At 37.4% G+C, this 137,170-nt stretch overlaps 3 protein-coding genes, 1 long non-coding RNA gene and 2 pseudogenes across 5 annotated transcripts; 5 read left to right on the top strand and 1 right to left on the bottom strand.

Moving 5' to 3' along the window:
• The first annotated feature begins 29,526 nt into the window (after positions 1 to 29,526).
• LOC124959515 (interferon-induced very large GTPase 1-like) lies at positions 29,527 to 59,730 on the top strand (annotated as a pseudogene).
• Positions 46,003 to 68,654, top strand: LOC124958972 (olfactory receptor 2D3-like). Its single transcript, XM_047517594.1, is given in 3 exon segments — positions 46,003 to 46,088; positions 67,718 to 67,900; positions 67,902 to 68,654. Coding segments are annotated over 2 exon segments (924 nt in total). The 5' UTR covers positions 46,003 to 46,088; positions 67,718 to 67,729.
• Positions 68,655 to 79,378: 10,724 nt separating this feature from the next.
• On the top strand, positions 79,379 to 80,302 carry LOC124960052 (olfactory receptor 2D3-like). The gene has a single exon (XM_047518576.1). The coding sequence runs from the start codon at positions 79,379 to 79,381 to the stop codon at positions 80,300 to 80,302; it is 924 nt and encodes a 307-aa protein (XP_047374532.1).
• Positions 80,303 to 104,491: 24,189 nt separating this feature from the next.
• On the top strand, positions 104,492 to 105,447 carry LOC124959516 (olfactory receptor 2AG2-like; annotated as a pseudogene).
• Positions 105,448 to 112,663: 7,216 nt separating this feature from the next.
• On the bottom strand, positions 112,664 to 113,605 carry LOC124960280 (olfactory receptor 2D3-like). Its single transcript, XM_047518991.1, has one exon. It carries the CDS (start codon positions 113,585 to 113,587, stop codon positions 112,664 to 112,666), a length of 924 nt encoding a protein of 307 aa, XP_047374947.1. The 5' UTR covers positions 113,588 to 113,605.
• A 17,793-nt stretch (positions 113,606 to 131,398) lies between these two features.
• Positions 131,399 to 133,674, top strand: LOC124958200 (uncharacterized). Of its 2 annotated transcripts, none has more exons than XR_007103841.1 (3): positions 131,399 to 131,541; positions 131,673 to 131,956; positions 133,589 to 133,674. It is a non-coding gene; the product is annotated as an uncharacterized LOC124958200 (long non-coding RNA). The 2 variants fall into 2 exon arrangements; XR_007103840.1 differs by lacking the exon at positions 133,589 to 133,674 and adding an exon at positions 132,094 to 132,252.
• Positions 133,675 to 137,170: the final 3,496 nt, after the last annotated feature.

The following is a 137,170-nucleotide window of genomic DNA, read 5'->3' on the forward strand; positions in this document are numbered from 1 at the left end:
GATGCTTCCATGGGGCCAGAGGGAAGAACACAAGGATGAATATTAATTTTAGTCTTAAATTTGAAGTTGGAAATACTTGAAGGTTAGAGGGACCACTCAGATGTCTTAGACAGCATGTGGATTTACAAAGTGACGTCACCAAAGGCAAGAGGAGCCTCAATGAGTGCTTTGTTTTTCTTTCCTGCTGCCCTAGTCTCCTCTCTGTGCTGTGGTTTGTAAGTTGCAACAACCCTTTTGGACCTTTCTTACATATTTCTCCAACCCATTGTCTAGCAGAGTGCCTGGCAATTAGAAATGGATCAATATGTGTTAAATATAAAATTATGAATATCTGGTATCTGATTGTGAGAAAAGCTAAAATTGATTCTCTTTAGGGCCTGAGACAGTGACTGGGAAGATTGGAATTTCTTAGGTTATTTTTGCTCACTGTTTATCTCTTCACATAGATGATAAAATATATTCTTTTATTTTGGGCTTCTTCCACATATCTTAATATTGTGAGGTTAGCCTATGTTGTTGTATGTAGCTGTGATGTTTATTTCATTTCTGTATAGTATTTACTGTATGACTATATCACAAATGCTCTCCTCATTTGGATGTGGATGGGCATTTCAGTTGTTTCCAGCATGTGACATAAATGAACAGCACTGACATGAACATTCTTGTGGATGTGTCTTGCAGTCCGCATATACATATGGAAATGTACCTCAAAAATGGAATTCCTGGCTTATTTCAGCTGTTTTATTTTGTGTATCCATGATATACTGTTTCATTTGGATTTATTCTTCTTTCCTATCTTCTTGGTACTTATTTCATTATTTCATCCCATTAGTTAGGCTCTAATCACCCTGTATTATCATGACTCTCCTCCATTATTATCTCATACTTTTTTTTACTCAATTTTGGCAGAAATTGGGACAATGCAAAGTGTAGTTCCTTAGATAGCATCAGTTCTGAGCCATGAGTGCCAGGGGCTCTTGGCCATTAGAGCTGGCAGCTTTCCTAGTTGCTCTCAGCAGCTATAATCAACAACTCCCCAAATGCTCCACAGTCAGGGCCAACCATTCCCAGCAGCTATTCTAAAACCAGAGCTAACAGCTCCCAACAGCACTTGACCATTCCCTGAAGCTGTTTAGTCTCTCTGGCTGCACAGTATTCTCAGCATTAGCAATCCTTGGTATTAACAGCTTTTAGTGAAGCCAGCTCAGCCTCTTGTTCTAATGATAGAAAGTCATGAAAAGACAAAATGAAATCATCCAAACAAGGTTTCATTGGAGATTATGCTGAATTACAGGGAGTGAGTAGTGCAGTGATCAAGCTTCTGACTGACCCAGTGAGACTAAGGGCAATGCTGCTTATATAGACAAAAGGGGCAGACTCAAGTATGTGCACTCAAGTATGTGTCTCTTGCCTGTTAACCACAGGATCTCTGTACTGTAGTACCAGTCTATGCAGGCATCCTGGGCTCACGTGTCCTATCTGTCACATGTGGTAGAGATGCTCTTTATACACCAGAGTGGTAACATCTGAAACAGTGGTAAAGTGGGCAGAGATACCCAGAGTGATTGTAGGGCAGAGTCATCTGGATAGGCTGCAGGGTCTAAAGCTGCTGCAACTGAAGGAAAGTAACCTGCAGACATCTTGGGGTGCCTAGATAAGCTACAGTTTGTCAGGATGACACCTGGACTGGACTGCTAAAGAAGCAGTCACTTGACTGCCAACTCCAATGGTTTTTTGTTGGTGGTGGGAATGAAGTCAAGCTGCTGCTGCCTCCAACTAGACTTCAGAAGCAATGGTGTTGATCAGAGACCTGTTAGTTGAGGAATCTGATGGGATAACAAAAGCATCCCCATAATTCTAGTGTTCATTTGTTGGCAAGGCACTGGAGCTGTCAGCAGTAAATGGTCACAGCAGCCACCAACACTTGCAGGTTTCTTTCCTCATCTCTGCACCACCTGAGATTGTTTCCTAGAATTGCTGATGACATGGCCCCAGCTCTGATCCTTGCCCTACCTCCTCCACATCCTACAGGCCCAACACAGCCCATGGGCTTTATCTCAGAATGACAGCAGCTGCAGCAGTGTTGTACCAGGGAAAGACTAAGCAGCGGACAGCTGAATAGCTGGACTAGAGATGTCTGCTGCCACAGACAGATTTGGCTATTGAATATTAAGGAATAGATAAATATCTTCGGAATATTTTAAATGCAATGATAAGAGGTGAGAAATTTGTATGATCTGGTTACAGAAATGATCTGGTTACAAACGACTTCAATTGTTATCTATTACCCACAGGGAATAAAACCCTTGATTCTCTACAATTAAACAAAAATCAATAAGACTAACATTCTCTGCCAGTAGTTTCAATACAGCACTTACTCTCTGACCAATGTTTTCGCAAGGGAAAAGGGAAAAATTACCTGGAGAGGATCAGGTCTTCCATTCTATTTCAGTGCCTGGTCTCAGAAATAAACTGATTTATGTGTGTTGTTTTAACGAAACAAGTTTGTGCTAATTTGCTTCACAGAGATATTAACATAACACATGTTTTAGGTCTGGAGAAGCTCAGAGCTGCTGTAGCAAATACTGAAAAGCATGGGAGCATATTTGCTTTAAGCTTAGTGACTAGAGGATAGAAGAATATTGAGGTGCATGACAGAAAGTTGAAAGGACCTTAAATAACCCATCATTGGAAACCTAAATGTAGGATACTGCAGTGCATGCTCAAGAGAAAGTAAGGAGTCTGTTATCAGAACAGGTAGAAAAATATCTTTGTTATGTTGGGGCAGAAACCTCACAAAATTATATCCTCGAATTATGTACATAGCAGAACCTGTAAGAGATAAAATTGCTTATAAGGTAGGAATGTCCAGAATGTTGAAGTGACTCCTGATTTTTTTCTTGCTAACTCTAATAAAAAGTGAGCAGAGAGAGTTAAATTGAGGAAAGAATTGTTAATCAAATTGAAACAAGGAATATATCACATTGAATTTCTCATACCAGTCAAAGGCCAACATATTAGAATTAAGTTTTGGGCATGATTGTAGCATATGATGGTAGAATCTTTTTCTAAAAACTCAGCAATATCAAAAAGTCAGAATAAGCAGGTACATAAATTACTCTTACAAGAAAATAAGATTTTTCCTCACAGATACCAATCAAACCAGAAGTCCTCAAGGAAGCTTTAGGACATTTCCCTTACCAACCTCAGCAGGAGGCCAGGGTTTAGGACAGTGTGTCTGAAAATTACCTGTGAATATGACTAGTGTCTCTTGGAATAAGCTCCCAGAGAAATGTACAAGAGTCTCCCAAGGTCTTGAGTGTCGTGTCCCTCGCCCGCAAGAAAGCACGACACAGGAATCTTCCTTCAGCAGTTAAATCAGGACCTTATTATTATAAAACCATGGTTTTTCTTCTTCTGATTCTTGAGCTGAATTCATACACTTTTATACTCTTGCAATAGCCAATCTACTCCTGCCACTTGGCCTATGTTCATAGGTGCTCCTATTTGCAACAGTTGGCTCAACCAAATATGGGCTTGTTTACCTAGAAAGCACTTCAGGAAACCAGCGCAATCTTATCATTGTGGCGAGGCGGCTCGCCACAGCTCCCCCTTCTTTATTTTATGAACACAGGTGAAGGTAGAGGACCTATCCTACTGTGCAAAAGTGGCAGATAGTGAACGTCAGTCCCAGAGTGGCACCTTCTCCAGGCTTTGGGGCACAGGGTTTTTATAGGGTGAAGGAGCAGGTTTCGCGCGCGCGGTAAACAACAGGTTTCTTATTGGCTATTTTGAATCCAGCACATAGGTCACCTAAAGGGTAAGGTTATTTTTCAAATTTTTGCTTGACATCTTCATGGTTCCTGCTTATCAGTGTAACGGCTTAGAATCCTATATCCATTTGTCCATCCTGCCTCGGTTATGAAGAGTATTCATCAGTTTGCTTAATCATTTGGTACTGTTGAGTAAGGACCATAGTCTGGATTGTTTAAAGGGAATAATACAGACTTCTCCCGGCAGGGAGAAGGGGGCCATGGCTGATATTCTAAAAGTCCCAAGAAGTGAGCGCACCCTACATCTTTTATAGGTTAAAGTCTCTTTTGTTCTTCAGTTCTCTCCCCCCTTACCTCTCTCTCCTTCCTGCCTACGTGACTAGGCCTGGTTTTGCATTAAGTGAGAAACCATGGGCAGGGGGAGGGCTAAGGTGATTCAGGCAGGTAAGGGCCCAGGGGCATTAATTAGCATCTCCTTGCTTGCAGTCCTTGATAAAGGCAGGTAAATTTGGTAATCAGTGGGCTCCGGAGATCCTTGACATTCCATTCTTCCAGGGGCAGTCTCCAACTTCCAAAGGCAGATGGCTTCATGGCTTCATTTCCTCGAATTGACCCGATTCCCTATTTCTACACTAACTACCTGTCCTTAATTCTGGCTTCATTCCCCCCTTTAGCTATAGGAACTCCCAACTGCTTTAAGGAAAAGGGGGCGCCGATCATTCTGGCTGCTTCGAAGCTGAAAGGGGGCAGCGAGGGGCAAGCAGTTTGGAGTTCCTTTTTTTTTAAAAATTGTGTCAATCGAGGGGTCCAAAGTAGAAGCCTGGTTGGGGAAGAGCAGGTTGTAAAGTCATCTGGGGGTGGGTGCTTCTATGATAGAAGAACAAAAAGACATGAGTACTGAAATGAGATTAGTACAAAGTAAATGTTGCAGCATCTGGAACATTCCACTGAGTATCATGAAAATGACAGAAGTCAATCTCTCACCAGGAGGTGGAAGAACTGAGAAATTGTTCCCATAACTAGGCCTAGCAAAAGGCTGGAGAGGACAAGGCCTTTATTTGGGAACTTTAACATTGTCCAGGTTATCAGGAATGTAAACACAACATTTAACTCTTAATGTCATAGATGTCCCCAGAAAATATAGTTAAGCTACTTAAATCATCTGATTTTGTAAAATATCCCTTTATTGGTATAACCTGTGTTTAGTAGAGAGCTCTATACTTCTGTTACTTAGGGCTAGGTAATCATACGAACAAACATAGATTAAGTCCACCTTTGTAGCTTAGGAAGGTCTGCAGGCCTTAAACTGACTAAAAACTTCTGACTCTGGCAGTTTCTCTTGATAGTTATCAGGCACATTTGCTGAAGAATCTTTCATTTGTAGCTTCCAGTCTTTATTCTAGTGGGTTAATACAAGTGTACATCTTAAGTTACATTTAACTATTATTTCTTTTAAATGCCCAAGAATGGTCATATTTTGGTTTTAACTGTTTTGCTGGGTGTCTAAGATCAAGTTGGTCAAATTGACCTGGTTCCTGTCTTGTTAAAGAGTCAGCTGAGTTCCTGCAGGGGCCACTTGTAGAGAACTTAAGGGCAGCTTCGTAGCTCCACCAGTGCCATTGGTTAGGCAGGGTCTCCTTGATGAGGTGACTTCCTTTGGAAGCATTAAGGGATGTCTCCCTTTTTCCATGACCCTCCTCTGCAGCAGATGCACTGAGCGATTTTTGCATCCTCTAGTCTCAATAATCTCCTTGATCAGGAGGTTGTGTGACCCAGAGTTGCAGCGCTCCTTAGAGAAGTCCTCTTATTCCCTGGGTTCAGGCTGACTGAGGGCAAAAGATCCAAATACTGGTCTATCTTGCCTTCTGTATGTAATTCCAATCTCTAAGTTTGATCTTAATCATCCAGCAAGCCAGTCTCACCAGTCATAAAGTAAGAGTACTGGGCTTTAACTTTAATGTCCATAACTTTACAGTTATTTACCCTTTTATCTAACTGGAGTCTTCATTAGTTCTGGAAGTTACCACTATCTGTTCTGGTATCTGTTACCACTATCTGTTAGGTGATGGCTTATTATCACAAGTTACCTAGGTTGCGTGTTCTTGAAGCAGCTACTTCTGCAAAACATTAATAGGTAACAGTTTTACAAAATGAAATTAGTAAGAGTAAAAATATATTCTGCTTGTATAATAGCTATCTTGAATTTTGACTGAGAACCACATTATATTCCCTATTTGAGATCATAGTAATTTTACAACAAAAACCAATCTTTTGATTATAACTTTAAATAAGCTGAAGTCTGACTTATTTTGGAGTCACTCTAACATGCAGTAAGGTGGGCAGGAACTAGAGAAGGGGACTGATGAAACACTGGTTATCTAGCAAAACAATTTCTTTCTGCCCAAGAGCTGTGTGCCTGATATCAATGTAAGAGCTGATAGGACTCCTGTACAGAGCCTCCCCAGGGAGGTTACTGCCACAGCAGTTAGGCATCTTGTGCTCTTACACAGGAACACTTCCAGGCACCAGGCATGCTACAGTCATGAAGTCAGGGACCCCAATCTCAGTCATTGTTGTCCCATTTTTGCTATAATGCATTATACTCTTTCTTAAATGTCATTTTAAGAAGTTTATATATATTGATTTCTGAGTCCATATGAACATTAGTTAATACAGTCTAACATTATATCCAAAACAGGAATCAATCAAAGAAAGGCTGAGAGAGCTTTTAACTTTTCTTTTGTGTAGCAAAATGCTTTTACCTTCTACAATATGAACCTTTAAACAAATCAGGCTGTCACTAACTCTTAGATATATATTTACATTTAAATTTTTATCTCAGTGAAATAAGTAACCAATTTTACATATACCTTACTGATAATATGTCCCATAATAGAACATTAAATGATAGAATTAAATCCCCAATTAAAATTTACTCTTTATAAGTTGAAGATTACCATTACAGACAAGTTTAATCTGGAGAATAGCAGCTTGATAAATTCCCTGCTTTAAAAACTTGTATACCTGGAAAATATGAACACATTTAATATACAACTAGAAACCATTTCACAATTACCTTGACACTTGTTTCTTACCAAATTTATTTTTTTTAAGAAAAATGTAGACTCTGTAACACAGTACAATACTCTAACAGTTGTTTAACCATAATTGTATAAACCCCAATTTTTAAGACTAATTGTTCTAAAGAATAAAACTTAATAGACACAAAGTTAAGAGTAAATTAGTGTTTCTAAGAAATCCTTGCCATTTTACCATGTCATTTTACCATGTAGATTAAACTTTGGTTTATATCAGAACATTAGCATTTCACCTTAGGAAAAACCTTAAATAGCTTTGGCTGTTTCACATACATACAACCAACTTAGTTTCACACAAACTTGTTGAAACTTGCCCTTTACTTACACAGACTTTCTTAGCACCTACTCAGACCCTTATGCATTTCATCACACAAGCACTTTTTTACCCAGAAACATTTCCTTTTCCCTTTTACTAAATATATTTCCATACCCAGACCCTTTTATTTTCTCTTTCCTATCTGTTGACCCCTTTTTGTTCACATTCTGAAACAACTCTAACTGAAACACAGTGAAAGGGGAGATGGTAACTCTAAATCCAAATCTAAGAGCTCCTTGGAGCTTTGCAGAACTGGAGGGGGAGCAGGAGGAAGTGGTAAGGGAGCAGATGGAACGCTCACCCTCCGAGTTGAGGTTTTATCTGTTAGAATATAACTCTTAATAACCTTGTTTTTAGTTTAGTGATGACACAAAGCAAGTTTAAACCCTTTTTATTTACCAACCTATGAAAACACCAATAATGTTTAAGTATGATACTCCATGGAATTTAAGGAGTTAAGAGTACTTGATGTTATTTAACAATTAGCATTTTAACTTTGCAAATTAATCAGATGTCTCTACAAACACATTTGAGTAATCCCATATATGTTAACTCTAATTCACTTATTCTGTAAAAACCAAGAAAGCAAGCAGGTGTCCTGAACAGTATTTGCTGTCTCTTTCCTGTTGAAGAAAAGTCCTAGAAACAATTGATATTAGACATTGTTTAACATCAACATTCCATTAGTTTGACCACCTAGAGACTTGCAAGTTATTTTTAAAGACATTTCACTCTTATTAGTTTACTCAATTTAAATTGAACCTTTTTAAATCACGTGAATAAAAGTATTTGGATCCATTTTTAAATTTTAATTTTAGGAGCGCTCAGTTTTGATACAGACAAAACATGACATTAGACAGCACAACATACACATAACACAAAATCAAAGGCCTTGTAACTTTATAGGTGAATCTCCATTGCAATGTAACAGATGTTCAAAAACTTTAGTTGAATAAAAAATAGAACTGATCAAAAAGAAAAAAATCATTAACCTAGGTATGCTGGATCAAAATTATGAGCTCAAAAATACAGCATTAGAGAAAAACAAAACAAAACAAGAATCCTAGAGAATGAGTTAGTTCTGTGTAGCAGCCCAGAAGTTTAAAACGGACACCTTTTTTTTTTCTTTTCTTCTTATCTTCAGGTTACCTCCCTTTCCCGCTGAGACTGCTGCAGCCTACATTCCAATGCAGGCTTCAGCAAGGCCAGGCAAGGGGGAGGGAGGATCACCCAGGACTTTTTAACCCTTTTTCTTCCTGGTTGAGAAATCAGGTTAGGTTTGAATGCAGAAAATCACAAAACATTATTTCTTACTACTTTTGAGGAATGGAGCTGCTGAGATCTCTGCCTAGGGACTGCTTCAAGGACACGGGTGTTCCCTCCCTAGGTGGCCATGGAGCTGCGTGGAAGGGATCAGGAGGGGGGCCTTTTTCTGTCTCTTGTGATAGTTTCTCTTGATCCAACAATCCCTCATCTAAAAACCAAGGGGCTTTGTCTTCTACAGTTTTTAAAAACTTCCTAGCTGAGGAAACCTTTAAAGGTGATCCATTAGCCTTTAATAAAGCCTTTAATAGTCCTTCCATGCGAAGGAAGGCAGCGGCTAAGCCTGCATTTGTTAACGGGCCGCCTATTTCTCTACAAGCTTTCATCCATGCCTCTATGCCTTTGCTTTTAAATGGATTAATAGCATTTCTGCATTCTCTTGTACATTGTTCATATACTAATTGTTTAATTAAAGGCATAGCTACATCAGCATCCCCGAAGATCTTCCCTGCTGCATCTACCATTCTAGCCACGAAATCTGAAAAAGCTTCTGTGGGGCCTTGGACAATTTTTGTTAAGTTACCTCACACTTCTCCTTTATTAGGAAGTGCTTTCCAGGCAGCAATGCAGATCTTATTAATTTGTTCATAAACCTCTAATGGAAAGCCTGTTTGCTGATTGGCAAATCTACCCTGCCCCAGAAGCATATCCACATCCCAGGCAGGTTTGCCCATAGCTTGGTTGCGTGCAGCCTGTTCATTGGCCCCCTCTAACACGAAGGCTCTCCAGTCTAAATATTTACCCAGGGAAACACAAGCTTTCACTAAACTGGCCCAGTCCGAGGGGGTCATGCAGAATCTATTGAGCCCCTCTATTTGGGCAATAGTAAAAGCAGCATCCACACCATAAGTGCGGACAGATTCTGCTATATTCCTTATCGTTTTAAATTCTATGGGTTCCTGATGTCTTCCCCCATCATTGTCCTGGAATACAGGACAGGCAAACCCCAACTCTACATGGGCAGCCCTCCAAGCTGCAGAGTTAAAAGTTCTACCCGTGCCTGGAACCCCTCCCACATATGGGGGAGGATCATAGGCTAGAGCTGGTTCCTGTTCTTCCTCATAGTCCTTCTGTCTAAAATCTTTTTGCCTCTTAGTTCCCCCTTCTTTTATCTTCACCTTCTGTAAGTGCTGCATTAGCTCTTTTACTTCCTCATCACCGTCTGATTCTGACTCCCCTGTTTCTTCTGGTGTTCTAAGGGCTTTTAAATCTGGGTATAGTCTCCTCTTTGGAATAGCTCCATAAACCTGCTCTCCTGCACTATGTTTACTGGAAGTACTCATAGAATCCTCGGACTTCTCCTCATGTAGTTGTTTAAGAACTTTCTGTCCTTTATGAATAGCTTCCTGACATCTACCATCAAGAATACATCCTTTTGTTAATTTCCATAGCGGTATCACCCCTTTCTCCAATTGTCCCTGCTTCTGAAGGAAATCCAAATCTCTTCCCAACTTATCCCAACTGGCAGGAGTCAAGCTTCTGGAGACAGCAAACCATGGGGCCGCTTTATCAATTCTTACAATGAATGTTTGTAAAGTACTGCGTTTGACCTTGAGCTCTTTGGAGCGCAACAAAAAATCTAAAGGCTGTACTAATGAAGTAGATGGAGAATTGCCCATAATGAAAGCAGAATTCAGAGCAAGCAGAATGAAAGCGAAAACAAAATATTTTTCTTTGTTGATCGACTATGCAAGGTCGATTAAATATTTTTCTTTGTTGATCGACTATGCAAGGTCGATTAAATATTTTTCTTTGTTGATCGACTATGCAAGGTCGATTAAATATTTTTCTTTGTTGATCGACTATGCAAGGTCGATTAAATATTTTTCTTTGTTGATCGACTATGCAAGGTCGATTCCTGCTCTCTCTTTATCTACAGAGGAGCGCCCCACTATGTGTGGACCCCACTTACCTGTGGTACTTACCGGTGCACCCCCTGACCACTGAAAGTTCTGATTCCCGGGTTTCGGCACCACTTGTCGTGTCCCTCGCCCGCAAGAAAGCACGACACAGGAATCTTCCTTCAGCCGTTTAATCAGGACCTTATTATTATAAAACCATGGTTTTTCTTCTTCTGATTCTTGAGCCGAATTCATACACTTTTATACTCTTGCAATAGCCAATCTACTCCTGCCACTTGGCCTATGTTCATAGGTGCTCCTATTTGCAACAGTTGGCTCAACCAAATATGGGCTTGTTTACCTAGAAAGCACTTCAGGAAACCAGCGCCATCTTATCATTGTGGCGAGGCGGCTCGCCACACTTGAGTACATTAGTAAACACTGGCATAGAAACACTGGCAGATGACTTGAAAGACACAAAATGAGTATAAAATAAAAGGAGGCAGCAAGCCCCTGATGGGCAAAGGAATCTGGAAATCAGCTCACTTGTTTGTCTTCCACCTGAAGATAGCAGCCCTTCATATTTTTTCTACATATCATGGTTTCTGAATAAATAATTTAAATGATGATCATGCAAAGGAGCAGAAAAAACTCATAGATTTACCTGAAAAAGAGGAGACACTCACTTTCAGCAATGCTTTTCACCCAAATCCCCATTTACACCTGCCCTGCCAGTGAGCAAGGAGCCCACTGGGCCAGCACAGTACTTCTGTGTGGGAGCAACTTTGCAATATCTGGGCCCATTACTTCATTTTTGTTCCTTCGTTAAATTAAATATTTAAAATTCTGTTTTCTTTTTTTATTATTGTTTTTTATTTTTACAGACTGCATTTTGATTCATTGTACACAAATGGGGTACAAATTTTTGTTTCTATGGTTGTGCATGATATAGATTCATACCATTCGTGTAATTATACATGTACGTAGGGTAATGATATCTGTCTCATTCCACCATCTTTCATACCCCTGTCCCCTCCAGCCACTCATTTCCCTCTACATAATCTAAATTTCCTCCATTCTTCCCTCATCCCCTACCCCCGACCCCTATTATATATCATCATCCACTAATCAGGGAAAACATTCAGCCTTTGGTTTTGAATTATCTATTAAACCCCAAAGTTCTCAGTATCCATTATTTAGCATTTGCATATTAGGAAAAACTTCATTATCACTTTTGAACACAACCTGGGAACTTTATTATACTGCACACAAAAAGCAGACCTTATCAATGCTTATAGTTTTTTTCCTTGGATGAAAGTGGAAAAAAATCCAAAAACTTTAACAGCATTTTTACTTAATGATAATTGAACAAATAATGAATGGAAAGCAATATTTTCTATATTTTTATGCAATTCAAAAGAAGATCTGTTTTTTCTTGGTTTGTTTTATTTTCATATTGTTATAGAAAAAACCCAGGAACCTTGCTCATGCTAGACTAATGCTCTACCATTACCTTTATCAGGCAAATCCCGAATTTCAGCCCAAAACAAAATCTGTTATTTAGCACAGGTCCATTGGGCCCTAGATAGAAATATTCCTCTTCAACTGATGATTAACTTTAGGGGAAAATCAAAGAAAGTTCCCAGCAGGAAGAGATCAACAATCACAGCTGCTGTTGTCATCCCCTCTCTGTTTTCCACAACTCTGACTGCCTTTTAGTTCCAGTAGGAGGTGGCTTCCCATGTCATTGGGCTCTTATTGTTCTCACAGGGGGAAATGAATGTGTAGAAAGCATTCCTTAGTTGACTCTGAATAAAACTGGAATTTTCCCAAAGTATTTTCAACTGGGAAGAAATACAGAAAAAAAAAAACATATAAACCTAGAGACAGAAAAGCTTATAGAACACATTTTTGATCAATTCTTGCAAATGCATGGTCTTTGCCTTTCAGAACTGAAAGCTGAGCAAGACCTAGTTTCTGCTCCCTGGGATCACAGTCAGTGGTCTAAGAGAAGCAGACAAGACCATGAAAGATTGCAATCAATGGTGTGTGGTAAATGTTTAACAATCAGTTCTAGGGAAGAAAAATAAAAAAACAAAACTCCTGGTTTATAGTATTTGCCTATTCACATTATGTGAATATACTTCTGTGAGCAATTTTAAGTTACCAACTCCAACTGAACTTTGGGAATGGAAGCATAGCACCACAACATTATACATAGAGAAGGGACAAAATTCAATTCAAGAGTATAAAAAAACTGGGTTTGTTGGTACACACCTGTACTCCCAGAGAACCTGGAGGCTGAGGCAGGAGAATTCCAAATTTGAGGTTAGTCTCAGCAACTTTAGTCATACTCTGTCAAAACTCAATTATTTTCTATAAATGGTCTGGGGTGTAGCTTAGTGATAAGCACTCTTGAGTTCCATCCCCAATACAAAATAATAATAATAATAATAATAATAATAATAATAATAATAAATAATAAACATAAATAATAGTAAAATATGAGTAAATAATGTAGTGGTGGGGTTTTGATTTTTTGTATACTTTAATTGGAAATCTAAATTTTAATTTTCTGAGACGAGATTAAGTCAATATAAATCAAACATTTGAATTTGGACAGTTCAGTGGCATTGAGTACATTCACAATTTTGTGGAACTACCACCTCTAGCTAGTTGCAAAATATTTTCATCCTTCTGAAAGATAACTCTTTACTCATTAAGCAATCATCCCCATTCCCAACTCACTTGGACCTTGACAACCACCAAAATGCCCTAAGGCTCTATGGGTTCACCTACTCTGAATATTTTTATATAAAGAAAATGATACAATATTTGACTTTTTCTGCCTAGCTTCTTTCACTTAGCATAATGTTTTCAAGTTTCAGCCACATTGTGGCTACATCAGAACTACTTTCTATGGATTGATTTTGTTTCATTCTATGGAAGTACCTCAATTTGCTTATCCATCACCAATTGATGGACATTGGAATTATCTCCATCCTTTTGGCTATTGTTGAAAATACTGTCATAAATATTTTGTACAAGTACTTTCTTGAACACTTGTTTCAAATTTTTAGAATGCATATCTAGAAAGAGAATTCCTAGGCCATAGTGTAATTCAATATTAAATTTTTTAAGTAACTGATAAGACTGTTTTCTATTACAACTGCCTCATTTCATATTACTGCCAAGAATATAGGACAGTTTCATTTTCTGCATACCCTTTTCAACACTCATCATTAAAGTTCTTTGATTCTTCTATATCCTTAACTCTGCTGTTAAAATCTTTGGTGAATCCTTCATTCAGATTGCAATTTTTAGCTCCAGAATTTCAGTTTAGTCCTGTTTATAATTTGATGCATCTTTATTTATATTCACTATTTTAGGAGATATCATTATTCTACTGTCCCTTGAGTGTTTTTGCATAATTTCCTTTACCATTAGGGTGTATTTAAGACAGCTTGTTAAAACCTTTGATTACTAAGTTAAATATTTTTAATCCCCAAATAATCTGTTAGTTTTACTATGAATAGTTCACATTTCCTCTTTCTTAACAGGTTTTAAAATTTTTGTAGAAAATTGGACATTTTGAAATAATCATGTAATTACTCCAAAAATCAGATTCTTCCTCATGCTCATAGTTTATTTATTTTTTAACTTTTATGTTTATTTCTTCATATACTTAACTTTTAGTGTGGTGATAGCATTCAAGATCTGCTCTCTTAACAATCTCAAGTTCACTTTATTAACTCCAGTCACCATTCTGTGCAATAGATCAAGAAATTATACATTAAGTCTGATTAAACGTGGTACCTTTTGGAAATACATGTCCATTTTTCACCCTCTACCAAGCCCTTAATGACCACCATTCTGAGCTCTTTGAGTTTGACTTTTTACAATTTCACATAAAAGTGAGATCACACAGTATGATTTGTTCCATGACTCTCTTATTTTATTCAGCATAATGCCCTCCAGTTTCATCCATGTTGGTGCAAATAGCAGGATAACCTTCTTTTTTTAAAATTATTTTTATTTAGCTTTTAATTTTTTACAGACTGCATTTTGATTCATTGTCCACAAATGGGGTACATAATTTTGTTTCCATGGTTGTACACAATGCAGATTCATACAATTTGTGTAATCATACACGTACATAGGGCAATGATGTCTGTCTCATTCCACCATTTTTCATACCCCACTCCCTCTCATTTTCTTCTACATATTCTAAAGTTCCCCCATTATTCTCTCATTCCCCACCCCCACCCCCATTATATATCATCCTTCACTTCTCAGGGAAAACATTCGGACTTTGGTTTTTTGAGCTTGGCTTATTTCACTTAGCATGATATTCTCCAATTCCATCCATTTATTTGCAAATGACATACTATGATTCTTCTATATGGCTGAATAGTATTCCATTGTGTATATATACCAGAGTTTCTTTATCCATTCATCTGTTGAAGGGCATCTTGGTTGGTTCCACAATCTAGCTATTGTGAACTGAGCTGCTATAAACATTGATGTGGCTGTGTTACTGTAGTTTGCTGATTTTAGGTCCTTTGGGTATAAGCCAAGGAATGGGATAACTGGGTCAAAGGTGGGTCCATTCCAAGTTTTCTTAGGATTCTCCATACTGCTTTCCAGAGTGGCTGCACCAATTTGCAACTCCACCAGCAATGTAAAAGTGTGCCTTTTAACCTTCTTTTTGATGGCTTGTGTGGGTTGTAATTATTTAAGGAACCATGTGTGATGTTCTTTGGAGAGACCATTCTTGTCATGTGGGGTCTCTGAAATCTCAGGTCCTCTTGCCTATATTCAGTTGAGCTTAGAGATTTATCATAGAGCTTATTATTTGCACAGACATTTATTTTAATTCTTATATAAAAGGAAAAAATCTCATTGCATTGGCCCAGTGTTGGGATATTCCCTCAATGCCTAGCCTTGCCCTTTATCATTCTGTCTGACTCTTCACTTTCTGCTTTTCCTGAGTCTAAACATTACTTAGTAGTGTAACTTTGGGTCTTCTCGGGTCTTTATTTGGTATATATTCTGCTGGGTGAATGCTTGTGGTTTCATGAAACACTATATCAGGAAGCTTTCAATGTCCATCCTCCCCTCATAGTCTCTCTTCAGAGCTTTTCCTTCCACATTTCCAGTCCATCTATGGTTTTTCTCCTATTCTTTTCTCACAGGAATGAAGGGTTATTTATTTGCCTTGCAGTGTTTTTAGGGAACATCCTTTGAAAAATCATTTTTATGACCTGAGAATGTTCAAAGTTAAAGGAAAAACAAAAGGAAGACAGGATCTTTGAACAACTCTTCCAGTAACATGAAGTAGGTCTTAAAGAAGAAATACTTGAAGAATAAGATCTTTTCTGCTCTCTTAGATCTAGGGACCAGGATTCTACACTGGGATTAAAGGCTGCTCTTTTTAAGACCTCTGCTGAGCAGAGAAGGATAGTGGATCAAGGGTAAGTTAAAATGCTCTGGCATTTCCCTACCAGGTTTAAGGTCTTTGATTGATTCAGCATTCACCATGTGTTTCTAAACCTTTGATGATTTCTAGGATTCCAACAAAGATGATTCTAAGAGTTTTCCCTTGATTGTCCATTGTTTCAGTAAAAAGGTAGAGTCCCGGAGCCAGTTACTTATCTCATCATATAAAATGTGACTCCTATAAATTTTTTATAATACACATCATCTGATATCAAACTATATGTTTAAATTAAAAGGAAATTTGAAGAAATGAAGTCTGATTGTAAGGTATTAAAGAGTGACATAAACAAAGGCAAGTCTTTGAAGCCTAAGTAAGAGAAATATTGAAATAGAGTGAATTCAATGGGCAAACAAAAGGAGCAGAGGTTTGGTAAAGAGGTGATGAATACTATTTGGGATATTGTGTTTTGATTCACCTTTATAGGGAGTTCTGGCTGGTGAAGACCACATCTCTTTGTTAGGTTGATCATGAGATTGGCTCTCAAAATGCATATCTTCATTCTTTCATTCCAGACACTGAAATTTCTTCTCCTCTTTCCCGTACTGTCCACAAAAAACAACCAAAAAATTGACCGTTCTATGTTCATAAGTCCAGTTCTATTCTGTGTAGGGCAAAGATGTATCAATCATTAGAGACACAATGGCAAGAGTGTGTGTAATGTCCATTATGCAGACAGTAGCGATGGGTTTTATCCATATTGTTTTTAATAATTAATGATTTGTTATTTATTGTATCAGTTACTTAAAGACTTGTACCAAATCTTTCCTGAAGTGATCATTGGTTTTCAATTTCCTTGTGCAATGCTGTAAATTTTTGTGTTATTTTATAAAACTATTTTTAGAACCGTTTCATATTCAAAAGAGAGGAAGGTACAGAGGTTTCTCACCTACCACTTTCTCCTGCACTGCTTAGCCCCCAATATACCCCACCAGAATGGTACTTTTTAAAAAATTAATGAACCTACACTGGCACATCAATATCACTCCAAATCCATAGCTCACATTTGTGTTCACTTATGGTGTTGCATATTCTTTGAGTTTTGACAAATGCTTAATGACATGAATCTACCCTTAGAGAATCATACAGAGTGCTTTCCCAAAATATCTTCTGTGCCTCACCAGTTCATCCTTCCTTCCCAATGAAACTCTGGAAACCAATTTTTACTGTTTTCATAATCTGTTTATTTCCAGAATATTGTATGGTTAAAACTATGCAGCAAATGGATTTTCACTTAGTTCTATGCATTTCAGGGTCTTCTCTACCTTCTCATGTTTTCATACCACATTTCACTTTAGTGCTGAATTATATCTCGTCATCTGGATTTGCCACAGTTTATTTATCCATCTAACTTCTAGGTAAATTCTTTGTTACTTCCAATTTTTGGCAATTGTGAGTAAAGTTTCTATAAACATTTGTGTGCAGTTTTTTCTGTGGATAGGTTTTCAACCTCTCTGAGTAAATATCAAGGAGTATATGACTAAGTTCAATGGTAAAACAAAAACTTTGTCTTTTCTTTCACACCAATGGTGAATGATACTTCCTGCAGAACTTTCTCATTGACATTGTGGGTTGTCAGGAAATGCTTACCCCAAGCCATCCTCAGATTTAGGATGTAGATGCCGTCATTTTTGTAGATATACTCATCTATCTGGAAATCAAGGTCAGTGTCCCAGAAGTGGGTTCCTACTACTAGAAAGTTGAGGACATCATTTGCAAAGTTGTCCCTCATTTGCAGGACATCAAGGGCTATGGGCATCTTGACAGTTTCCCTTTAAGTTGCAACAGGAAACTTAACAACACAGTCTGGATCCCTTCCTGGGTAATATGGAAAGCTGATTCAATTTACTTAATACATATAGGCCCATCTGTTTCTTCCTTTTTATTTACTTATTTTTTAATGCTATGGATTGAGCCTAGGACCTCATGCATGCTAGCCAGTTGCTCTAACACTGCTCGATACTCCCAGTCCTGTTTAGTTTTTCCTTTGTAATCTTGCAAATATTGGGTCTTTCAAGGACTTGCTCCATTTCAGGTAGGTTATTGAATTTGTGGGCAAAGATTTTTTTCAAAATATTCCTTTACTGTTCTTTAAACTTTAATGTCTGTGGTATCTATAATGATGGTCCCTCTGTTATTTTTATATTTCTAATTTATGTCCTTATTTTTTAATTAATTTCTATTATCCATTTTTTTCTTTAATCTTTTCGAAGGTTTTAGTTTCATTGCTTTTCTCTATTTGATTTCATCTTCTTCATGTCATTGGTTTCTGTTTTATTTTTCTTATCTCTTTTCTGCTGCTTCTTTAGATTTAAGTTTCTCTTCATTTCCTAAAGTAGATGTTTTGATTACTGATTTCCAATCTGTCTTGTTTTTCCCTAGTATGCGCATTTCATTCTGTAAGTTACTTGCTGAGGACTGCTCACTGTGTCCCACAAAGATTGACAAGTTTCTTCTATTGTCTGAATGTCTCCCAATGTTCACTGTTGAAAATTAACCTCATTATTGTGATAAGGATAGGTTGAGCCTTTTGGGAAGTTATTAAGTGATGGGTTTGACTCCTTGAATACACCAGTACCCTGTGATTGGGCTAAATTGACCAAGTTAGGTACTTTCTTACCCTTTTGGCCTTATGCACTCTACCATGTGAGAATACAGCCAGGATCCATCATAGAAACTGAGACCAGGACATCACAAAATTCTAAATCTGCTAGTAACTTGATCTTGGATTCTCTAGGCTGCAGAATCTTGAGAAATAAATTTTTATTATTTACACATTAGTAAGACTCAGTCAATTTCATAGAGCAACACAAACAGACTTTGATAATTGCATAATCAAATTTTTATAATTATTTCTTTATCATTTCAGTTTGCCTGAATTAGTTAGCCATTATACTTATTTCGACTATTATGCTTAGTATTTACATTGGGATTTGCAGCATTCATCCAAGAACCTTGGGACACATTAAATTCATTTGTCAACCCTCTCCAATGTGTATACAGTTGTTATCATATATCTGAAATAGCATCGTTTAATGCCTACATTTATATTTATCTACCATAGACTGCATTTCTGGGTTTCCACATCAAGAGTCAATCAACTATGGATCAAAAATACTTTTAAAAAAATTATGTGTATACTGAACATGTAAAGACCTTGTTCCTTAAAATCACTCCCTAAACAACACAGTACAACAGCTATTTAAATAGCAAATACATTCTACTAGGTATTTTTAATAATCTAAAGAGGATTTAAAGTAAGTAGGGTAATCTGGAGAAAGCATGAAATGCATACTCAGAAATCCTATATTTCTTTTTCTTAATTATTTATTCATTTTTAAATTTTTTACAGACTATATTTTGATTTGTTGTACATAAATGGGGTACATCATTTCATTTCTATGTTTATGAATTATGTAGAATCATACCATTTGTGTAATCATGCATATCCATAGGGTAAAGATGTCTGTCTCATTCCATCATTTTTCATACCCCCTTCCCTCTCATTTCCTTCTACATAATCTAAAGTTCCTCCATTCTTCTCTCACTCCCCATCCTCCCAGCCCCATTACATATCATCATCCACTTATCAGGGAAACCATTCAGCCTTTGGTTTTTCTACAGATTGCCCCATTTTTATAAACATTTTTATAAACATTACCTTGCCTGCTTTTTCCATACCCATCACGTGCTGTAATGATTTGTGGCAATCCTGGATATCAGTCAGTAAGGGAGTGATTTAGGGAATTGATGCATAAATCAACAAATAAGTGTTAACTTCAGGAGCTTGGAGAAAGAGAAATTAAAAATTTGAAAATGATAGAATATGAGAACAATTTTAAAGTTAAATGATATTCTGATGGTAATTATACAGTCTTTCAGGTGATCAAGTGGTCCATTTCAAAAGCCTTATACTTAATGAACATATCTGTCTATAATTTTTCTTCTAGACATTTTTTCTAAGATGAGATGTGTGATTTTATCTAATATACAAGTAACTTACAAAATGAATTAATTTTTTCAATAGTACAGATTAAAACAGATACATTACCCAAAACTAAAATGTGTAAATGTAAAATAAATAAATAAATAAAATGAATGGGATATATAAACAAGCTAAACACAAATATTATGCCATTTTATATATGGAACATGAGCATGTGAAGATTTTGATATCTGCAATGAATCCTGGAATATATCATTCATGGACACCAAGAAACAAGTCTATATATTTATCTATTTTGTAGCCCATCACTTCTGCCTGCATTTTGAAAATTCTTTGGGTGACATTTTCCTTCCACTAAGGAACACAATTTTTTCATTATCTTTACTATGCCTTTTCTAGTTATAAATAGTCTCATTTTTTTGTTTTCCTCTTTCTGCCATAAATATTTAAGAGCATAGCAATATGTATAGAATTTGTCCATTATTTTTCTTTAAGAGCATTAAAGACTCCATTCCTCTCTATTGGTTTCTACTAGTGTTGCACAGAAGTATTTCTTTTCTTTCTTTCTTTATTTTTTTAACTCTCTTTTACTATCTTTTGTCCTCTCATTTCTTATTTTAGGTCATTTTTTAGTTTCACTCTGATATGTCTGAGAGTGAATTTCTTTTATTTTTCTTGTGTTTGGCAAGGTCTTAAATTTTATCTTTAATATGTAATGGAAAAATTTCAGTCATTATTTCTTCAAATCATTTACCTTCTTTTTCAGATAGATATTTCCCTCTGCCAAGTAAGCCCTTTGATACTTTAAAGATTTTGACTTAACTTTTTATTTTATTTATATTTTAATGATGCTATAGAATTTGGAAAGCACAAATGCAAATGAATATGATATGTTGTGTTAGTTCATTTTGCCTTGCTACAAGAGAATATCTGAGATGGCAAAATTTATAATGAATGGAAAGTTATTGGCTCAGAGTTCTGGAGGCAGGAAATTTCAGGATCAACTTACTAGACTCTGACAAGTATCTTCTCACTGGATAATCATGTAGCTGAAAGCAGAAGGAAAGGATGCAACAGAGTGCAATATGTACTCTTTAGTAATGTCATTAATGCCACCCATGAGATCACCACCTTCTTGGCCTTAACATTTCCCAAAGCTTCCACCTCATGATACTGTTAAAAAAAAAATTGAATTACAACATGATCTCTGGAGGAGACAGATATTCAACACATAGAATTTTACCCCCAGCCTCCCAAAATTCATGTTCTTCTCACATATAAAATACATTCATTTCCTCCCAAGAGTTACAAAATTCGTAACTTATTCCAGCATCAACTTAAATGTGTAGTCCAGAATCTTACCTTGTATATAAATAGAAAAAAACTTAAAAGTTAAAATTTTCACTCAAAATGTGAGTCCTTGAAATCAAACAGGTCATCTTCTCTTGAGAAAATGCAATGATAGGACAGAGGATGGACATTTGCATTCCAAAGTGGAACAAAAACCAGGATTATAATACCCCCAGTGACTCAGGAGACTTTGGCAGGAATATTGCAAATTTAAGACCAACTTTAGCAATTTAATGAGGTTCTCAGAAACTTCTGAGACCTTGTCTTAAAATTTAAAAAAAAAAAAGTTGGAAAAGACTGTAGATTTATCTTAGTGGTAAAGCACCCTTGACTTTAATATGCAACCCCACCCCCATAAAAATGGAACAACAGGAAAGAAGAAATGAATAACAGGCCACAAGTAAGTCCTATTGGACAGTATTTTTCAACAGACTGAATAACACTAAATCATGACTTTGGAATAGCCTCATTTGATTCCATATCCCAACTTCTGGGTGACTGGGGTGGAGTTTGGGCACCCAAGACCTTGGATAATCCTACCACTATTATTACTTTTTTGAGCACCAAGTCTGGGTTTTTTCTACATCTTGGATTGTAGAACAATGACAAGACCAAGTACTCATTGAGTAGTGAAGACGAATGATTTTCTTGCCAGGAATAAAAGTGGGGGATAAATACAGAAACCAAGTTCTCAGCCCTTGTGGGGTCAGGAGGTTATAAATATAGAGCAAAAGAAGTGATGGGGAGGGATAGGCTAATACAGGGGAGGAAATTTTATGTATTTCATCATAATGAAGTTAGAAATTGTCTTGTGGTCATTCTGTTATCTTAGATACAACTGGTTTTAACCAGCTCACATGAAAAGGAACATTTAGACTTCAGGAATACTATCCTCAAAGATAAGCAAGATTAAGGTTGGATAAGAAATCAGCTATGCCATCAAGGTAGTATAAGAGCAGAGTGAGGTAATAAATTCCTCTTTCCTTATTTTAATTCTCATTCTCAAGGAGTGCTTAAAGTTAAAGATCTGTCTTCTATAATCTTTTCAAATTGAATTTGAATGTCATGAAGGAGCCCATTGTGGTGGTGATAAATTTTCCTCACTAATCTTAAATAGGTTTGGTTATCGCTGGTCATAGATCTAGTTATTCATATACCTGAGTAACAATCATTTATATTTTGTGGGTTTTAGTTTTTACTTTAAGAATCTAGGGAGTTGAAGATATATAGATCAAAGAGCAAGAGGAGAAGATATCTTTCAGTGCCCCTAATGGGCCAAAAAATAGATAATATTTGGTAGGACCTTTTAAGCCACTTTTTAATATTTGGTACAACTTAGGTAATAGGGTCCAGGTCCTGGGATTGGGTCACTACTTTGTAGACCCAAATCTTTTACAATGACTAACTTTAGATCTTTCCAACATACATGGCTTGAGGTAGTTAACAAAAAGTAATTTTTTACCACAAAAAGAACAATATTACTTGGCTAGAATATTTATGTTGGCATTTTTTTCCTTATAGGCTTCCTTCTGCAAGAAGACTTCATTGGAGAAATACTTGAATGCGTATCAGATAACATGTTGACTATATGCTAGGGCATACTCAAAGACGTACTCCCAGAAAAGCTAGTGGTACTGGAAATTTGGATTTCTTGTTGAAAACAAAACTTTTTCTTTTTCCTGCTACTTTTCATCTGTTTATTTTTGGTGGGGTTTGACAAATGTCTCCATATGGTTCCACTCCCTCTTTCTGAATGATTTCTTCTGAAGATATTGCTCATAATTTGCTCTACATCTTTGAACCATGCTGTGGGAGATTTGGCCTTACTCATGCCGAATGCCAGCATAAGAAAATGTTTAGTGGATATGCCCTTTATCTGTAATGGTAACCCAGGTGGTTGTGCACAAATTAGCATAGAAATGGCCACAGGCTGCTGATATTGGGGTCTCTCATTTAAACTCTTCAATGCCTCAGGTAGATAAACTGTCCATTCTTGCATAGAGTTATTTTCATAATTTAAGGTTTCCTTGAGCAGACCATTCTTCCAATGAATCCAGCTGGTGGTGGGTTGTATGACTGGTGGAAAACCTATAATGTGTCATGGTCTTGAACCTGTGCACATGTACCATGGTCTATGAAATGAGTTCCTTGGTCTGTTTCAATTTCCTGTTGTGCACCAATGGCACTTGATCAAATGAGCCCCTCAATAGATGACTTTTGTTTGGCTCTTTGGAGGGGGAAGTCTTGCATTAAGTCCATTACTGTCCATACAACTCAAAACATGTCTTTCCACATCTGAAAATGGGAGAGGGTCAATGTAGATCATCCGCCATTGCTGAAAAGTGAAATCAACTCATTTGATCTGCCCTCAGAGGAATTCAATCATCATGGGTAGTGTTGACAGCAGGCAACACATTTTTGGCATTCAGCAACATATTAGACATTTTTATGGCCATTTCACAGAGTGTCCCAGCTGCTTATAAAGTCCTTCGACCTGCATGCTTTAATCTACAATGTAGCCAATCGTAGCCAAGCAAATCCTCTTTCTGGAGCTTCCTTCAGCCATCTTATCTTTGCAGATGAATGACCTTGACTGGTGCTTCTTCGATGATGGGCTCTATGTCAACAAGGCAACATAAATAGCTTGCAAGTGTTTCTCCATCAGGCTAAGATGTTTCTCTGACTCCATTCATAACTATAATCAAAATGTAACATGGGTCTTTTGTCCCAAATTTGCCTTCATAAACCCCATCAAAGCCATCTGGAGTGACAAGAATAGAAATCTCAGCAGGTTTCCATTTGTCTACTTTTTCAGGGCTTGTTCCTGTCTTGTTGCTTGCTTGGCCTCATTAAGTGCCTCAAAATGTGGAACAGTACATTTACATACTATAGCCCACCTACAAAAATGATATAGTGTCAGAGTTGACCAAGATAAGTGTTGAAAGCCCTCCAACAACCCAGTTGCCCCACAAGTACTTGAGCTTGCTTTCCTGTGTTGGGAATTGGACATGCCAGAACTCTATTGCAGTGTGCTCTTTAATCATTGTCTTACCCAACCAGAAAGCACAGAATCTTTTAATCAATAAACCTGTGTCTGGTGTTGTATTTGTGATCATGGCCCACCCTTTCCCTTCCAAAAGAGTTAAAAGCATGGGAACAGCTTCAGTGCATAGTGAAAAAGATTCAGACTAGCACTGTGTAATCATTGTTACCAGTGAAGATCAAGACCAGTTTCATTACCTTATCATGACAAACTGGGGTTATGGAGGTATTTCCATGGTAACAAATAAATGTCCATTGTCAATCTTTACTATGAAGAAAAATGGGTGTTGAAAGTCAGGAGCTATATCTCAGCTAAAAAGGGTGTTAGAAATATCTAGGATGAAATGATATGTTCCCAATGGAGTGCTGAGCTCTTCTAGAATGATAACTATTTTGGAAATAGCTATATAAAGTGGAGAAATCATCTTATTTAATACCCTGTAACCTACTTTCATATACTGACTTTGATTTATTTTTCTTTCCAGACGTGGAGAAATTAAAAGGACTGTCAGTTGGGTAAATTATGTTGACATTAGCCAACTCACATATGGTCTCCATTATCTCTTGATGGTCAATAGTGAGCCAGTATTATTTTATGGCAACTACCCAGCCAATGAGAGAATGTGTTGCATGCCACTTTAATTATGGTTTTCTAGCTGACACACTCTTAATCTCCCATCAGTGCAAGCAGAACTCATCTATGATAGTTTGTAGGCATTTATCAGCACTTATACTGTATTCAGGAATAGGAGCCATGATCCCCAGGAAGAGGGCAGGCAACAGACTTCCAGGCCACAGCATCGGTGCTATGGCTCAAACTCTCACTGTGTTCATTACTAGCTGAAAACCTACCTGAGAATTTTTCAGGATTACCATAGATCCAAATACATTCACTTCCCATGTTCACAATGGCTGTTATACTCTAAATACATTTTGAAGTTCAGTGTATTGCCAATTTTGTATATGGATTCTAGAAGAGAAACATGGCTGAGACCCCTGAATATTGGCCACTCACCCCTAATTCTCCTACAAATAAGTGTTGAAAATCTCCTTATGGGGACCCATGGGCTTTGCATTTATTAAACCTCCTAAATTGAGTGACATATTCTGAGTGGTGAGGGTGAACCAAGTTAATAATGACCCCACAGTCATTAGCCACTCTGCAGTAAAGGTGCTGGTGTAAGCTGGGTATGGAGTTAATCATGTCCTTGTATATATTCTATACCATTCAACATGATCCCATCTCTCCAGTGTCCATGCTGGTACACTTTCTCATAATCTGCCTGAAGTTGGACCCCCATCTCGACCAGCTGCACTGGGGTATATGACCTCATGCTAGTATGTAAATATGTTTTTGTAGCAGGAGCAGATTTCATCCCCCTTAGGCTGTCTTCCCTGGATTTTTAACATTTGGATCATTACTGGTTTATCCAGATTAGGGTTCCCCCATAATTGGCTCTTCCTTGTTTCCAAATAGGCATTGGCCTTGCTGTTACACATGCAGTCGAAGCAGGACCCTAGTACTTTTTGGCTTACACTACTGTCCCTGCCTTGTACCCTAGAGCTATTAAGTCTGATGGAAAAGACTACAGTTTTTATATTTTATACATCAGTTTTTGAGCAACATCTGGGTGTCTGTTTTCCTTATGGTAAATGTTTATCCTGGTCATCCCTTGTATATTTATGGACTGCTGCCATAGCAAGATTTTTTTGGGCCCCCATGATGGGTGTTTCTCTGGCCAAATGGGGTACCATGTCAGTTATTAAAAGGGGAAACCATTCCCATTCTCAGTTCATAATCTCTTAGTCCAAGCAACATGGGACCTACTGTGTTCCTCAGCTAGCAGGCAGTGGCGAGTCTTCCAGAGGTAGAAGTAGGATGGAAGGTGGGACCGAGTCTTAGTCTTTGGGAGTCTCTCCTCCTCACTCACCAAATGTTTCTCCCCAGTCCATTCAGCTTCCCAAACTGCTTCCTCCAGCCTGAGGCCAGCATCTCCAAACCTTGGCTTGCATCAGGGATAACCTGAAACTTCCTGAATCTAGGTTCAGTGTTTGCAGCAGGTCAAGAGGTAGTGCTAGGAAGCTGGCACTGGTTAGAAAGGATTTAAATCTTTCTCAATTTTTCCTTTTGGTGTTTCTGCTATCTTTTTGCAGTTAGGACTTTGGTTTATCATTTTGATTTTTATCTTTATCTTTATTTTTTATCCTTTTAACTTAATTCCTAATCATTCAGATTATTTATCATGTAGTTACATAAATATATAAATGCCTGCATATACAAAATATCCTTTATTTTCCTGACCTCTGACAGAGTAACTACACTGCAAGATAATGTAATATTTCAGAATACCTTTCAGCAGCAACCTTTTCTCGCCTTCCAAAACATGCATCCCTCAGACTGTGTGACAGTAACACACCATCTTTTCCTTAGCCAGAGACTTAAAGCTTTAGGTTTCTCATTTAGCCAAACTCTTTTCCTAGAGATTACTGCAGGAACTGACATGGTTTTGCCCATATCTTCATGGGCCAGTAAGAGATATAAAAAAAAAAATCACACATATAGACATGGAGGGTGTTTTAGTTAGCTTTATTATTGCTGTGACCAAAAAACCAAGAATAATTTAGAAGAGGAAATTTTATTTGGGGGCTCACAATTTTAATCTTTTAGTCTGTATACCTCCTGCTCTCTTCCTCAGGTCCTGCATTAAGACAGAACATCAGGGTAGAAATGTGTGGTAGAGAAAAGCAGTTGGAAACAGAGAAAGAGGAAGGACAGCGAGAGAGAGAGAGAGGGAGAGAGAGAGAGAGAGAGAGGAGAGAGAGAGAGAGAGAGAGAGAAAGAGAGAGAGGGGGGAGAGAGAGAGAGAGAGAGAGAGAGAGAGACACTCCACTCTCCAGGGACAAAATATATACCCTAAAATATATTCTCAGTGACCCACCCACTCCCATCCACAACCTACTTGTCTTCAGTACCACTCAGTTAATCTCTATCAAGGGGTTAATTCATTGATTGTGCTAAGATTCTTATACCCAATCATTTCACCTCTAAATTTTCTTGCATTGCCTCACACACAAATTTTGGAGGATACCTTATATCCAAACTGTAGCAGCAGGGATCCCCAAAATTGAAAATCTTTAAAACAGGCAGTCTAGATGAGGACAAATATGATAGGTTCTTACTCCCACGCAATCATGATTCCTACACCGGAGAACCCACAGAAGTCCCAACTAAGGGGAACCAGATGTTCCCATGAAGGAGAAGCAGATGTATAGAATCCAGGGTCTTGGCCTATGCACCACAGGAAGTAACAGAGGGCCAAGTCATGGCAAGTTTATCCCACTGAAGTTCTTTTTTCTCATTTAGACTGGATGTTAGAGTTCACCATATAGTTCAGGGAGAGAAAGTAGGAGTTCCATGAAGACAAAGGAGACTTGGGAGATGCAGGAATGGTCCCACAATTGCTCCCTTTTACTTACAGAAATAGGAACCCTGTCTGACCTGAGGTGAATGTATCTGTCTCCCAATTCTCTAGTGGTCTGCTCTCAACCAGCTCATAGTTGGAATGCTAGACCTGCCCAAGATGCTGAGACTGTTCTCAGGTCCCACCTGGGGTGCCAAGTCTGATACCAAAACTCAGTCCTTGTCCTTGATTCCAATCCAATAACAAAGACTAAGTTTTGAGAAAAAGGAAAGGTTTGATTGCTTTGTTAGCAAAGGATAAACATGAAAGACTCACATCACACAGGCAACCATTCTAACTGCCAGGGGAATAGAGGGCTTTTAAATAAAGGCGTACATGGGCTGTTTTCCAATTATTATTATCAGTAGATCTAATAAATTATATCCTTAAAAGATCTGTTGTTCCAGGTTCCAGTCCAGAGTTTCTTTCATCTTATTGGTAATGAGGGAAAAGGCTTAGGACAGCAAGCATGTTAATCATAGTTTGGGAGGAGAAGAAAGAGAACATGTCAGTTTTAAAATGAGCCACCAGTGGTCAAGCAACAGGATTTATATGTGAAGCATAAATTGGATCCTAATGACTTGAATGCAATCCTATTATATAGTAGCTCACAGTTCTAGTGACTGGAACACTTACACATCATTGGTGGGACTACAAATGGGTACACCTACTTTACAAAGCAGTATGAAGATTCTTCAAAAGACTAGAAATGACAACTCTTTGACTCTGCTATACCACACCTTTCTATTTATCCAAAATAATTAAAATCAGCATACTGAATTGACACATTCTTGCCAATATTTATAGCTGTGAAACCCTGTTACTGAATCATCCTGGGTGTCTGTCAACAGGAAAAAGGATAATAATAGAATGGAGATCAATAGAGCAGAGCCAGTGGATCAGTGGAGGGAAGAGTGGGAAAGGAAAGTACTGCAGAATAAGATAGATTAAATTATGTTGTGTTGTTTGAATATGTATAGTCAAACTGACTATTTATATAATTATAATGTACAAATAAAATTTTAAAAATGAAAAAATCTTAATTGAAAGGAGAGATTTAAAAGGATAATCTGAAAAGACATGGCATAATAATTTTATATTAATAGGAAGACACAAGTATAGGATACTTGTTGAGTGAATATTCTAGTGCCATTGACTGGGGTAGGAATTATAGGAGGAAGTGAAACCTAAGTAATGTATAAAATGGAAACAAATGAAACTCCATCATATCTGCCATCTAAGGATATGCACTGAAGATGGAGTGGGTGCAAAACAGTAAAGAAATCCTGGATTGAGGGGAGCATGAGGATCTATATACACAGATTTGAATAACATCCATATATAAACAACTATTCATGCAATGGAAAGTAATAGTAATCAGGTGAAGATGAAATTTAAGAAGTGATTTAGAAACATAAATCACTTTAAAGTACAAGAGAGCAAGGAAGCATTAAATCCCCTAAGAATAATTGGCAGAGTGGTAGAAATGAAGCAATTCAAAGGAAAAAAAATGGAAGAAAGATAACCAAATGGTGGCATTGCTCTAGTTTAAAAAATAAGCATCAAGTTGACAACTCACAGATATTTTCTAACTCCATGCCTCAGCCTCATACTTTCCATGCAATTGAGTTTGTGTAGGAAGTGCCCAAAGCAGGTTATTAAGTTGCAATTCAAAATAGCAAATGTAAAAAAACACTCCACGTTGACAACATGCTCAATGATGTCTAGAACATACACAGAAAGGTTTTGATGAAAAATATATTTTAGAATAAGTAAAGCAGGGATGGAAGGCCTTACTAATACAGTCATGCTTTTGATCATGTGACTCACAATTCTTAAATTCAGCACACAGTCAAGACTAACTGTTTTTCACACAGCCATGGACAGAACAGAGCAGACCCCTGATGAGCCTCTTGTCAGAGGCAAAAGGAGGCAAACTCTGCAAGAGATGTTGAGAGCAGTGGGACTGGATGTTGGGTACTGGTTACCCAAGCTGCAGGAAAACCTTGTTATGACCTGTCCTCAAGCCTTACAATACTTAACAGAAAAAGACCTCCAGAAGCTGAAATCCCAGGTGCGACATCCATGGGAGAAAAGGGCCCTGGAGAAGCTGGTTGACCTGTCGCACTCAAATAGTCCTCCAGAGTTACAGGAGTCACCAGTGGAGATGATAAAGAGAAAGCAGAAGCAGGCAGAACAATTGCTGCAGGAGCTGAGAAACTTCCTATTAGAAGGGAGGAAGAGGCAGGAAGAGGCAGTGGAGAGAAAAGAGGCAGAACTGAGGCAAGCCATGGAGATCCCTGAGGAGTATTGGCCAGTACCTGAAAAGCCTTAAGGGAAGTCATGGAAATCATGCAGAGACTACTCAGTCCCATGGAGCAGACACTGTCCCTCAGGCAAAACCTCCCAGATGGAGATCTAATAAGATGGGCATCTGGAGGGCTGGCTCTGCAAGGGATTTACAAAACATGCCACCAAATGGACCTGATGCAGCAGAGAGAGGAGCTACTCAGTGTCCCCGAGGAGTTCTCACTCTTTGGCTCTCAGCAGGCGACACAAATGGAAACAAAACAATTTATATCATTTGAAGAAGAATCCATGTTCATCCAGACAATAGAAAAGATGGGCTTCAGCATAACTGCCTCTGCCAATGGTGGAGGTTGGGGAATTCAACTACAGATTGGAATGAATAAAAGCAAGCATTCAGAATCCAAGGAAACACAACAAACAAGTTCTGAGGGTACATATTTCTGCTCAACCAAGTTCTACTATGCCCCTCTGGCCTCTTGCTACTTTCGCATCAATGAGCTTCAGTTATCCAAGCCTGCTCTTCAGGAACTGAAATACATTGAAGACCTCTTGGGTCAGATGGCAGACACAGATATCTTCCCCTTGTTGAGGCACAGGACTGAAAATTTCTTCCACAGGTTTGGCTCTCATGTAAACCAAGGCCCTCTGCACCTGGGAGGAATCTATTGGTGGAAGGCTGTTTCAGAGGGATTCCAAAGTGACCAGCTGACTGATGTGAAGCAGCAGGCAGCAGAGGCCTGGATACTTACATAAGGGGGAGCTACAGTGGCTTTCCAGTAAAAGTTGCTGGGGCTATGGATGTGTCACACTCACCTTCTGAAACAGCCTCTCAAAGCCAAATTTTTACAAAATCTTCAAACCAATCTGTGGTCCAGACAGGTGGCCCACCAGAAGCAGATGGCCTTGTCCAGTGGAAAGCTGGCCTTGTTTCTAGCAATCAAACCTGGTGTGTCATTGACTGGAGACTTCAACTGGTACCCATTTGGGACATCATCCTCTCTAGTCACAGAAGTGATTTTCAAGATCCCCTTAAGATAGCTAACTGCCTGAAAGACAACTACACTGCTCTGACTGGTCTCAGTGCCCAGATCCAGGAGGGAGCAGAATCGTTGAGTGCTGGGCAGGAGGCTAGAGTTTTCCTAGATGAGGTAAAATCCTGGGAGGTATGCAATCCTGAAGAGCAACTTCAGAAACTGATAGATGTCATGAACAAACTGAGTCACAAAATAAATGGTTATGACACCTGGATTAACATATGCCTCACAGACTGGGATCTGCAGAATTTTCTAGTATATACTGTCAGTTTTAGCAAAAATTCCTCCAGACATAAAATTAAATTTGTTAAATCACAGTTGTGCAGCCTTCTGGATCCCCACATCTCCAAAGTGACAAACTTTCCTCAGGGTCACTCCATCATGCAGTGGATCTACCAGAGTCAGAGCTAGAGCAACTCAACATCTCCCAATTTTCTCAGTTATTGAAATCTTAAAGGAAACCAAGAATAAACTCTTTGAGGTGAATGTAAGATGTGAAATCCAAGAAACAGGGGAAGAAGCTCAAAGAAAGTCCACCTATGAGGTCTGCTTAGCTCTCAGCAACTTCTTGAATCACCTCCAAGCAACAGAGCAGTCAGACACACAGCTCTTGCTACTTTCCATTGCAGCTGGTGCAGGATATCAGGTGGGAAGCAATATTTTTCGACATCTCCTGGGGCATGATGAGTTAGACTTTCTACTGGATGAAATGCAAACCTCCTACAATAAATACCAGGAGCTCAAAACTATTTCCAGCTATAGGGCCCATGCATTCCTGGTGCTCACAGGTCTGACAGTCACAGCTGGAGTAACAGCTCTTTCTGCAGAAGAGAAGACACAGCACATGGATTTTATCAGAAAACATATGGGACAATTGTTTTCTAAAGAAGTTGTACATGTCCTCACTTAACTTGGAGCAGATCATGATTGGGAAAACCTAGAAAGAGACCTGAGATTGCTCATTGATGGAGATTATGAAGCTACCATCTCCTCTTTGAAAATGGATGAGGTCGGTCAAAAGTGAACTAGAGTCTTCTCCATGAAAGGAAACAGCCCTCTGAACTAGATATTAATGCAAATAAAGTGAAGTAATAGAAAATGGAGCCTTTCTAGCCTTACTCCAGTGACTTGGCCTAGAACATTACTACCCAAAAAGGATGAGTAGAGCTAACTTCCATGTGATCTACAAGAGTTCTGTGTCCAACACCCAGCCCAAATCTGAACAAGAACTTTCCTTCTATGTCCTTCAGAAGCTATTGATGCTGGATTATGGATTGAGATACCTGGTCTTCAAAGATGATAGAAACAAAGAGTAACAGGTCCCTCCAAGTGCCTCCAATCAGGAAAATAAGGCTTTTGATCCATATGAAGAGTTTTTCAAAGATGATGATAATCTCACTAATCCTTTGACCACTGAGTCCAGGTCCCACATTCACCCCATGGATATCCAGATGGCCATTTTTCACTTTGCAGATAATTTTGCCAGACAATATATTTTGACCAAACTATCCATCTTTCAGTTTGCCCTGTCCCTCCTGGTGCCAAATCCCTGCACTTCTCAAATTGAATTCTCCCTCTGATCTCTTAGACAAATCAGGAGAAGTTGGCAGCAAGCAAGCAAATCACCACCAGGGAAGAACAGTCACAAGAGTCAGCAGATGTGTCGTGTCTCCACCCCCATTGTGTCCTTCCTTAGAGTTGGTAACGGACTGTCTGTTTCCAAATCTCAGGTCATGAACTGTCTTCTCAGTGAACGCAAACATGATGTGTTCTTCCACCGCCACTGCAGAGAAAGCAGCAAGAACTGCCTCTTGATGGGGGGTGTGGTGGAAATCTGCTGGTTCTGCCCTGGGGGGGAAGAGGAGGACAGGTTTGACAGCTGTGTGACCTTCACCAATCTTCATGGAGATGCAAAGGAGCATAAAAGGCAGCTCGCCTTCCTGAAGGAGGTCTCTTCTCTCATCGTGGTCCTCATGTCAGCTTCTGATGACAATAAAGAAAACCAAAAAGTAGTCCGTGACCTGTGGCAGTCATCAAGATCATTGATCTGTTTGCTTGATGACAAAGAAAAATTCAAAATCAATAACTCTGGTAGGAGAGTGAAAATTGGTCTAAGGAGTAGAATGCTCTTTTTGGGCTGCAGTTTTCTGTCAGTGCAGGCAGGTGTACCAAGGGAGCCTACATGCAGCTCCTGAAGGTAGATGAGGCATCAGCAGAGGAACTTGGCTTTGACTTTGTGCTGGTTGTAGACACAGAAGGACTTCGGGCCCCAGAACTCAGCAACAAATCCCAGAATAGGGACAATGAGTTAGCTACCTTTGTCACTGGACTTGCAAATTTGACTCTGATAAATATATTTGCGGAGAATCATTAGAAATGCAAGATATCCTACAGATAACTGTCCAAGTCTTTCTGAAGATGAAACAAGTGAAAATCTTCCCAACTTGCATATTTGTGCATCAGAATGTGGGAGAAGTTACAGCTAAAGACAAAACTGTGGAAGACAAAGACGATTAGAGCAGAGGCTGGATGAAATGGCAGCAATAGCTGCTAAACAAGAAGAGTGCTCACAGGTAACATGCTTCAGTGACGTCATCAAATTTGATGCCAATACTCACGTGTACTACTTTGCTCATCTCTGGGATGGCAATCCCCCCATGGCCCCTCCCAATCCTTGCTACAGTCACAATGTCCAGGAACTGAAAAGTAGAATCCTTTGCCAAACAGGAATTCAGGGGAAGCATCCTAAGATATCAGATGTAAAATTTAGAGTTCAAGATTTGTGGAGAGCCCTGGTAAGTGAGAACTTTATTTTCAGTTTCAGGAACACCCGAGAGGTCATGGCCATGAGCAAACTGGAAATCATGTATAATCACTGGACCTGGGAGCTCAGGAGTCATATGCTAGACTTGCAGAACCAGCTTCACAATCAGATTCAGAATAGAAAAATTCTGACAATTATAGCAGGCATAATTGTGGTTCCAGTTACAGGGAAATATGAAACTATCATTCAAGAATTTGAAAAATATTTTAATGAAGACCCAGATTGTGAAATATGGTTCAATTGAAAGCAAATTTTGATAATAAGTTGCTACTCTTTAAAGAGTCCCTTATTTTAGACACCAGAAGAAAAGTCAATGAACTTATTAGTCTCAGAAAAAGGTAAGAAAGGCTGGATAATAAAAAAGCAGGTCATGAAAATCAAATATTAGAGAGGAGCCAAATCTTGGCTTTAAAAAACCAAATAACTAAATTAATAAATGGGCTAAGGAACTGAGCAGAGACTTCACAGAAGAAGATATACAATCAATCAACAAACATGAAAAAGTGTTCATCATCTTTAGCAATTAGAGAAATGCAAATTAAAACTAATCCAAGATTTCATCTCACTCCAGTCAGAATGGAAATTTTCAGGAATCCAAGCAACAGTAAGTGTTGGCAATGATGAGTGAAAGAAGGTACACTCATACATTGCTAGTGGGATTGCAAATTGTGCAACTCCTCTGGAAAGCAGTATGGAGATTCCTCAGAAAATGTGGAAAGGAACCACCATTTGACTCAACTATCCCACTCCTTGCCATATTCCCAGAGGAATTAAACACAGCATACTACAGTGATGAAGCACATCAATGTTTATATCAGCTCAATTCACAATAGATAAGGTTTGAAACTAATCTAATTGTCCTTCAACAGATGAATGAGTAAAGAAACTGTGGTACATATACACACCAGTATATTACTCAGCCTTAAAGAAGAATGAAACTATGGCATTTGCAGGTAAATGGATGGAGCTGGAGAATATCACGCTAAGTGAAATAAGCCACTCCTAAAAAACCAAAGACCAAGTATTTTTTCTGATCAGTGGATGCTGATCCATAATGTGGGGGAGTGTTAGGGAAGAACGAAGGAACTTTGGATTGTGCAGAGGGGAGTGAGGGAGAAGTGGGGAGGTGAGGATGTGTAGGATGGTACAATGAGACAGACATTATTATCATGTGTATGTATATGATTGCATGACCAGTTTGACTCTGCACCATGTACAGTCAGAGGAATGAGAAGTTATGCTCCATTTGTGTACAACATGTCAAAATGCATTCCAATGTCATATATAACTAATTATAACAAATTTTTAAAAATTGAAAAAGTAAATAAAATCCTGTGTTCTACTTTGAAATATTATTCTGAATATCTTTTAAAAATCTATGATGTCTCAGGGAAACTCATATTTACACAAGAAATTGAAAGTCATTATGTGTCTCTACAAATTTCTATAGAGTAACTGCATAGCAGTTGAACCTATGTACAGGTCTTGAAACTACTAATGGACTTTAAATCATTGTGTGAACATTTTTTACTCTTTCAGTTCATGAATAAAATTTACTAACTTTTGAATGCAAATGCATCCATGGATAGGTCATGATTTCCATATATAATGCTATTGATGCATATTTTGTTTTATCAAAAACAAACCAGAGACGTGAGCAGGAGAGAGCCTCCATCAGATCAGGAAACATTATCACGCAAACATGGGAAATAGAATGTAAAAATTGTTTTCCTCATTTAGCCACCAACTCTCTTCTTTCTGGAATCTTGACACGTCCCTGTTCAAGCTATAAAAAGTTGAGGTATTCATAATGTTTAGGTCTTCAAAGCCTGGTGTCATGTACCTAACAAGGATTAACTCCTGAAACCAAATTTATGATAGTCATATAAATCAGTTTGAATCATGTCTGTGGACAAGATCAAATTTGATTAAGCCATTAGTGATCACGTACACTCCCCCTTAAGGAAAAAATATCAAAAAATTATAGCTTTTAAAAATATCATAATAATTAAACTTACTGGGTTCTCATATTTCAATAATAAATTTATTTTTCATGTATACAAATGTAAAGGAGTGCTTATCTCTAAGACATATTTGTGGCTCTTAATACTACAGAGCTAGAGTAACAAAACCCGTGTGGTACTGGCACCAAAACAGAATACCAATGGAACAGAATAGAAGACACAGAGACAGACCCACATAAATAGTTATCTGATACCAGCCAAAAGTGTCAATGTTATTTGTTGGCGAAAGGATAACCATTTTGACAAATAGTGTTAGAAAAACTGAATATCCGTATGTAGAAGTATAGATCCCTGTATCTTAGTCTGCATCAATGTCAACTCAAAATGGATCAAAGGAACTCTGCAACTGTTAGAACACTGCCACATATTGGAACAGGAATTGACTTCCTTAAGATCCCTGTAGCTCAAGAAGTAAAACAAAAAATCAAAAAGCTTCTGTACAACCAAGGAAACAAGAGCAAGAAGAGAAAGCATATGGGATGTGGCGGGCCTGTGGACCATCTGTTTCTCAGATAGGGCATTCATATCCAGAATAAAGAGTACAATGAATCAAAATGCAGTCTGTGAAAAATAAAAATAAATAAATAAATAATTTCAAAAAAGAATTAAAAAACCTTAACACTAACACAAAACAAACCCAATTAAGAAATAGGCAAATGAAATAAATAGATACTCCTTAAAAGAAGAAATACAGATGGTCAACACACATATGAAAAAAAATATTCAACATCTCTAGCAATCATGGAAATGGAAATCAAAACTATACTGAGCCCAGGCATGATGGCGCATGCCTGTAATCCCAGGAGCTCAGGAGGCTGAGGCAGGAGGAACCAGAGTTTAAAGCCAGCCTCACCAACAGCAAGGTGCTAAACAACTCAGTGAAATCCTGTCTCTAAATAAAAATACAAAAAAGGATTGGAGATGTGGCTTAGTGGTTGAGTGCCCCTGAGTTCCAACCCTAGCACCAAACAAACAAACCAACAAACCCACCGATATTAATTAATTATCAATAATATTAATAATAATAAATGCTTGTGAGAATGTGGGGAAAATGTATATTCATGCGGTGCTGGTGGGACTGCAAATTGGTGCGGTCACTCTGGAAACCAATATGAAAATTTCTTAAAAAATTAGGAATGGAACCACCACATAATGCAACCATCCCACTCCTCAGCATATATTCAAAAGAACTAAAGTCAGCATGTTGTAGGGATGCAGTCACATCAACATTTACAGCAGCACAGCAAACAATAACTAAGCTATGAAGTCAAGTTAGGTGTTCTTCAACAGATGAATAGATAAAGAAAATGTGGTGTATATGTATGCAATGGAGTTTTACTCAGCCATCAAAGAAGTGAAATTATGTCAATTGCCGGTAAATGAATGGAAATGGAGCCTATCATGCTAAGTGAAGGTCAAAGGTCAAATGTTTTCTCTGATATGTGAAAGCTATTCCAAAATAAGAAAAAGAGAGAGAGAGAGAGAGAGAGAGAGAGAGAGAGAGAGATCGATCAGTGGAGTAGAGAAAGATGTTGGGAGAGGGAGGAGGGACAGGAAAAGAACAGAACAATAAAATGAATTTGACCTAAATTTCCTATGTACATGTACTGGGGACTGAATTAGAGTAAATTGTATTTTATGCTTTTATAATTATGACAAAATGAATTCTAATGTTGTGTATAACTATAAAGAAACAATTAAAAAAATTTAAAAATACCATAGACAAAAGTAGAAACAATTTTTGAAACATGAAATGTACAAAAGCATATCTAAGAAGGGTAGTTGATACTGATCAAAGCCTATATGAAGAAAAATAATCTTGAATAAACAAGTCAATGTTACATCTCACGGTACTAGAAAATAAAGAGCAAACTAAACCTGAAGCTAGCAAAAGGAGGGAAATAATGAATATCAGAACAGAAATAAATAGAGACTAGAAAAAAAAATAAAAGGGGGAAGAAAAGATAATAGAATGAGACAAACATCATGACCCTATGTACATGCATGATTACACAAATGATGTGATTCTACTTCTTGTACAACCAGTTAAATGAAAGCTGTCCCCCATTGTGTACAATGAATCAAAATAATAATAATAATAAAGAAAAAAACAATAAAAATACCCAAAAAATCTCAGAGGGAAATTTTAAAGACAATAACAAAATTAAAAACCTGCAGCTAAAATCAGAAAAAGAGAGAGGACACAAACGAAATAATAAATGAAAGATTAGACATTACAATTGCTAACACAAATACTAAGGTTTAAAAGATACTACCCTTAACAATTATATACCAGAAAATTGAATATTCTAGACGAAACTAACAAATTCCTAGACATAAAAGTATCAATCATTAATAAATAGAATATCTGAATAAATCAATAACAATGTATGAGGTTATTTTTATAATAAAATTGTCTACATACAAAAAAAAAGCCTAGGAACTCGTGGCTTTACTGTTGACTTCTACCAAACTTCAAGAAGAATGAATATCAAGTTCTCTCAAAGTGTCCCAAAAATATTGTGAAGGAAGAACTTTGGTGAACTCATTCTACAATGATGACCCTGGTACTAATTCCAAAGAAATGAAAACTATGAGCCTATATCCCTGACGGACATACATGGAAGTATTCTCAACAAAATACTAGCAAGCAAATCCATCAAAGAATTATACACCACAATTAAGTGAGATTTATCCCATGGATGTAATGATATTTCAACATATGCAAATCAATAAAAATAATACAGGGCTAGGAATGTAACTCAGGGGTAGACACTTGTCTACCATACACAAGATTCAGGCTTCCATCCCTAACACTATAAAAAAGAAAGATACATATAAATAAGATACAGCATATCAACATAATAAGGGTAAAAAAATTATCATGTATATGGAAAAATTATTCTATAAAATACAACATAATTTCATGAGATGAAAATGCTAACTATCCTGATTTTACCATTATACCTCATGTACATGTATTGAACTATAATACAATGCCCCATAAGAAAGTACAAATATTACAATTAAAATTTTAAAAATAAAGAAAAATGAAAGAAAGAGAAAAAATGAACACTAACAATGGAAATGAGTTTCATTGTGTCAATCCTCCATTTACAGGTAACTTAAATGTGATCTTTCAACTCTCAATTCTGCAGTCTTTCCCTAGACAATCATTTCCTTCAGTTACAGATGCAACACTTAGACATACCCAATAAAGCTTTAAAATGATGAATTAATATCTAAATCTAAAGTGTATTCTATGAAGGAGAATGTTTTGCAGAACAATGTTTTTCCATTCACGTTTAGTCCCAATAATGTGCAGGTAACTAAAATTACACAGAAGATAACTGTTGAATTTGGTGTATTTTTCACAAATAAACTACATTCAATTTGCCAAAAAAATGACTCTTCTATATTGTAGCATATGACAGAGTTTCCTTCTATGGTGAATAAAATTCCATTGTATTTGTCCATTCATCCATTAAGGTGCCTATACCTGGATAGTATAAATTGTGTTGCTATTTAATAATATTTAATAATATTTTATAATTGTGTTGTAAGAAATATTAATTTGGGGGTGGGTACCAGGGATTGAACTCAGGGGCCTCAACCACTGAGTCACTTCCCCAGCCCTTTTCTGTATTTCATTTGGAAACAGGGTCTCACTGAGTTGCTTAGCATCCTGCTGTTGCTAAGGCTGGCTTTGAACTTGAGATCCTTCTGCCTCAGCCTCCTGAGACGCTGTGATTACAGGTGTGTGCCCCATGCCTGGCCAGGAAATATTAATTTGCTTTGGTAACAGAATTAAAGAAACAAAAACAAAGCCAATAAAAACAGAAAAAAAAAAAAGGTTTTCAGTTAGCATCTCTGTTAGCCTATAGGAATATGAAAGTTCACTTGATATCACTCCTGTTCTGCTCTACCACTAATTATTATTTCAACATTATCAGGTTTTGAAAAAGAGGCAATATGTGCAGTGATTAACAGAATAAGACTTGGATTTGTGGAACTGGTTTCCAATCCCAGCTATTGAACACTGAAAATTTTATTTTGTCACAAATAGCTCAGTTTCATTACCACAGAGAATGGACTACAGTTCAAGCCTCCCAATTATTTGTACCACTGGTATGTGTTTTTCTAAATGCTTTTCTGTACTCTGAATATTGGAGCGTCTTTCTTTGTGTTATCTCATGTTACATTACTCTTATGTTCTCTATGATTCAAGAATGATCAGATGTGACTGAATATGCATTCACTTGTAAAACTGAATTCACAACACTTTAAAATAATTGTTCAAATTTAGGCTATGTTCCTTTTTATTGGCTTGCATCTCTTGGGCAAAAACTCTCTCCCTGAGAGAGTTCTTAAAATTAGTCAAATGATAATTGTTCTTAGTAAATAAAGAAGCCAGATTTGAGTTCTAGTTCATTAAAGTCATTTCCCCAACATATAACCAATTGTTTTACTGGCAATTTAGAATTTTAGGCCATAAAGTATATATGAATCAGAAATAATCACTGAGCATCTGGGACAGTTCACATTTTACTCTTCTATCCAATTCCCCAAATTTTGTGTTTTTCTTTCCTGTTGTCTCTATTGGTCTGTGTGAAAAGTGGTTCTCTTTTTGGTTTAATATTATTTCTGATCTCAATCCAACTCAAATTATATACCTCCATTTTAATTGCAGTTCCTTTCTCATGGTCTGGGTAGACCAGGACCCTTCTGAATTATTGCAACTCCTGAGACCCCATTCCCACAAGGCACATTTATACCAGTTATAAAATACCATTTATATTGAAGTAATGTTCATTGTAAAAAAAAAGATTCAGACTCAAGGAATAGATAGAATTATCAACTAAAACTTATTGCAGTATAAAATTTTTGCCAGTCTTTGAAGAGAATATAGATGAATTGTACAAATTAGTTTGGGTATAAAATATGAGCATATGAATATATTTTACATATGAATATATAGAGAGATGCAGTAGTTCCCTCTTACTTGTGGTTTTGATTTCTTTAGTTTTAGTTACCTTTAGTAAAATTTAATCCAGCACAGCCTGAAAATATTAAATGGAAAATTTCATGAATAAACAAATCAGAAGTTCTAAATTATGCACTATTCCAGATGATGTGATATCTTTGCCCATCATCTTGCTCCCTCCTACCCAAAACATGAATCATTCTTTTAAAATTCTTCCACACTACATATGCTACCAACTCATTGGTCACTTAGTAGATGTCACAGTTATCAGATCAATTGTCACAGTATAACATTTCTTGTGTTCAAGTAACACTTTTTTTACATAGTAAAAACTCTCATTCCAAAAAGGAGGAACAGAAAAATAGCAAGGATGAATTTGACCAAAGCAAGATAAAAATCTAGTAGGTCATATATGAAATCTTTTAGCTCCTGTTTCATGTCCAGGGCATACAGTGGTGCAAAGAAATTCAAAGGTTTTAAGCTTCCCTGACCTACAACCTTGCTGGCTACAGCCTTCCTGGCCTCTCTCTTGTCCTTACTATTCTTGTTGTTTGCAGTTTTCTTTGATGTTTGTTCCAAATTCATTCATCACTAACTTTCTGGGATCCCAATTGTAGCTTCAAACTCACTCTCACAGCTTCAGTATGCGTCCTTCTATCAGAGGATACTTTCAGGAACTCCAAACCTGCTCTACAGACTTCAAACCTAGCCTCAGACTTTCCTTTGAAATCTCAGTGTAAAATCCATAATTCTTTTATTTGGCATTCCTGCAAAAACAGCACCACATGGACAATATCAAGGTCTGCCACTAGTGGGAGCAGTAACTGGATCACTTTAGACCATGGCTGCAGCAACCTCTGAGTGCCCACAGAGTTGAACATGGGAAATGAATCCCAGGAAAACAATTTTTTTAGGTGATCCTGTGCAAGCACGGTGCCTTGAACTTTCTTCCCAAAGTAGTCTTTCAAATGAGGTCACATTTTTTAAATCCATGAGCCTGTGATGGGTGGGATTTTATTAATTCTTCAAGTATGCAGGATGTATGCTTCCTGTTGTCTAGGTTCAAAGTACTTGGCTTATTTTTAATGGTACTAATCTCTTTAGGAACTACAACCTCTTGGGTTCCCAATATTCATGCTTCTTTTCTGGACAAATTGCAAGTGTTTCCAATCTTCCTGCTCTGCTTTTGGCTCTTAATTGTTGCTGTAAGTTTGGCTAAAAGACTGACCAGTCATACCCATTCCTTAACTTGAATGCTGTGCTGCATTGAAATTTCCTTCTTCAGAGATTAATTATCCTTAAACTTGGCTCCACTCCAAGTATCAGGGCATGGGCAACATGTAGATTTGTCTGTTAAAATTCACTTTAGATCATCATTGTATTTCTTTTTCCTGCATCTCTAAACCTTTCCAAACCCCTCCCACAAAGTAATTCCAGAGGCTTTTAAATGATATCTTCAAGTATCGCTATAGAAATGACCCTGCACTTTCAACCAAATTTATGTGTTAGTCAGGTTTCTGAAATAATCAACTTAAAGAAAGAAGGTAAATTTTGACTCATAGCTTCAGAGGTTTCAGTCAATGATCATTTGGCTACATGGTTTCTGGATCTCGGGTGAGGCAGAACATCTTGGTGGGGAGCATAGTGGTACAGCAAATTTTCTCATCTCATTGCAGGACAGGAACACACACACACGAGAGAGAGAGAGGGAGACAGAAAGAGAGATAGAGAGAGAGAAAGAGAGAGAAATAGGTTCAGATCCTAATATTACTTTCAAGGGCACACCCATAATTACTTTACAAGGAATAGTTAACCACTGTTGCCCAGTGTCTTTAAAAGACATCCAACATAGCTGAAGAGAAGCCCAGTCAATGACTCTCCCAATTAGGAGTTTTTTTGTTTGTTTTTTGTTTTTTGGTTTTTTTCCCCAGTTGATGTGTTGCTTTTATTTCTTCAGACTGAACTTTGTTAGTTCTCTGTTCTGCTTTGTAGACCATCCTTGGCACTTATTCCAATCCCCATGGTTTCCCACCTTAACAAGGAAACTATTTATTCTAGTACTATACCTAAGGACTTTGGTTGGTTCTCTCTGAAGCCTAAATTTGACTTCATGATTCTTCATCCTTGTGTTTTCTCTCTTGGCCACTGTCCTTTCTTATGCCTTCATTGTCTCTACCATCCTGCACATATCCTCAGCCACCAGGCAGCGGAAGGCCTTCCCCACCTGCGCATCTCACCTTACAGTGGTGGTCATCTTGTGCACATCAGTGATCTTGATGTATGTCTAACCTTGAGTCATTGCTTCAGTTAATTATAACAAATTGATTTTAACCATATTTGCAGTCTTCTTTCCCATGAGTGCTTGATGAACAAGGAGGTCAAGGATGACATTAGGAAAACCATTGCTAGTGGCTGAGCTCTTACCTTGAGAGATTCTCTTTGCTGAAGAGACTCAGACCTTCCACCTTTCATCATTTACTCTAACCACAAAATCACCTTCATTAGAGGAGAATCTATGATTATAAACACATTGACTTAGAACCATAATTTAGGGTTATGAAATCAGAGATAAAAGAAAATTCTTCTTTCTGTCAGATCTTTATTAAATGCTTCCTTTTATAAAGCAGTAGATCAAGTAGTCAAAACTCAGATACGTATTAGTAAAGTAGTTATAATTTTAGGGTTTATGCAGAACATATTAAGAAATAATCAGTTACTATTCACTTTTATATTTCTGTAGTGAGGTTATTTCATTTTAACTCTTTATTTTAAAAGTCCTCTATCTTAGGAGGGGTTCACAAAGAGAAGTTTTGCTGCATATAACATCATGGATCTGGCCTGTTGATTGCTTCGAAGGGGCTTGGAGATTGGATCCTTTTATAATCAACTGAGTTTATTGATATCTCATTTTGATTATTTTTAAAATGTAGGAACTTGAGTGGGAGAACATCTTTTCCACATGCACTTTAGATACAGCACTAATCTTCTAAATTTATAAAGAACTTACAAAACTTTATACCAAAAATACAAAGAACCCAATCAATAAATGAGCCAAGGAACTGGACAGACATTTTACAGAAGAAGATATATAGGCTATTAATAAATATATGAAAAAGTGTTCAACATCTCTAGTAATTAGAGAAATGCAAATTAAAATAAGTCTAAGAGTTCATCTTACTCCAATTAGAATGGCTATTATCAAGAACACAAATGATAATAGATGTTGGTGTGGATGTGGGGAAAAAGGTACACTTTTACATTGCTAGTGCAGTTGCAAATTGGTGCAGTCACTCTAGAAAGCAGTGACAAGAATCCTCAAAAAACTTGGAATGGACTCACCTTTTGACCCAGATATCCCACTCCTCGGATTATACCCAAAGGACTTAAAATTAGCATACTATACTAAGGCAGCCACATCAATGTTTATAGCAGCTCAATTCACAATAGCTAGATTGTGGAACCAACCCAGATGCCCTTCAACAGATGAATGGATAAAGAAACCGTGGTATATATACACAATGGAATATTATTCAACCATAAAGAAGAATAATATGGTATTTGCACAGAAATGGATGAAATTGGAGAATATCATGCTAAGTGAAATAAGCCAATCCCAAAAAACTAAAAGTCGAATGTTTTCCCTCATAAGTGGATGATGAAATATAAAAGGGGTGGGGGAGTAAGAGAAGAATGGAGGAACTTTAGATTGTGTAGAGGGAAATGAGAGGAAGGAGGGGGCATGAAAAATGGTGGAATGAGACAGACATCATTACCCTATATACATGTATGATTACACAAACGGTGTGAATCTACATTGTGTACAACCATAGAAACAAAATGATGTACCCCATTTGTGTACAATAAATCAAAATGCAGTCTGTAAAAATTTTAAAAAATAATTTAAAAAATTTAGGAACATGAGAGATAAATTTCCTTCAGACTCTAAGAGAAACACTATAAAACACTATAAATAAAAGTGTGTGTGCGTGTGTGTGTGTGAGAGAGAGAAATAGAGATGGAGAGAGAGAGAGATAATTCGTGTTTTAATTTCCTTCTTTGTTGGAACTTTTGCATATAGTATTTTGGATAAAATAGAAGACAGACTGCAGGGAAAATAGTGGGTGTTCATTAAAACGCATTCCTCTTCAGGTAAAGGAAGCATCAGCCTTGTCCAGATCAAATGATTTGCTCAGATGCCACTTGGGCCTGGATAGGAACAGTTTTCCCAGGTTCCCCAGAATATCCACCTTCTAATTTTTTTTCTTTTGATTTTGAAAAGGTGAATGCAAGATCCTGTTAAGTAGTTAAAACTTCAATTTGGCTGTTACAAAATAGTAAAAGAGAGATTCTGTCTGACTCAACAGAAATATTGGATGAGTGAATTAGTAAAATATAGTCTGCTAAGAGTTGAAGAATGATAGTTTCAACACTTTGGAAAATATACTTTATGTTTTAATTAGGCCATTGATTTATGCACTATTAATTTATTTTATCCTTACATTTCCTTCCCACTTAGCATTTGGTTTTATGTAATGCCAGATGGGATTGCTTTGTTTTACTTTTATATAGAGTAAGATGCATTACAAACTATGATAATATCCAATTATTATAAATCTGTTAGTTTCTCCTGGTTTTCCTTATTTTCAGCTCAAACCTAGTGTTTTCCTAATGATAAAGTACCATTTTTCTTTAGTCAAAATATAGTCTTATTGAGCCATGATCCACACAGGGCCCCAATAAGTAATCTAAGATGGTTTGTCTTAAATTGTTTAATTTTTACCCTAACCTTAGAATATTCCAATTTTTTGGTCAAAAAAGAGAAAATTTTTGTCACATGTATTTTTGCCTGAAAATCTTATTAATCACTAATGAACAATTACTGCTATTTTGAAAAAAAATTTTGTATCATAGTCTCACAACAAAAAATGATAAGTAGTTGAGGTAATAAGTTACTTAGACTCTTTCAGTCATTCTGCAATGTATACATATATCAAAACTTCACATTGTATCCCATAAATATATACAATTGTTATTTATTAATGAGAAATCCTTTTTTACCTTAGTTCAACAGCCCTGGAGGCATTTGTAAGAACGACTATGTTCTATACTTGGAAATTAACATTCTTTTTCTGGTCTAGGTCATTTGACTTTTTTTACTTTTAGGTACCTGGGACTGAATCCAGGATGTTGTTCAATTGGCATCAAGTCATAGTTATACTGATGATTCAGTTCTGAAGATCTGCTGTGCCTATATTTAACAATAAGGTATTGTGCACTTAAAAATGTGTTGAGGGTGGATCTTATGCAAAGTGTTCTTAACACACACACACACACACACACACACACACACACGGTACACAAGACAACTTTTGGAGGTAATGAATGTGTTTATTACCTTGACTATGGCGTTGGTAACACAAGTACATAAATATGCCACATTCATAAAATTTTTATGCATTACGTATTATTTTTGCATACCAATTATTTCAATAAAATTGGAAAAAAGGAAGAAAAGAAAGGTTCATATATTATTTTTATATTTTTGTTATATATGTTCTCTGTGTCCTTATGTATTTTATATTTACTTGATAAACTGAATGTCCAAGTGTCATGGTTTGATTGTGAGGTGTCCTCCCAAAAGCTTCTGGGTAAATGCAGGAAATGTTCAGAGGTAAAGTGATAGACTTGGGAGAGCTGTGACCTAATCATCCCACCCTGGTTGAAGGGATTGGGTGGTAACTGAGGCAGGTGGGGTGTGGCTAGAGGAGGTGGGACCCTGGAGTGTGGCCTGGCAGGGCATCTTCCCTCTTGCCTCTTTCTCTCTTACCTCTCTCCTTCCTGACCCTGCTATGAGCTGAGCAGCTTTCCTCCACTGGCCATTTCCCCCAGGATGTGCTGCCTCACCTTGGACCTAGAGTGATGACCTTGACCATCTATGAACTGGGATACCTGAAACTGTGAGCATCAAATAAATTTTCCCTCCTTTAAATAGGTTCTTTCAGGTATTTTGGTCAGTGACTAAAAGCTACTTAAAATACTAAGGGAATCATCTTACTGCCTCTGTAACAGTGCACATTTTGGTCTCCTTTTACTGTTATGGGTTTACCTTGGATACTTCTTTTACTTTAATGTTTTAGATATTTTATTTTAAAGTGTTTGATGTACATAAAATAGAGAACATAGTAGCACTGACAATGTTCATGGTCCAGATTTTTCCCATTCAAGATTAAAAACTGTAAACAATTACATTTTGTAATTTTTTGCATATTTAATATTGTACTCCAGTTATAAGTAAGCTACTTTATTTAAATGAGAAGAGTGCATTCAAGAAGGAAAGATGAAATTACCTATAATTAATTTAAGAAAAGAAAATGGTAGCTAAAGGCAATGGTTATCCTGCACATACTTCAGGCAGTGAACCAGCAAATCAAGAAGCAAATAGATAAAATAAAAATGATAGACAAAGTATAAAAAAGGGTAGCAAGAAGTTTCACAGGTGACTAAATTGGTTAAAAATTGTCTTTAGGTAAATTTTCCTTTTCACTGCAGAAAACTTTTAGATATATAAGGACAAAATCTTAAAATCATCTTCCATTAAAACTATTAAAATATTGACTTTGGGTAAATACATTCATAGTCAGGCTTTTGATCCTATTGTGAATTGAACTGTGCCTGCCACTCCCCCTAAAAAAGATATAGTGAAACCCTTTAGTATTTCATAATGCAACATATGGAAATAGGTTCTTTAATAAAAGTAGTAGTTAAAATGAAGTAAATTGTGTTGGTCCTAACCCAATATGACTGGTGTCCTTATTTAAAAAAGGGAATTTGCAAACAGAGATGGACATGCATTGCTGATTTTTCCTAGAATGAGTTCAGCTTTCTTTAATTAAATAACAATAACATGAAAAAACACCCAGTTACAGTGGCACATGCCTGTAATTCCAGGTACCAGAGAGGCGAAGGCAAATGAATCACACGTTTGAGGCCAAAGTCTAGTGAAGCCCTGTCTCAAAAAAAAAAAAAAAAAAAAAAAAAAGGGCTGCAGGTGTAGCTCAGTGGTAGAGCACTTTTCTGGCATGTGTGGGGAACTGGGTGTGACCCTCAGTACCACATTTAAAAAAGTTATTACATCCACCTACAACTTAAAAAAAAAGAAAAAACCTGGAGATGTGGCTCAGTAGTAAAGTGCACCCAGGTTCAATCCCAAGTAATGGAACAAAAAAAGAAAAATAAATAATTCTTTTCCAGTAAACCTATTTTTATTCACATTTTTAATGTTCTGGATTTGGTTAATCTAATCTGTCATTATTCTTGAGTCAAGATAAAGAAATCCTTTCATGACCTATTGGCCTGATCATAACAAGGTTAACTTCCCCTATAGAAACTTACCCAGGACCAGGGTCATACGTTGGGAAGTGGTACAGGATGCGGTAAGAGCGACTGCCTTAGGAGTAGACCAAGATAGTGCAGGTGATTTCAGTTCTGTTTGACCTTAGCCTTGTAAGCACGAGGGCGCATAAATGACCAAGGCAGGGAGCAGGTCTCGGTCAGCAAGCTTCCCTTTATTCAGTTTTGGAGTCAATCGGACAAACAGCTGATGTGGCTCATTTTCAGGGGTAAAATGGCTGTGGACCATGAGGTTTTGGGCTTTTTATACAACCTTAGAGCCAGGCCTGGGGGGAGTTAGTTACTTTTGGTGGGCCTTTTTGGTGGGCAGGGACAGGGGACAGGGCCAGGTCTTTGGAGGAGTTTTGGTGGCAGGATCATTTAGGGTAGAGCAAAAAGACAGGTAGATAATCATACCTTTCAAGACTAGTCACTAGGATCTTTAAATTTTTTTCTTTCATACTCATTCAATTTAACAGACAAGTTATTAAATCCTATACATGCTGTATAAATATCTAATAATGACCAAAGAGTTAAGTACTTAGAATTAAAATACTCTTGATGAGAAAATGTATCAATTATGAGTTATAAATAATTATTTCACTGATTGTCTTAATAAAGGTAGTTGGGCAAAGTTTAGTAATATATATGATAAGGGATTATAAAAAGTTTTGTATAAATAGAAATAAATGTTGATGAAAAGAGCACAACATTGAGCAATTTCAATATAGCATATCCAGCCAGGCATGGTTCTGCTTGCCTGTAATTCCAGCAGCTTGGGAGGTTGAGGCAGGAAGATGGTGAGTTCAAAGCCAGCCTCAGCAACCTAGAGAGGCCCTAAGAAACAAGGTGAGATTCTATCTATCTCACAAAAAAAAAAAAAAAAAAAAAAAAAAAAAAAAGGGCTGGAGATGTGGTCCAGTGGTTCAATTTTTGGTAACAACCAAGCAATAAAAAACATACAAAAAAATCAATTAGTATACCCTAGAAAAATATGGATCTATTCCTACATCTAGAAATTGACTCAAGTATTTAAACTTTACAGAAATTTTCTTAGACGTGTTTTAAAATACTAGCTGAAGTTACTTAATCATGGCCATGAAATCCTCAAATAAACAATAATTTAAGCCTATTTTACTAGAAAAGTACTGGGGAAGGGTGCAAATTTTCATTTCTCTGACAGTTTAAGTTTAAGGATGCCAGGATGCCCCCCTCATATACTTTATACTCTCAATTCTGCTGCCAATCAGAGAGAGGGTGTAGGTGATTTCTTCTGTCCCTCTGATGCTCAGAGCATACAAAACTTTTCCACTGTTTAGGGAGGAGTTAGAAATAAAAGGAGATTTGCAGAATTCAATTTAGGATCACAAATAAACAAAACAAAATGTCCCAAGGTATCTCATTGTGTGAAGAGGTAATAAAGTGAGTATTCCCAAGAGAACCCCAAGGACTCTCTTGTTTATATCACCTCTCAGGACCTCAGTCTTTAAACAGTTTCTCTTAGAAAAATATTCAGCTCACTGTTGGTGCTTGAAAAATAACTGTTTTCTTCTGGAAAGAACACAGCAAGAGTTTGGAATAGAAACCACTGCAAAATCCATTTTGTGCCCAGAGGTCAGGAGAGAAGGTTGGATGTCCCTAAGACTGTTAACTGTGCATCTACAGCTTAGATCTCTGGATGGCTACTGTATTTCATGTGAGATCCCCTCTTCCCTAGTTCCTCTGCTCTAGAACAAACTCACCCCAGGCTCCAGGGAAGGAGGAAGATGTTGAAGTGACCAGGAGGAAGATTTTGAAAGAAGATTCTTGAAAACCAGAAATCTTGGGTATATCTTGAGAGAAGGCTAAATCCTCATTTTTACAGCCCATAGTCTATTTGGGAGAGGAAATTTTTTTTTTTATACAAATTTCTCTAGAATCCTCAACCCTAGACATCTTGCTACTGGGCTCTTCATGAGGGGGTCAGTTTAAGTACTAAGTCCTAAGAAAACAAAAGTGTCATTTCCTCAAACTAGCTATGCCTCTCCACAATTTCCCTATTCTCTGACCTTTCAGTCCTTTCAACATTAGTGTTCTCTTCCTTTTTCACCTTTCTTGTTCTCTCTCCTTGATGTGACTAAACTCGTAGGGCTCTGCCTCAGATGTAAGAGAGTTTCCTGACACTGGTCGCCTTTGTCTGGGAAGTGGGAGGGAGCCAGAGTTTGGTGAGCACCCCTGGGAGCATGAGGGGACTTAAGCACCGGCACCAGAGTCCTCCCAGCATCAGTACACTCCCTCTGGGGTTAGAATGAGAAGTAGAAAAGACTTGCAAACTTGGGGTCTCTTCCTATTTTCACTTAGGACTGCCAATGTTGCCATCTCATCTATGTAAGCATCCCAGGTGATGTTACCTTGTGATTTTCCTTATCACAGGATCTCTTTGTTCCAAGGATCACCTAGCTGGACCAGCATCTGCTCTTCTAATTTCCTGCAGTGCTTTAGATGGAATGAACAGTGCTTAGGAATAAGAGTAAATATGTGTGTGGCATTGCCTGCATGTGGAGGAGGAGTCCATTCATGCCCTCAAAGCCAAGGACCTCTGGTAAGTTAGGCTAGACTGAATTCAGATTCAATGGAGATGAAAATTCTTTAATAGAAGTTTGCCACAATGTGGCCTTGAAATCAAGTCACCCTTGGCAGCTCATGAGGCAGTGGTCCATCAAAATGATTCTGTTCATACTTACCCTGTACTTCCAGCTAGACATAGGGTCTTATGTGTGAGTGGGGGAAACTTATATGTTTAAAGTCTTGGACTTTTCTCTTTGTTAAGATGATTCTGCCTTAAGAAAGTACTGACTTTCTGCTATAATCATCTTCATCCTGAAAGGCAATTCTAGAACGATACTTCAATCTTTCCCAGAGATCTCACTACACCTCTGAGACCCAGTCATCTGTTACTTTCTCTAATTCTTTCCATGATTTGCTTACCCAGTAGCTAGGATCCAGTCATATATTCTCTGTTCCACATGTATAGCAAAATACAGACTTTGAATAGTCTGACTGACTTCAGAGCAACAGACCAGTGCCTGATTTCCTACCAATGCACCCAACCAGCTGATTGGACATTCTGAATGACGCTACAGCATCAATGATGTCACACAGTGTTACGTCACATAAGACATTACAAGTATGCAGACAGTTGTTGTGGTTGCATTTGTTCTCCATGAAGGACTCCACAGTGTGTGGTGCTGCCTATGGTTAGCCACCTCTTTATGGTTTTGACTGCACAACAGAGGACCCTTCCTGCCTCACCCTTGAGAACCACCAGCACAGTCAAGGATCATGTCTCTGATCAGATGAAGAATTTAGGAAAGGACAAGGACTGTGGATTATAGCACAACAAAAACTTATCTTAATTGCCTTTGTTTGTTTTTGTTGTTTTGCTTGAAAAGTTGATAGATAATCCAGTGGAAAGAAAATGTAAAAGCTGATTATTGAAATCTGCTATGTGATGAAATTAAATATAAATTCTGTGCTATAATCAGTAAACTAGAAAGTAAACTATAACTGGGACTTTCTATTAGAGGGTCAATTCCTTTTATTTTATTTTTTTCAAATATATATGATACATACTTTTTCTTTGGCTCAGATGAATAGCATGTAATTTTCCAAGAAGATATTTCTTAGTATTATCCACACAATTGTTGAATTGTGGCTGTGATTCCTAGTACTCTCCCAGCAAGGATCACTAAGAAGGCATAATGCTGGTGTAACTGTATCTACCAACCAAAGGGCTCCAGGTGAAATATAGGAATAAGAAATTAGAAATCCAGTGTCTTATATATTTACAGGAATTTAAAAAATCAAGTGCATTTATTCTTTCAATGAGATCCTCACTTACTGGATTTGATACTCCACCATGATCAATGTTTGATTATTCTATAGATGCTAATCTGTAGACAGGCATACCTATCAATGGGCAGAGGAAAAAAAAAACTTATCTGACTGAATTCATCCTGCTGGGCCTTTCTCCAGATCATCAGACCCAGATCCTGATGTTTGTGGTTTTTCTCCTCATCTACCTGCTAACCATGCTTGGGAACCTGCTCATTATACTCCTAATTCACATTGACTCTCGGTTTCATACACCAATGTACTTCCTCCTCAAAAAATCTGTCATTTACTGATCTCTGTTTCCCTACAACAATTGTTCTGAAGATGCTATCCCATTTCCTGGTTACAGGAAAGGCCATTTCATTTACTGGATGCTCAACTCGGATGTTTTTCTTCCTATTAATGGGGTGCAGTACAAGTTCACTTCCAGCAGTGATGTCCTATGACCGCTATGTGGCAGTCTGCAAGACGCTGCACTACTCCACCATCAAGACTCAGAGGCCTTGTGTTTTGCTAGACATAGGGTCCTGGGTTAGTGGGGTATTTGTGTTTTTATTTGATACCAGTTTCACTCTATGTCTCCCATACCAAGGGCCAAATATGATTACTCATTATTTTTGTGAGCCTCCTGCGTTTTTGAAGCTGGCTTCAGAAGAAACCTACAAAGCTGAGATGGTTATCTTTGCAATGGGTGTGGTAATCCTCCTAGGTCCTGCCTCTCTCATTCTTTTCTTACTGCAATATTATCTCCACTGTGATCCAAATACAGTCAGGGGAAGGGAGGCTTAAGGTCTTCTCTACCTGTGGTTCCCATTTTATTATTGTTATCTTCTTCTATGGGTCAACCATATTTACTTACATGCAGCCAAATTCAAAGAAAATGAATGAGGGGGATAAGGTGATCTCAGTGTTCTACTCAGTCATTACTTCCATGATGAACCCATTCATTTATAGCCTAAGGAACAAGGATGTGAAGGAGGCATTAAAGAAGGTACTTAGAAGATAGAACCTATTTGAGGCAGTATCCTTCTTTTGGTATATAATCAGGGGTATGAAGACATTAGAAAGTTCAACAGTTTCAACAGCTGTTATTCTGAATGATCTCTAATCTGAGACAGTACCCAAGGCATACAGGTCCTCTTACACATCTATGAATGTTTCCAGGTTTATCTACTGAAGTCTTGCTAAACCTTTATTTTCTTTGACCAGAGTTCATTTGCATGGTGACAGTTTATTGACTACTATATTGGAAGTATTTAAAACTAACAAACAAGGTTTGCAGTTATGTGGCCTTATTGGTGCACCAATCCATTTTCATACAGGGATATTTCCTTTGACTATAAGCTGTACAGCTACTTGCTAAACTCATCTCATGCCAGTATTACCCATAGCCAAGCATGGATCTTGAAATTCCAGAAGATTTGTAAAGACTAGATATTCCAATTTTTTGTGAGAAAAATGTCAATGGTTTTTGTTCCAAGAAATTCTTATAGTAGGATCATTAAAAAAATCTGTAGAGGTCCAAACTAGTGTTATATGCAATTCAACCACAATTGGAGAGAACTGGTGATGTAGATAACAAGGTCCAGCAACAGACTTTAAACTCACACAATGTCTCTTTTAGGGATAATTGCTGACTTGAAGAACCAGAATTGAGAAACAAACTTCCTATACCAGAACTTTCATGTGAAAAAACCCTAAGACACCAGTACTTCACAGCTTCTCTTCCCCCAGACATGGTCTCCTCTCCTCTTTTCGTTGGATTTTGCCACTATCCATTAAGATATCTGTGGGAAGTGGAACCGAATGGTTGACATCTCAGGGGAAATATTGGAGTTCGTTTTGTGGGATGAGTTGTCCCTTTAGCTTTTTCTAAACATTGCTATAATCCTATGTCAGGGCAGAAGCACTACTGATAACACCTGCAGCTACTCACTGTCCCTGCTTTAGAAGAAAATCCAGTTGTCTCATTTACCAGACTCAACTGAGTGCCTAACTATAGGCATGAAGTGGAATGGACCCAATATTTCTTTGGTATGCAGGAATCCTACCAATTCCCATCCTGGTTGCAGGGCCTGTGAGTCATGTAAACATAGCAGTGGACACACCTGTGCTAGCCATTTCCCCATGGTTCTCCATTTCTCCTGGTGAAAGTCTCATGGCACAAGCATCCCCTTAGTTGTCCTTCCTTTCCAAGGTTCACACATATGACACTGACTTCTCCTGCCTTTCTGTCATGGAGAAGGACTCCCTTTGTGGGGAAGATTCCCTTTGTGGGTAATCTTGGTAAGTGGAGAGGAGTGCTGCTCATCTTGGCAAATCCTCCTTTCACAAGTGGAAAGGTAAAGAAGCACTTCATTCTTTTCCCGGAGGTAGTGTACACTTGGAGTTCACCTCTCACTTTGTGAAGTTTTCTTAACAAATGTACAAACAGCAGTTAAAGGGTGGCATGGGGCAGAGAAAACGAGAAAGTCCTGATGAAATTGAAGTTTGCCACACTGACTTCTGGCTGCTCTGCCTCGCTGTCCCTGGCTTGCCCTTAATATCCCATGCTGTTCATTCTCTGTGTTGAATGTATTGTGTGTGGAATGGGAGATCAAATGTGCAATGATGGATTCACCATGCATGCCCCCCATTTTGTGTAGTATTTTTAGATAACATGAACTAACATGATCCTGTACAAAGAAATACGCACTTGGTGAATTCAGCATCCTGCTGTCATCAGGCACTGAACCATTTCTAAATATTGGGTAAACAAGAAAGTTCAACCAAAGAACTTATAAAACATAGATCTATCAGTCCAAAGTCTATTAATATAATTAAATTATAAATTAATATATATTATTGATATTTCTTTATTTTTTATTAGAGTATTATAGTTCAACATAGTAGTTGGGTTTATCCTGACAAAATCACACAAGCATGGAATTCAATTTCAGTTCATATCCCCAGCCTTCTCCCTTTTGTAATAAAGCAGCATTTTAGATCAATAGATAGATTATAACAATATATAGTTGACAAATCAAATATGGCATGAGAAAATTAATCAGAATTGAGTACTTGTGTCATTACAGTATAAGAAAGGGCACACAGAAAAAAAAACTGTTGAAATAATTCAATTTCATTGTTTATCTGAAATCATTCTTAAGCATTCAAACCCACCTATCTGTTAACTTTCCTATTGCTAGAAACAATTTGGTACACTTCAGCCCTCAGTATTCTGCCCTCTCTTTTATTAAAAGGAACCAGGAGTGTCTAAAGACTGGTAAACATAAATATCACACCAAGGAAAACTCAAGATGTTTGTCTGTTTTTAAGAAATAATAACTCAGTTCCAGATTCTGGGATCACTGCTCTGTGGGCAGGTGGGAAATGACAAACAGAGGCAGCCAAGTTTATTCCACAGGATCTAGAGGGAAAGTCTTTCTTCTTCCAAGGCTCATGGCTTCTAGTGGGTTGTAGGGGTCTTTGGCTGTGGTAGCATTGACTCCAATCTCTGCCATTGCCTTCACATGACCTTCCTTCCATGTCTCTCTTCCTCTAATTTTATAAAGATACTTTTCATTGGATTGGGGACCCACCCCTATCTAGGATGATGCTATCTCAGATCACCTTATTACAACTGGAAAGACCTTATTCCAAGGAGGTCACATTCAGAGTTTCCATGTGGACATATATTTCTGGTTGACACAGTTCAACCCTTAAGAATAGTGATAGAATTCCTGACAAGGTGACTAATTTGCTTTGTGTTCCATAGAAAGTCACCCTTGATGTGTTTTGAAAAATCACTTTGAGGGTTGTGTGAAGAATACATGGTAAAAGGACAATCTTGGAAGTAAGAAAATCCATCAGGGAGCTAGACCTGTAGCCCAGGTAAGAGATGAGGGTCAGAGTTAGGGTTGTGGCAATAGTGAGGTAGAGGAGATGACAAGACAGGTGAATAGAGAGGATGTCCAAGGTGAAAAAATAGAAGATTGAAATATCCTTGCAAGTCTGGCCAATGAAATCTGCAGTTGATGGGGAAGAAGTAAAGGTGAGGAGTTGGATGAGTAACTCAAGAATTATCTTTGGATTTGTTTATATGGGCTTGTGTTGTGTGCTGACTCTGCTCTCACATTATCCTTCTGTATTTCAATAGCCACAGAAAAGCCCTCATTGAAACAGTAAGGACATCTGGGACTGTACCATGTACCTCTAGTGTGTTTTTCCCCTAGAAGTAGAATGCAATTAGAACATTTTGAGTTCAAATACAGACAAAGGTTTTGAATCCTCTCATACCTCTTAGTTTGGAGGATATCATCCACATGATGAAGAATATATAATTGGTCCTTTTTATCCAGACTTTCTGTAACCAATTATTCAATCATCCACTAAACATGGGAATAGTGTCTTGGGCATTTTGAGTAATCTGGAGATGATTTTAAATACATAGAGGGATGCTTATAGCTTATATGTAAATGCTACTCTACTTTATATAGGGGACCTGAATATCCAAGGATTTTGGTATCTGCAGGAGTCCTGAAATGAATCCCCTAGACATACTGAGGGAAGACTGAACGCATATTTGGCTGACTTTTCAGCATCATCATTATTGAAAACAGTACTTTAAAATTCAAAGACCTGAAACCCCAGAGGGCCTTAGGGTGGTTAAAGGAATATCAATGCAGTACTTGACATCAGATGAAAATCAGGTATTTCAGTTTCAGATTATTATTTTTACATGCCCTGGGGATCTCTTATTGTGGAAAGGGTAAGAAAGTTAATGGCAGTGATCACTCCAGGGAATTCCCTGAGTATAACTGCTCTCAGGACCTCAGGTTTGAAGACTTCCTTCAAGAAGATCCTCCAGGCTGGTTCCTTAGTGATTTGGGATTGTGTCCTATAATAAAATAGTATTCCTTGCATTGGAACAAGGTAAGATGATTTCCCAACCTCAGCATATTTGGGAAACTGCAATGGAGGTTGCCTATTAGCACAAGAATCAGCAAGCTGCAGAATCTGCATCTTTCTTTGTTTGCTACTTCTCTTTGCCACTGTACTCACTTCCTGGGCTTACCCCTGCCTAGTGCTCCAGGAGAGAGTAGATAAGATGCTCAGGGAGTGGGTTTCATCCTTTATAAGTAGTCTGAACCTTGATTATCTTCATGGAGAAGAGGGCTTTCTTCACTCTTCTTTCTCCCTTCCAAACTGGCTTCTACAGATAGTAGATGCTCCTCATGAATCCTGTTCTGCAACTCCCCTGCGGATGGTTAAGTTTTTGACAGAGGACACCAGAGTGACTGCAAGGGCTGTGAACATACACTGCCTCTCCTTTAGCACAAAAGGCTAATCTAGAGATTCTCCTCTGCCTCTTGCTGTCTCAGTGCACCCCCTTCAGGGTTTCCTCCCTCATTCTCTTTAGCCACTTGTGTTTGGGCAGTGGGAACTGATAGAACCAGGCTAGCATCTGAGCCTCCTGTCTTGCAGACACAGGCAGGGACTTGTTGAGTTCAGACTTCCCTGGGTGGACACAGCAGGCTGCCCATGCATGTAAGCAGCCACCTTCCCTGTGCTTAAGAGAATTGAACTCACCCTCCTCCATGGAGACAAGGCTGGTAGTGAGTCCCTGAGGTTGTTAACCTGGTGATGAATTCTGTTGGCTGCTAAGTCAAGACCTTGCCATCCTGAAGTCAATGCTCAATATATGAGGGTCCACACAGCTCCCTCTTCTCTCATTTCTCTTGAAGGACTGAATGTGTTATGTTAGGATGTTGGCATGAGTCTCTTCATTCATTAAACTAACTATATTAAACCCCTACTATGTGAGAGGTGATATTGAAATACAGAAGATAGAAATAAATATCATGTTGCACATGAAGCAGAAACCCAGATCAGACACATGTAAACTAATAACTAGAGGATAATGTAACAACTGCACAAAAGCAGGTATGCACAAATTTTTTTCTGGACATTATGAAAATAAAGGTCAAATCTGGCTTGTAGAAGGACTAAAAGTGTTAGAAAGTGGTTCTATTGAAGTTGACTATAGACATTTGATGATGGTTAAAGCCAAAGGGACCAAAACATTCCTGTGAATGACTGTGAAGTTCAGAACTAACAGTATTTTGACTGAGGTTGACATAGAAGGCAAGGAAAGAGGTTTAAGTATTTATGTTGTGGATATTGGTGGAAGACAGAACATTTAAAGATTGGAAAATAATTAAAATAATGTTGTGAAGCTGAGGGAAAGGAGAAATATGTCAATTTTACCTCCATCAAGCTGTTTAAAATAAGCAGCTGAGTTAAGGACTCATCATTTTCTAATAGTATCATTTGCTTTCTTTTGTGATTTGTCTACATGGGATATAGATAATAATAAAAAAATAAAAGTATCATCTTGGAGATAGGTTTTAGGGAACATGATTATGATATAGCAGAATATAAGAACAAAAGCCGTAAGAGGTTCAAAGATATATTTATAGTTAAATTACACCACATACCAAAGAAATTGAAGAGGATGTGAAATGATAAAATATCTTTGTTTGGTGAAATTGTTACAATACACTCATAGAAATAAAAATGAGGATGAAATGATTTGAGGAGTTAGTGGTATGATGTAAAACAGAAGCAGTAACTGCTGAATAGATGCTAGATAAATTCAGCAATAAAGCAAACAAAAATTAGATAATGGATACAAGGAATAATAGGATAAATGGAAGTTGTACAGATTTACTATTTTTAGACAAAAATAATTATTTTTAAAAAATGTGAAAACAGTCATATTTATCATCTTTACCATTTTAAGTATATGGTCCAGTAGTATTTTACCTGTATTTACATTGTCTGACAGATCTCTATTACTTTTTCATCTTGTAAAACAAATTCTATGCCCATTGAACAAAACCCTATATTTTCCTTGCTCTATAGCTGCTGGACACCACCACAGAATTTTCTGTTTCTATGAGTTGCATATCATAAGAATCATATAGTATTTGTCTCCTTGTGACTGGTTTGTTTCACTTAGCATAACAGTCTCAAGATTCATCCATGATGCAGCATACCACAGGATTTCCTTCTTTTTAGGGCTAAATAATATTCCATTGTATGAGCATACCAAGTTTGTTTACCCTTTCATCCAGAAGTGTACATTGGGGTTGCTTCCAACTCTTGCCTGTGGTAAGTTGTGCTGTTTTTTCTCTTTAAAGTAAGAAATACTGAGAATGTTTGATAATGTAATTAGGTAAAAGTAAACGCAAGAAAACAACAAAAATAAACATCAAGAAAGGCAGCTAGTGTCTATACTAGTGTACAACAACATGAAAGTCTACTTGATTTCACTCTTGCTTTGCTTTTCCACCAATTATTACTTCAATATTATCAGGCTTTGAAAAAAGAGGCAATATGGGGTAGTGGTCAAGAGAATGTGACCTGGATCTGGGTACCTGGGTTCCAATGCCTGCTTTGAACCTGTAAATCTTCCTTTATCACCCTATGACTCAGTTTTATTAATTAGATAGAATGGACAGAGAGTAGCATCTTCTGAAGGTTAGATGAGATTATGCTTACAAAGGCAAACGCGAGGCTTATCGGTGAGTAGCAGCTTTAGGAAAGGATGTTTGTAAAGTTGGTGGGAAGAGTTCACAGTAAAGAAGTAAGGTCCAGATGATAAAGGATCTGGTGAAAAATTATTTATTTTCAGATTGCAAACACTATGTTTTTGTCTTAAAGCACTTGGAAACTATAAAGTTAAATAAAGATGAAAAGAGAAAGTCACTTATTTCAACACTCAGAAAAATATACATACACAACTTAGAAAGACAAATGTTAAAATGAGAATAACAGTGTAAAATATTTTTATAAACCACATTTTTATCTTAAATAACCTGCAAACATTTTTAATGTTTTAGAAGATTTGACATTTTTAGTGACTACCTTATTCCATCTTTTGGACTTTCTGTATTTAATGATATTTGTTTTTTTAATATTTCTTTTTTAGTATGTTCTTTTTAGATACAAATGACAGTAGAGTGTATTTTGATATATTATACATACCTGGAGTACAACTATTCTGCTTAGGATCCCATTCTTGTGTTGTATGTGATGTGGAGTTTCACTGGTAGTTTATGCACATATGAACATAGGAAAGATATGCCAGATTCATTCTACTGTCTTCCTATTCCCTCCCCCTTCCTTCCCCTCATTCTGCTTTGTGTTTTTTTTTAAATCTATGCTGAATAATTACAGTTAACATTACAATAAACATGCATATTGAATAATTTTGCCTATATTGTTTTTGACAAACTATTGTTTCCTATTAGAAAATATTAAGATTGAATTTACCTTATCAAAGTATACTCCTCATTTTAATGCATTTTCTATAGATTGACAACCATAACCCTCATGCAGATTTTATTTTCAGTGGTACAAGAACTTGTTGCCCCATTATAAATTTTAATACATCATATTACTCTGATGAGCAAAAAAGCATTCTAAATTCAATTGGCTTTGCTAAATTGTACTGAGATTGAAAGTTATTATGAATTATCAGTTTGTGTTTATATTTATTTTATTGTAATATTTATCTTATATTTCCTTATGAATTTATCATCATATTTTCCATGCTAAAGATATTAATTCTTAATTCATTATGTATGTTATGGTTATTTCTCCATTTTGTTGTTCAAATTTTATATTGTTAATGTGTATATACTTAAAATATTTTGAGCCAAAGTAACAGATGTTTCCTTTTGCCATGTGTACCTTTGTTGTCAGGTTCAGAAATCTACCTTATGAAGTCAGTCAATAATCACCTTATTTTTTAAATGTTTAAGGCTATATACATATGTGTGTCAATTGTAATGCATGCATACACATCCTGAATCTCTCTGGAATGTTTTCTTTATAATGCTGTGTAGACAAATTTTATTTGGCACTCTTTGCTGTATTGTCCAAGTGGGATTATTGAATAATGTGAATTTATTGGAACTATCTTTGGCATATAATTAATTTTTAGGCAGTCTCTACTGATTCTGATTTATATTCTGATCCTGATTTGTCTGTTTTTGCCCTATTTTAAAATCATCTCACTGTTAATGTTTATATTGTCTATATTAAAATCTCTTCATATATTTATTTAAAGTAAGTTTTAGTTTCTTTTTTACTTAGAAATGCAGATTAAATTGTAAAATAAAGTAAGTAAAACACATAAGTATAAAAAGAAAGTCCTCAGCAATTAGCCTATTCCCACTAGAATTCCACTTCTGGGTAATGACTTAAAAAGAATATTTTCAATGAATTGATTAGTCATGTATACAGACTATTCTGCTATGGCAAGAAAATAGTTTTCCCAGGGCTTCTTACATATTTTTATTTTTTATTTTTAACTTTGAGGGAAGATTAGGTTCTAATTTCATTTACATGACAGTGTTAACTTGCTTGTTTCCATTAAAAAGGTGTTTTATATAACTTAAAGTAGATTTATTAATTTCAATCACACTGTAATAAATTAAAAGATCAATTGATCAAAATTGATTATTACATTGCAATCTCATTGATAGATACTTGAAATTTTGTTGTATTAGCCTCCATATTTTATATATTTGAGCCATAATTTTAAAAAAATCAATTTAAAAAATGGAGAGAATAGCCTGATTAAATCTAACCTAAGCTTGCCTTTGCCCTTCATTACATATACTTGGAAGACTTTTATTCTTCCTTATCACGTTTGAGCTTGGCTTTCAGTTGTACTAGCCACACAGTTCCAGCCCCAACAGAAGACCAAAGCATAAAAGAATGCAAATGGTAGAAATAATTAATGAGAATAATATAATAATCTTCCCCATACACAGGATCCATGTGTTACTAGCTTTGTCCTTTCTAATCTTGTGATAATATTAGAATCGAGATCATGATTCCATCATTAAATTGAGATTTTACATAATATTGTGAGCTAGCCTTATGTGTTTCCTACATTCTTCAAATGCCTTATATTTTGTTGAATACTTACACAGAAGCATTAGATATGTGTAATTCGTATTACCATTTTACAGTTGAATAAAAGCAAGGCACAGAAAAGCTAAGTAATTGGTCACACATCAACTGAACAAGCCAGGACTCAAACCGAGCAGCACAGCCTTAGAGGCCCTGCTATTCAGCGAGCTGTGCTGCTCTGTACAACTGACAGCCGTTCATGGTCAGTGGACTCACACTGCAGGAGAAGTGCTATAAAACAGATACATATTGAAAATACACATAAATATGCAAGCATGCACATGCATTCATACTTCATGTAAAAGATTCAAACTATACATCATGTATGAAATTTGATGGTTTCATTTTCATTTAACAATCCATTACATTCATCTTGCTACCATCAAACTTGGAACTTGTATCATTTTCAATTTTACCAAAAAGACAAATATGGTATCTTATTTGTTGTTTTAATAAGTATGTTTTTGTTTTATGTTTTTTTTTTGCTCTGTTTTACCTATGTTTGTGACCTAGCATCTAAGTTTTTGCATAATTTTCTAATGGATCATGTTTGCATAGCTGATTTTAAGAGACTTTCATATTTTAGGAATAATAAGAATCTCTGTTAGAATTTTTGCAAACATTTTTTCCAGACATACTATATTTATATTTTTATTTTGTTTGTGGCACCAACTATATACAAATCTGATTTGGTATCTTTAAATTTTCAAGTTTGTTAGCATTTTCCTTAATGAAACTTTTGTTTTATGTTATCTTTTATCACTCAAGAATTGGATGGAAAATGAGGGAGAGGGAGGGAGAAAGAGAAAGAGAGAAAGAATGAATGAATGATGGAAAGTCAGGCTACCTAAATTCATAGAAATTTTAACTTTTTAAAATAACTGTTGTATATATTTAAGATGTACAACATGATGTTATCAGATACATAAGAACAGTAAAAATGTGAGTTGAACTGACTACTATAATCATTGAAGTGGCTATGTTACTGTAGTGTACTAATTTTAAGTCCTTTGAGTATAAACCAAGCTGGGTCAAATGGTGGTTCCATTCCAAGTTTTCTGAGGAATCTCCATATTGCTTTCATATGGTTGCGCCAATTTGCATTCTCATCAGTAATATATGAGTGTATCTTTTTCCCCCACATCCTCAGTTTAAAGAATGAAATTATGGCATTTGCTGGTAAATGGATGGAATTGGAGAATATCATACAAAGCGAAATAAGCCAACCCCAATAACCAAAAGCCGAATGTTTTCTCTGATATGCAGAGGCTAATTCACAATAGGGGTGGAGGCACTAAGGAAGACTAGAGTTACTTTAGATTAGGTAGTGGGAAGTGAAGAGAGGGGAAGGGGTAGAGGGGTAGAAAGGATAATAGAGTGAAATAGATATTATTACCTCATGTACATATATGTATGACTAATGTGACCCTATAATATGTACAATCAGAAATATGAGAAATTATACTCAATTTATGTATGATTTATTAAAATGCATAAATGCATCCTACTGTCATGTATAACTAGAACAAATAAAAAGTTTAGGAAAAAAGAATAGTAAAAATGTGAAGCAAATTAACATATGCATCATCTCACATAGTTACCCTTTTGTTTTGTAATGTTTTTGTGCCGAGTTACTAAATTCTATTAACCTAGCATGAGTCCCAAAGGACTTAAAATCAGCATACTACAGTGATGCAGCCACATCAATGTTCATAGCTGCTCAATTCACAATAGCCAGATTGTGGAACCAAATATAGTACAATTTTATCACCTGTGGTCTTTGTGTTGCCCATTAGATCTCTAGACTTGCTTATCCTACACATCTGCCCCTTTTTATCCTCTAAACTACTTCTACCCATTTCCAAACCACTGCTCACTCCGAACATTGGTATCCACTGCATTATTTTCTATGTGTGTGCGTATTTGGATTTTTCTTTCTAGATTCCACATATAAGTGAGATTGCGCCAATATTTTTGTTTCTTTATCTTTCCTACCTCACTTAGCCTGTCTGTGAGACTGGTCTCATCCACAATATGATAAATGGCAAGATCACACTCTCTTTTGTGCTCACTAGTATTCCACTTTATACACACACACACACACACACATACACAAACACAATTTCTTTATCCATTCACCATGGACAGACATTTAGGTTGCTTTCATATTTTGGCTATTGTGAATAATGCTGCAATCAACATGGAAATGCAAATATCTTTACAAGGTGATAATTTCATTTCCTTTGGGTATTTACCCTGAAAAGGGAATTCCAGGCCATAGGGTAGTTCTATTTTTAATTTTAGAAACTTTCATAATTTTGTCCCCAATAGCTATACCAATCTAAATTTCCACCAAAAGACAAATGAAAATAGATCATTAATATATGTGAGGTAAATTTTTATATTTATATTATATGTGTACATAAATATGCACATATATAATTTTAAAATATGAATATATATAATTTTAAAATGAATAAGTAACTATCCTATGCATTTTGTTAGTAATGCAGTTATTTAAGATGCCACCTTTGTCCTACAATTTTTATATACACTAGAATGTATTATATACTATAATACGTCAGTCAAACACTTCATGCCTGATCATTACACATTACATTATTTAGGGGAAGTTGACAATATATTTTATGTCAGGCAGGATATGCTTTCACTCCCTTCTTTATTTTTATACAAAATCACAAAATACTCATCCAGGTACAATTTTGAAGAAGTGTGCTAAATTTCCTCACAAAAATCCTCTGTAAACTTGCTTGGAATTGCAGTGAATTTCTTTAAAAGACCTTATGATTCTTTCCATAAAATCAATATACTATTCATTTATTCAGATATTGTATTCCATAGATTTTTTCAAATAACTCTTGAAAAATTTTGAAGTGTATATCTTGCTAAGGTTAGCAATTGTTCTTTTTTTGAAGAAATCTTATCATAATTTTAATTTGGTAATTTTGGGTATATAATAGCACAGGAATATAATAGCACAGGTATATAATAGCACAGGAATATAATAGCACAGGAATATAATAGCACAGGTATATAATAGCACAGGAATATAATGGTCCAGCTTGTATCAGAAAGCATTTCTGACCAGTTTCCATGGGCTAGAATTGGCTCTGATGTTTTTTTTAAAGAGATACAATTAATTTACCTGCAAATAATGTTTGTCACTTTTCTACATATTTGTTCCCTTAATACTTTCTATTGCTTGTTGGGCAAGACCCATCAAAATGTTGAAAATCACTGTTGAGGTATGCTTGACTGTTAGTTCTATATCTACTGGTAACTCTGCCCTGAAGATTAGTCCTAACCCTGGAAGTGGAAAGGGAATGGCTGCGTGTCTTCAAGCAGTGGGTATGAGGCAGAACCGTGCAAAACTTCAACCTGTGCAGCAGCTTTAAGGAAGAAACGAACTGCAGGTACAGGAGTGAGAAGTGCTCACAGACACTGGCTGGAAACGCTTCTGCATCTCGTCTTCTGTACAAAGGGAGCAATACCCACTTCTTATATGGATTCCAAAGACACCATTGATAATGATTGGCAGCAGGAAATGCCCTCTAGATAATAATGAGTGTTATTATTGCCAAAGGACATTGTACAAAGGGAGATGAAAATGTGTAGATTAGGGATAATTAAAGGTGCTACTGAATGCGATGATCAAAAAGCTATTTTTACTCATATTCCAAAGAACCCTCTTTTTTCCCCCCAATTCCATACAACTTATTTGCAACTATCAGTGCTTTATCAGTCAGAAGTAAGAAGTAATAAGATATAAAGCACAGTTTGGATTTCTCCTGGAAACCAAACTGTAATTTTTACATCAAATAAAGAGAAAGTTGTTATCTCTGTTAATAAACATCTTATTAGTTTTATAGCATTTCGAAAGGACACTGAAAATGTCAAGAGCATTGTTTTATTTTACCTTTGAAGGGAGACCACTAAATTTTAAAAGAAAATTGTTTTAAAATTTAACATATATTCAACTTTAAAAAACGCTCTTTTAACTTAAGTTAGATCAGTAATAGATCCATTTAATCTCGTTTTAGAAAACTACTGTGAACTACTCTTCAGATATGTTTGGGGGTGTCTAAATTTATCCATGCCTGAAAAATGATATTTTCTTCTTTTGAAGTTGGCAAAACCAAATGAGGGAGTAAGCAGACCTTTGGAAAATTAAAACAAAAATCAATTAATGAGTTTAGGCCATTGTTTGGGTTTTTTGTAAAACATCAATTTTTTGGTCATTTATCTTTGACTTACTGACTTGGATAGATCTTCAGTTTCAGTTACTTGATTTACCAATGAAAAACTTTTAAAAAGTATAGATCTTTTTTTAATAACCCTAGATACTTGGTACAGAGAAGATGATGTTAGAGTATAGAAGAATTTATAAAACTATAACTTTTCTCTCTTTTTTGGCTTAGAGAAACAAAAAGGCAGATAGTTTTTAATCTAAATTTTTATTAGAAAAAAATATTTAAGTCCCAATAAGTATTAAACATTTTAGCTATTAAAGATGATTAAATAGGGGTTCCTAACACTTCTGCACCACAGAGGCACACTGATAGTAGATCTCAGATGGTCATGTTCTCATGTCAGTTTCTTTTTGGCATAAAAGGATCTAAAGTCACATCTAAATAAATCAGATAATAGATAAACCAGTAGTAACTTACTATTGATTGATTCTCAAATCTTTAACAAACTATCATTATCTGATTGACAAATCCTTAGGGTGAATGCTTTTATGGATTTTTCCCATTATACCAAATAACATGCTGAATTAATTTTCTTTAAGTTAGTAGTACTGGTAAAGTTATTTAAAACTGAATTCAAAATTGTTTCTGTTTCTATTGGCATGATAAAAAGTTGACATGTTGTAAGTAAACTGATTGTTTTGTATCAGAAGTTAGAAAATGAAACAGCACATGTAGAACAGGTTTTGATGAGCATAAACAATCATTTATAATGGGGTTATTCAGTACATGATGTTTGTAAGTACCCTTTCATGGGTAAAGTTTCCCTTTGTACTGCTAAGAGTTTCCCTTTCCAATGTGTATAAAACACTGAGAAATACTTATTGTATTTTTAAAGATAATCTATAGAAAGATTATAGCAAAGAACGCTCTTTATATTGAAAACAAATGAACATGGGCAAAGAACAGGATCACGAATACTATATCATCCTTTGACTTCTTTTTTTTTTAATTGATCAGGATGATTCTTTATGACCATTTTATAATATGATGAAAAATATCAGCCTTCACATATGATAACAGGTAGTTCACAGCATAAAAACTAAATCGTTTAAAGTCATATCATGTGTTGTCTGCCTAAACCTACTTAGAAGAAAGTTTGCACTTTCAGCATTACTATTGTCTTCTAACAGGTGGTCCATTTGTGGGTTGGTGTGCAGCAAAGAGAATGATTCTTTGAACTGGTGCTACTAAAAGATTCAAGGGGAGGAAAAATAGAAATGACTTTCAATGGTTAAAGTGAAGGAAAAAGAAAACCAGACTTCTGGCATAAGGAAACTATGCATAAAGTCATAAATCAAGAATCAAATTTTGGATGCTAATAAAATATCTAAGTTATTCAGATTTTCTGAAATAACTAATGCACTTCTTTTCTTGATGCCGTTCTACAAACAGGGACAAACATTCATGGGAGAGGAGAACCAAACCTCTGTGACAGAGTTTGTCTTCCTGGGCCTCTCACAGGACCCACACACCCAAGTCCTGCTCTTCCTCCTCTTTCTCCTCATCTACCTGCTGACAGTGCTGGGAAACCTGCTGATGGTGGTGCTCATTCACATTGACTCCAGACTCCACACTCCCTATGTACTTCTTCCTTAGAAACCTGTCCTTTGCTGATCTCTGTTTCTCTACTACCACTGTGCCCCAGGTGCTCGTCCACTTCCTGGTGAGGAGGAAAACCATTTCCTTTGCTGGGTGCTCAATACAGATCATCGTTCTGCTTCTGACTGGGTGTACAGAGTGCGCTCTTCTGGCGGTGATGTCCTATGATCGCTACGTGGCCGTGTGCAAGCCCCTGCACTATTCCACCATCATGACGCACTGGACATGCGTCAGGCTGGCTGTGGTGTCATGGGCCAGTGGAGCATTTGTGTCCCTGGTAGACAGCACATTCACATTGCGACTTCCCTACCGAGGAAACAATATCATTAACCACTTTTTCTGTGAACCTCCTGCTCTCCTGAAACTGGCCTCAGCAGACTCTCATAGCACGGAAATGGCCATCTTTGCAATGGGCGTGGTGATCCTCCTAGCCCCTGTCTCCCTCATCCTAGTCTCCTACGGGAACATTATCTGCACTGTGGTCCAGATGCATTCTGGAGAGGGGAGGCTCAAGGTCTTCTCTACCTGTGGTTCCCATCTCATGGTTGTTGTCCTCTTCTATGGGTCTGGAATATCTACCTACATGCGGCCAAATTCCAAGGCCACTAAGGAGCGAGATAAGATGATCTCAGTGTTCTACTCCGTAGTGACACCAATGCTGAACCCTATAATTTATAGCCTGAGGAACAAGGATGTCAAAGGGGCTCTCCGGAAAGTAACTGGAAAATAATCTTTTTGGAGGTGGAGATCTTGGATCATGATGACCATTTTAGGGATGTGGAAAGAAAAGATTTTCTTGAAAATTTTCCCACTTTCATCCCATTATTTCTTTTTTCCCCCTTCTGTTTTCCTATATATCTTCTCAAAGTTGATATATTTCCTACTCAACGTAAACTACCTTGGTAGACAGGAAAGAAATTACATTTAAAAAATTTACATTTTATAAAATTAGTGAAAGGGGAGGGATAAAAAATAAAATAGGGGAGGTAATTAAAGATAAAGGAAGAAAAGAAGAAAGGAAAGGAAGGAAGAGAGAAGTGAATAGTCATAAAATAGGCCATAAAAGTAAATAAGGAAAGGGAAATTAAAACAAGTAGGCATATGGTTATATGTCAAAGCATAAGCAAAGAATTGATAAACAAAAGTAACAAGCTATCACAAATATGAGAGAGGTTTCTGGCAATGGAGTAATTTCCCTCATTCTTATTTGCTTTTGACCCTGTCTTACATATCCCAGACACACTTATGCAACTTGGTATATAGACATAAAAGGTGATGTTATACTTTGGTGTATTTCTCAATTTTAAGTTTAATAATTTCTGAAATTGAAAAGAGTGCATTTAATGAATAATGAGTGGTAGAATTTTTTAAAGAGTTTGTATAGAGTAAACATACAGGAGGTTGAAAATTAAAAGAACTAGCCTGAAAAGTACCTTGGATTTGATACTAAAGAAAGAGAAGCTGCCAAGCAGCTAATCATGAAAAAAAAAAAAAGATAAAAAAGATAAAAAAAAGACTGAAAGTTTGAAGATTTATGAGAATAGTGCTAGAAAATGAGAATAAGCTAAGAAGAGGAGGTTGTGTGTATTATACATTGGTAATACAATTGAACTTAAAAATGTAGACCAGAGTTTGCATGGCATGATTAAGTTGATTCCTGGGTTGCTTGTTAAAAATAGTATACCTCAGTAGAGAATGAGGAGGGGAAGTTGACCTGAGGAATTTCTATTTAAAACAATACTCAGCTAATTCATAGTACAATAAAAACACTACCTTTTAAAGCAATAGGTTGCCTCTGAACATATATGAGATGTGTAATTATGTGCTTAAGTCTGAATCCTCTATGAGAGTATGAACTCCGTGGCAGTAAGGCCTCTGACTGTTTTATTGATGTCTCTGTTACCACTGCAGTAAAATGCCCAGCTACTGTTGTTGTTCCATAAATAAACTTTCCTATTACTGATAAAGTTGGCATTTAAGAATAAGTGATGAGTAGGAGAAATGAATTTAGATGTGAACTGAAATAAATGCAAGGAGCATTTAATAAATATCAAAATGTGTGCCAAAAATTGAAAATAGAAAACCAAATGTCTGTGTGGTTTTATTAAAATGAAGGTGACTGACCCTATAGCATACCATAGGAGTAGTGAAATATATAGAGAGAGACATAGATAAGAGATGATCATATGATTCTTGTTTTAAGTCTTTTGATATGATGAAAATACATTTATTGTTTTTCATATGTTGAACCAACCTTGCATTACAGGGATGAACCCCCTTTGATTGTGGTGCACTATCTTTTCAATATGTCTTTATATGCAATTTTCCAGAATTTTATTGAGAATTTTTGCATCTATGTTCATCAGGGATATTGGTCTGAATTTTTCTTTCCTTGATGTGTCTTTGTTTGGTTTTGGTATCAGGGTAATATTAGCCTCATAGAATGAGTTTGGAAGTGTTCTTTTCTTTTCTATTTCATGGAATAATTTGAGGAGTATTGCTGTTAATTCTTCTTTGAAGGTCTTGTGAACTTGGGTAAGAATCTGTCTAGTCCTGGGTTTTTCTTAACTGGTAGGCTTTTAATGGTATTTTCTATTTCATTACTTGAAATTCTTCTGTTTAAATCATGTATGACCTCCTAATTCAGTTTAGGTAGGTCATATGTCTCTAGAAATTTGTCAATGTCTTCAATATTTTCTATTTTATTGTAGTATAAATTTTCAAAAAAATGAGTTCATCAAAATAGCAGGATGTAAAATCAATACCCATGAATCAAATGCATTCCTATACATCATTAATGAATCCACTAAAAGAGAAATAAAGAACACTAACCCATTCACAATTGCCTCAAAAAAAAAAACAAACTTGGGAATCAATCTAACAGGAGTTTAGATTGTAGAGGTGAAAGACCTCTACAATGAAAAGTACAGAACACTAAAAAAGAAATTGAAGAACACTTTAGAAGATGGAAAGACCTCCCATGCTCTTGGATAGGCAGAATCAATATTGTCAAAATGGCCATACTACAAAAGTGTTATACAAATTTAAGGCAATTCCTATTAAAATACCATAGAACTTCATAAGAAATAGAAAAAGCAATCATGAAATTCATTTGGAAAAATAAAAGACCCAGAATAGACAAAGCAATCCTTAGCAAGAAAAGTGAAACAGGAGGCATCGCAATACCAGACTTCAAACTATACTACAGAGCTCTAGTAATAAAAACAGCATGGTGTTGGCACCAAAAAAGACATGTAGACCAATGATACAGAATAGAGGACATAGAGACAAACCCACATAAATGCAGGTATCTCGTACTAGACAAAGATGCCAAAAACATTCACTGAAGAAAATAAACTATTCAACAAATAGTGCTGGGAATAATGGAAAGCCACATGTAACAAAATGAAATTAAACCCCTAACTCTCACCCTACGCAAAACTCAACTCAAAGTGTATTAAAGACTTAGGCATGAGAAAAGACACCCTGTCACTACTAGAAGAAAAAATAGGCCCAAATCTTCACTATGTTGGTCTAGGATCTAACTTCCATAACAAGACCCCTAAAGTGCAAGAAGTTAAATCAAGGATCAATAAATGGGATGGACTCGAACTATAAAGTTTCATTTTAGAAAAAAAAAATCATAACATGAAGAGGTAGCCCTCAGATTGGGAGAAAATCTTTACCTCATGCACCTCAGATTAAGCAATAATCTCTAGAATATATAAAGAACTCCAAAAACTTAACGCCAAAAAAAAAATAAATAAATAACCCAATCAATAAATAGGTGAAGAACTGAACACACACTTCACAGAAGATGATATACAATCAATTAATATCCTGATATTGTGTTTTGAAAAGTCACTTTGAGGATTACATGGAGAATGAATGGTAAAAACACCAGCATGGAAGCAAGGAAGTCCATCAGTGAGTAAGATTTCTAGCCCAGGTAAGAGATGAGGGTATAGGCTAGTGTTCTACCAGTGGTGAGGCCAAGGAGATGGTAGGACAGGTGGATAGGTAGACACACAGTTGACAAAAGAAAGGCCTGGAGTCTTTGCGGATCTTTAGGGACTCTGTGAATGGTGGGGCAACTCAAAAGTAGGAAGTTGGGAGGGGAATTCAAGAATTTTCTGTTTCAACTTGTCCAAATGGGCCTGTGTTGTGTACTGACTTCACGCACACTACTGCTCTTTTGTACTTCAATAGATATAGGAAAGCCTTAATTTATACAGTATAGACATCATGGTCTGTGCTTATACCTCTAGTTTTTCAGGAGTATGTGTGTGTGTGTGTGTGTGTGTGTGTGTGTGTGTGTGTGTGTGTGGTGTTTTGTTTTTCTTTAGCAGAAGACAATTACAACATTTTGAGTAGAAATGCAAAGGTTCTGAAATAATCTGGCAATTCTGAGTTTGGGAGGTATCACCCAGAGAATGGATTATCAACGTGCTTATGGCAGCTACCCTATCCTTTATTATTAAGAATTCTATTATATTTGGGCATGGTGGCATATGCTGTAAGCCCAGCATCTTGGGAGGCTGAGGTAGGAGGATAGCAAGTTCAAAGGCAGACTCTGCAGTTTAGCAAGGCCCTAAGCAATCCAGTGAGACCCTGCCTCTAACTTAAATACAATAATGGACTAGAAAATGGTTAAGTCCCCCTGGGATCAATCCCTAGTACCCGTTCCCCCCCCCCAAAAAAAAAGACCTCTTTTAAAATTTTAACAAGGAACAAGACAATCTCAGAAATCCACAGAGTGGTTTTAAAAACCTGATTGTAGTACCTGACATCAGATGAGACTTGGGCTTGTGATTATAATTTTAAAATGCTCCAGGGATCTCTTATTGTAAAAAGATTAAGAAAGTTCATTGCACTGGTAGCTCCAGGGAATTCCCTGAGTATAACAGAACAGCTTTTAGGACCTCAGGGTTGAAGATTTCCTTCAGGAAGATCCTCCAGGCTACTTCTTTAGTGATTTGGGATTGTGTCCTATAATAAAATAGTATTCCCTGCATTGGGACAGGGTAAGATGATGTTCCAACCTCAGCATATTTGGGAAACTGCAATGGAGGATACCTTTTAGGACAAGAATTAGTAGGCTGTGAATCTGCCCATTTCTTCATTTGTTGCTTTTCTTTGTCACTGCACTCACTTCCTGGGCTTACCCCTGCCAGTCCTCCAGGTGGGAGTGGGAAAGATGCTGGGGTGGGGTCCTTTTAAGCAGTCCAAACCTTGATTCTCTTCATGGAGAAGAGGGCTTTCTTAACTCTTCTTTCCCCCTTCCCAGCTGGTTCCATAGACAGTAGATGCGCCTCATGAACCCTGTTCTGCAACTCCTTTTGGAATCATTAAGCTCTTGTAGTACCAGAGTAACTGTAAGAGCTGTGGACAGTCACTGCTTCTCCTTTGGCACAAAAAGCTAATCTAGAGATTGCCCTCTGCCTCTTGCTGTCTCAGTGCACCCCCTTCAGGGCTTCCTCCTACATTCTCCTCAGTCACTTGTATTTGGGCAGTGGGAACTGATAGGACCAGGCCCGAGTCTGAGCTTCCAGTCTGGGAGACACAGGTAGAGACTTGTTGAGCTCAGACTTCCCTGGATGGACACAGCAGGCTGCATGTGCAGGTAAACAGTCCCCTTCCCTGTGCTTAAGAGAACTGAACTCACCCTCCATGGAGACATGGCTGGTAGTGAGTTCCTGAGGTTGTTAACCTGGTGATGAATCCTGTTGGCTGCTAAGTCAAGACCTTGCCATACTGAAGTCAGTGCTCAATGTCTGAATGGTCCACACAGCCCCTCTTCTCTCTCACACTTCTCTTGTAGGAGTGAATGTGTTATGTGAGGGTGTTGGCATGAGCCTCTCCATTCATTCATTCAACCTGATATGTATGTAGTAATATTGAAATACTGATCATAGAAATAAATAATACATGTATATTCTTGAAGCAGCAACTCAGTCTGGTAACATGTTAATGAGAGATTTGTGGCCCCCGACATGCATAGTATTTCATTATTTGGGCATTCCGTGTTCAGTTTGTATACACTAGTACCCTCTTATCCTCAGGGAATATGTTCGGAGAACTCTAGTAGACATCTAAATCTACAGATAATACCGTAACTTCTACTTTTAGGTGTGACAGAAAAACTAGCACAAATTTTTAACCTTCACAATTTCAAACAGACATATTATCACTATAGATCTTTGCAACCTTAGCATATGGGTTTTTTTGCTTATCTTATGGAGAACTTTTGCCTTTTCAGAAACATTTTCCATCTTCTCTTTGACATATACAAATCGCCAATGTCACTATTCTTGTATTTAGGGACATTATTAAGTAAAATAAGGGATCACAGGACTGTGATAACTCCACAATTCATATGACATTCTAAATAGTTGTTAAGCAACTTATGGGCAGGTAGCTTATACAGTGTGGATTCACTGGACTAAGTGATGACTGGGTGAGACACAGTGGGACAAAATGAAACTACATTCTGAATATCTTACAATTTTAAACCTGTGAATTGTTTATTTCTGGAATTTTTCACCTAATACTTTCAGATTGCAGTTGACCACAAGTAACTGACAACACAGTAAACAAAACCACTGGTAAGAAGAGACTAGTATGTTTATAATTTTAAAAAACTTTATTATAACTAATATTTAATAAATATTCTCACTGATTCACTGTGTCCAAATTATTTTGACCCTATACTATTTATTTATTTATTATAAAATAATACTATCTTTATATTCATGTATTTTTTTATTTTAAAAAATTTAAACTGAAAAGCATCCAATTTAATTTGTCTTTTAAAAATTTCCAGGGATTGAAATTTATTATAATTTGACAATTCACACTTACTCTTTTTTCTTGGAATATTTATCATTTATTTCCTCATTAATTTATTATACTGTCTATGCTAATGCTATTAATGCTATTAATCTTTGATCTGCTTTGTATGGTACACTGTTACTTTCAATTTTTATTTTGCAAATGTGTATAGGTTTAAAATATTTTTGCAAATAAATGTTTCAATGATTTTTCTTTATACATTATCCCTTGGTTGTCAGGTACAGTAAAGTCTACCTCCAAGATCAAAGTAAAATCTCCTTATTGTTAAATGTTAATGTTACTGACATATGTGCATCTGTGCAAAATGCACGAACACACACCCTGAATTCTTCTCAAATGTTTTCTCTGTGATAAATTATGTGGACATAACATCATTTGTTCGTCAACTACTATGTCATTTGTCCTAGCATAAGTTTAGAATAAGGTGCACTTTTCTGGCTTATTGAAAGTGGTAACTAGATTACATACTTAATTTTTAGGCAGCCTCTACTGATTCTGGTTTCTATTCAGATCCATGATTTGTCTGTCTGTTTTTCCACTACCCTATCATTACTTTCCTTGCTACTACTTTAGATTGTCTATATTCTATTAAAATTCATGTTTTACTTAAAATAATTTGTATTTTATTTTTTACTTAGAAAATGCAGGTTAAGTTGTAAAATAAAGCAAAAGACAGAAATAAGCACAAAAACAACAGAGGAAGCAAGCCTCTTCTCAGTCATTTGTCCTACTCCCTCTAGAACCCCACTTCCCAAGGGCCATCACTATTAATAGACTTCTTTTCTGTGGGTTGACTATCCACGCATACAAACTATTCTGCTGTGGCCTGATAAGTTTCCCTAAGAGTCTTCATGTATGGTTATTTTTATATTTAAAAGTTTTAACTGTTGGGGAAGATTAGGTTCTAATTTCAGACTTATATGACAATGTGAATTTCTTCTGCAGAGTTTCAACAATAGAGGAGTTTTAAACTAATTTTAAGTAGTTTTGCTACTTATTTTTGCCATCATGGGAATTGAACCCAGAACCTCATGCTTGCTAGCTAAGTGCTCTAACACTGAGGTGCCTCCCTCAGGCTTTTTTTTTTTTTTTTTTTTTTCTGAGTTCTCAGCTTCCAGTCTCCCAGACAGATTGTGTATTCCTGCAGTGTGTGTGATGCAGAGTTCTAAGTTGGAAGCTCCAGTAGTTAGGGTTTATTCTTGGGTGAACTTTGGAACTCTGGGTGGATATTTGAGATCTGATCCATACCTCCTGTTGCTGGGGTGATGCCAGGCTCTGCAGGACATCTGGATCTCTAGGGCCTTTGGTCAAATCCACCTTTAAGGCATAGGGACTGAACCTCCACAGGTTTCACCTTTACTGCTCTGAACATAAGTTACCTGGTGTCTGACATAGAGCACAGATGCTCCTGTGTGGCTGCTAAAGGTGTCTTCTCAATAGCCCTTATGGGGCCCCAGCTACAGAGAGGTTTTCCCCTTGGTGTCTGGAGCGTGTATGGTATAGGTACAATTTTCTTTGTGCCTATTCCAGTCACTCTGTTTCCGGAGCACTCTGGGGATCATATTATGTGACTACTGGCCACTTCCTTTTTGAGTTCATGATCTCCTGTCTGTGCTCGCTGCTGCCCAGAACTTATACAGGTCCCACCCTGTGCTGTGACCAGTTTCTGAGCCCTGAAATATTTTCTGCGCTTGCTGGATGCTTTCCAGGCCAGCGATCTTGGTTCCCACCAAGAGCAAGATGTTTTAGGTTGTCTTTCCCTAAATGGCTTCTCTAACCAACTCTTTTTTCATTAAATTCATATATCATCTCTAATTCATTCGTTTCTCCAAGCAGGTTATCTTTATGTTTTCATTTATTTATTCCACAAGGGGAAGTATTCTCATTTTCTACCCGTCTCTCCCCACTCCTTCAGCTGTCCATAGTTACTGCTGCTGGCCAAGTTGGCACATCCCTAAAATACTATTTCTTGTGTTACACTAAAAGTTTCTGATTTTCTATATCTGTATGGTTTATTTTAAAGTCCAGATTATTGAATTCCCTTAGTGACCTACCTCACTGAAGAGCAGTCTTCCTGCTTTGTAAGTCTTGTTCCAAGGAACTTGCTGGGAAGTGCCTCTCCTCTAATTTTCCACCTTCCCTCTCTTCCCTCAACTCCTTTTAATTTTCTTTGGGGGGCAGGCAGGGTCTCACCAAGTTGTCTAGGTTGGCCTTGAATTTATGATCCTCCTGCATCCCCCTCTGAGTAACTGGGATAATGGTATGCAGCACTGTACCAGCCTGTTTTTTGATACATATTTAGGAAAACTTTTATAATCCAAAGATTGAATAGATGGATGAATGGATGGACGGCAGACAAAAATATAGGCTATGTAATTTCACATGAAACTTAAATGCCTTAAATATGAAATTATTACTGCTTCCACAGAGACCTGTATACATAATTTTCTAAATTGAATAAGCAATTCTCTCATATCTTTGTTAAGTAGCATACTGATGTAAGATGGCACTTTTATCATATATTTTCATCTACACTAAGGTCTTTGTGTTTCTAAAATATACTTATTTTGGATACTTTATTGCATGCTTTATGTGTACACAGTATATATTATATTTAAAAAGAGAAATTGATAATATAATTTTTATCTTGTGCAATACGTTTCCTGAATTCCCTCATTTTATAATTTTTTTTATTTTTATTTTGAATTAACACATAATAATTATACATATCTATGAATCCTCTCTTCTAGCTGTTTTGAAATATACAATAAATCTTCATTAATGATAGGCACACTGCTCTACTGTAGTACACTAGAACTCTATCTTCATAACTGTATTTTTGTATCTGTTAACCAACTGTTTTCTATGGCTGTCCCAGACTCTGGGATCACTGTTGTGTTCTCGACTTTCATGAGATCAAAGTGAATGTGAACATGTTTGTCTTTCAGCTCCTGGCTTATTTCTCCTAACATAAGTTTGTCCAGTTACTTTCATCTTGTGACAAATGAAAATATTTCATTATCTTTTTAAAAAATATTCCAATGAGTATATATACCACCTTTTCTTTAACCAATTATCAGTTGACAAATTGCCTTGTTTATTTCCCATATCTTGGCTATGATGAATAGTGCTGCAAAAATAAACATGACATTTCCCTTTATATATGTCATTTTATATCAAAAATCTATTTACCAAGATAAAATTTAGAATACACTTGTTAATTCCCTTAAGGCAATCCTTGGTGAACTTGGTTGGAATTTCTACGAATTTATAGAGTAATTCAGAGAAATTAACATGTTTGTAAAACTGCAGATAATGTACTTTACAATTTTCTTCAAGTACATTTTAAATACTTCTGAAGTGTTCACCTTGTTCAGCACTGTTCCTTTTGCAAATGATATTCGCCCCCATGAATTTTTACTTGGTAATTTTGGTATATAATAACACAGTAATGTTCATCTTATGTCCCATATTTCTTTAACTATGAAAGGATTGAATCAGGTCTTTGAAATTTATCTTTATATATGCCATCAAATTATTTGAAATATTTATTTTCATTAGTACTTGAATTCCTTTAATTGTCTTCGAGCAAGACCCCAAAATGTTGAAAATAATTTTTTTTACAACATGCTGTTTCTATCTTCCTGGTACTTACATTGCTATCATTAATTTTAGATAATTAGCTCTAACACCTTTAAAATGAAAACTCTTGTGGGCTTATATTCAAGGAATGGATGTGAAGGATAGTTTGGCCTTCTCTACAATCAGTTTTTAAGACAGACTGGTCTAGTGGTGATGAATTCCCTCTGCTCATGCTTTCCTGGAAATGACATTATTTCTTCTTCATTTCTGAAGGATAGTATTCTTGGCCTGAAATTCTTTGTTTTTGTTTTTTCCTTCAGTGCTGTGAGTATATCACCCTATTCTCTTCAGAGAATAGGGTTATTTGCAGAGAAATTCACTCTGAGTCTAATGCGGATTCCATTATATGTATGACCTGAAGTTTTTCTCTTGTTTTTTTAAGGATTCTATGTTTGACTTTTGACAACTTGTTTATAATGAATTTTGGAGAGGACCACTTTGGACTGAGTCCATCTGGAATTCTGTGAGCTTTGTGGATTTAGATGGTCATATCCTTCCCAAGATGTGGGAAATTTTCATCTATTTCCTCATTAACTATGCTTTCTATGTCTTTTCCATCTCTTCTCCCTTTACTGTTCCCATATGAAAATATTTGCTTAATTGTATTCCATAGGTTTAATCATTGAAGAGATGGAAATGATTACTTCCCTAATTCAATAATAGACCTTTTATAAATGAATTACATTACCATAATATAACTCATGAAGATATACAAATTTAAACAATTTAAAGAGTATATAAATAAAAGATTCAAGAGAAGAAAAATAGAAACGGCTTTTGTTTGTTAATGTTGTAAAGAAAAGAATACTCAGTTTTTAGCATATGGAAATTATGTATTAGACAGAAATCAAGAACCAAACATTGAATACTGATTAAAAATTATCTTAGTTATTCAGATATTCTGAAATAACTAATGCACTTCTTTTCTTGATGCTGTTTTACAAACAGGGACAAACATTCATGGGAGAGGAGAACCAAACCTCTGTGACAGAGTTTGTCTTCCTGGGCCTCTCACAGGACCCACACACCCAAGTCCTGCTCTTCCTCCTCTTTCTCCTCATCTACCTGCTGACAGTGCTGGGAAACCTGCTGATGGTGGTGCTCATTCACATTGACTCCAGACTCCACACTCCCATGTACTTCTTCCTTAGAAACCTGTCCTTTGCTGATCTCTGTTTCTCTACTACCACTGTGCCCCAGGTGCTCGTCCACTTCCTGGTGAGGAGGAAAACCATTTCCTTTGCTGGGTGCTCAATACAGATCATTGTTCTGCTTCTGGTTGGGTGTACAGAGTGCGCTCTTCTGGCGGTGATGTCCTATGATCGCTATGTGGCCGTGTGCAAGCCCCTGCACTACTCCACCATCATGACGCACTGGACATGCGTCAGGCTGGCTGTGGGGTCCTGGGCCAGTGGAGCATTTGTGTCCCTGGTAGACAGCACATTCACATTGCGACTTCCCTACCGAGGAAACAATATCATTAACCACTTTTTCTGTGAACCTCCTGCTCTCCTGAAGCTGTCCTCAGCAGACTCTCATAGCACGGAAATGGCCATCTTTGCAATGGGCGTGGTGATCCTCCTAGCCCCTGTCTCCCTCATCCTGGTCTCCTATGGGAACATTATCTGCACTGTGGTCCAGATGCATTCTGGAGAGGGGAGGCTCAAGGTCTTCTCTACCTGTGGTTCCCATCTCATGGTTGTTGTCCTCTTCTATGGTTCAGCAATATTTGCCTACATGAGACCAAATGCCAAGTTAATGAATGAGAGGGACAAAATGATCTCTGTGTTCTATTCTGCAGTGACACCCATGTTGAACCCCATAATTTATAGCCTGAGAAACAAGGACGTCAAAGGGGCTCTCCAGAGAGTAACTGCAAAATGATGGTTTAGAAGAGGAGATTTCAGATTATGATGACCATTTTAGGGATGTAGAGAGAAGGGATTTTCTTGAAAAGTTTTTCCACTTTCATCTCATTCTTTTACTATTTTTTCCTTCTTGTTTCCTACATCTTTTCTCAGAGAAGTTAAACAAATTGTCTATTCAAAATACACAATTATTATTTGTTAACTAAAAAGAAAATAAAAAATATACGATGAAGCAAGGCATCTTGACAAACATGGGAAAGAAAGGAAAAAGAAAGGAAAAGAAAGTGCAAAAGAGAGGAAGATAGAGAATGGGGGAAAGATTCTGAAAGCAAACACAACTCTCTGAATCCATACAATCTAAAATGGACTTAATGTAATTATATAACTATATATTAAAAAGTAATTAATATGTGAAAATATGTGTTGGCAAATGGATTCATTTCTTTTAATCCTACATGTAATTACTATAAATCTTTTGAATGTGTTCTATATGTTCCAGGACCATTTTGGAGTTAAGGATGTAGACACAAAATATAAAGTCTTCATGGTGTTATATTTCTAACATGGCCTTTAATTCTATATTTAACAATTTCTGACACTGAAAAGAGAGAATTTTTAAGGAATAACAGATAGTAAATTTTCTAAAGCTACATGTATAATTAGGAAAATAGTAAAATAGAAGGTTTGAGAAAATAAAAGGCCTAGGTTGAAAAGTGTCTTGAATTCGATACTAAAAAATCTGACCAACATGTAATTTAGAAAAAAAAAATTGCTGAAGATTGGAGGAATATGGTGACAGTAGTAGAAAATGAGAATGGGGTAAGAAAAGGAGGTCTTGGAGACTGACTGTCTCATGCCTTGGTAGGGCATTTGGACTTTATAATGTAGAACAGAGTTTGCATAACATGACAGCAATGGTTCCCAGGTTTCTTGTTAAAAGTAATATTTCTCAGGACTTGGGATGCAGCTCAGTGGTGCAACACTGGCCTAGCATGGCCATGGCCATGTGAGTTCACTCCCCAGCATGACAAGACAAGACAAAACATAATATCACTCAATACAGAATGAGGAGGGGCAGTTGATATCAAGAATTTCCATTTGATATAATCTCCCATTGACTTTTAACACCACTTAAAAAGTACATTGCTATTTTAGGCAATAGGCTAACATTTAACATAAAGGTGGTATGTAATTATCAGCTTAAATTCCATTAAGTCCATTGTATACTTCAGGGTAGTAAAGAATGGGACTGTTTTGTTGATGTATTACCACTTCAGTAAAGTGCCCAGATATTGCTGTTGCTCAAGCTGTACCCTCTTGAATTATTGAATAAAGCAAGAGTTTAAGAAAGTCTTATTGGCTAGAAAAAATATTTAGATGGGCGGGTGTGGTGGTGCATGCACGTAATCCCAGCAACTTCAGAGGCTAAGGCAGGAGAATCGCAAGTTCAAAGCCAGTCTCAGCAAAAAAAGAGGCACTAAGTAATTCAGTGAGACCCTGTCTCTAAATAAAATACAAAATAGGACTGGGGATGTGGCTTAGTGGTCAAGTGCCCCTGAGTCAATCCTGGGTACCCCCCCAAAAATAATTTTAATTTAGATGGTAGCTTCAAATAATTAATGCGCCTAAGGATGTGTGCCCAAAGTATTAACCAGGAAACCAAGTGTTAAGGTGATTTTGTTAAAATACAGATATTCAGTCCTATAGCAGATCATGAGTAATGAAGGTGGAGGAGATATACATCATACATTGTGTCAAAAACCCAAAGTAATTCTTTAGTACAATTCTGGGTGAGACTTGAGGTTGTCAAAACTCGTATATAAGAATCCAGGACAGAACCATGGAGAGGGACTATATGTAGTCAGTCAAGCCTGACAGAAAAAGACAGAGACTCAAAAAGGAGGACCTAGGTATGAAGAAAAAGTTTCTATATCTCAGAGTTTTGTATATAAATTTGTAAGTTATATCATTATTAATCATGGCAAATACATTTCAATAAAATAATAGAATCACATATGTTACAGATTTTAAGGAAAGGAACAGAAATAATTTTTGCAAAGGTATTTTATGTTGAGAATTGAAATGTGAAAGGGTTAGCCAATCAAAATTTGTGGAGGGAGTGAGAGAAAGTGGATAGAGGTATGGAGGAACACCTAGATTTCATTTTTTAAAAGGCACTATCCTGATGTAATGAAATTTTTCTCCTATGTTATTATTGAATTCTAGTTCTAATTTGTTCATTTGTTTTTAACCTAAGGTACTGCTACTTGCTGAAATATAGGAATCAGTGAACTTTTTCTGTGAAGGGCCAGATAATGAATATTTTAATCACACTGTTTTCATAGCAACTACTCAACTCTGCTGTGATAAAAGGAAGGCAGTCATGGACAAAGCAAAACCAAATGTGTTCCAAGAAAACTTGATTTGCAAAAGCAGGGAGGTTGGATCTGATCTCATTGCCATTGTTGGCTACCCACCAACCAGCACCATTCAAACCAATCAATCCTTAATCTCCATGGCTTAACAGGTAAAATTTATTTTTCACATACATAAATTCTAGGTGAAGGTTCGACCAACAAATTTGTGAACATAAACTGAGAGATCAGCGCTTGGGAAGATTCAGGAGTTCCCTGCTTATTAATATTCAGAAGTTGAAATTAAAATGGTTAATCACTCATAGGTTTTGTGGCTTAGAAGGAGCACAAATCCTACATGGGCACATTCTAGCTATTGAAAGGCAATCACATGGGAGTGACTGCATCAGAGCCACGGGCGATTGCCAGAGGAGGAGCTGCGTGGTGAGCTGTTTGAACTCAGAGTGGGCGCTCCTGAGCGCCGGGGGACTGCCCAGAGGAAGAGGAGGAGCACGGCGGGACGCTTGGTCTGGGAATGACTGCATCAGAACCACAGGCGGTTGCCAGAGGAGGAGTTGTGTGGTGAACTGTTTGAACTCAGAGCTAGTGCTCCTGAGTGCCGGGAGGTTGCCCGGAGGAGGAGGAGGAGCGTGGCTTGTTGTTTGACCTGGGAGTGACTGCATCAGAGCTGCGGACGGTTGCCGAAGGAGGAGCTGCGTGACGAGCTGTTTGAACTCGGAGCAGCTGCTCCAGAACACTGGTGGCCTGCCTGGAGGAGGAGAGCGGTGGGACGCTTAGTCTGTGAGTGACTGCATCAGAACCACAGGCGGTTGCCAGAGGAGGAGGCGAGTGGTGAGTTGATTGGACTAAAAGCAACCACTCCGGAACACCGGTGGCCTGCCTGGAGAAGGAGCGTGGTGAGTCACCTGGTCTCGGAGCCACCCCAAGGAGGAGGAGGAGGAACAGGGCGGGTCACTTGGACTTGGAGTGACTGCCTAGGGCTACGGGTGGTTGGTGGGAGGAGGAGACCCAAAGTGAGTTGTTTGGATTCCTAGTGACTGCGTCGGAAACCGGGCGGCTGTCCGGAGGAGGAGGTGTGTGGCGGGTCTCTGTGTCTCGGAGCTATTGTACGGGGCTCCAGGTGGTGGCTCAGGGGAGGGGCTGCATAGCCAGGCGATTGGTGCAGAGCAGGGTCCCAGGAGCTAGGTGGCTTCTTGCTGGAAGAGCCGCACAGAGACACGCCTAGGGGCGGAGCAAAGTTTCCAGGGCGGCGGGCAGACTCTCTGGGAGAGGCAGCCTAAGGAGACTCGCCTGCAAAGGGTGAGGCTCCCAGGCCCAGGACGTAGGTCCGGGCCCCTGGGATCATTGCAGAAGAAGACAGCCCAGCCCAGGGGGTAGTTGTAGATTGAGGGGAACCTCTAGGAGGGCAACTGACTAACGAGACGTCCCCACCGAGTGACTCTTCCCGGCCAGGGGAGGTTTTCCCACAGGGACGGTAAAACCAGAGACACAGGCACAAACAGGCCTTGCCTCAGCCCGCAGCCTAGTTCCCCGTTGGATGACCATTGGTCAACAAGTGGAGACACCTCTGACCACTAGCAGGGAATATACGCCACCTGAGGGTCACCACCCTAGAGAGGCAGCTTCTTCGTGGAGCTCTGCATTATCAACCTCCTCCAAGACTTCAGGCTACTGAAGGATAAGAGGGGATATACTAACAATCTTCAGGGACATTATAAGTTGATAGAGGAAATCTGCAATATCTTAATGACCCACTGATTCCTGAACAATATGAGAAAAAAAGGGAAGAAAATGTCCCAAACAAATCTAGAAGTTACATCAATAAAATCCAACGACAGCATGGCAGAAGAAATGACAGAAAGGGAGTTCAGAATGTACATAATTAAAATGATTAGGGAAGCAAACGATGAGATGAAAGAGCAAATGCAGGCATTGAACGATCGTACCAATCGACAGTTAACAGAGCAAATTCAGGAAGCAAAAGATCATTTCAATAAAGAGTTAGAGATATTGAAAAAAAACCAAACAGAAATCCTTGAAATGAAGGAAACAATAAACCAAATTAAGAACTCCATAGAAAGCACAACCAATAGGATAGAACAGCTGGAAGACAGAACTTCAGATATTGAAGACAAAATATTTAACCTCGAAAACAAAGTTGAACAAACAGAGAAGATGGTGAGAAATCATGAACAGAATCTCCAAGAACTATGGGATATCATGAAAAGGCCAAATTTGAGAATTATTGGGATTGAGGAAGGCTTAGAGAAACAAACCAAAGGAATGAACAATCTATTTGAAGAAATAATATCAGAAAATTTCCCAAATCTGAAGAATGAAATGGAAAATTAAGTCCAAGAGGCTTATAGGACTCCAAATACACAAAATTACAACAGACCCACACCAAGGCACATTATTATGAAAATACCTAACATACAAAATAAAGACAGAATTTTAAAGGCTGTGAGAGAAAAGAACCAAATTACATTCAGGGGGAAGCCAATACGGATATCAGCAGATTTTTCAATCCAGACCCTAAAAGCTAGAAGGGCCTGGAACAACATTTTTCAAGCTCTGAAAGAAAATGGATGCCAACCAAGAATCTTATACCCAGCAAAACTTACCTTCAAATTTGATGATGAAATAAGATCATTCCATGATAAACAAAAGCTAAAAGAATTTACAAAAAGAAAGCCAGCATTACAAAATATTCTCAGCAAAATATTCCATGAGGAAGAGATAAAAACAAAGAAGCAAATCAGCAAAGGGAGGAATTATCCTAAAGGAACTGTCAAATAAAGGAGGAACCAAGATGTGTCAAAAATTTTAAATATGAACCAAATGACTGGGAATACAAATCATATCTCAATAATAACCCTGAATGTTAATGGCCTGAATTCATCAATCAAAAGACATAGACTGGCAGATTGGATTAAAAAGAAAGATCCAACAATATGTTGCCTGCAAGAGACTCACCTCATAGAAAGAGATACCCATAGACTAAAGGTGAAAGGATGGGGAAAAACATACCATGCACATGGGCTCAGCAAAAAAGCTGGAGTATCCATCCTCATTTCAGATAAAGTGGACTTCAAGCCAATGTTAGTTAGAAGGGATAAAGAAGGACATTTCATACTGCTTAAGGGAAGCATAAATCAGCAAGATATAACAATCATAAACATCTATGCCCCAAACAGTGGCTCATCCATATATGTTAAACAAATCCTTCTCAATTTTAGAAACCAAATAGACCATAACACAATAATACTAGGTGATTTTAACACGCCTCTTTCACCACTGGACAGATCTTCCAAACAAAAATTGAACAAAGAAACCATAGATCTCAATAACACAATCAATAATTTAGACTTAACAGACATTTACAGAATATACCATCCAACCAAGAGCGAATACACTTTCTTCTCAGCAGCACATGGATCCTTCTCTAAAATAGACCATATATTATGCCACAAAGCTAATGTCAGCAAATACAAGAAGATAGAGACACTACCTTGTATTCTATCAGATCATAATGGATTGAAGTTACAAATTAATGAAAGAGTTAAAAACAGAAACTACTCCAACACCTGGAGATTAAACAATATGCTACTATATGATGAATGGATAACAGAAGATATTAGGAAGGAAATTAAAAAATTCTTAGAGGTAAACGAGAACAAAGAAACAACATATCAAAATCTCTGGGACACTATGAAAGCGGTACTTAGAGGAAGATTTATTTCATGGAGCGCATTTAATAAAAGAAGTAAAACTCAAAAAATAAATGACCTAACACTACAGCTCAAAGCCCTAGAAAAAGAAGAACAGACCAACACCAAAAGTAGTAGAAGACAGGAAATAGTTAAACTGAGAGCTGAAATCAACGAAATTGAAACGAAAGAAACAATACAAAAAATTGACAAAATAAATAGTTGGTTCTTCGAAAAAATAAACAAATTGATAAACCTTTAGCCACACTAACAAAGAGAAGACCAGAGAAAACCCAAATCACTAAAATTCGGAATGAACAAGGAAATATCACAACAGACACGACCGAAATACAAAACATAATTAGAAGCTATTTTGAAAATCTATACTCCAACAAAATAGAAAATTTCGAAGACATCAACAGGTTTCTAGAGACATATGAATTGCCTAAACTGAACGAGGAGGACATACACAATTTAAATAGACCAATTTCAAGTAATGAAATAGAAGAAGTCATCAAAAGCCTTCCAACAAAGAAAAGTCCAGGACCAGATGGGTTCTCAGCCGAGTTCTACAAAACTTTTAAAGAAGAACTCATTCCAATACTTCTCAAAGTATTCCAGAAAATAGAAGAGGAGGGAACTCTCCCAAACTCATTCTATGAAGCCAATATTACCCTGATTCCTAAACCAGACAGAGACACATCGAGGAAAGAAAATTTCAGACCAATATCCTTAATGAACATCGACGCAAAAATTCTCAACAAAATTTTAGCAAATCGCATACAAAAACATATTAAAAAGATAGTGCACCATGATCAAGTGGGTTTCATCCCAGGGATGCAAGGTTGGTTCAACATCAGGAAATCAATAAATGTCATTCACCATCTCAATAGACTTAAAGTCAAGAATCACATGATTATTTCGATAGATGCAGAAAAAGCATTTGATAAAATACAGCACCCCTTTATGCTCAAAACACTAGAAAAAATAGGGATAGTGGGAACATTCCTTAACATTGTAAAGGCCATCTATGCTAAACCCATGGCTAATATCATTCTTAATGGTGAAAAACTGAAAGCATTCCCTCTAAAAACTGGAACAAGGCAGGGATGCCCTCTTTCACCACTTCTATTCAATATCGTCCTTGAAACTCTAGCCAGAGCAATTAGACAGACCAAAGAAATTAAAGGGATACGAATAGGAAAAGAAGAACTCAAACTATCCCTATTTGCTGATGATATGATTGTATACTTAGAGGAACCAGGAAATTCCACCAGAAAACTTTTAGATCTCATAAGTGAATTCAGTAAAGTAGCGGGATATAAGATCAATGCACATAAATCGAAGGCATTTTTATATATAAGCGATGAATCTTCAGAAAGAGAAATTAGGAAAACTACCCCATTCACAATAGCTTCGAAAAAAATAAAGTATTTGGGAATCAATCTCACAAAAGAGGTGAAAGACCTCTACAATGAGAACTACAGAACACTAAAGAAAGAAATTCAAGAAAACCTTAGAAGATGGAAAGATCTCCCATGTTCTTGGATAGGAAGAATTAATATTGTCAAAATGGCCATACTACCAAAAGTGCTATACAGATTCAATGCAATTCCAATTAAAATCCCAATGATGTACCTTACAGAAATAGAGCAAGCAATTATGAAATTCATCTGGAAGAATAAAAAACCCAGAATAGCTAAAGCAATCCTTGGCAGAAAGAGTGAAGCAGGGGGTATCGCAATACCAGATCTTCAACTCTACTACAAAGCAATAGTAACAAAAACGGCATGGTATTGGTACCAAAATAGAAAGGTGGATCAATGGTACAGAATAGAGGACACGGACACAAACCCAAATAAATACAATTTTCTCATACTAGACAAAGGGGCCAAAAATATGCAATGGAGAAAAGATAGCCTCTTCAACAAATGGTGCTGGGAGAATTGGAAATCCATATGCAACAGAATGAAACTAAACCTATATCTCTCACCATGCACAAAACTAAACTCAAAATGGATTAAGGATCTTGGAATCAGACCAGAGACCTTGCATCTTATAGAAGAAAAAGTAGGTCCAGAGCTTCAACATGTCGGCTTAGGACCAGACTTCCTCAACAGGACTCCCATAGCACAAGAAATAAAAGCAAGAATTAATAACTGGGATAGATTCAAACTAAAAAGCTTTCTCTCAGCAAAGGAAACTATCAGCAATGCAAAGAAAGAGCCTACAGAGTGGGAGAAAATCTTTGCCAATCATACTTCAGATAGAGCGCTAATCTCCAGAATCTATAAAGAACTCAAAAAACTCTACACCAAGAATGTAAATAATCCAATTGACAAATGGGCTAAGGAAATGAATAGACACTTCACAGAAGAAGATGTACAAGCAATCAACAAACATATGGAAAAATGTTCAACATCTCTAGTAATAAGAGAAATGCAAATCAAGACCACCCTAAGATTCCATCTCACCCCAATTAGAATGGCAATTATCAAGAATACAACCAACAACAGGTGTTGGCGAGGATGTGGGGAGAAAGGTACACTCTTACATTGCTGGTGGGGCTGCAAATTAGTGCAGCCACTCTGGAAAGCAGTGTGGAGATTCCTTAGAAAACTTGGAATGGAAACACCATTTGACCCAGCTATCCCACTCCTTGGCCTATACCCAAAGGACTTAAAATCAGCATATTACAGAGATACAGCCACATCAATGTTCATAGCTGCTCAGTTCACAATAGCCAGATTGTGGAACCAACCTAGATGTCCTTCAATTGATGAATGGATAAAGAAAATGTGGTATATATATATACAATGGAATATTACTCAGCCATAAAGAATGATAAAATTATGGCATTTGCAGGCAAATGGATGAAACTGGAGAATATCATGCTAAGTGAGATAAGCCAATCTCAAAAAACCAAAGGAAGGATGATATCGCTAATAAGTGGATGATGACACATAATGGGGGTGGGAAGGGTTAGTGTTGGGGTTGGAGTTGGGTTTAGGGAGGGGGGCAGGAATGGAGGAAGGAAGGACTGTATAGATGGAGGGGAAGGGTGGGAGGGGAGGGGGGGAAGGGAAAAAATGGCAGAATGAATCAAACAACATTACCCTATGTAAATTTATGATTACACAAATGGTATGCCTTTATGCCATGTGCTTCCAAGTAAATGCAGGGGGGTTCTGGGAAACATGAAGAGTGAGATTTTGATGTGGACAGGCTGATATAGAAATTTTATTACAATCATTTGATCTTTAGAATATCTGGGATTCATTTTAGGAGAATTTATACCTGTTAGTTATTATGGTAGTTTTTCCCCAAATATTTTGTAGTATTTATTCTACTACCTACTACCATGGTTAGTTATTCCTTCCCATTAATTTTAAGTTCTACCACAATGTATAGTTAATTTTTCATGTATGCTAGTGTATTTGTCAATTACTGTACTTATTTCATTAAATTTTGTCTCTTTAGGTACATTTTTATTTCATAATTTTCTTGATTATTTTTATTTTTTCTACTTTTCAGCATTCCACATCCACATTTGAAAGTACCATGTGAATATTGATGGTTGCAACATGAAATTCATAGGTTCTTTAGCAAAAAAAAAGTATATATATGTTAATAATTACTTCAGTGAACATATATGTACATATATGTATTTTTCATATTGCTATTGTAGAGCTTGTACCACATGTGTTACTGAAGTTTATGGGAAAATAGGATACATACAGCATAGTTCATGTTTCTAGCTCTTATTTTAGAGGGTGTAATCAAAGAGTAATGAAGTCACATCAGGAATATAAAGGGAAGTTTTGAAGAATGATAAATATGATAAAAAAATGCAGGGTAACATTTTTGGTTTGGGTACGTGTTACTTAGATTGGTATCTTCTTTAACAAGTTAACATTTAAGGTGAGATTAAATTATGAGAAGTTGTAAGACAGATGGGTTTGAGGATCACAGGCTAGGAGAATAGTTAACTGCTTCTAAAGCAGGGACATTTACAGACTGTGTGATGGGCAGGAAAGAGGTCAATACAGTGAGGTTCTAGTGAGGTCAAGGGAGAGTTACCGACATGGGCTAAAAGTAAGTGGAAACAAGATCATGTGCACCTTGCTAAATGTAACATTATCTAATTAATGGTATTGGTACCAAAACAGGCTTGAAGACCAATGGAATAGAAGACATAGAGATAAACCCACAAAATACAGCTATCTCATATTAGAAAAAGGTGCCAAAAACATACATCAGACAAAAGATAGCCTGTTCAACAAATGGTGCTGGGAAAACTGGAAGTCCATCTGTAGTCCACATGTAATAGACTCACCCTGCACAACACTCAATTCACAGTGGACCAAAGTCCTAAGCATTAGACCAGAAACCCCACATCTACTAAAAGGAAATATAGGCCTAACTCTCCATGTCAGCTTAGGAATCGACTTCCTCAACAAGACTCCTAAAGCACAAGAAGTTAAAAAAATAATAAATAAATGGGATGGCATCAAATTAAAAAGCTTCTTCACAGCAAAAGAAACAATCAAGAAAGCGAAGAGAGAGCCTACAGAATTGGAGAAAATCTTTGCTACCCCCACCTCAGATAGGGCATTAATTTCAAGGACATATAAAGAACTCAGAAAGTTTAGCACCAAAAAACCCCAAATAAGTCCATCAATAAATGGGCAAAGGAATAGTTAACAAATGTACGAAAAAATGTTCAACAGCTCTTGAAATTAGAGCAATGCAAATTAAAAGTACAATGAGATATCATCCCATTCCACTCAGAATGGCAATTACCAAGAATACAAGTAACAGTGAATGTTGGTGAGGATGTGGGGAAAAGGATACACTCACATTATCTGTGGGACTACAAACTGGTGCAACCACTCTGGAAAGTAGTATGGAAATTCCTTAAAATAATTAGAAATGGAACCACCATTTGACACAGTTATCCCACTTCTCTGTATCTATTCAAAGGATTTAAAATCAGCATATTACAGTGACATGGCCACATTAAGGTTTATAGCTGCATAATTCATGATAGCTAGTCTATGGAGCTAACCTAGATGCCCATAAACAGATGAATGGGTAAAGAAATTATGGTATGTGTATACACATTGGATTATTACTGAGCCATAAAGATGAATGACTTTATGACATCTGCTGGTAAATAGATGGATCTGGAGACTATCATGCTAAGTAAAATAAGCCAATCCCCCCAAAAAACATAGGGCAAATATTTTTTCTGATGTGTGGAAACTAAACCACAATAAGGTGCAGGGAGCATAGAAGTTCAGTGGATTAGACAAAGGGGAATGAAGGGAAGGGAGGAGGGATAGGAATAGGAAAGACAGTGGAATGAATTTGACATAACTTTCCTACATACATATATGAATACACCACAGTGAATCCCACCATGAGTAAGGAAATCCATAAGACTGGGGTCCTAATTAGAATTTGATATATTACATGCTTGTATAATATTATCAAAATTAGCTCTACTGTCATGCATAACTGAAAGGAAACAATAAAAATATAAAATAACAATATTTTTTAAATAACACTATTTGTATTTACAAAGGTGATTATAGCAGGTCAAGAGAGGAACAAGAAAGACTCTGTTTTGGATGATTCTGCTATTTGTTGAAATTGGCTATTCTTGGTTTTTTTTTTTTTTTTCAAAAATAAAATCACACTATAACTGCTTCATTTATAGCTTTAAAAGAAAATATTTCTAAGTTGATCTCATAGAAATTGAAAATATAATAGTTGTTACCTAAGGCCAGAGAAAGTTGAGGTGGAGGGAAGGGATGAATACTAAGTTACAGTTAGATATGAACAAGAAGTTCTGGTGTGCTAGTGCATGGTAGAGTGACTATAGATAATGATAACATACAGCACCATTCAAGGAACTAGAAGATAGGATTTTGAAAGTTTTCACCATAAAGAAATGGTAAATGTTCCAGATACAAGTATGTTTAATCTAATTTAAATATTATTCAATGTATACCTGTATCAAATATCATGCAATGTATACATGTATCAAAACAGCATGGAACCCCACTAAAAGGTGCAATTTTTGTGTGTTTGTGAACCATTTAAAATATATGAAAAGAAGTTGTTTTAAAAATTAATAAAAATCAGTATACTACAAGTAGGCAAAACTCATGTAAAATCTTAACCCAGAGATAAACTCTGTATATATTTAGATGAATTTCCTGCCATTCCTAACACAATTAAAACTGAGTTGATATGTTCCATGGAGAAAGACAATTTTTACCCATTTTAAACAGCGATGTTTTCCCGTGTTGTATGGTGGCAGAGTGAAGAGCCATGGGTAGGTTGTTAGAGGGCAGAGGATACAATCAACACCTCCACTTATTGTCAAACTTTAAACATGCTACTTAGCCTCTTCAAACTGAATTGTGCTGTTGTATAAACTGTAAATTGACAGTAATAATAAGACCTACTTCATGGTGTTCTTGTGATGATTAAGTTGGTAAATATAAATCTAACTCATTTAGTGAGGCATCTAGCATGGAATGATTACTTCACAGATCTCAATTCATACATGATTAAATACTCCTGAAAATGCTAAGTAGTGGTATAATATTACATCATATAGATGTTTTGTTATGTTACTATTTCATCACATTAAATATTTAGTTTTATGTGTGTGTCTGTGTGTGTGTGTATATATCTGTGTGTGTCAGTGATGTGTTAAATCAGCGATGTTAATCTCTTGGGCATGTGAATTCTTTCTTTATAAAATTTCTGCAGGTGAAGATACATAAATTAAGGTTAAAATTCTTTTCTTCATTTTTATTAGTTCTTTTGAGATATGTATAATAGTAGAGTATATTTTGACTCAATTTAAAATTCTTCACCTAAATTTAAAATGTCAAAATTTCACATTATTTACTTACAGAAGCTTTACTAATTTATTAGGTATAATATTTAGATCTATCAATTTACATAGTTTATATTTTTCTTTTTTAAATTCTTTACAATTTCAACAGCAAGGACACATAGTTTGTTTTATTTATGGTACTAACTACTAATTTTTTACTTATTACCTGATTAATATCTGTATTAAAGGGAATTTTCAATAAAAAATATTTAAAATACTTGCACACCATAAGATGTTCATGTTTCCTTTTGAGGATTTTACTGCTAAGATGTAATTTTCCTTTCTCTCTTTGGGTAAAACCTTGGGTATTTTGTAAATTTTTGTCATTCCTTTTGTATTTACATTTAGTTTACATTAAACTTTAAAATAAATTCATAATTTATGTTGACATGTAAAATATAGTGAGTCTATTGTTAAAGTGGCCACTATCCTGAAATACTTTTAAATAATCTTTCCATTCCCCATTAATTTGCTCTGCTTCCTTCACCACTGTTTATGTTCTACGAAGATACACTTTGGCTATCTCCTCAGTTCTAGCATCTTTCTCTTCATTTTTTCTGAGACATTTGATTCTATTCTCTACATCTTACAAGTCCACTGGCAATATGATTGTGAGTATATTCCACTTTCAGATTAATTTATGATTGGGATATTTTTACAATACTCAGTCTCACCTTTCAAAACCTGACATACTACTACTCTCCCTAAACCAAACAAGGAAGGCAACAAAAGAGCACTATTGCATGTTGTAATTAGCCCCAGTAATTCTCTGCCCTCTCCTTCTTTTGTCCCAGACATTCACTTTCCCTTCTGATAATCCAGAGCATTTGCACTGGATAGAAAGGGCACAGGAACAGTGAGGAAAGCTGCCATTGGTTCATGGAATCCACTCCCATGGAGAAACCAAGAGAGGCCTAAGATTGACAGCAGTGAGCACTGTGCCCATGGAATGGGACAGAGAAAGCCAATTCACAGCATGCAGTTAAAGGTTTAAAAGTGCAACATCCTTTGTCAATCATTTAGCTGTATCATGGCGTAAATGTAAAATTTCATTGTTTCCTCTGATGTCTTTGGGGGTGCTCAGTTCTTACTAGTTAAAAGATATGAGAACATGCAACAGGATTATCATCAGTTTTTTGATGGCCTTTGTGGAGGCATTCTGATATGAGCAAAAATGCTCAGAGGCCAGCAACAGCCACAGGATCTAAACACAGGTTTTGAGAATCCTACCAGGAAGCAGATACTCAGGCCTGGTCTATAGCACAGACTATCAATCCTAACTAGTTCTCTGTTCATGTTCAGGAAACCAGAAATACAGATTTTGGGATGGGCAATGAAGCACAAAGCATGAGGGAAACTCCAAATATCATACAGGTTTCTGGGCAGGGAGCCTGTCCAGCTGGCGGTATTGTCAGACTGAGTTCTTGGATCCAGATACGCAGGCTCTCCTTTATTCCTGTTGGCATCTGGGAGTGACGATGAAAGCTGTGGGGTTGTGGAGGAACAGCTGATGGAAGAGCTGCCCAAAGAGGACAATGCCATGCCAATGGCACTGTCCCTCAGGCCAGTAGTGAGCCAGGGCTATGTCCCAGAGGAGGCTGATTTTATTTTCCTCCCTTTACTCTGTCCTACATCTATTTTCAGAGGGACTTATTTATCCCGGCAGCTCGCATGACCTCCCTGAAAATGCTGATCCAGGATATAGGGTGTTAATGATCCTCTTGGGTGTATTTCTTGTACTGGTATTTTGCATTCTTCCCTCATTAAATGACTTCTGAGGCCCTAAGTTTCTATTCAACCCTAAGGGAGACACTGATGACCTGCTTCTGTATTTCTGCCTGATTAGACCAGGAAGCAAAGGCTCCCTGTGCTAGAGATTTCCCCCAGAGCATTAGGAGCTTTCCTGGCCTGTGGGATGCTGCTTCCCTTCCTGCTGGCCCTCTTCACCTGGACTATTTCCCTTCCCATATGACTGCTCTGTGTGGAGAGTGTAAACATGAGGTCTTCTCTTCATTGACCTCTACACCCATTTGGCTTATGTGTGTGCACATGTCTTGGTGTTACAGTTGCTTCTCACAGTGATGCTAGAAGAGAATACTCAATTTTCCAAGTATTGAGCATAAGATAAAAAGAAGTCCATAGAGGTTGCAGAGGTCAATATTTCTTAGTCTTCTAAATGCTCTCAGATATAAAAGATTACCCAGTAAGTAAACATACTTAGATGACCATGAACTATCAACAGGGGTCTTAGGATAAGGAAGAAATACATTTTAAAATGCTGAGGAAATATAACTTTACACCTAGAATTCCACGTGCAGCTGAACCATCATTAATCAATGATGATGAATTGAAAACAACAACAAAAAGAATTTTCCTTCAAGGACTCCCTGCAAAATAATTTTATCAATATGAAAAGTAATGCCGAAGGTGTACATACAATGCAGGGAGCATTGGGGAGCTCAAAAATCAATTCGGTTTTGAGTTGGGAAGTTTAATTCTTGAAAAATGATAAATACACTTATGATTTTTCAAAGGGTAAAACAAAAATTTTTCCACAATAATGATAACATGGGAGTGGGATTTTTCCTATGTATGGTCAATAAAGGTTAAAGAGGTAGAACACTAACAACCATAAATTCATTCATTTGAAATTACCAATTTTTTCATTTTAAAATAAGGTACAATTTAAATACAGCAAGATTAATCTTTCTTTAAAATGTTTTGATTAGTTCATAACAATTATATAAAACAGTGGATTTGATTTTGGCATATTCATGCATACATGGATTATAATTTTCTCTATTTCAGTCCTCAGTCCTTCCCTTTTTTCTCCCTTTCCAATTTCTAATGTAATTTGTATTTAAAATAAAAGTATTTCTTTTTTATTCATTCTTTTGAGTTATACATGACAATATAATTAATTTTGATATATTTATACAAATATGGAACATATCTTATTCTAACTAGGACATCTTGATGATGGACATGATTTTGAGATTCACTGTGGTGTATTGATATATATACATAGAAAAATAGTTTCAGACACATTCTGCTATCTTTTCTTTTTTAATTAGTGTGTTATAGTTATATATAATGTTGGGGTAATTTTGAAATAATTATAAAGCCTGGAATATAATTTGTTCCATTTCAGTCCCTTTCCTTCTCATCCTCCCTACCCCTGCTCCCTTTCCCTTACTCTACTGGTCTACCTTGCATTTATTTAGGGTATGTTTAAAATTAGTGCTCCATAAATACACATAAATGTGAAATTCAATATGGTATATTCACAAATGTACAGAGCATAGTTTGGTCAATATCAGTCTATAGTTTCTCTCTTTTGCTTTCTCTCCTCCTTCTACCTCAATCTTCTTCCTGTCTTCCACTGAGTTCCCTTATATTTTCATGGGATCCACCCCCCATCCTTATTTTCATCTAGCTTCAACCTATGAGAAATGACATTTGACCCTGTGTCTCTGTCTGGCTTATTTCACTCAGCATGATGAGTTCCATCCATTTACCAGAAAAATGCCATAATTTCATTCTTCTTAATACCTGAGTAATACTCCATTCTGTGCTTATACTACATTTTCTTTATCTAATCACTTTTTGATATATGCCTAGGCTGGTTCCATAACTTGGCTACTGAATTGCACTGCTTTAAATATCAATGTGGCTGTATCGCTATAGTATGCGGATTTTAGTTCTTCTGGGAAATACCAAGGAGTGTGATAGCTGGGATATATGGTGGTTCTATTCCTCATCTCCTGGAGAATCTCCATAAACTTTCCAAAGTGGTTCACTAATTTACAGTCCTATCAACATTGTACAAGTGTACCTTTTTCCCCACACCCTCACTGGAATTTATTAGTACTTATATTCTTGATAGTTGACATTCTAATTGGAGTGAAATGAAATCTCAGTGTACTTTTGATTTGTATTTCCCTTATAACTAGGGAAGTTGAACATTTTTTCATATGATTGTTTACCATTTGTAATTCATCCTTTGAGAAGTGTCTGTATAGCTCTTTTGCCCATTTAATAATTGGGTTATTTGGGGTGTTTTGTTTGTTTTGTTTTTTGGGGCTTTTTTAGTGTTAAGTTTTTGGGGTTCTTTGCATGTTCTGGATATTAATCCCCTATTAGAGGAGTAGCTAGCAGATTTTCTCCTATTGCTTTCTCCAAAAGCATGAAGAGAGAGCTAGCAGGCTCTCTCTTCATGCTTTTGTCTCTTTTGCTGGGCAGAAGCTTTTAAATTTGCTGCCTTCTCACTTACTAATTCTCAATTTTATTTTTTGAGTTTTAGGGGTCTTGTTAAGGAAGTTGGTGCCTGTGCCAATATGTTGAAGTATTCAGCTTTTGTTTTCCTCTAGTAGTTGCAAAATTTGTGGTCTAATTTCTAGTTCCTAGTTTTACTTTGATTTGAGTTTTGTGTGAATGAGAGACAGGAATCTAGTTTTATTCTTCTATATATGAATATCCAGCTTTCCCATTTGTGAAAAAGACTATTTTCCTTCAACATATATTTGGGCACCATATTAATAACCACAACAAGAATTGTGGGGGATGAGACTATATAAACTAAGTAGTTCTGATGGATAGTTCTAATAGTTCTAATGAATAATAAAATTATAGTCCCACAAGTGAAGAGAAAATGAGGTAGAGTGACAAGAGAGCTTGAAATATTTAAAGAGTGAACCGAGAGGAAGCAGGAGAGAGCAGGTGATGGCTACAAAGAGGAGAAAAATAACTAAAAGCAATAGAGGAAAAAGGGAATTTGGTTGTTAGAGGGGGAAGAAAGTGAACAAGAAGTAAGAAGAGGAACACAAACAAAGGTAAGAACAAATAAATGAATAAAAAAAATCAAACTGAGACAAAACCACAAAAATTCTACCCATCAAAGTAAAAACTAGATTAAATATATGGGTAAAGAAAAAGTGATTAAAAAGAAAGAACAATTTTAGCCACACAATCACACACACACAAATTTGTGAACCAATCAGTGCAGCAAGAACATGCACTTTATACACACACACACACACACACACAGAGACAGAGAGAGAGTGAAAAAAGTAAAAAAAAAAAGGAAAAAAAGTAGGAGAAAATGAAAAGCTTGTTTCCACTAAGGTGGTCAAAACTATTGACAGGATGTATGCCTATCCTGTTGGACCCTTCTTTGCTTATTCTTTTGGCCTATCTACCCCTTAGATTAAGGGCTAGGATTATTCAAGCCAATCATTTTGTGTTTCACACCAAGCTGCTAATTTGCTGTGACCTGGAACAGAAGCTGGTTGTAGTAGCTCTCAGCTTCTCTTCTCACAGTGTATAGTAGAACAGACTGAGGAGTACTGACCACTGGAGTTTTGTCTGGACCACTAAATTGATGGGCTCCCAGAGTTGAACTAATGCAGAATTCTACATGGGAAGTTCTAGTGGCTGGGGTTTTGTTCTGACCGTCCTTTGGAACTTTGGAGGTTGCTGGGCAAATGATGATCTCTGTTGGATATGTGGGTCTCAGGGAGCTCTGGAATATTCCATTCATAGAGTACTGCAGATCTCACCCTCCAGGGTATCCCATGTTCTACCACCACGGCTCTGGATTTCCCAGGATCAGACCTGAAATGCAGAAGGGCCTGTTTTAGCAGTTTGGGCCTTTCCCCAGGTGGTTGCATGAGCCACCAGGAACAAAGGGAACACAAGCCTCCCTCCCATTTGTATACCCAACCTGAATGGCCTGGGCACAATCATCTTTGTGCCTGTTTCAGTTAGACTGGACCAGACACATTCTGATCCAATTTGCTGAGAAAGAGCGGCAATGTCTTCCTGAACTCCTGAGCTCTATTGCTGAAAGCTGCCTTGTGGGCACTCGTGAACGACTTCCACCTTACTCTCCTCCACTTGCCCAACAAGACAATCTGAGTGCTTTTCAATCATCAGCTTTCCTGTCCTCTCTGGGTCATTTAAGATCAGCCTCCTTCTCTGTTCCACAGGTTTTCATATGACAAATTTATTCATGGTGTTTTCCTCTCTTTCTGCCTCCCCTCTGCAGTAAAATGGTGGTGCTGATGCAGCCACTACCAACAAAACTGGCTCATCTTTAATGTATTTCTTCTTGTTCTCTGATTTTCTGTGACTCTGTGATTATTTTGCTCTTAAATGTTGAGTTCAGTGGATTCAATTAAACACCCACATCACTGAGAAGCAACACTCCTGGAAATTGTTCCCTTCATCTAATCCACCACCTTCCCGTTCCTGATTAATATTTTTAATATACTTTTGCAAGTTTTAATCAATGAACATAATCATGTAACCACCACCAAAGTCAAGATATCAGCCACTAAGTTTTGTCAACTGCCCAAATACTTTCATGTCCTTTAAAAAGTACTCTCTCCTTTCACTCAAGCCTTGCCAAGTATCTGATCTGTTCACTATCACTATTATTTTGACTTTTTCAGAGTGCTTCTTTCACAGAATATAACATGTTTGAGATCCATCATGATTCTTGTGTCTATTAGAAGTGCTTTCCCATGGAATGATCAGTTGTCCTTTCCAAATGTATTGGTTATGAAAAGAGCCATTAAACCTTTGTGAACATGATTGCCCATTCACTTGGGTAAAGAACCCATCATAAACAACTGCATGTATAGTGTGTATATGTCTAGGTTTATGAGAAATTGCTAAACTATTTTCCCTAGAAGTGTTGTGCTCATAGATGTGGAGAGTAGAAGGGTGGTTACCAGGGCCAGTAGGAGGGCAGGAAGTGTGTGTGAAGGTGTTGGTCACAGGATACAAAATCTTAGATAGAAGGAAGAAGTTCAAGAGCTCTGTCATATAATATAGTAATGTTCTCATCATAAAAGATGATAAATATGTGGGCAATGCAAATGTTAATTAGCTCCATTCAGCCAATCCACAGGGCATAGAAGCATCCATTCATCATGGAGACCACGACCAACACAAACTTTAACTTTTCAATTAAAACAAATTCTAAAAAGAAAAGTATGATAAAAAAAAAAAAAGGACAGGGATTTAGGCCTTCTGGTTCCCTTGCTTTGATTTCTGTATAGTGTCCTTCTGTGTTGATATTTGTCCATTCCACTGTAGGTGGGCTTAAGTGTTGTTTCCACCTTTTGTTCTATAGTGAATAGTCCTGCTCTATTTTACTTATGTAAAACCTCCTTCTATAGTTGAGATGTAAATTGTCCCCTCCAATTCCATGTGCTAATTATTCAGTCCCCAGGTCCTACTACCATTAAGAGGTAGACCCTACTGGGGGTACCTTAGGTCATTGTGAGTGTGCCCTTGAGGGGGATTTTGGGACCCTGGACTCGTTCTCACTATTTTTTGCTTACTGTTCATAAAATAAGCATATTTTCTCTGCTACACATACCACTCCATTGCCATTCAGCACACCCAACGTAGTCCCAAAGCAAGGCTCAGTTCAGTCCTGAACCAGATCTCCAAGATAAACCTTATCTCTTTGTAAGTAAATTTTTTCAGTTATTTCATTTTTGTGATGGGACGCTAACTACTTAATACTTCCTTGTGGATATGTTCCTTTTATACTGGTGAAAACAAATAGTGCTATATTTCTGTTGTGCAATGATTTTCTTGGGTTTATTCTTTTTATACTGAAAAAATAAAAAAAACTTGATTTTGACTTTCTTTAAGTTGAAAGTAAAAGGAGTGAAAACTTTAGCAGCAGTTTTCCAATATTACTGGTGAAATGAGTGATTTAGGGTGAAAAATAAGGATAAGGCAAAGATTTAGTGAGATGAGAAATGCCCAACCAAAACCATGGCACAGGTACCCAGTGCTGTTTCCTCATCCCTCTCAGCAGCTGAGCCCATTGGGCACAGAACACATAGGCAGAAGAAAGTACAGGGGTTACTTGCTTTTTGGACCAGTTATGAATACCATCTATTGAGTCAGAAACAGCCTCAGCAAGACCTTGTGGAGCAGAACATGTCCTCAGGCTTCAGAGCCCATAGTCTGTGAACTGTTGGGCCAGGAGACATGCCCAAGAGGATTCATTAAAATCGAGTTTCCTGGAGTGACATTTTCAGGGAAGGACATGTCACCTGAGAGGAAGAGACTGCAAAATGTCCCAGAGGACAAGGCCAGGGCTTACCATTTCCCCAGGGACAGTGGGCTAAGCACTAGTGGGTCTCCTTTGAGTAGCTCCTCTCATATCTTTCCCCTCAGGTGCTACTGTGCTCATCTTTTTCTTGGATTCCAGAAGGACAGGAATATATGAAGATCTGAGTACATTGACTCAAAAATTCAGCCAAACACTACATGACTGTGAAACACTTTCTCACAAGGACAGTAGATGGGAGCCATTCTGAGGGATTCAGTTCCTCCCTTCCCCACGATCCTGCCCAAGGTTCTCAGGTGCGTGTCTGCATTTGTCTCTTTCCCCAGGAAGGAGTGTCAATGCCAGTGACCAGAGGTCCTGGTCCCAGTCACAATCATACACATACCTACATCCCACCCTGCCAGAAGAACCACCTCCTCTCTCTTCAGCAACTTGAACTTCTGGAACCCACAAATGATCCCAGGATCCTTGCTGAAGTCTAGCAGTGGTGTCTTTCCCAAATGAGGTAAGGGCTCTCTCTGCTTTTAGGCAGTATACAGACCATCTACGTCTTGAGAAACAGAATCAAGATGGTACATACTCTGCAACTTAGATTCTTTAGATCCTTAGACTTTATAGCTCATTTACTCCTGTCTGTACAAGGTGACTCTAGGCACATTGAACATGTGGGAACATGTGGCAATGATTTAGTGCCACTGGCCACTACAGAGTTTCTAGAATTCCTGATGCTGGCTTCCTAATAAATGTCTCGGTATTTACCTTTGGTTCACCTGAGTTTCCTGGATTCTAATAGTCTGATTACATCCTCCAAAGGAAAGCACCTCAAAAGAGGAATACCTAATATCAGTTCAAGTTTCTCTTGAACATGCCACAAAAAACCAACTGAAGACAATAAAAATGTTTAAGTATAATGATCAATTACACAGAAAAAAAAACTTACTAAAATATGCTTCTAAATTCTAGCATTATCTTAATTGACCAACCATCTACAGTGGTCCTCTATTCATCTCTGCCTCTGCTAACTGCCTTGGTTTGAGATACCCATAGACCTCCAGCAATTTTCCAGGGAGGAGCAAACCTGTAGCTTCCTTTGTTGGTCCAGTGTGTGTTCCCTGGCCTTTCTCCTTAGAAGTCTATAGAAGTGAGAAACCAGAGAATGGAAAAGGAGTGAAAGCCAGAGAAACAGAGAAAGGTGGCATGCAGGAAGGAATCTAGAGGCCCTGCTCTTTTTCTCCTCTTTGAAATCTGTCCAATTTGTAGTCCAGAGATCTGCAGATATGAGTCTAATTATTTCTTTCCCATTAATTATCTATCCATTCATCTTTTTATTCAACAAAAGGAAGAGCATTTCAAGTCTCATAATTACCAGAAGCTGTGCCCACAGATGTCCTTGAACATTGTATTTCTTTACTTTTTTTCCATAGGCAAAGAAGGTGTTCCAATCAATGTTTCTCAATAAGTCCTGCAGTTTTGGTTTCATGAAGCAGCAGGATGATCATATACCACAAGGAAGGGTGAGGCATCACTTTAAGGAGTGTGTTTTTCTGGAGGTCTCCTTGCCCAGCATTCCTCATGGCAAAAGTGCAGGAAGGACATCGCGGTACTGTACGCCAGTGTCCTGACTTTCAAGCACTATCTGCTCTCTTTTTGTTATGCCCTAACCCTTTTCGAACTTGCCAGCTTCTATTCATTCTCAACTTATAGCTTCTATCCCACTTTGTTGGGGAATCCTTTCCTTAAACCTCCCTTATTTGTTCTGAAGTATGTCATGTTTTCCTTTATATATTGACCATTGCCATGGATGAGGTAGGTGTATTTGTGATTAGTTTTCACATTGATGTAATTACTTAGCATCAGGTGTGGTACCAGATACATCATAGGTTCTTAGCAAAATAATCCCCTGAGTGAATGAAAGGAACTGGATCATATGGGCCTCCTGAAGTCAAGTTTTTATGATCCCAACTCTGAGATAATGAGGGTGATGACCTAAAAAATGATAGGAGCAGGTGCAGATATTACAAGGGAAAGGTGATGAATTTGGTGGTGAAATTTTCTTTTCTCTTCCAGAGTGTCTCCTATGTCCTCCCTCTAACTGTGAAAGATCTGCATTCATAAAGTGCATGCCGAGTGGATACTATCACTCTCCCCACCCCACACACCATCTGCTTTCTTCTTCAGTCACTTCCACTGGAGACTATCATATGGGTTCAGGGCACAGCAAGGCCAGCATCCTTCCATACGCTTCTCAGATTTATGAAGCTCAGAGTGTTGCTCTGAGTCCCAGGTAAAAGCACGGCTTTCTGTCTTTCCTACAATGCTTCCTCTTTTGTAACTCACTCTTTTTATCATATACCATAAATACACTTCTATGTCTCTGTGAATCCCATAATTTTATTTTTTCTTGTCTCCTCCTGAGCAAATACCTAACCACTGCCTTCAAAAAGGCAAATGTCTTTTCCACTCTTCCTACTGAATTGCCTCAAAAATCTACATCACCCTGATCATTCAATAAGCCCAGAATTGTTTTTCTCTAAAGCAGATTCACAGTATCCCCATCAAGGAGGTGAGGATGGATCAAGGGTACAAGAATCAGGTGGTCCAAGAACCCTGAAATCCTGCTAGTGAGGAAGGTGTCAAAAATGATGAGGCCAGAACATAAAGGGCGATATCAGGTCAAGGGGACAAGAAGGAACAGAGTTTTATGAACAAACTTTAGAATAGAATTGTGTCCCCAGATAGATTTTAAGCAGAAAAACAGCTAGCTTTTAAAGCACTGCCCAGTATATTTGTTTATTATGGAAAGAGATGTTTTCATTTGCGTACAAAAATCTTTGTCTGGGCTTATTCTCTTGCATATCTTATGTAAAGATAATTCTTAAGAATTCACATTTTCTGACATGCCTATTTCACATTTAGATGGAGGTGTATCAAAATTCAATAAAAGCATTTAGAAATTCAGAATGCAGAGGGGAAATTTAACTCAGAGAATGAAAAGATGTTTCATGGGATTTCTATTGACTACTGCATACTATCCTGGGATGGTCCAAAAAGGTAGGCCAAGGCCTCTGAGAATCTGTCTTGTTTTAGACAACAAAAAGAACCATACAGAATGGAGCTCTGGAACTCCTCTACCTGGGGAAGCAGCTTCATCTTGGTGGGCATTCTGAATGACAGCAGGGCTCCTGAACTGCTCTGTGCCACGATCACTGTCCTGTACATGTTGGCCCTGGCAAGCAATGGACTGCTGCTCCTGGTCATCACAACAGATGTCCGGCTCCACGTGCCCATGTACCTCCTGCTGGGGCAGCTCTCTCTCATGGACCTCCTGTTCACATCCGTTGTCACCCTCAAAGCCCTCATGGATTATCTGCGCAGAGAAAACAGCATCTCCTTTGGGGGTTGTGCCCTCCAGATGTTCCTAGCTCTGACTGCTGGGTAGGTGCAGAGGACCTCCTACTGGCCTTCATGGCTTATGACAGGTATGTGGCCATTTGTCATCCTCTGAACTACATGATCTTCATGAGCCCAAGGGTCTGCTGGCTCACAGTGACCACATCCTGGATCTTGGCGTCCTTGAATGCTTTAGGACATACCGTGTACACTATGCATTTCCCTTTCTGCATGTCCTCAGAAATCAGACATTTGCTCTGTGAGATCCCACCCTTGCTGAAGTTGGCTTGTGCAGATACCTCCAGATATGAGCTCATGGTTTATGTGACTGGTGTGACTTTCCTCTTGCTCCCCCTTTCTGCCATTGTTGCCTCCTACACACTAATTCTCTTCACTGTGCTTCACATGCCCTCAAAAGAGGGAAGGAAGAAAGCCCTTGTCACGTGCTCTTCCCACCTGACCGTTGTTGGGATGTTCTATGGGGCTGCCACATTCATGTATGTCCTGCCCAGTTCCTTCCACAGTCCCAAGCAAGACAACATCATCTCTGTTTTCTACACAATTGTCACTCCAGCCCTGAACCCCCTCATCTATAGCCTGAGGAATAAGGAGGTCATGGGGTCCTTGAGGAGGGTTCTGGGAAAATATGTGCTGCCAGTACATCCTACCCATTAGGGAGGGCTCTTGACTTTCCTCTTATTATTCTTTCTCCAAATGAAATTGTTATGCTCCTCCATTCTTCCATATTATACTCTGACAGAGATAAACATACACTTCTGAAAATTTCCCCTTATATTCTACTATGTAGCTCTTGCGTAAACAGACCTTTATGTGAACTCACTAGGCAAATATTACCCTGACCTGTGAAGCCCCTCATGAAAAAGGGAGTAGGAGAAGAAAAAACTTTGAATGGATGTCTTTGACTCATTGTGGTGAGGCATCATCCTGACACATACCAGGTAGCAATGGTAGGAGACTAACTTTCCATTTCAATATTATGGAGCAATAGGGAACCATAGTGCTTTGGGACTGAGCAAACTCCAATGACCTGTTAGCACTGAAGGAGTGTTCCCTTTGAACTGGATTCTTAGGTCATTTGTAGATAGAAGAGTCCTCAGAATCTATATTAGACTTGCTATTTATTAAGATGTTAGCAACTGATAGGGAAGAGTAATAGAGATGTGACTGCATTTGCAATATAGATCTAAGGAGTCGGTCACTCTGACTTCATAAATAAAGGCATAAACCTAAGTTGGTGTAGTGAAAAGGGGCAAGAAAAAGGATCCTGGCATTTCAAGTTAAAAACTTTCACAGACTCTCTTTGACTTTGGGGGCTTTTTTACAGTGCTTAAAATTAAAATTAAAGAAATCAATAAAATAGAATTGAAAGTACCCAGGTTCAACAGAAAATTGGGGATACAATATCAGTGAGTGAAATCTGTTGTGTATATTGTTTGAATTTTGTCAAGTGCAGATACACATGTGTTTTGGAGCATTGAAATGACTACAAGGAGCTGAAATCCTCGAGATGAATGTATGCAATGTCTCTGTCCCCTGGAAAGGACGTGTAAATTATATGGCTCACCCTCTAGCTAGCCTAAATGTGCTTTCTTTTATCATACATTTCAGTGATGTGGGAAGATTCATAAGAAAATGTAGGACTTGAATTCATTTCATGCAAAAGCTCCACAATACCTTACCTATGTACATGTCATCATGGTTGGGAACAATGTTTATGAGAGCTCAGAAGTTCTTGTTTTCTTTCCAAAACTAATCTTAAATTGTTTAACCTATTAAGCTAAGCCATAATATAAAACCTATTTTTTCCGTTATTCCGTTATAACAGAATGAATCAAACATCATTACCCTATGTAAATGTATGATTATGCAAATGGTATGCTGTTACTCCCTGTACAAACAGAAACAACATGTATCCCATTTGTTTACAATAAAAATAAATAAAAAAAGAAAAAAATAGAACTTAACTAATATATTTGCTAATTTATTCTTAATTTCTATTAATTTCTATGATATATATTTTTTTATTCTAATATGATGGCCATTTTTATGTGAAAAATTTGCTAAACTGTGGTCCCCATTTATTCAAATGCTAATCTGAATGCTGTGAAGGAATGTTGTGGATGTGATCTGAGTCTATAATATATTGCCTTTAAGTAACAGAAATTATGCTACATAATCTAGGTGAGCCTAAATTCTTGAAAGGAATTAGGAGCAAATCAGAGGCTTCCCTGACAAAGAATAAATCCCAATGCTTGGTAATAGCTTCAGCATGTAGCCAAAAGTTTGTCTGACCTTCCTGACTGCTGCCCCTAAGGATTTCAGACTTCCCAGCGGTTCCCCACAGTTACTGACTTCTCACATTAAATATCTCAGTATCTATCTACCAATCTATTATCTATATTTATAGATAGTTATCTATATATACACATATATGTCTAATCTAATGATCACTAATTTGATATATATCTGAATATATATATCAATAATACGCTCCCCATCCTCTCTTTCCTATCTATCATCATTTACTGATTCTCTGGTTGAATCCTGATGAACCTTGGTACTAAAAATAGTTCTAAAGTAACCAAATTAAGTATGAATTTTTTAAGTGGTTCTGAGATTTCTGGATTAATTCTAGAATTTCACTAAATTAGAACTCACTAATGACTTTATTTCCAGTGATAAAGAAAATATCAGTAATCCATAGAATGATAAAAAATACAAAATATAAAAAAAATATAAAACCAAGTTCTTTATAATGACAAAATTCAGATATTTAGAAAGAAGGAAAAGTCACCTGTAAAATTTTTCTTGTTTTTATTATGCATACTTGTATTTTACTGAATTTATATGTAACTCCTTTTATCATTTAAATGTAAGTCCTTTTATCATTTAAAATGTGGTGAATCTTCTTCCTTAGTATGAGGGTATATTTTAGAGTAATAAGGGAGAAAGAGGGAACCAGAGCACCTCAGTTTGAATCCCTAGCTCCATTTATATCCTCAGTGCACCATAGGACACTAAAACCCTTTGTACTTCAGTGTCCTCAACTTAAAAGTGGTTTTAATTACAGGTCTGCTCTGTTGATGTCATTGGATAGATGGAATAAGATAAAAATGTTAGGCATTTTAGACCAAGACCTGGTTAAATGGTGCTTAAAATGTGTGGTTATTCCATGGATGAATAAACAGTCTTCAAAATATTTAACCTTTACTGTATTTTTAAAGAAAGTAAACATTTGGTCATTTTGTTCATTTTAATTTTTATCTGAAAAAGTTTTATCCATTTGTGGTATACAATATGATGCTGATATTTGCATACATTGTGAAATTGCTAAATCAAGCTAAAACATGTTTTACGTCACATACTTGTCTTTTTGTGATAAGAACAGTTAAAATATATTTTCTCAACAATTTTCAACTATACAATATATAACTCTTGTTGTCACTACAATCATTATGATGAGCAATAGATTTCTTGAACTTCTCCCTCCTAACTTAAAGTTTGTATTCTGTGACCAGCATCTCCCTGTTCTCCACACCCCAACCTCAGGTAACCACCATTTTGCCTTCGTTCCTGTGTTTGTGTGAGATTTCACATGAAAATGAGTTTCTGCAGTATGTGCCTAACATCTTACTTAACATAATGTCCTCCAAGTTCATCTAGATTTTTGGAAAGGACAAAATTTCCTTCTTTCCTGAGGTTGAAAAATTCTTATTGTGCATTTACACCAGATTTTCTTTATTCATTCATACATTGATGAACATTTAGGCTGCTTCCATCTCTGGGCTGTTCTGAATAATGCTGTAATGAACATGGGAGTGTGGGATTTCTCTTTGCAATACTGATTTCATGTCCTTTGGACATATCTCCAGTATGAAATTTCCTGACATATGGGAATTCTAGTTTCAATTTTCTGAGGAGCTTCCATGCTGCTTTCCACAGCAGCTATACCAATTTATATTTCCATCGGCAATGTGCAAAAATTCCCTCTACTTTCTCATGACTACTTGATATATTTCATCTCTTTGAAATAGCCATGCTAAGACATGGGAGGTTGTTATGGTTTGGATGTGAGGTGTCCCCCAAAAACTCATTTGTGAGACATTGCAAAGAATCTTCAGAGGAGAAATGATTGGGTTGTGAGAGTCTTAAACCAATCAGTGAATTAATTCCCTGAAAGGGATTAACTGAGTGGTAACCAAAGTAGTAGGAGGTATGAATTGGGGCATGGCTTTAAGGTATATGTTTGTTGCTGGCAAGTAGCGACCTCTCTCTCTCTCTCTCTGCTTTCTGATAATCATGTGAGCCTCTTCCTTTTACCACACTCTTCCACCAAAATGTTCAGCCTCACTTTGAGTCCCAAGGAATGGAGCTGTCTATGGATTGATACCTCTGAAACCATGAGCACTTAAATAAGCTTTTCCTTCTTTACAATTGTGCTGGCCAAGTCCATTAGACACAGCAGTGAAAAAACTGACTAAAACAGAGGCAATATCTCATTGGGTTATTTGTATTTTTCTGTTGATTATAGTGTTCAGCATTTTTTCATGGACCTGTTTGCCATTTGCATGTCTTCTTTGTATAAATGTCTCCTCAGGTCCTTTGATCATGTTTTACTTGGGTTGTTTACTTGATACTGAGTTCTTAGGGTATTTTGGATATTAGCTCTTTTTAGATATGTGGTTAGTCAATATTTTTGTCCAATCTATATATAAGTTCATGTTGTCTGGAGAGACAATTTTACTTGTTCCTTTCTGGGTACATTTCATTTCTTTCTCTTACATAGTGCTATGGCTAGGACTTTCAGTATTAGGTTGAATAGAAATCTCAAAACAGGGCATCCCTGTCTTGTTCCTCAATGTAAAAGAAGTGCTTTGATCTTTCCTCATGGAGAATGATCTTAATTAAAGGCTTATCTCATATGGCCTTTATTATGTTAAGGTATGTTCCTTCTATACCTAATTCGCTGAAAATATTTATCAGGAAATTATATTGAACTTTGTCAGAGATTATTACATGTCCATTGAGACCATTAGCTAGCTTTTGTCCTTTATTCTTTAAATGTGACATATCATACTTATTAGTTTGCATGTTTAGAGCCATCATTGCATCTTTGGGATAAAACTGCTGAATATTGGTGAATGACGTTTTTTCCTGTACTGCTCAATTTGGTTTGCTAGTATTTTGTTAAGAAATTTTGCATCTCTGTTTATGATATTGGCCTGTGATGTTATTTTCTTGCAGTACCTTTGTCTGACTCAGGTACCACTTCTGTAGTGGCTTGTGTTTAGGTGCCATGGGATTCTGCCTGCCTCTGAGCCTCATGGAGAGACTAGTCTCAGGCTCCTATGGAGTAACTTGGTACCTACCTCCCTTTTCTTCCCCAAGTGGAAAATTATCTCTGTGCTATTCTTCCTAAGGTTGGGGGAGGTATGAAATGGGTAGTCCCATGGTCACCAGTTCCACAATGCTGGGTCATACCTGAAGTCCACAGTCTGCCAAATTCAGTCCAGCACTGAAGCAGGATCATGATCTATACTGCTGAGGCCTGCCTGAGACCTCTGCAACCAGCATCAGGTGATTCTGGCCGGAATAATAGTCTGTCCAACGGGGCCCTGGGTTTTCACTTAGGACCTGGAGGGTCCAAAGGCTCCATCCATGGTCACTGTCCTGGGGACAGGGGTCTCTGAAATCCGCCTAGTACTGGCTTTCACCAGTCTGGCACTGAATTTGGACTGTATTTATTTCCCTGTCATAACCCCCAGTGGAAAGAGTATTGCTTATTCTGCCCAAGGGTGAGGGAAAGGTAGTGGGGGCCATCCCTCAGCCACCAAGCTAATTCATGTCCACAGGCTTGGTCTGCGGGCATTGTCCTGGGGTGGAGGCCTGGCTCTGTGTTCCACTGTGGCATGACTGGTACTGAGATTTGAGTTTAGGGCCTGGACTTAATTCCCTTTTTCTCCCCCAAGCAAGAGACATCTCTTTGCACAGAGAGTTGTTGAAGTTGAAGGGAGAAGTGATACATTCCTCCATGTATCTTTTCTTATTATTATGTTAAAACCAGGTACTGTGCACTAGTGAAAGTAGTTTGTTGCATGAACAACTGTTCAAATTGATGTTTCTGTGAGAAAAAAAACACTAGAGAGTTGTTTTGCTCTGCCTCCACAATCCTTTCATACATATTTGTAAAGTGGAGTCTGAGGATCAGAACTGCTGAATCAAATGATATGATATTGATTCTTTTAAAAAAATTAGCATGCTTATATTTTTTATTTAAATTAACAAATAGAATTATATACATTCATCATGTGCAACAAGGTGTTTTAAACTACTGCATGTTATAGAATGGTTGAATCAGCTTAAATAATACTGCCTTTCCTCACAGTGTTGTAATTTTTGTTTTTTTGGTCTTTGTTCAAAGAAAACTTCTTGTGCTATGCTAAAGAGATTTTCCATCTATGCCTGATTTACCCCACACATGTTGTCTCCACCTCTCTGAGGTATGCTTTTCTCTTTTAGTCCCATCTACCCAGTTTATCATTGGACCTGATTCTTCTTATTGGTATCACCATCAACCCCTCACAATAATGATTTAGAAGAAATTATCAGGTTTATGTTTATTCTGTAACTTTCTGTAATATAATTGTTAAAACATTAATCAAGCTTAACGGAAATTGCAATTTTTCAATGTCTAGCATTTTTTAAGACACGGACTAAAGTATCTCTCAATTTAAATCTTTCCCAAAACAAAGTTACAATTTATTAGAATACACAATAGCAGTAATTAAATACTAACAATAAGAATAGCAGAATAAAATTATGGCATTTGCTGGTAAATGGATGAAGTTGGAAAATATCATGCTAAGTGAAATAGTCCAAGCCCAAAAAACCAAAGGTCAAATGTTTTCGCTGATAAGTGCATGACAATATATAATGAGGAGGGGTTGGCAGGCGGAAGAGAAGAATGAAGGAATTTTGGATGGTGTAGAGGAAAATGGGGTGGGGGATAGGGGACAGAAAGATAGTAGAATGAAACAGACAGTATTACCCTATGTATATGTATGATTACATGAAGGGTGTGAATCTACATTGTGTACAACCATAGAAATGAAAAGTTGTACCCTGTTTGTGTACAATGAATCAAAATGCAGTCTGTAAAAAACAAAAAAAGGAATTTATTAAAAAAAACAAAAAACGAATAGCAAACTTACTAGGCATTTCAATATGGGGAGATGAAAGCTTCTAAGCATAGGTATGACCAGGTCATTTCAACAGGGTAGGTCTGCCTAAGTCTGGATAATCTTGTGCAGAAATCCCTCAGCAGAATATCACAAAACTAGCTAATCCTGTGGCAGTATCATTCCTGAGCTTTATTTCCTGACACATATTCCTGATTTTAACATGCCCTCCCTGACCATCTTCATTTTTTGTTCAGGCTATAGTCTCTCTTAGGTATCTTTTATGACCATTTATACTTGTTGAAATTGCATATCCTACTAATAAATCAAGTCTCATTTCAGTAGGATCATCTACAAAAAGTATTTCTGATCTTCAAATAAACTATCACCTTTGCTTTTGAGCTATACAGTGTTTTTCTTTTACCTTATCTTAAAAACACTCCCTTTTATTAAACTTTTAAAATGGTTATCCCGATGTTTATGATCTCTTGTTAGTGGGTTGCCACATCTTTTGAGGAAAGCCCTGTTTTACTCCTCTTGTGGGTGTGGACACAGTGCCTGCATAGAGAAATCTTTTAATGAATATAGAAGTAAATAAGCCAAGAAATTAAGCAAGGGCAGGAAAAGATGCTGATGTCAGAGCTATGCTGTCAACCACAATGTTCAAAGGAAATCAATACCTCTGAGGCACACTATTTTCCAGCCAACTTCCTGAGGGCCCCCTTCACATCCTTGTTCCTGAGACTATAAATGATGAGGTTCAACATGGAAGTCATGACTGAATAGAACACAGAGATGATCTTATCTTTTTCATTCATTGTCTTGAAATTAGGTCTCATGTAGGCAAATATTCCAGAGCCATAGTAGAGAACCACAACAGTGAGGTGGGAGCCACAGGTGGAGAAGACCTTGAGCCTCCTCTCCCCAGACTGCATCCGGATCACGGTGGAGATGATATGCCAGTAGGAGACGAGGATCAGGGAGATGGGAGCTAGGAGGATAAGCACACCCATGGAAAAGAGAGCCATCTCAGCATTGGAGGTGTCCACAGATGCCACCTTTAGGAGAGCAGGTGGTTCACAGAAGTAGTGATTAATCACATTCTGTCCCTGGTAGGGGAGATAGAGTGTAAAGGCACTGTCCACCAAACACACTAATGCCCCACTTATCCAGGACACTGTGGCCAACTGGACACAAGCCCTCTGGGTCATGATGGTAGAGTAGTGCAGGGGCTTGCAGACAGCCACGTACCGGTCATAGGACATCACTGCCAGGAGTGTACACTCTGTACACCCTGCTAGGAGGAAGACAACTATCTGTATTGAGCATCCAGCAAAGGAAATGGTTTTCTTTTTCACAAGGAAGTGGACCAACATCTGGGGTACAATGCTCGAAGAGAAACAAAGGTCAGCAAAGGATAAGTTTTTGAGAAAAAAGTACATGGGAGTATGAAGTTGAGAGTCAACTTGGATGAGGATTATTATCAGCAGATTTCCAAATATGGAAAGAAGGTAGATGATCAGGAAAACAAAGAACAACAAGATTTGGATCTGTGGATCCTGTGACAGTCCCAACAAGATAAATTCAGACACGTAAGTTTGGTTTCCTTTTCCCATTGATTCTTATTCTTGTTTACCTGTCATCAGAAAGAGAACATATACATTCCAAATGTTACGTTTCACTGCTTTATAAATATGTATAATGTTAACAAGGACATCTGTTGACTGTCAGCTTTCATCTGCTTCCAACAAGGGACCAGTTAGCTTTAAAATTCATACTTCTGTTTCCATCAATGCATACAGCTTTCAAACACATTTTCCCTTGTTTGATAAACATGAAAGTATGAGGATCACACACTGTGGTTTCTTCATTTATCCTGATGTGTAGATATGTAGGAATTCATAAATTATTATGTAGATATTAAGAGAATTACTTTGGTTAATTTTCACTTTATCCTTGAAAAATACTTTGTATATATTAAGATTAGATGTTTGAGAATGAAGTGAACTGATTTAAATAATAAAATGTTTTTACTTTTATATCTCAAAATATCTAGTATCTCATTAGACACAGATATCAATGAAAAATTTGTCCACAGTATAGTAGGAAGTCCAAATATGGTTTGGCGATAAATCATATATGTTAGTTCCTGTTCTTTTCCATAGTTATTTAAAATAAAACCCATCTTAAATAGCAGTCAAATTCAGGTAGATCAACTAGACCATGCCAGGTCTGCTGGAAGAGCCAAGGTGGAGCCCGAGTCAGTTCAAATCTGGTACTTTTGATGCCCACCCAATTTTTGTAAATTTTTTTATCACTAGATTTATGAATTTCACTTGCAGTGCAGAAGATAAGGGGAAAAATTTCACCTTTAATTAAAAATGCAAAAATTATAGATGATATACTATCAAATGATATATGAAGGTTGTGGATTCTAAAGAAACAACTGAGAATCTGACAAGCTCAACAGAAAGTGGGGGATGACAAGTTGAGAAGTTAAGAAAAACTTTCAGCAGCCTTAAAATAGTAGGAAGCAAAGGATAAAAATTGGACCTTAAGGCTTATATGTATATGTGATGTGGACAAATACTCTAGACCTTTGGGATACCTTTGACTTGAGGAATGAAATGAAAATATAGAAACTATCCATTCTAAATCAATACGATCTCTATTTTTCAAAAGAACGTCTGCTCTTTTCTTAAGTTCCTGTAAAAACCTAAATAAATTCTCTATTCAGAGCCTCAAACAGGTTTTAGAGTACTGCATGAAAAATGCCTTGCATTCAAGAAAATGAAATTATAAGGAACAAGAACAACAGAGAGAGAGAGAGAGAGAGAGAATAGTAAATAAATCAAAACAGGTCATCTGACATGAGAGTTGTGAGACACAGCCTTTAAAATATTGTGAAATAAAATACATACATGATATTAGACAATAACTTAATGAATTTAATCAGAGAACTAAAACACACTAAGAATAAAAGAACAAAAATTCTAAATCTGAAAAATGGAATTATTAAAATAAGAACAAAAAAGAGATTTTTAACAGCATATTAGACACTGATAAAGAATGTATTAGTTCCCAGCAGCTTAGGAGGCCAACGCAGGAGAATTGCTCGTTGAAAGCCAGTCTTAGCAACTTAGCAAGACCCTAAAGAAACTTAGCAAGACCCTGTGTTTAAATAAAACATTTTTTAAAAAAGGCCAGATGGTAAATTGTATGCCTGTCTGATTCTAGAGGATTGGCTTAAGTCATTTTCATGTGCTAGTTTATGTATTTCCAAGGCTTCAGAGAATGAATACAGATTTCTTCAACCACTAAAAACATAAAAGAAAAAAGACCAGACTTCTCTGTAGCCTAATGTCCACCACAGATGGAAAAGACACAAGAAGATGGGAACCACTTCAACAAAGGACTGTGGAGTGTCTGGTAGGTTTATAGCTGCTGGGAATGAGGTCCGGGTGGGAGGCTATTAACCTGGAGCTTTCTGGAATCTTTTGTGTAGGGTCTGATCCCTGCAGACACCCTGGAGAAGGATTTCTGCACTGAGCCCTACAGGAGGAGGAGGAAAAGTGAGAAAGGAGGAAGGAATGTGATGCTGGAGAGGAGAGGGAGGGCCAGTTCCTCACAGACCCTGCGGAATCTCCTGAGGAGGTGTGGCCACCTCAACACAGTCCTGCTCTCCCAGGTGGACTGAGCTGAGCTGAGCTCAGAGCAGTGGGGTCTCAGGCGAAGAGGCTGAGGGAGCGGGCAGGGTGTTGAGACCTCTGGGCTGAACACCAAGATCCCACCAGGCCATCTCACCGCACTTTTACTCCTGGGCACTCAGAGTGTTTCTCCATCTTGAACCTTTGCCAACCACTTTTCTCAAGGTCACAAGCCTCAATTCTCCCAGGACTAAGCAATGGATTTTCCTAAGGGGAAGTTCTTAAAAATGCGGTCCTGACAACTGATGTAAACAACACAGTCCCATGAGTTCCCGATTCATTAGATACCCTGAAGCCGTTTTATTATGCTTGTGAACACTAGAAATTTCTGAACTACTCTGATTTGGAACTCAATTAATAAGAGAGAAAATTTTAAATTGTCACTTTGTCCACATGATGAGATTGGAGTCTTTCTTGCTCTGTTACTTTGTTAATTTCATGGAAAGAAAACTAAAGTCTCCTTAGTGTTTATTAAGGAAATCAAGTTTATTATATCGGTTGCCTCTTAGTTATGCTGATTGATAGGAAGAGACTTTAAAGAAAAAAATTGAAAGCATTTCTAAAATCTAAATTAACTTCAAACTTTTGGTTATTCAAAAGATTTGTGGTGCCTTATCTGAATTCGCAACAAATGCAGATATTGGTCCTATAACCAAGTAGCCCTGAGGTTGCCAGACCTTTTTCTGGCTTTTTATTCTTTTTTTTTTTTTTTTTTTTTTTTTTTTTTTTTTTTTTTTTTTAAGCATTGCTTATTTGTATTTGAATTGTTTGGGTTTTTTTTTTTTTTTTTTGCAATTTTTAAAATTTTTGTTGTTATTAGAGATACATGATAGTAGAATGTATTTTGACATATCATGCATGCATGGAGTGCAACCCATTACAATTTTGATCCCATTTTTGTGATTGACCATGATGTGAAGTTACACTGGTCATGTATTCATATACGAACACTGGAAAGCTATGTCTGATTCATTCTAGTGTCTTTCCTATTCCTGTCCTCCTCCCTTCCATTCATTCCCCTTTGTCTAATCCAATGAACTTCTATACTTTCCCTTCCTACCCTCCTTTATTATGGGTTAGCATACAGAGATCAGACAGAACAGTCAACCTTTTTTTTTTTTTTTTAAACTGGCTTATTCACTTAGGAAGATATTCTCCAGTTCCATCTATTTACCTGAAAATGCTATAATATCATTCTTCTTTACAGCTAATATTCCAATGGTACATATACCACATTTTCTTTATCCATTCATCTGTTGAAGAGCACCATTCCAAGTTTTCTCCATACTCATTTCCAGAATGGTCTCATGAATTTATAGTCCCACCAGCAATGTATGAGTGTACCTTTTTGCCCACATTCTCACTGACATACATTTATTTATTTATTTATTTATTTGTTTTACCAGGGATTGAACTCAGGGGCACTCAACCACTGAGCCACATTCCCAGTCCTATTTTTTATTTTATTTAGAAATAGAGTCTCACTGAGTTGCTTAGTGTCTCGCTGTTGCTAAAGCTGATTTTGAAGTCCCCATCCTCCTGCCTCAGCCTCCTGAGCCACTGGGATTACAGATGTGCACCACCATGAATGGTTTTGCCATCATTTATTGTTTCTTGTATTCTTGATAATTGCCATTCTGACTGGAGTGAGCTGAATCTCAGTGTAGTTTTGATTTGTATTTCTCTAATTATTCGATTTGTTGAACATTTTTAAATATATTTTTTGATCATTTGTAATTCTTCTTCTATGAAGTGCCTGTACAGTTTCTTTGCCCATTTATTGATTGGGTTATTTGTTTTATTGGTGTTAAGTTTTTTGTGCAGTTTATATATCCTGGATATTAATGCTCTGTCTAAGGTGTGGGTAGTAAAGATTTTCTCCCATCCTGTAGGCTCTCTGTTCATGTTCTTCTTTCCTTTGCTGTGAAGAAACTTTTTAAGTTTGATACCATCCCATTTGTTGATTCTTGATTTTACTTCTTGTGCTTTAGGAGCCTTATTGAGAAAGTTCGTTCCTGAGCCAATATGATAGAAATTTGGGCCTACTTTTCTTTAGTATGTGCAGTGTCTCTGATCTAATACCAAGGTCCTTCATCCACTTTGAGTTTTATGCCGTGTGAGACATAGCAGTTCAATTTCAATCTACTACATGTGGATTTCCAGTTTTCCCAGCACCATTTGTTGAAGAGGCTATCTTTTCCCAATGTATGTTTATGGTGCCTTTGTCTACTATGAGACACCTGTATTTATGTGGGTTTGTCTCTGTGTCTTCCATTCTGTTCTATTGGTCTTTAATTCTATTTTTGTCCCAATACCATTCCATTTTTGTTACTGTGGCACTGTAGTGTAATTTAGGTCTGTTATTGTGATCCCCCTTCATTACTTTTCTCACTAAATATTGCTTTCCTTGCCATAACTTCTGGCACGAACGATAGGACATTTACTGCAGTGGATGCCCATTCATATCACTTGCTCACTTTCGGCATTTTACTTCAGGTTGCAGTTTATGTGTCTTGTTCAATGAATATTCACATTTTGTATCATTTAGTTATTGCAGACAGACCTCAGAAAAAGGCCTGCTTCGATGGGAGCCAAGACCTCCAAGAGACAGCTATCAACAACTGCCAGATGCGTTCAAGCAGGAAACCTACAAATAATTCTGGTCCCTACCCTTTGAAATGCCCCCACTGAATTACAATTAGAACAGAAGCAAACTCCTCTGAGTCTTGCCAAATTTCAGGTTCATAAGAAATGTTATTTTTTAAAATTTTTCCAGAATGCATTTTGTTTCATTGTATACAAATAGGGTACATCAGTTCCTTCCTATGGTTGTGCATGATGTAGATTCATACCATTCGTGTAATCATACATGTACATGGAGTAATGATGTCTGTCTCATTCCACCATTTTTCATACCCCCTTCTCATTTCTCTCTATGTAATCTAAAGTTCCTCCATTCTTCTCTCATCCTCCAACCCCCACCCCCATTATATATCATCCTCCACTTATCAGGGAAAACATTCAGTCTTTGGTGTTTTGGGATTGGCTTATTTTACTTAGCATGATATTCTCCAAGTCCACTCATTCATCTGCAAATGCCATAATATTATTCTTCTTTATAGCTGAATAATATTCCATTATGTATATATATCACAGTTTATCCATTCATCTGTTGAAGGGCATCTAGGTTGGTTCCACAATCTAGTTATTGTGAATTGAGCTGCTATAAACATTGATGTGGCTGCCTTAGTGTAGTATGCTAATTTTAAGTCCTTTGGGTATAAGCTGAGGAGTGGGATTACTGGGTCAAAATGTGGGTCCATTCCAAGTTTTCTGAGTATTCTCCACACTGCTTTCCAGAGTGGCTGCACCAATTTTCAACTCCACCAGCAATGTAAAAGTGAGCCTTTTTCCCCACATCCATGCAAACATCTATTATTGTTTGTGTTCTTGATAATAGCAATGTTGTTTTTTATTTTGTGGCTAAACATTGTGTATATTATGTATAAAAATTCTCTAATGCTTATCTGAAATTTTGAAAATAAAATTTTATAAAGTGTTAAGCATCCTCATGAAGAGTGAGTTTTGAAGCATTTTGGTCTAAACAATGCCATGTTGCAAGTAAATCGAATATCAAACTATAGAGTTGAACTTTTAGCTTCTATTTAGGTGAATGTCCTTTCTGCCATAATAACAACGAAAATATACAAATTTATAACTCATCATGAACCAAGGGGCTGACATCACAGGACAACCAAGTAGTCAATTTTTGAGTAAAAGTTGGGACTTCCAAAAAGAGATCACTGACTTACCTGTGGCTGAACATGGGAGGAAGAGAGGGCCACCATAAGAGAGGCTGTCATGGAAAAGGTGGACCAAGGCAGAATTTCAGCAGAGATAGAAGTTAAATAAGAGAAGCCATTGCACATGTTGGATGTTAACACTGAAACAAAGGTAAGAATGTCTTTGATAAAAAGAAAAAAAAAATTGAAATAAATCAATAAAAAGTATCAAGAGAAAACTTAAGAGAAATAAATCATAAAAAAACACTAGTTTTGTGAGTAAAAGACATCAATAAAAACATCCAAGTTGCTGTGGGGAAATATCTAAAGCTCTAACATGTACAATTGGCACTAGAGAAGAAAATGAGAGAGACTGGGCCAGATGAAATATCAGAAGTTATAATGGCTGAGAAAGTTCCAAAATAAGGAAAGATTAAAATTACAGATATAAGAAAGCTCAGTGCATTCAAATCTAAATAAATACCAAAACAAAACAAAGAAAAAATATAAATGCTTCATATTTAAATTTCTGAAAATCAAAAATGAATAGAAGACCCTTAAATGCAACCAGAGGAGGCGATCCAAGATGGCGGCCTAGAGGGTGACTGCACCCCCAGTCACTCCAGAACCCAGGAGTTAAGAAGGGGAGACATTGAGAGACTCGGACTGAAATAGAGCCACGGGTGAGTCTGCCCACTGGGTAAAGCTCGGCCCAGGGTGGCAGGCCCAGATAAAGGTGGCTAATCGGAGCTGGGCAGGGCAGCTAGAGTCTTTCACAGGCAGCCCTGCCCACTCCGGCGGTGGGCCCCACCCACACAGCCAGCTTCTACAGGTTCTCGGAGCAGGCCTCCTAGTGAGAGCCTTTCTGACCAGAACAAGCTCCAAGTCCCGGAGCCAGCGCAGCACACTCCCAGCGTACTCCGACATGTAAGCAGCTTCAGGGACCAGGATAGGGCAGCCAGAGACCTCCCCAAGCAGCATGGACCCCTGCGGTGGGAGGTGCCTTTCAAGGCTAGCTTCTCGGACCAGACCGCCCAGTGAGAGGCTTTCTACGTAGAGCCAGCCACAAGTCCCTGAACCAACGGAGAGCTTCGATCCGCAAGCAGCCTCTGGGATCAGGGCAGGGCAGCCAGAGACCTCTTCAGGCAACTCTGCCCACTCCGGCCACAGGCTCCTTCCACTGGGCGATCCAAGATGGTGGCCTAGATGGTGACTGCATCCCCAGTCGCTCCAGAACCCAGGAGTTAAGAAGGGGAGGCATTGAGAGACTCGGACTGAAATAGAGCCACGGGTGAGTCTGCCCACTGGGTAAAGCTCGGCCCGGGTGGCAGGCACAGATAGGGGTGGCTTATCAGAGCAGGGCAGGGCAGCTACAGTCTTCCCCAGGTAGCCTTCCACACTCCGGCGGTGGGCTCCTCACACACAGCCAGCTGCACGGTGCAGGTCCCCAGTGAGAGCCTTTCTGCACAGAGCCAGCTCCAAACCCTGGAACCAGTAGGGGGCTAGGGGCAGCTTTCTTCGGATGCACTGCATTATCAAATTCCTCCAAGACATCAGGCTACTGAAGGCTGGGAGGTGATACACTGGAAATCTACCGGGACACTATAAGCCAATAGCAGAAATCTGCAATATCTCAGGGTCCCACTGACAGCTGACCAATATGAGAAAACAAGGGAAGAAAATGTCCCAAACAAACCTAGATACTACATCAATAAAACCCAATGACAGCACAGCAGAAGAAATGTCAGAAAGGGAGTTCAGAATGTACGTAATTAAAACGATCAGGGAAGCAAATGAGGAGATGAAAGAGCAAATGCAAGCATTAAATGATCACACCAATCAACAGTTAACAGACCAAATACGGGAAGCAAGAGATCATTTCAATAAAGAGTTAGAGATACTGAAAAAAAAGCAAACTGAAATACTTGAAATGAAGGAAACAACAAACCAAGTTAAAAACTCCATACAAAGCATAACCAATAGGATAGAATACCTAGAAGACAGAACCTCAGACATTGAACACAAAATATTTAATCTTGAAAACAAAGTTGGCCAAACAGAGAAAATGGTAAGAAATCATGAACAGAATCTCCAAGAATTATGGGATATCATGAAAAGGCCAAATGTAAGAATTATTGGGATTGAGGAAGGCTTAGAGAAACAAAACAAAGGAATGAACAATCTATTCAATGAAATAATATCAGAAAATTTCCCAAATCTGAAGAATGAAATGGAAAACCAAGTACAAGAGGCTTATAGAACTCCAAACATACAAAATTACAACAGACCCACACCAAGGCACATTATAATGAAAATACCTAACATGCAAAATAAAGACAGAATTTTAAAGGCCGCAAGAGAAAAGAATCAAATTACATTCAGGGGGAAACCAATAAGAATATCAGCAGATTTTTCAATTCAGACCCTAAAAGGTAGAAGGACCTGGAACAACATATACCAAGCCCTGAAAGAAAACGGATGCCAACCAAGAATCTTATACCCAGCAAAACTTACCTTCAAATTTGACGATGAAATAAGATCCTTCCATGATAAACAAAAGCTAAAGGAATTTACAAAAAGAAAGCCAGCATTACAGAACATTCTCAGCAAAATATTCCATGAGGAACAGATGAAAAACAACGATGCAAATCAGCAACAGGAGGCGCTAGCCTAAAGCAATAGCCAAATAAAGGAGAAACCAAATCATGTCAAAAACAAATATGAGTCAATTGACTGGGAATACAAATCATATCACAATAATAACCCTGAATGTTAATGGCCTGAATTCATCAATCAAAAGACATAGACTGGCAGATTGGATTAAAAAGAAATATCCAACAATATGCTGCCTGCAAGAGACTCATCTCATAGAAAGAGACACCCATAGACTAAAGGTGAAAGGATGGGGAAAAACATACCATGCACACGGACACAGCAAAAAAGCTGGAGTATCCATCCTCATTTCAGATAATGTGGACTTCAAACCAAAACTAGTCAGAAGGGATAAAGAAGGACACTACATGCTGCTTAAGGGAAGCATAAATCAGCAAGACATAACAATCATAAATATCTATGCCCCGAACATTGGCTCATCCACGTACGTCAAACAAGTGCTTCTCAATTCCAGAAATCAAATAGACCACAACACAATCATACTAGGCGATTTTAACACACCTCTCTCACCACTGGATAGATCGTCCGAACAAAAATTGAATAAGAAACTATAGATCTCAACAACACAATCAACAATTTAGACTTATCAGACATATATAGAATATACCATCCAACAAAGAACGAATACACTTTCTTCTCAGCAAAACATGGATCCTTCTCTAAAATAGACCATATTTTATGCCACAAAGCTACTGTCAGCAAATACAAGAAGATAGAGATACTACCTTGTACTCTATCAGGTCATAATGGATTGAAATTAGAAATAAATGACAGAATAAAAAACAGAAACTTCTCCAATACCTGGAGATTAAATAATACACTATTATATGATGAATGGATAACAGAAGACATCAGGAGGGAAATTAAAAAATTCTTAGAAGTAAACGAGAACAAAGACACATCGTATCAAAATCTCTGGGACACTATGAAAGCAGTACTTAGAGGAAGATTTATTTCATGGGACGCATTCAACAAAAGAAGTAGAAATCAACAAATAAACGACTTAACACTACAGCTCAAAGCGCTAGAAAAAGAAGAGCAGACCAATACCAAAAGTAGTAGAAGACAGGAAATAGTTAAAATCAGAGCCAAAATCAACGAAACTGAAACAAAAGAAACAATTGGAAAAATTAGCAAAATAAACAGATTGGTTCTTTGAAAAAATAAACAAAATTGATAAACCCTTAGCCACACTAACAAAGAGAAAGAGGGAGAAAACTCAAATTACTAAAATTCGGAATGAACAAGGAAACATCACAACAGACACGAGTGAAATACAAAACATAATTAGAAGCTATTTCGAAAATCTATACTCCAACAAAACAGAAAAACTCGAAGATATCAACAAATTTCTAGAGACATATGAATTACCTAAACTGAATGAGGAGGACATACACAACTTAAATAAACCAATTTCAAGCAATGAAATAGAAGAGGTCATCAAAAGCCTACCAACAAAGAAAAGTCCAGGACCAGATGGGTTCTCAGCAAGTTCTACAAAACCTTTAAAGAAGAGCTCATTCCAATACTCCTCAAACTATTCCATGAAATGGAAGAGGAGGGAACCCTCCCAAACTCGTTCTATGAAGCCAATATCACCCTGATACCTAAACCAGACAGAGACACATCGAGGAGAGAAAATTTCAGAACAATATCCTTAATGAACATCAACGCAAAAATTCTCAACAAAATTTTAGCAAATCGCATACAAATATATATTAAAAAGATAGTGCACCACGATCAAGTGGGTTTTATCCCAGGGATGCAAGGTTGGTTCAACATTCGGAAATCAATAAATGTCATTCACCATCTCAACAGACTTAAAGTTAAGAATCACATGATTATTTCAATAGATGCAGAAAAAGCATTTGAATAAAATACAGCATCCCTTCATGCTCAAAACACTGGAAAATATTGGGGTAGTGGGAACATTCCTTAACATTATAAAGGCCATCTAGGCTAAGCCCATGGCTAATATCATTCTAAATGGTGAAAAATTGAAAGCATTCCCCCTAAAAACTGGAACAAGGCAGGGATGCCCTCTTTCACCACTTCTATTCAACATCGTCCTTGAGACTCTAGCCAGAGCAATTAGACAGACCAAAGAAATTAAAGGGTTACGAATAGGAAAAGAATAACTCAAACTATCCCCGTTCGCTGATGACATGATTATATATTTAGAGGAACCTGGAAATTCCACCAGAAAACTTTTAGAACTCATAAGTGAATTCAGTAAAGTAGCAGGTTAGAAGATCAATGCTCAGAAATCCAATGCATTTTTATACAGAAGTGATGAATCTTCAGAAAGAGAAATTAGGAAAACTACCCCATTCACAATAGCATCGAAAAAAATAAAATACTTGGGAATCAATCTCACAAAAGAGGTGAAAGACCTCTACAATGAGAACTACAGAACACTAAAGAAAGAAATTCAAGAAAACCTTAGAAGATGGAAAGATCTCCCATGTTCCTGGATAGGCAGAATTAATATTGTCAAAATGGCTATACTACCTAAAGTGCTATACAGATTCAATGCAATTCCAATTAAAATCCCAATGATGTACCTTACAGAAATAGAGCAAGCAATTATGAAATTCATCTGGAAGAATAAAAAACCCAGAATAGCTAAAGCAATCCTCAGTAGCAAGAGCGAAGCAGGGGGTATTGCAATACCAGATCTTCAACTCTACTACAAAGCAATAGTAACAAAAACGGCATGGTATTGGTACCAAAATAGACAGGTAGATCAATGGTACAGAATAGAGGACATGGACACAAACCCAAATAAATACAATTTTCTCATACTAGACAAAGGTTCCAAAAATATGCAATGGAGAAAAGATAGCCTCTTCAACATATGGTGCTGGGAAAACTGGAAAACCATATGCAATAGAATGAAATTAAACCCCTATCTCTCACCCTACACAAAACTCAACTCAAAATGGATCAAGGACCTCAGAATCAGACCAGAGATCCTGCATCTTATAGAAGAAAAAGTAGGTCCAAATCTTCAACTTGTTGGCTTAGGATCAGACTTCCTTAACAGGACTCCCATAGCACCAGAAATAAAAGCAAGAATCAACAACTGGGATAGATTCAAACTAAAAAGCTTTCTCTCAGCAAAGGAAACTATCAGAAATGTGAAGAGAGAGCCTACAGAGTGGGAGAATATCTTTGCCAACCATACCTCAGATAGAGCGCTAATTTCCAGAATCTATAAAGAACTCAAAAAACTCTACACGAAGAATACAAATAATCCAATCAACAAATGGGCTAAGGAAATGAACAGACAGTTCACAGAAGAAGATGTACAAGTAATCAACAAATATATGAAAAAATGTTTGACATCCCTAGTAATAAGGGAAATGCAAATCAAAACTACCCTAAGATTTCATCTCACCCCAATTAGAATGGCGATTATCAAGAACACAAGCAACAATAGGTGTTGGCGAGGATGTGGTGAAAAAGGAACACTCATACATTGCTGGTGGGGTTGCAAATTAGTGCAGCCACTCTGGAAAGCAGTGTGGAGATTCCTCAGAAAGCTTGGAATGGAAACACCGTTTGACCCAGCTATCCCACTCCTTGGCCTATTCCCAAAGGACTTAAAATCAGCATACTACAGAGATACAGCCACATCAATGTTCATTGCTGCTCAATTCACCATAGCCAGATTGTGGAACCAGCCTAGATGCCCTTCAGTTGATGAATGGATAAAGAAACTGTGGCATATATATACAATGGAATATTATTCCGCAATGAAGAATGATAAAATTATGGCATTTGTAGGCAAATGGTCGAAATTGGAGAATATCATGCTAAGTGAGATAAGCCAATCTCAAAAAACTAAAGGATGAATGATCTCGCTGATAAGCGGATGAGGACATATAATGGGGAGTGGGAGGGGTTAGCATTAGGTTTAGGGTTAGGGATAAGGAGAGCGGTAAGAATGAAGGAAAGAAGGACTGTATAGAGGGAAAAGAGGGGTGGGAGGGGTGGGAGGGGTGGGAGGGGTGGGGGGAAGGAAAAAAAATAATCAAACATCATTGCCCTATGTAAACATATGATTACACAAATGGTATGCCTTGACTCTATGTACAAATAGTGAAACAGCATGTATCCCATTTGTATACAATAATTAAAAAAAAAAGTTAAAAGGAAAAAAAGTAATATAAAAGGATACAAGGCAAGAAGTACAAGAGTCTCCTTTACAAAAACTACATAAGCAGGAAACAATGTAATGATATTATTAAGTGAAGAAAAAAGGAAAATAAAACCTGTCCCACGTGAATTCTATAATGATTGCAAACAACTTCCAAAAATAAACTGGAAATAAAAACTATTTAGACAAACTAAAAAGTCAGGGAATTCATTATCTGAATCATCGCAAACTACAAAAAGGGTTAGAGCAAATTTTTTAGGCAGATTGAATATGGAACAATTCAGAACTTGTGGTCCACACAAAGAATGAAGCAAGAATGCAGGAAAATATCAAAATGAAGTTAATTCTAAAAGTGTTATTTTTCTTATTGTTATTACCAATAGATCGTCAAGTGACTGGAGGAAAGATGGTAGTATTATATTTTGCACTTGTAGCATATAAAAAATAAAATTATGACAAGAGTAGCATAGAGAACTGAGAAAATAATTGCAAACTTGCTGTTATAGTTTCCAGTGCAGTGCATGCAGTAGTATAATGCAGACACCAATGAACTCAGATATATATTGTAAATCACAAGTAACAATTTATTTTCTTAAAAATAATATAAAAGTAATAAACCACAATGCTGTAAAATAGAATCATAAATAAATCAGTTAGTCCAGATGGAGACAGAAAAGCCAATGAACAAACAAATGAAACAAACAAGAAAAAAACAAAGAAAATGACCATTTTAATTACTCATATCAAGAGTTATGTTAAAAATACCAATTTGCAGTCCCACCATCAATGTATAAGTGAACCTTTATTCCCACATCCTTGCCAAAGTTTATTGTTACTTGTATTCTTCATAATTGCTATTCTGACTGGAGTGAAATGAAATCTCAGTGTACTTTGAATTTGCATTTCTCCAATTCCTAGATATGCTCAATGTTTTTTTCATATGTTCATTGACCATTCATATATTTTCTTCGATGAAATGTCTGTTCAGTTTCTTAGCCCATTTATTGATTGGGTTATTTGGTTTTTTGATGTCAAGTTTTTGAGTTGAGTTTTTTTTTTTTGGTTGAGGGGTGTTACCAGGGATTGAACTCAGGGGCACTCAGTCACTAAGCCACATCCCCAGCCCTATTTTGTGATTTATTTGGAGACAGAGTCTCACTGAGTTCCTTAGTGCCTCAGCAAAAGTGAGTTTTGGCTTTGAACTCATGATCCTCCTGCCTCAGCCTCCCGAGCTGCTGGGATTACAGGCATGCACCACTACAACCAGCAAGATTTTTGAGTTCTTTACATACCCTGGAGATTAATTTCTATTGGAGGTGCAGGTAGCAAAGATCTTCTTCCATTCTGTAGGTTCTTTCTTCATGTTCTTGATTGTTTTCTTTTCTGTGAAGAAGCTGTTTAGTTTGAGTCCATCCCATTTATTGATTCTTGATTTTACTTCTTGCGCTTTAGGAGTCTTGTTAAGTAATTCAGTACCTAAGCAGACATGATGTAGATTTGGGTTTACTTTTTTCTTCTGTTAAGCATGGAATCTCTGAAATATAGATATAAATAAAAATTAAATATAAATGATCTAAACTAATAAAAAGTCACAGATCATCAGATTGGATTGGAAATCAATACCAAACTATACACTGACCACAGAAATTCATCTTTAAGATAAAGATATGGTTAGATTAAAGTAAAGGGATGAAAAGATACACCATGGAGACATCACTCTAAGAAATCTAGAAAGATTACGGTAGCATCAAAGTTGAACTGAGAACCAGAAACATTGCCAAGGATAAAGGAAGACCTTACAAAAGGAGAAAGGGTCATCTCACTTAGAAGCCATAATAATCCTAAACGTATATGCACACAATAACAGAACTTCAAATACATGAAGAGATGCTGAGGGAACTGATGAGAGAAACAAACTAAGCCAGGAAATTCTAAGAATGCAAACACACTCTGCAAGAAGAGTTGCAGCTCCTACTGTATCACAGGCTCTGCGAATGTAGACACAGCTGCACCAGCAAACCACATGCACTAAGCACAGCTGTGGGCCTGATGTCAGCAGGGCCTACACTGGGTTGAAAACAGACATAAACTAACTGAAACATTTTTCTTTCAGGCAGCCATGACCCATTTCCTGCCATTTCTTTTTCTGTGAAATATGCGAATGATAATAAAAGGATGATAATAAAAGTTGTCAGCTTGGAAAAAATGTTAAGAGGATTAAAATCACACAAAAGATTATTTTTATTCATAATGGAATTAAACTAGAAATCAATATCAGAAACTTATCTGGAAAAATCCTCAAATGTTTGTAAAGTAGGCAACATAATTATAAATACTCATAGTATATAGGGAGGAGCAAAAGATAAATCAACAGGGAAACAAAAATATTAAAAAAATAAAATTAAATGCATAATATATGGTGGTTAAGCACTCCTGGATTCAATTCGCAGTACAAAAAACAGCAAATCAACAAACAAAACAGAACACATATATGAAATTTTGTGGGATGCCTCTACAGGAAAGTTTAAAATTAAGTTTATAGCACCAAATGCTTATAATATTAGAACACACCTATGGCCTTAAATCAATAATCTTAACTTCCAACATCCCCTGAGCAGTGGGGAACACTGACTCTTTGTCTAAAGAGAGGAGTGGCTCTAATCTGGCAGTCCTACCCTGATATTCTTTTTTAGCTTTTAATTTTTTACAGACAGCATTTTGATTCATTGTACTCAAATGGGGTATAACTTTTCATTTCTATGGTTGTACATGATGTAGATTCACACTATTCAGGTAATCATAAATGTACATAGGGTAATAATGTCTGTCTTAGTCCACTATCTTTCCTTCCCCCACCACCCCATTTTCCTCTACACCATCCAAAGTGCCTCCATTCTTCTTTTGGCCCCTCCCCCGGCACCCTCCCCCTTGTTATGTACCATCATCCTCTTATCAGAGAAAACATTTGGCCTTTGATTTTTTGGGGGCTTGGTTTATTTCACTTAGCATAATATTCTACAATTCCATCCATTTTGTGGCGGGCGAGACCGGGGCTCAGGGTTACGTCACATGTATCCAAGATGGCAACTGGCAGAGAGCCAAAGGGCGTGCTGAATGCACCTTGAGAAAAACAGGAAGCATTTACCATTGGCTGTATGATAATTAGTTCAGCCGCCTAGCGTGTGGACAGATATATCTTACATGTATGCTTGAGCTGGAGATCGCTTGACCTTTAATAGGATTGGATGGACATATCTGATTATAATTGCGTATGCATGAGACTGCTTATATATTGAGGGTGTTATCGGAATAAAAGGGAAGCTGCTTCATGAACTTCTGAAGTGTACATGTCGTTTGTCCCACTGGTCGGCTGCAAGCGGCAAGTGGTGGCAGGCAGCACATTTACCAGCAAATGCCACAATTTTGTTCTTCTTTATGGCTAAGTAATATTCCATTGTGTATATATACCACAGTTTCTTTATCCATTCAATTAAAGGGCATCTTGACCACTGATTTAGCTAGGAAAAAAATAATGCTTTCAAGAAATGCTGTCAGATAGTTGGGTATCTTTATAGGTGGTTTGAGTCTCAACTCTTTTCTCATACCAAAAGCAAAGATTAATAGAAAATGGTCCACAGATCTATATGTAATACCTAAAATTATTAAATTTTAAGAAAAATATATCAAAAAACCTTATTACATCAAGGCAATAGTTTATTAATCAGGACATAAAACACAAATTATAAAAGAAAAATACATAAAGGGAAGTTTATCAGAATGAAAATGTGTACTATTAGAAAAATTTAGTTAAGAAAAGAAATCAACCCATAGAGCAAGTGAAAAATTTTCTAAAATGTGTATCTGACCAAAGACTTATACCTAGAATATATAAAGAATCCTGAAAACTCAAAGTCAGAAAACAACCCAAAAAGAAAACATACAGACTTAGATATTTCACAAACAAAATATACAAATAGTCAACTAGGACATTAAAATATTCAACTACAATGTAAATTAAAGCTATAATGAGCAATTATTATGCAACCAAATAACTAACAATACCAATGTTGACCAGTATGTGGAGCAATTGAAATTCACAAACATTGCTAGTCAATGTAAAATGTTATAGTCACACGGATGACAGTTTTTTTAAAGGAAATAATTTTATAAAGATAAAGTTACATTTACAATATGACCTAGGCGTTATACTTCTGGGTATTTACCCAAAAGAAATTAAAACACCTATGTCTACATAATGATGTATACACAAATGTGCTTAACATTATATGGAACAACTTTGATGCCCACCAACAGATGAAAGGATAAAGAAATTGTACTATATTATGCTAAATTTAAGGGTTTGTAGTACAATAATAGCTCACAGGAATAGAACTTGTTTTCCAGCTTTTCTTCCTTGAAAGACCCTAGGTTCCATTATTACAGAATAGCTATTCAAGAACAAGTGCCCATCTCACAAGCTATTTCAGAGAAGCAAGAAAATGGGGGTGGGGGAGTCAACCAATTAACTTTATAAGGCCATTTTGTCATCTTGCTAAAATCAGACGAGGATATTATAAGGAAGAGAAAATATAGACCAGACTCACTCATGAGATGCAAAAACTCTAAATAATACATTAGCAAATTAAATCCAACTGTGCATAAAGTGGAAAAGACATGAAATTATTGTCAAGGAGTTCACGATGCAGAGGTAAGTGGCAACAGGTTGTGAAAGTAAGCAATGTGGAAGTTAGTCAAAGTAAAGAGAATATGACTGGTTTGTCATGAGGGAATTAATATAGGGAGCCTGCCTTTGAACAGACCTTGAGAAGATGAGATAGCTAGTAAACAGTTCTTTTCTCAGTATATTATATGGGGTATATTCTGCAACTCTGTACTTGCCATCTTTGAGCTTTGTTGTTTTCTTGCACATCAGTTTCCTCACCTCTGCTCTAGAAGATCTGGTTAGTGTGAACAAAGGTCAATTTGTTTGTCATATATTTCCTGTAACTTCAGCACATATCATCACACTTAGTGGATGCTCAGTAAAGATTTGTTGAAGTCTTTAGAAAAGAGAGCTATTTGCTCTAACCATCCCCTCTCTGTGTGGAAGTGTCCTTAGAAGAGAAAACAAAGGAAAGAAGCAAGAGGATGCTGGAGCAAGGAGGCCTGGAATACCCTAGTGATCTCTGCATTTGAGGCCTGGAGTCCCAGAGACAAACAGCTGCTGGGATGGGACGAATGTCCAGGTACTGATAAGAGAAAAACAGAGGGAATAACTTTAAGGGAAGTGTAAGTTCATTTCCACAAACCTGACCTTCATCTCTGCCTCTAGAGAGAGCTTGGCTATAGTAGTATTCTCTTCTCCTTTCTTGTTCAGATGACTAGTTTGAGAAGCTGGGGAGAAAACATGGAAAGAGATGTGAAAGAGATGTCCTGAGGAAAGGCAATCTGGTCCCTGAAGTCTAAGTCTTAAATGGTTCTCATTTCTAAACTCCACCCCAAACTCATCATCATCCAATGTCCTAATAAGCTGCACAGCAAAAATTCAAAGCTCTTTTAAACAGCGGTAAGCTACAGTCCAATCTTGCCCATGGATAAAGCCTAACTCAACATGAAGTTGACAAAAAGGGAAAATATCAAGCAGCTGTAATGCAAATGCAAGTGAGTTGATGTTGAATTTTCTTTGTTGTAGATAGTAGGAAAAGATTGTAAAAGTATGGGGGAGCAAAAGTTTTAGATATTTGAACCTGAATGATGTAGCTTATTGTGTGGCCAAAATATTGTCTTTCATCTCTCAGGAAATTGTTTCGGGCAATGACTGATGTCAGCAGTTGCTACGTGTCACAAGTAACCTTGTACATGCTTCCTTGGGTACATTTTACACCTGGAAAATTCTTTTTATTTTTTCCTGCTTCAAGTTCATTTTCACAAACAGCACAGGAAGACACCAGCTCCATGGTCACACCGGTCCTCCTGTCCTCACATTGGCAGACAGACGTCTTTACTGTGGAGGGATCTGAGGACCTGAGCACCTCTGGGAACCTGAACCAGAGCTTAAGTTGAAGCTGGAGCTGAAGCTGGAGTAGCAGCCTGGGTCTGGGTTTTGCGTGAGCCTTGGCCTTTCACTAGCAGAGTCCTGAGACCCTTAGCCATGCTGGCATGAGCAAGCTTCCCAGGCTTGGGGTAGGCAATGCAGGCAGGTCAGAGGATCTTGTGGGTGATAAATTTTGGGGTCTTGGACTTTATTGAGGTCTGATCTCCTGAGGTCATGGAAAGTTCACCCTGATGATTCTGCACTTGGACTTCCCGTTTATTAGCCAAAGTCAAGGAGACTGTAATACTGCACACAACAGGACAGTAATAACTCCTCACGTTGGGATAATTCTTGTGGGGCACGATGACCCTGTTTAAGGAGAAATATAAGGTTCCAACTGTACTGTGTGCTACATACTTTAGGTGTATGTTTCCTGGCATGTTATGAGAACATACTCTGTTTTGTCTCTAGGGAAATTGTTTTCTTAGTACAAGTAAACAAGCCAATTGCTTCAATAAGCTAACTCACAATAGCTAAACTATGGAACCAACTTAGGTGTCCTTCAAGAGATGAATGGATAAAGAAAATGTGGTACATATACACAATGGAATATTACTCAACCTTAATTAAGAATGAAATGATGACATTTGTAGGTAAATGAATAGAGCTGGAGAATATCATGCTAAACGAAATAAGACAAAACCCCAAAACCAAAGGCCAAATGCTTTCTGATATGTGACTGTTGATCTATAATGGGTGGGGGAGGGCAAGGGAAGAATGGAGGAACCTCGGATTGTGCAGAGGGGAGTGAGGGAAAGGGAAGGGGTATGGGGGTAGGATGGAAAGTGGAAAAAAGTGGACATTATTATGCTATGTGCATATATGAATACATGATCAGTGTATATCATGTACAACCAGATAAATGAGAAGATATACTCCATTTATATATGATGTGTCAAAGTGCATTCTACTGTCATGTATAACTAATTAGAACAAGTAAAAAGAAAAAAGATTTAACTTCAAACTGCCCTATAAAAGATGTGCTATGCAAGAGCAAGGAAGTCTGCAGCTTTGCAGGCTCCCCACCTCCCCCCAATAAATAAATAGTCATTTTAAGACTCAGATTCTTTGTGCATAATTGTGGGACCAAATCCATCGTTAGCTCATTCTTGGCAGAACTTAACCTCCTTTAGCTTTACCAGAGCCTTTATAGCACATGCACTTATGGTCTTAGCATTGTATGTCTGCATCTTTTTCAGATTCCCCTTGTGCTTCTTGGCAAAACACAAGTTCCACAGGACCCTGTGGCCTACTGCTGTTCAGAGGTTTGTATCTTTGTAGTAGGGATCTCTTGATGCCATTTCTCTGTGGTGTGGTTTTGGAACTGGCCATGTCTGAAGAGCATCTGGGACTGGGAGAGTTGGCTCTGACCTCCAGTCATCTTCACTACCTTGACACATTCCCATGTGTAGCTGAAGAGGCAAGCTAGACAGCAAAACTAACTCAAACATACCTTTTGTAATTACAATTCTCTTATCCTTTGGAATGCTTCATAAATCTTGTGAATGGAAGTGATTATGAGCTTCATGTTCACCAGCCCTCTCAGATTTATTCCTGAAACACAGATTCAAGGTGCTGACACTACAGCCTGTGTGCTCTTTCTACTTTAGTCCACTAACTCTGGGCTGGGAAGAACACTGGAATTAAGCACTATAATGAGGAAATCTAATTTCATATTTGATTTTTATGTTTGACTGCTAGCAAGCCTTTTGAAAGTTTTTTTCACCTCTCTCCCCTCTCCTCACATCTGGGCTTCCGGATCCCTTGAAAATAACAGGAAATTCAAACCACACAGTCCTCTGCTCCCCTACAGGAACTCCCACCAGCCCCACTCCTAACCACATTGAAAACCCAGCCTCATCTCCTTTCCTCTATCTCTCCAGATGTTTCAGACCTGTTTAGGAAGCAAGGTCTCCATGGAGGATTTAAAATTTACTGTAAAGTAAATATGGATATCTGTCTAAAGAGAGGAGTGGCTCTAATCTGGCAGTCCTACCCTGATATTCTTTTTTAGCTTTTAATTTTTTACAGACAGCATTTTGATTCATTGTACACAAATGGGGTACATCGTTTCGTTTCTATGGTTGTGCACAATGTAGATTCATACCATTCGTGTAATCATACATGTACATAGCGTGATGATGTCTGTCTCATTCCACCATTTTTCATATTTTTTATTAACACAAATAAATTGTAAATGATGAGGATTCTCAGTGTGGTATTTTCATACATGCACACAGAGTGCACTGATCAACTCCAGTCTCCCTCTTTCAACCCTCCCTACTACCTTTGCTCCTTTCTCAATCCCTGATAATCACTATTCTACCTTCAGGTGAACTTTTTTTAGTTTCCACATATGAGAGAGAAAATAGAGAACTCAGCTTTGTGTGTCTGGCTTATTTTTCTTAACATGATGTCCTCCAGTTCCATCAGTTTTCCTGCAAATGGCAGGATTTCATTCTTCTTTATTCCTGAATGATATTCTCTTGTGTATATTACACTATACTTTCTTTATGCTTCGTGTGTTTAGCTATCATGAATAAAGTCACAATAAACATAGGCATATTGGTATCTCTTTGGTATGCTGACTGCATCTTCTTTACACCCAGAAATGGGATAACTGGATCATATGGTAGTTCTATTTTTAGTTGTTTGGTATTTATTTGTTTATTTAAACATTTGTTTATTGGTGCTAGGGATTGAACCCATTTATCACTGAGCTACATCCCCAACCCACTTCATTTTTTTATTTTGAGACAGGTTCTCACTAAGTTTCCTGCGGCGTCACCAAGCTGCTGAGGCTGTCCTCAAACTTGTGATCCTTCTGCCTCACTCCTCACTGCCAACTCCTCCTGAGTTGCTGGGATTAAAAGCATCTGCCACTGCACCTGGATATTTTTCATTTTTGAGGAACCTCCATACTGTTCTCCATAATGGCTTTACCAGGTTACATTCCCACCAACAATGTGTGAGAGTCCTTTTTCTGTACATCCGCTCTAGCATTTAATATTGTTATGCAATCCTTGGAGACAGCACAGAATGGGGGTTATTCACCTCTTTCTCCTAACCTTTGTGTTACTTTCCAGATAACCAATAAGAGTGGATTGGGATTGCAGCCAGTGGGAATGCTGCCCTGTCCACCAGTAGGAGCTAGCATGGACTGTGATGTTCCCTGGTCAGAAAACTTCTCTGGAATGATTAGTTCAATGCACTTCAAAGATTTCCCTGATACCCAGCACTGTGGCCAGTCTGGGTCACTGGTGTCTTTTGGGAAGCCTAGTGGGTGGGTGTGGCAATGATCTGCAAAGGGAGGCTGGTAGGTTCACATGATCCACACCTAGAACTCTGGTCTTCCAAGCCCAGGTTCCTGGTGTAATCTTGTGTGTGCCTGCTCAGACTGCTGAGCCTCTTCAGCTGACCACCTAAGCTAACAGTCTTAAAGAGGAAGCAACTTCTGCTCTGTTCCATGTCACCAACTGGTTTCCCACTGGAAAAGGGATTTTAGTGGGTTTGTTTCAATGGTGCTCCCTTCCCCTGGGGCCAAGCCAAACCTCAAGAGATGTACACATTCAGCAGGCACTTTTTATTTTTCCCAGAAGCAATGAACTTAGATTCAGCCATCTGAAGTCGGCTTCTTACTACATTACCCATAGTGTACAAGAGAAGTTGAGAGAACCTGTCCAGGGCCAGCCTGCTCTGCAGATTCCAGATCATCTGTGTTTGGAATGTTCTTCTGCACTTATTTCAATTTCAGTTCTGGTTCCATCCACTCTGTCTCTCCCTTTCTCTCTGTTACTTCTGCGCTAGAATTGCTGTTGCATCTCCCATGCTGGTGTGGGCTTCCTGCAGGGCACATCTTCTCACTCTGCTCCACTCTCTAGAGTCCCTGGGCTTCTCTGAGTCTCTGTTCACTGTTGAACCTCAGCATCTTCTCAGTCACCCACCTGGAGGAGAAGCTGCCCTCTTTGGGTTTTTATTTCAACTCAAGGAGAAGCTGGTAAGTGCTGGCTGCCTTGAATCCCTTGTTCCTGTGTTTCAAAATAAAAATCAACTCTCAAGCTAAGAAGAATATTTTGTTTTCCCTTCTTGGGTGTTGGTTAGGATGAAATTGGTCTTGATTTGAATGTCTGGTCAACTTAAGAGCATAAAATTTTAAAAATACAGACTACTAAGAATTTTAATCTCCATCAAAAGTAAGAAATTAAAAGAAATAAAAATGAAGAAATAAAGCAAAAAAGAAACAATGAATAGCAGAGCAAAATAGGGAAGGGAAAGGGGAAATACTGGGGAATGTTATTGGCCAATTTACATGGTTATATTGTGTGCATGTACAAATGTGAAACAATGAATCTCAACATTATGTACAACCCTAAAAATCCAATAAAAATATAGAAAAAATATAGAATCCAAGTCACCTGGAACATTATGAACCTACACTTATATAAAACCCATTGGTTAGTATTCCTTGAGCCTTACAATGTCACTGACTTTATAATAATTACCATTAGGGGTATTTCACTTTTTTGACACTCAATATCAAATTATTTTCCTACTTAACCCCTTTCCTCATCCTGTGCTTCCTAACTGTAAACCCCTGTGGCTGTTCCTAACTGGGTCTGTTCGACTGTCCTCCTCCTGCACCAGCCTTACTGTTGCTCCAGTAGAATGATCACAAAACTAACAAACAAGCAAAACCCTGATAAAAATTTGAGTGTTCAGAGACATGGGAGGTGAAAAGTCATTTGCCATAAGCAGAAATATCAAGAATAACTTGAATGAAC

The sequence above is a fragment of the Sciurus carolinensis genome, chromosome 11 (genome assembly GCF_902686445.1).
Source record: "Sciurus carolinensis chromosome 11, mSciCar1.2, whole genome shotgun sequence".
Classification (NCBI taxonomy): Eukaryota; Metazoa; Chordata; class Mammalia; order Rodentia; family Sciuridae; genus Sciurus; species Sciurus carolinensis.

What these genes read in the sequence shown, in the direction of transcription:
- LOC124960280 (XM_047518991.1), bottom strand. Translation starts at nt 113,587, where the DNA reads ATGGGAAAAGGAAACCAAACTTACGTGTCTGAATTTATCTTGTTGGGA.
- LOC124960052 (XM_047518576.1), top strand. Translation starts at nt 79,379, where the DNA reads ATGGGAGAGGAGAACCAAACCTCTGTGACAGAGTTTGTCTTCCTGGGC.